General features: G+C 42.3%; 4 protein-coding genes and 1 long non-coding RNA gene across 15 annotated transcripts; 4 read left to right on the plus strand and 1 right to left on the minus strand.

Moving 5' to 3' along the window:
- Positions 1-4,646: 4,646 nt before the first annotated feature.
- Positions 4,647-99,899, plus strand: LOC107373927 (zinc finger protein 585A). Of its 4 annotated transcripts, XR_011519164.1 has the most exons (10): positions 4,647-5,043; positions 5,757-5,866; positions 5,955-11,891; positions 12,425-12,517; positions 12,650-12,815; positions 12,888-12,945; positions 13,020-13,090; positions 13,208-16,208; positions 16,304-16,378; positions 17,379-20,842. XR_011519164.1 is itself a non-coding variant. In XM_070548427.1 (7 exons), exon 7 carries the CDS (start codon positions 96,388-96,390, stop codon positions 98,932-98,934), a length of 2,547 nt encoding a protein of 848 aa, XP_070404528.1. In that variant the 5' UTR covers positions 4,650-5,043; positions 5,757-5,866; positions 5,955-8,843; positions 16,113-16,208; positions 16,296-16,378; positions 96,167-96,251; positions 96,331-96,387; the 3' UTR covers positions 98,935-99,899. The 4 variants fall into 4 exon arrangements, 3 of the variants coding, with proteins under 3 accessions (XP_070404528.1, XP_070404530.1, XP_070404529.1); XM_070548427.1 differs by lacking the exons at positions 12,425-12,517; positions 12,650-12,815; positions 12,888-12,945; positions 13,020-13,090; positions 17,379-20,842 and adding exons at positions 96,167-96,251; positions 96,331-99,899 and having other exon boundaries at positions 4,650-5,043; positions 5,955-8,843; positions 16,113-16,208; positions 16,296-16,378; XM_070548429.1 differs by lacking the exons at positions 4,647-5,043; positions 5,757-5,866; positions 5,955-11,891; ... (5 more) ...; positions 16,304-16,378; positions 17,379-20,842 and adding exons at positions 51,751-58,304; positions 96,167-96,251; positions 96,320-99,899.
- LOC139066227 (oocyte zinc finger protein XlCOF6-like) lies at positions 42,617-51,489 on the plus strand. 2 transcript variants are annotated; one of them, XM_070548554.1, is made up of 3 exons: positions 42,617-42,706; positions 48,338-48,422; positions 48,491-51,489. In XM_070548554.1, exon 3 carries the CDS (start codon positions 48,559-48,561, stop codon positions 50,296-50,298), a length of 1,740 nt encoding a protein of 579 aa, XP_070404655.1. In that variant the 5' UTR covers positions 42,617-42,706; positions 48,338-48,422; positions 48,491-48,558; the 3' UTR covers positions 50,299-51,489. The 2 variants fall into 2 exon arrangements, with proteins under 2 accessions (XP_070404655.1, XP_070404654.1); XM_070548553.1 differs by having other exon boundaries at positions 48,502-51,489.
- A 12,700-nt stretch (positions 99,900-112,599) lies between the features above and the next one.
- On the plus strand, positions 112,600-114,307 carry LOC139066259 (uncharacterized). Its single transcript, XR_011519189.1, has 3 exons — positions 112,600-112,968; positions 113,092-113,267; positions 113,713-114,307. It is a non-coding gene; the product is annotated as an uncharacterized lncRNA (long non-coding RNA).
- Positions 114,308-114,920: 613 nt separating this feature from the next.
- LOC139061502 (zinc finger protein 665-like) lies at positions 114,921-136,439 on the plus strand. 7 transcript variants are annotated; one of them, XM_070548450.1, is made up of 5 exons: positions 114,921-115,225; positions 129,576-129,671; positions 129,759-129,841; positions 131,255-131,355; positions 133,056-136,439. In XM_070548450.1, exon 5 carries the CDS (start codon positions 133,277-133,279, stop codon positions 135,404-135,406), a length of 2,130 nt encoding a protein of 709 aa, XP_070404551.1. In that variant the 5' UTR covers positions 114,921-115,225; positions 129,576-129,671; positions 129,759-129,841; positions 131,255-131,355; positions 133,056-133,276; the 3' UTR covers positions 135,407-136,439. The 7 variants fall into 7 exon arrangements, with proteins under 7 accessions (XP_070404551.1, XP_070404553.1, XP_070404550.1 ...); XM_070548452.1 differs by lacking the exon at positions 131,255-131,355; XM_070548449.1 differs by lacking the exon at positions 131,255-131,355 and having other exon boundaries at positions 129,767-129,841.
- On the minus strand, positions 124,309-127,290 carry LOC129163942 (E3 SUMO-protein ligase ZBED1-like). The gene is made up of 2 exons (XM_070542472.1): positions 127,051-127,290; positions 124,309-125,991 (listed from the first exon to the last, which is right to left on the minus strand). Exons 1-2 carry the CDS (start codon positions 127,288-127,290, stop codon positions 124,309-124,311), a joined length of 1,923 nt encoding a protein of 640 aa, XP_070398573.1.
- Positions 136,440-144,179: the final 7,740 nt, after the last annotated feature.

Here is a 144,179-nt window from a genome sequence, read left to right on the forward strand (position 1 = left end):
TGCAGCTCTTCTTTCTAGAAACATGGCCAGTTTTATTAGTCCTCCATGACAACCCAGGGTCCAGACCAGGAAGCAGAGTCGTAGTTTAACCCACCCCTCTGCAGCTTCTGTACTGTTACCCACCCACTACCCCATAGAGACAGTGTCCTGCCCACGGCCAAAACCACACAGATTAAATATCAGGCTTAATAAAGCAAATCATGGAAATCTCATAAAAATTAGAACAAATTCAACTGAGCAGAAAACTAGAAAAATTAAGTGTGGGTTGTTGAACATTAGATCCATTTTTTCTAAGACTTTGTTAGTTAATGACTTAATTTGTGATAATCAGATTTCTTTGCTCTCTCTCACAGAATCCTGGCTGCAGCAAGAGGACTATGTTAGCTTAAACGAGTCGACTCCTTCAAATTATTTAAATCATCATATTGCTCGAAGTACAGGGCGAGGAGGAGGAGTAGCAACTATTTTTCATTCGGACTTATTAATCAGTCCCTTACAGATTAATAGTTACAGTTCATTCGAACATCTTATTCTTAGTTTTCCTAATCCAGATTGCAAAACTGTAAAACCACTCTTGTTTGTAGTTTTATATCGTCCACCAGGCCCTTACTCTGAGTTTTTGGATCAGATCTCTGACTTTTTTATCTGATTTGGTGCTTAATACTGATAAGGTCATTATAGTGGGGGATTTCAACATTCATGTGGACATTAAAAATGATAGCCTCAATGTAGCCTTTAGTAATATCTTAGACTCAATTGGTTTTACTCAAAGAAAACATAGCTCCACCCACTCTTGCCATCATACATTAGACCTTGTGCTGACTTATGGCATAGAATGTGAGGAAATAATATTTCCACCTAATCCAGTCCTCTCGGACCACTTTCTGATAACCTTTGAGTTTTTTATAACTGAGTTTTCGAGACATGAAAGTAAATTTCACTATAGTCGGTCGGTCTCTATCTGACAACGCAGTTGCATCTTTTAAATCAACTGTTCCATCTTTACTGTTCTCTGTGTCATGGTCTGCGTCTTCCCTCATGTGTCTCCTTGTGTTCTCCACCCCTCTCTAAGTTCTCCTTTTGTGTCTCATAGCACCCTCATGTGTCCTTTGTCTGCGTCTCATTTATGTGTCTCTTAGTGTTCTTCATGTGTCTCCTGTTTGCAGCCCTTCAGATCACTCCTTCCAGGTTCTGTGTCTTTGAGGCTTCAGTCCTTTCTGTCCCCCAGCTCGGTGTGTGTGTGTGTGTGTGTGTGTGTGTGTGTGTCTGACTAATGGAACTTGTATATGAATTGATTATTTCTTCTGGAAAAGGGGCAGAAAGATGTTTTTCTTCATTCTGCTCCTTTTCGTTCAAATTTGATTTTTTGTTATGTATTTCTTATTGTTTATACGTTTTATTTGTTTTTATTTTTAATGAAATAAACGAAGAAAAAATATATTTATAAAAATATATTTATAAAGTGGTAAAAAAACATGTAGAAAATGAGAAGAAAATAGTAAATTGTGAGTAAAACATGTAAAGAAAGTGAGAGAGAGAGAGAGAGAGAGAGAGAGAGAGAGAGAGAGAGAGAGAGAGAGAGAGAGAGAGAGAGAGAGAGAGAGAGAGAGAGAGAGTAAATAGGAAAGAGTAAAACCCCAAAATAAATACTTGAGTGTGAAGCAGCGAAAACACTTTAATAAAATAAAGCCACTGAAATACAGGCACACTGCAATTAACAACATATTTCAATATCTGACAAGAACAAGAAGAGATGCTAAATACGTGTAAAAGCAGAACAAGCGTCTTGCAACTTGGACAGCACTACTAGTTGTCATCATCCTCTCTTGGGCAGCCCTGGGGGTGCAGCTGGCACAAGTCAGCAATAGTCATGTTGTGCAACAAACAGGCTGCCATTATTATCATCACCACAGTTTTGATGTTGGTGTTCTGAAGATCACGGAGACGCCTCCACATGCACTTTATTCGTCCAAAAGCTTGTTCAACAACCACCCTACCACGACTGATCTTGTTGTTCTGAAGTTGTTCCTCACAAGTCAGGGTTCCGTTGTCGCGTCGAGGGGTTACAACAAATGGAAAATCTCGCCCGATGTATGCACTGTCTCCAAGTACGCTGTAAGCAGCCATTTTCTCCTGCCATGGTTCAAAGAAGGGAGAAGCCCTCAACATCCTTGCATCATGCTCCCTTCCAGGTGGTCCAGCACAAATGTCCAAGAATCGTCCTCTGTCATCTACAATCCCCTGGAGAAGGACAGAGAAGAAAGACTTTCTGTTCATGTAGTCTACACCTCGCACCGGTAGCTTCTGCACCCTTATACGACACCCATCGATGGCACCAATGACACCAAGGATGCCACAGAGTCGCTGAAGAGCAAGAGCAGATGTTGCTTTCTCACAGGCATTTGGCCAGGAGACAAAGTTTGAGCCAAGTGTGCAAAGTATTTGAAGCACATCCACAATGATTTGGTGTGCCGCAGACCGGGACACATCCAATTTGTCAGACATCTCTCTAAAGCTGTTTTGGTTCGCCATGCACCACAGAAGCATAAGCACCTTCTTTGTCACAGGAACTGGTGGCAGGCCTTGATGGTGTTCCCTGCCTACTCCATTCTCCTGCAGCTTCATTGTCCAACTTTCTGTCGGTTTTGGACACGGATGCCCTCGCTCCGCCCTTGTCAGTTTCCTGCATGGATGTAGATGGCCTTCTGCATCGGTTCAGTGTGACCTGCTCTGCTGCTCTGGACGCTGTTGCCCCTCTGAGACCGAGGCAGAAACAGACAACATCTGACCCTTGGCTAAATGATTGCACCCGTAGCCTCAGGCGACCGTGTAGGGTACTGGAACGGAGGTGGAAGAGAGACAGACTATCATGCTCCCGGCTGCTCCTGGTTGATGCACTTTCTGAAATCAGCTTTAGTCTTCAGTTTGTTCTCAATGTGCATGGCATAACGGATGGTGGCTCTCGGTAGTTTAGAAACTCTGGATACAGCCTTGCTACTGTCTCTCATCAGAAGCGCAAGCGAAGCACCGCAGCTAGAGAGGAAGAATTCTGTGGCTTTTCAAAATAAGGTAAAAATTTGAATCTTTCATGATATTTAAATTAGGGCCGGGACTTTAACGCGTTAATTACAATTAATTAATTAGAAAAAAATAAGGCGTTAAAAAAATTAACACATTTAATCACAGCTTGCATTTCGAGCACGGCGGAACCTTTGTCATTGCACGACTTCCTCGTAGACTGAATATCACTGACGCACACAACAATGCACAGTGCTAATGGCTACTAAACGTAATAAAAACAGAAAGAAGTTGCCTTGCTTGGACTGATGCAGGATTTAGGAAACACGTCCGCCTCTTTTCTTAACTTGGGGGAAAAAAAACTTCCAGACAACAACGGAGTCCGTGTCGCAGACATTTTTCAGAGATCGTCTCTGCTGCGGCTGCCCGGTGGCAACGGAAACTTTACAAAAGTTGCGGTAAGCTATATTTTTAACATTTACGTAACATCTGTGCAGCGCTGAAAGCACCAGACAGAATAATTCTGTGCCCTAACAGTAGTTTATGAAAGTAGTCAGACAAACGAGAGGCACCTGGCTGCCGCTGGGACAACGCTCCGTGTTCTCACTACTCTGTAAACAATCACAAACAATGTGTCTTAAAGTTGAAAACAGAAGTTTACGTTAAAACAGAAACACTCTGAAACTTTTCTGATGATTTTCTAAACAATTCTGTCGGGGAGTTATACGTTTCTGAGACGAGTCACTGTCTAACATCATCGCATGCATTACTATCATTAAGCAGCAGGTGTGTTGAAGCTGTCATCAGCTAAGGGGCGGATGCTTAAGTGCATCAGGGGCAGCGAGGAACGAGGAAGTTGTGATCAGGCTGGAGATCACACCAGATTCGCTGCTGCAGGCGTGAATCTGCGGGTCTGCAGCACCCCCTTCTTAACGTGACATCAGGACTTCCCATGTAAGGAAGGTCCGCTCACCTGTTCGTTAGATCATTATTTCCTCGCCATGATCTTTTATCTTCCCATCATCCTCCAGTCATCCAACTGGAACCAGTTAGTGTTCCTGATCATTCTCAGAATATGCCATGCCTGCTCTGGTGTTAAAAGTTAGTACATTTAAGTTCTAGATCATATTTGTGCCTGTTCTACTGTCATTTTGAAGGATTATTATTTATATATGTGTTTTTACTACATTATGAGTAGAAATGCTAATAAAAATTCCCAATTATACAAACAAGTGAAACTGGAAAAATTAGAATCTGGTGCAAAGTCAAATTTATTTCAGTCATTCAACTAGACAGAGAGACTATTTAAAGGCTCAGGAACCCTTTGCAGGTGTTTTCTATTTGTAATTATAAATTTTAGTTGATTTGGGTTTTTCTTTCATATCACACAGTGACATTTAAATAATTAAAATGCATTTTTTTATTAAAAGCTTTAGTTTACAGTAATAACCATGTCTAATGTTTGATTCTCTGTCTCATAATTTTAATTAAAAGTTTTACTTTGAGAGCACATTTTCCTGAACGATTAAAATGCGATTAATTGAGATTAATTAATTACAAAGTCTGTAATTAATTAGATTAAAATTTTTAATCAAGTCCCAGCCCTAATTTAAATTATTTCAAACTACTATTATGGTTAGCATAAGTGCGCAAATATAGGCTTTATGTGTCACTTCTTACGTTGTTGTACAGTAGTGTAATGGGTTACGATTTGTTGTGGTTGGAATTTTATGTTGAAGGGATGTTCTTGGCCGGCAGAGTTCCGGTTCGGTTGTTTAGAAGAAAACGAGCTAGTGTGATCGGAGATCGTTAACGGTGTTTCTGCTGGAGTTAAGACGTGGGCTGCGGCCAACAGTAACCCGGAATAAAGATCCGAAACGGAAACAACAAGTTGGAGTCATTAGCATCTCTTAGAAAAGGCAACAAAAGTGTGTTTTATAGGTGTGGCGGTGCGACACGAACTAGTTTAGCCCAGCAGAAAGGCCCCGCGGCTGGCTGGACCCAGCTCGACACAGCAGCAGAGCGGTAAGCTTCATATCACTCTAAAATGTCGGCTAACTTTACTGTACACGTTCATTTACGGGCATTAGCAGCGTGCTAGCATTAGCATCCCACCTGCTAACGCTAGCACAACATGCTAGTAAAGCTAGCACCCAGATTAATGTGGATTCGGACGATTTTCGTGGAATAAAACGTGATCTGGGAATTGTGATGAACGCCTTTTTACACCAGATGATAACCTTCCACTGACTGTAGCAGCAGAGCGCCTGTGTGTGTTACTCCGTGAGTGTGATGTGATGTTAGCATCCAGTAAATAAATCCCAGATCAGCTAAAGAGCAGCGCGACTAAAGGTTAAAGTGCGTCAGCACAGCGGATTTAATACGAGTTTTAAAGAACAATCTCTGAGTGAAGTGAGGCTAGTTTTTGTCTCTCTGCAGATATAAAAACCAACTCTGCATCAGTCACACGCAGCTAAGCTCACTGTTGGGCAGGGCCGGATTATCATTGCAGGGGCCCCTGGGCACAATGTGCTTAGCTTAGACATTTCATAACACAGTCAATATTAAAAATCGCTTACTTATGTTTATACAAAAGCATTTACCTCCAGGACAAAATAGTTTTATAACCTAATCACAAACACTCATACCTGATGATTTTCCTATTGTGCCTCACTCATATGTCATTCTTCCTCTGTTCTCTCTTTTCTCCTCTTTTTCTCTCTCTCTCTTCCTCACAGCGCACCTGTCTTCTCTTCTGTCTGTAATAACAAAAATGTTGTCAGTCTGTGGGACAGTGGGGGCAAGAGTCTGCTGTAAAAGAGATCCCACTGTCACACTACAACAGCAAGTAATGCAGAATTATTTAAAAGATTATACAGTTATTGAAAAGTTTGCAAAGATGAAATATCTGCATGTTTTTTGTTTGTCTCTTGTAGGGGTTGTATGAACTAGTCGACTAGTCAACTTCACGGCTCTGTAGTGACTTTTTATGCCTGTCATCAACTAGTCGCTGTCACGTGATAATGACTGACAAGATGCAGTCCTCGGAAGACAGCGGGTGATGAGCCCCTGCACGTCTGGATCGAGGCGGAGGCAACGCGCTGTGCGCTACTGACACCGGCGGTAAAACGGACATTTAACCAAACTGTGACCTTTTCCCTCTTGCAATTTAACCTTCCCCTCACCCCCATCCTAATCTTAACCAGTGTGTGCATGCAAAGCTCTGATCATTGACGTGCACTCCAGACATTGCGTCCTGAGCACCGCCAAATCAGGTGTTGCCACTTCAAAAACAAATTAAACACGCGATCGTTCATGTCGGCTCATTTCTTTTCATGTTTTCTGTCTGTTATTTGTGCCTGATGCATTTCGCTGCTGCGGAGCGAGGCACATCACCTGTTGTCCTCCGGTGACACACCCCCAAGATTCCACTATCTCCACTCCGCTCCGCTCCGGCATGAACTCCGCAGCAAAAACGGTCCCGTTGTAGTCGGCCGGCGAGCAGCGGCACTCCGCTGTTTTTGCGGTCGGTAGATCTTTTAGAACTGCAGTTCAAACGTAACTCATAAGGTGAATACATATGAACCCAGGTACCAGGTAGCAGTTTCTCTTTAGGATTGAGAGGAGATGCAGGAAGATAATAAAAAGGCAGGACAGAAAAATAGTCAAATAAAAACAAGTTAGTTTTTGTACCTGGTGGTTGCAACAAACAGACACCACTGAAGGTCATCAGAAGTGAGGAACAGAAAATCATTATTTTAATGTTTAGAGCAGCAGGAACTCCGAGAGGCTGCAGGCGCATCAGTGAGTTTGCGGCTGCTGCGCAGGGGGAGGGGGGAGAGGACTGAAGTAGGATGCAGAAACTACCGTTGTTAAAAGAGATGTGTTAACTTAGAAAATTTAATTGTCAAAAACTCCAGCGAACCTACCGACCCCCCCCCCCCGGCTTCCGGCGTATGACGTCATCAACGACTAGTCGAAGTCGACTCGACTTTCATTACTTGACTGTCGACTTTAGAAAAAATAAAGTCGTGCAGGCCCTAGTCTCCTGTCTCCTTACTCCTCTTGACTCCTGTCTCCTTCCTCCTCTTGACTCCTGTCTCCTTTCTCCTCTTTTTGTCTCCTCTTGTTGGTCTCCTCTTGCCTTCAGTAAAACTGCTTTCTGGCCTTTCTGTTAGTAAATTCATTTACAATGTCATCAAAGTCCAGACTCCTGACAAGCTGAGATTCAATAGCCATCAGTGACAGTGAGGCACTATTGAGTTTGTGTTGCTCTCAGATCATTTTTTATTCTTGCCATTTGTGAAAATGACCGTTCCCCTTCACAATTTGTAACCAGTAGAGTTAGAAAAATCCACAGGGCCACAAACACATTAGGGAAGATGGACTGTAGACTATTTTTTAGCCCGAAAACGATCCTGGTACTGCTTATATTAAATTATCTATGCGGACTCTGGCGATTATTTAGAGCTCTGATTGTTGACACGCTCCAGACAGATGCGTCCTGAGCACGGCCGCAGTAACATTATCAAAGTCTCGCCACCTCAAAAACAAATTTAACACTATTGTTCATGTCGGCTCATATCCTTCATGCTTTCTGTCTTTTATTTGTGTCTGATGCGTTTCGCTGCTGCTGCGGAGCGAGTGCTCATCACCTGTTTCATCCTCCGGAGACTTCTCTGCACCGGTTGGCCGGCGTGCACCCTGCTATATTAGCAGTTGGTAGATCTTTTAGAACTGCAGTTCAAAGGTAACTCATAAGGTGAATATATATGAACCCAGGTAGCAGTTTTTCTTCAGGACTGAGAGGAGATGCAGGAAGATAATAAACAGGCAGGACAGAAAAATAGTCAAATAAAAACAAGTTAGTTTTTGTACCTGGTAGCAACTAGGGTTGTTACGGTAACCGGTGTAGCGGTAAACCTCGGTAAAAAAAAGTGGACAATAATAATAACCGTCTTGTTTTTAAAAAAATACATTATCTCGGTGGATTACCGTGGCTGCAGTGTAGACGCGGTGACCCTTACCAGCCGCCGTATCATCTGCTGAAGTTGCCGGCAGCACATGCGCACTTTGTTTTTTACAACCAAAACTTTCTTGAAGCTAAAGCTGAAATAATGGCCAAAGGAGGAGACGGCAGCGCTCAGGACATTTATCATCCCTCAAAGAAGACAAAGTGGGAAGTACGGGCATCTTTTGGATATTTGAAGAATGCCGAGGGATAGGGCTGTAGGTAAACGATTATTTTCAAAACGATTATTCTGGCGATTAGTTTATCGAATAGTCGACTATTCTAATGACTAAATGATTAATCTTTTGATTTTATTTATTTTATTTTTTGCTGTACAATTGATTAAAACCAACATATTTGAAAGAATTACCCCCAAAATTGTATAATTGACTTTATTACACAATGATTTTCCAAAGTCAAACATCTTCTGCTTAAAACAAAATAAAAGCAGTATTATTACTGGAACACAGTTCCAATAACTCTAGTTTAACTCTAGTTTTAGTGCAAAACAGAACACTGTGCAGGTCACAGCATGAACATCCGAGTGTTTAACACAAAATAAAACTGTTTAACAGTCTCTAAGGAAGAGCACCCAGTTGTACAGCCTGAACAGAAGTGGTGAGTGTGATTTTTGAGGACCTCTTCTTTATGTTCTTCTTTAAATTCTCCAGAGTATCTTCATATGTTTTTTCCATCTGGTTTGTGAACCACCACCTGGATGGACATTTGAAGCCGGGACAGGCGTATTCGACCATATCGATGAAGGAGTCACCCTCAACAAGAGACAAAGGCCTCATGTCTTTAACAATCAACTGTAAGATAAAAATATAAATATAGAAACAACATAGCATTCAACATTTAATTACTAGACAAATCACACAAGGACATGAAGAAAAAAAGAAGCCAACAAAAGCAAACGTTGGACATTAAAGAAACTGGACTCTATTGTCATATTTGTCATCTGTTTTTATCTAAGTGAGGGTGAATTTTATTTTTTACATAGTTACCAGTTTCCTCCTAAAAGATGCTGAAAGCAAGCAACAGTTAGCTAATATTTATTACTTACTTTCAAGATCCTTTTATTCAGCTCGGCTGAGGTGCGCATTGCATCTCTTGCCCAAGATAAGAAGACAAGGTGCTTTGCTTTGCTCTGGAAAACACAATCAATTCAAAGATTAAAAGTGTTTATTGTCAAAATGCACAGTTAGAAACATGTTTCCCTGTTGCAATGAAGCCAACAATATAAGATACACAGAAGTATAGGCTTTGCAGAATTCAAATTAGAACATATTTGGAGCATATCAGAACAACAGCTATGAAAGTAAGGCATCTTAAATCTGCTCTTAGCCTGATTGCAGTGCTATGCCATGATTAAGTCATTTGAGAATGCTGGTGTGGCTAATTTTGTAATGTTAAGTCATGTTTTGTACAACAATAGATTTTGTCATTGCCTAGCAGCAATTACCTAGTTAGCCATTTAGGCCAGCATTATATGCTATCGCTAATTAACGTTAGCTAAATAAAGCTGTGTTTAGCCAAACCAAAAACGCCCTACCGAAGTGCGCAGAGCTCACGCACATGTTACACAAACATGCAATCAATTTAGCAAACACTGACAATGTGATATGTTACTTACTTCTGTTCGTGGGAGTCACGGGTAACAGTGGGATGCCTCCGCTTCAGATGCTCCCACACGGACGTTGTGCTGGTGTGATAAGCTAATTCCATGGTGCAAAGACTGCACATAACGGCACTTTCACGTTTTGTGCTCCGTTTAAAACATTCCCACACCTTTGAGGTAGGGCGCCGGGGTCCCTGAGGCATTGCTGCTGAGTCTATCAGATGAACGGCATTTTGTTCTCCGCGCTGCTCTGTTTATGTCACGTGGTGCGTCGACTTCCGGATTTGACGTCGACGTTTTTTTAGAATCGAATCCTCGACGTCATCGAGGCGTCGCTACAGGCCTACCGAGGGACAGCTGATAGAAGACGGCTTTCCTGTTTGCAGCACGTGCAGAAAAAGTGTCTGTGAAAGGCAGCAACGCTTCAAATCTCATGACACATCTGCGTGACCATCACCCACAACTCTACAGTCAACGCAAGACAAGCTAACGTTAGCGTTTTAGCTAAAATGCGTGATCCGAGGATTTGGGTGGAGGGAGAATGCAACGAGTCGCTATATAAAGCAGCCGCAGCGCCGCTACCTGCATATACACCGTGTCGCGGACACCGCCATGTTGAAATGACGCTATGCATTACGGGGCTCCCAGGGGCAGATAAGAGTTGGTCTCTCTCCGAGAATAATTATGAATTTAACTGTAGCTGCCCCTGGCACCATGAAGAAAATTAACGGAGAGCCTCGACTGGTGCATAAACTTTTATTTGTTTCTCTGGTCCAAATGTCTTGGACTTCACTCCGAGTTGCACCGTGAAAACTGTTTGGAGATGTACAAAGCATAAATAAAAGGTGAACACAACTTCAATGTCATAACAGAAATTGGATTATATTCACATTTACCTTGCTCCGCTGGCCAAGGGTGCTAAACAAAACAATAATTCCTCAAAGCTGCTTTATCTGTAGATTTGACTAGGTGATGGACAGGAAAAACCAACAATGACTATAGTGTCAAACTAATAACCCAAACAAGTGTCGATACAGCAAAACTTACGTGGGGATGCAGTCGGCAATGTGCAGCTGAGGTGACTTTAGGCTTAAGACCTAATTTCAATACTTCAAACAGTGTTAACTTCTCCACAAACAGATTAACCCAAACAATTTCCTCTGGAAGGGTGTGGCTTATATACATTCTGTGAGCCAATTAAGGGTCATTGCCATCAGCTGCTCAGCTGGCAGCTACACTGCCTGATGACATTTTCCCACATCTGCAAAGCTCACTGGAAGGACACAAACCGAGGACAATATTTTCCTGACATAGGGTTTGTTACTCAAGTAAGGGTAAAAAAGTATCTGATTAGAAGGCTACTTGAGTACTGAGTATCATCTGATCTAATATTTTTAAAATGATGACATCAAACAGACAAAAAATAAGAAGTTGTGGGCAAATATTGGTATTTTAAAGAGCAAGTAACGTCTAAATTAACTTTTTTTTGCTGATGAACTGTATAAATGAGTGTCTAATAGTGTTTTAAATGTGTGTATTCATTATTTTAGCATTTTGGTGCATTTTCTTAAAAAATTAAAAATTCTGCCTAAATACCACAGTATAGCTCCACCTTCAGCTTAAAACACAGAATTTGACACATTTTGAATAAATTTTAGCCAATGGCTAAAGAGTAAGATACTACGTAATCCAGTAGAGTACTACGTAGCAGCTCTGTGTCAACGTTATAAAAGCATCAGGAGTCTCGGCCACGCCTTGTGGCGAGTTGGGAGTTGGATTTGCATGAGAGTGTAGGAGGCTAGCCGTAGTTCAGCATTAGCATATAGCATTAGCATATCCTAGTCTTTAGCATAGCTTTTAGTGTTATACATACTTATTTAGTGTTAGCTTGGCTGTTGGATATTGTAGTTTAGTTACTGTTTGGCTGTTAGTGTAATTAGGAAAGTAGTTCGGGTTTAGTGCTCCATATCGTGTTAGCATGGTGAGATGGTGTAGTGTAGTATGGTTGCGGAGCTCTGTCGGGTTGCACTCCTTTCCGCTGGACTTAGAAATTAGGCGCCAGTGGTTGCTTGTCTGGAAAAGATTCAGCTCCCGCCTGGTGCTGTAGTTTGCAACCAGCATTTTACCCGCGATTCTGCACGTCTCCGTTCCAAGAGGGAGGCTGTGCCCACCGTGGCTCTTCCGCGATTTAGATACAGCCCACCGACTCTGCTCCCCCACCATGACGGGCTACAGTCTGAGGTGAGTAAGCTAAATAAAAGTTTTAACATCTTCTAAAGACAATTCCCTTCCTAAATGCAAAGTTTGAGAGACGTGGTTCACTCCATTTAGCTAATATCAGCCTGCACTGCCTTCGGGCTAATTTGTCAAGTTCACAAAATGTGGAACGGGATGTAAGGTTAGAATCAGCGGCGAATCAGAACATATCTCGAAGCCCTGGCCGACGAAACGGTCCACATGACTGTCAGGCTCAGAGAAAATTCGGGTTGTTTTTGTGTCAGTCGGTAATTCTGCAACAGTGACTCTAAACTGACGCAGCACTAGTTGACAGACAGCATTACAGCGTGAAATCCAGCACAGTGTGACCCGGTTCCGTGAGGAATTCTGTTCAGGAGGTCGCATTTCAGGGTCTCCACATCATATGTGACTGACTTTTACTTTATAACAACGATCACACACTAGGAATGTTATAAAGCACCTATATGGGACAGTTTCTTTTGTACCGTATATTATCTGACTTTATAAACATCACTGTGCTTCTATTTTTTTTTCAGGCTAAATCTACCCAAGACACTGGCTGTCAGACTGATTTAGTAATCTGCAAGAATGCACTTGTCCAGGCTGACGTGGTGTTACCCGTAGCAAAGGTGAATTATTTTTAATAATCTTCTATGTAAACATTTTATTACCTTCTAGTTTTAATTTGTTTTACAGATTGTTACAAGTGATTTTATGCTCTTTTAAACGTTTATAAATGTGCTGCTTCTTTGTTTTTATAGAGTTCACAGCCGCAGTGTGTCTTGTGACACAGGGACCATGACAGAAATTCATCTTCCAGAAGGTCCCAGAGCATCCACACCTCCTAAAAAGACCAAAGTGTGAGGTGTCTGCTGTTGATTCCAGCTTCCACCTCAGTGACAGTGCAAGCTCAGTGAACTGTTCAAGGTAAAAAAATTAAAACATTTCTGAATTTTTAAGATATTAACAATTAAATAAGTATATGATTACATCATGAAGGAGGCTACTGATTCTGGCCCTGTGACACTTGGTGGTGACGTGTGAGCTGATTCACCTGGTAAATAACTTTTAAATTAAATATTTTGTTTTTGCTATCAAAAGTAAATTAACTAATAACCTGCATTACTGCAGGACACTCAGCAAAATATGGACTCTACACCATGAGGCAGGCACACGTTAATAACTCTATAAGAGCACATAAGGTGAGCAACACCACAAGTATTTTTATTACTGTACACTGTCCTGGATTTGTTTTCTTTCTGCATCTCATCATTAGCCTGGCTGATCACCTGATAACTCCTGTCATCTGGTTATGACAGCATGAGGATGTCCTCACACACCTGTCATCTGGTTATGAGAGCATGAGGATGTCCTCACACACCTGTAACCTACCAGCTCATCTGGCAGAATAGAGAGAGAAGAGACAACACCACATCTCCTGTTCCTGGAAAGCCTTCAGCCATCCTTTGATGACTGAGAACCTCCATCAGCTCTGTCTCCTGTCTGCCTACAATTATTATAATAAATATTGTGTTTGACAAGTTTTTTGTGCTGCCAAATATCTCATTTTGATTCCAGTTTTGATATTTTAATGGATATTTATAAATTACATTAATTGAATTATCACATTGTCGCATGTTTATCTAGCTCTGTTGTGATGAACTAAACTAGCACCTCACTGTTAAAAGCTCGTTTTAATTTCAAGCATGTTTAAGTATTTATGGACATGAACAAAAACAGGAAATATATAAATTGAGATTTATTTAATTAATATAACAAATAAGGGGGAAAGAGTCATTGAAAGGCACATTCTTCTGGAAGCTCCTGATCCCGACGACATCAGCAGGAGACCAGCTGCAGACACCAGAGGATCACCTGCAACCAAGAGCAGCTAGTATCAGTAAATAAATAATGAAATCAGGACAGTTTTAGTGGGCTGAACACATTACAGAATAATTTTCTCATGGGGTATTTTCATAACTTTATGCAGCACACTGTAGCTTGAGCCCAGAGCTGCTATCCAGCACGTTTCAGTGGATTTTCCTGCTTTAACAGGTTAGATAAGCTGTTAAGCAGCTCAGCTGTTTGTTGCTGATTAAAACCAGGTGTGTTGATGCAGATAAATCTCTAAAACATGCTGAATACTAGCTCTCGGGCCGTGGAGACAAACCCTGCAGCTAACCCAATGCTATGGCTAACGGCTACTTACATTCAGAGCTGGTTTTGTTGGGTCGGTTCCGCTAGTTTCAGGCAACTCACAAGCTCAAAACAATAAGGCTCAGGTCCGCTTGTCTCCTCCAAATAGACTTGGTCCCTTTCTTCTCGAGTGTCTGGGTAAGGAGGGGGAGAAACGTCCTCCACTTCTAATGACTGCTCAGAGTGAAGGGAGCTAGCTTCGTCTAGTTAGCCGTCTCTTCGTCACTGCCGCGGCTCCGCCCTCTCGGTCCTCCAGGCAACGCCTACCAATGTTGCATTTTTTAAAATTGATACATGGGTGGGGTAAGACTCTGAGGCACACTTGACATGCACTTTAAAGACTAAAGGGAAAAAAATGTAAACAAATAAACAACATAATTACAAAATAACACATTTTAGGCAAAATTTAGACACAAACTGAGGACAATATTTCCTGACATACAGGGTTTATTTAATTGTGTGAAAATGTAGCACGTTTAAAAAAAATACCGCGATAATACCGGAAACCGTGATAATTTTGGTCACAGTAAACGTGAGGTTAAATTTTCACACCGTGACAACTCTAGTAGCAACAAACAGACACAATTGAAGGTAATCAGAAGTGAGGAACAGAAAATGAAATGATTCTTTCAATGTGTAGATCAGCAGGAACTCTGAGAGGCTGCAGGCGCATCCATGAGTTTGCGGCCGCTGCGCAGGGGGAGGGGGGAGAGGGCTGAAGCAGGCAGTAACGATGCAAAAACTACTGTTGTTAAAAAAAAATGTGTGTTAACTTAGAAAATATGGGCGCAAATTTAATTGTCAACATTTTTCTCCAACGTTAGGACTGCTGCACTAAAAAAAAAAGACTGCTGCTCGCGTGGGCCCCCTTGTGGCTGTGGGTCCCTGGGCCTGTGCCCAGTTTGCCTGTATTATAATCTGGCCATGCTGTTGGGTATTTTTATATCCTTAAAATAAACCACACAAGGGAACGGATCAGTAAGGTTATGCGCTGCAATGGAGAGAGAGGATATGTCTCTCTGCGTTCTCTCTTTCCACCACAGACTTTCTATTAAACACAGGAGAAATGAAACAAAGAGCAGTTAATCATTAGACACCACACCTTCTACTCTAGCCAATAACAGAGCTGTTCTCAGGCTGGGTCTTCCCTAACGGTTGGTTTATGCTTGACACGTCTGCGAAGTTCGCACGGCTCTGCGCGCCAAAATTGCGTCGTTTTAACAACCACGCCCCTCCACCGCGCCTCCGCACGGCCCAAAATTTCCGCACCGCGCACCTAGGAAATTTTTAAACCACGCGGACGATCGGACGTGGAAAAACATGGCGGACTGGCAAGAAGTAGTATGGCAGAGGTTCGTAAATACAGACATTTGTATGATTCAGCTCTCAGAGATCACCGTGATCAACACGTTGTTAATAATTCTTGGAGAGAAATAGCTCGCACTGTCGGAAAAGACGAGGACGCTGTTAAAAATGCTGGAATGCCATGTTGTAAACAGTAATTTTTACTTCTACTATGGTGTAGTGTTGGATGCATGCTGTAGAGCTCCATGCTGCCCCCTACAGTTTGGGAGAATATTGGCTCACCGCAGAGACGAGCCTCACGAACCATAAACGCTGCGAGTTGTGAAGCGCGTTCCATCCGCGAGCCGCATCACCAAGCGGAAAGTGAATGCGTCAAGCATAAACCAAGCTTTAGGGGAAGGATCCATTTTATGGAGTTGTTTGCTGGTCAGCCAAAAACTGCTGAGTCACTCAGAAACTATGGATTCCTGTTGCCGGGCAGATTATTCCACCAACCCCCACAGAGACAAATTACATGTCTTATCAGCATACCAGAGCTGGGCTGAAAGGACAACGCCCTGAGACTTAGTTTAACACATGATTACTTAAAAAGAACATTTAAGACAGGAAAATACATTAAAGCTTTAACTCTCACCGACACTCGTCTGCATGAGCGTCAGAAATCTGATCAAATCAGCTGTAAAATAATGAAAACAACAGTAAAAATGCTCCTTTGCTTTTTAGAGTCCACATCCAGAAGGCTGGAGCCGTGTTTCACTGACAGGCTGTCAGACTAACGCCCTGATGAGCTCAGCTGGGACAAACTGGTCTGATGTTCAGGTAAGTGAAGATCTGCTTCTCCAAGGCCTTGAGATGCTAGTAAAAATAATGTAGCTAGTGCTAATGTTACTTTTCTTCTCCTCTGAGGAACACAGAACGCTCAGATGTTGGAGCTTCACGTCACCTACTGAGGAGCACCAGTAAAGAGACGGCGTCTGGACCAGACCAAAGTGAGTGATGACACTTTAGCCCTACACCTCAGCATCTAGGAGCCACCCTCATCATCATTAACTCATTCACTGCCATTGGCGACAAAAGTTGTCATTTTAAAAGGAACCCAGGTTACAAAACTCTGTGCTTCTTAAAAGATAAATGTTAGTATCAGTTATATTAAAATGGTGTAAAAACCTTCTTGATGTCTTAATCTTTATAAAATTAGTAAAAATGGTTTAACTCGTAGGTCGCCATTGTTGTTAGCATCGCACTGCACTCTGGGTAGTGACGTCATATGGTTGTACCTCGGTTGCACCGGCGGCTTTGGGACCCTGTAGGGACTGTTGAGCGACATCAACACGTCATCTGTTCAGCCTTTTCACTTTGAACCAGAGCGAAACATTAATGATGACATCACTGACCATGTGTCACAACACGAGCATCAACATGAAGAGCAAGAAGGGCGGGATGAAGCGAGAGCAGGACAGAACCGGTGGTGTGCAGGGGCGCTGTAAGGCGGTGAAAGATTAGGAAGATTCTAAGGGCCCACAGCTGTCCGGGGCCCAAAAAAGTTTCAAAGTTGAATAAAAAAATTAAGTTTAAAAATCACAAGTACTTTACTTTGCAGTATTTTTTCTCATTTAAGACACTAAACAAACAATCTTTTAGTATTTATGAAATGTATATTTATTCAGAGGTCCCTACTTTATTTTGACTAATTAATTGGTACAGTCCACCTGGCCGAGGGTTGCGTAGCGGCCAAGTAAGAGGCTGCAGTAAAACTATGTCTTCAAGTTCAAAAACAAAGTCTGGGTCACAGAAAAGGAAAGAAAGAAAGGAGAAAGAGGACAGGCTGAAGAGAGGGCGTCAGTATGTCACACAGTTTTTCTCAAAGAAAGGTGGGTTTAGTTAGTGAGTGGTTAAATTCAGCCTGTTAGCTAGCTCTGATATCCACAGTGAGAGGAACTATGTTTCCTCTAATTATGGTAAATGGGTTGTCGTCCTTGTCCCTACCAGAATCAGCAGCTGATATGTCAGCAGGTGTCCCCTCACAACCCAATGAACCTCAAGAAGGTGAGCAATGTAGCATGTAAACTAGCAGCCTCATTTAAGGGGCTCTGTGGGAATCACTTAAGGCTCTCTTCTCTATTAGTACTATTACAACGGAATATAGAAAGGCTATTTTTGGTGATGAACACATTGTTTTCCACATAATGATAATGTCAATCAGTAAAAATGAATAGATTGTTTTGGATGCTGGGCAGGTTGAAGCATTGTTATTTAGTCTGTTAATGTAACATAAATTACTGTGAGATCATTACTGTGAAGCACCTTTTTGAAGGCACCATACAAGAAAAATAAACCCTCTTCATCTACTAAACACCTTGAAATGAAATGTTTCAAGTCTGACTGAATTATGGGAGGTTTTACAAGATGTAATTTGTTTATGTAGCTTTTAGAACACAAACCAAAAATCAGTCATTTCCAAATAATTCATCAGAGAGCAAAAATGAAACAAAAGCTGTTAGTAGTTGTAATAAATAAACTTAATATAACACTGAACACAATAAAATATGAAATCTAGTATTGATGATGGAGAACTACAGCTAATATCCTGCAGGAGTCCGTGCTGCATTTTCCCTGTTGTGCATCAATTTTAAAGACTGGTGTAACTTGGATAAAGATGATAGCCTGTATTGTAACACATCTATCAGTGTCATTATGTACAGAGCCTGGACCGTCCCAATGTCAGGTTTGGTCAGGACAAAGAGTGGAAGTGAAGGAAGAAGGGAGAGAGTGTGACAGCTCAGAAGACGGAGAGACCCAAAGTCAGCTGAATAAATGTGATAGGGGTTCCACCAAAGCAGAGTTAGAGTCCAGCGACCCAGATTTGTGGCCACTGAATTTTAAGGACAATGAAATAGAGTATTGTAAGAAATTTAGCCAAGAGAGATGAAGATCAGGACATGCCAAACGATTCAGAGGCAAAGCCGTTTCCTGAGTACTTCAAGTATATAAAGGCAGCCAATGGGAGAGAAAAAGTGAAGCGAGACTGGGTTACATACACAGGGTACCCGCGGAGTCTTGAAAAGTATTAAAAGGTGATAAATCAATTTTGGAAAAATTAAGACCCTTAACAAGTATTAAAAAGTCTTATCACGGCTTCATAAAGTCTTACATTTAGAGATTTTTTTCTGAATTAGATAGCCAACAGTTTGTTTTAGTTTTATTTTTTAACGAACCGAGGGAGGGAGCATAAAAAGATAAAAAAATACTACGCTGTTGTGGGTGCGTTAGTAATTTATCTCTCAGAGCACCAGGGCGGACGGGGTGGAAGCTCAAAAGTGCAAAGAGCGCTCTGGTGTTCCCGGTGCATATTACGAACGCACCTACATGCTAAGACGGAAGAGAATGGTGGAGAACGTGAACGCACAACGAGAATGGGAAAGTGCAAGTTTGCAGCGTCCTGGCTGGATATCCCGGATTTCAAAGAACGGCTGCAGCCAGTCGAGGGGAGCGTGAGGGAGGCGTACTGTACGATATGCAAGAAGAAAATAGGTATCGTGTCAATGGCCATAAACTCCTTAAGGTCGCACATGTGTTGTGCTAGCCACAAGGCTGCTGCTAGCCGCCGAGAGCGGCAGCTATCCATCGCTAGCTTCTGTGGAAATCGGGTTGAACCACCACAACACAGTCCCAACGTGTTCAAGCTGGTTTTTGTATGACCTTCTTCACCTCTCTCTCTTTATTCTGCTCTCCCCACCTATTCCACCTTCCTCAGGATCCACTGGTTTCCCTCTTTCCTGTTCACTCTCTCTCTTTCTTAACATTTTTAATCACAATTGTCTTTTTTTTGCTCATTTTAAATATATTTTAACCATTTTCTAAATTCTTTTTTATATTTTAACATTTTTTGTTTTTCTGAAGCGCCTCGTGATTTTTATCTTGAGAGGCGCTATAGAAATGATATTTTCTTCTTCTAGAGTTACTCAGAGCCACAGGAGAAGGTCCAGCCTGAGTGAAGCTGTGGTAACTGGAGAGGAACAGAGAAACAGCTGTTCAAGTTTAATTCAAATAGAATATATAAGACATCAATCATATAATACTTTTATTTATATTTAACAGTCATGTCAGAGATAAAATGCAGAATAGTTTATTTGAAAACCATTTTTACATGTTCTGGTTGCATTGAAGCATCCCGTCCCACCGTGAGTAGCCTCTGTCCCACTTTAGGTGAGTTGGGATCTGGTCGTCCTGCTGAAAAACCATTACAGTCATTAGGAATACTTTCAGATGTTTATACGTTTGGTGTTCTGTGAATTAGTTTCATAATAATTGTTATTTATTATTAGATGATCTCTAATCATTATCTGATCAGTTCTGTCAGTTTATTATATTTAGCTCTCTTCAACAGTACGACTGGTAGGGATGAGTACCTTTGACATTTGAATCGATACCGGTACTTAACGGTACCAATTTTAGATACTTTTGAGTGTTTATTATTTTAATTCTCTTTTATAATTAAATATATATTTTTCTCAATATATAACCATATTTGATAAATATCACGATAAATAACATACAACTGTTTGTATTTTAACATCGTCCTTGTAGTTTTATAAGCTGATAATTAAACTGAAGCAAACATCTTTACTGTGAACTAAATTTACTGTGTATCTTCATTCCTTTTGCCTCCTTTTTCATTTGATTTTTACTACTGGGAAGTTAGAATTTCCGAGCAGAAAGCGAACGCACCATTAGATGATAACAACGGTGGCATAGGAAGCTAACATACCAAGCTAACGTTATCTTAAACAGTTTATTTAGCTGCTGGAGCAGATTAAAACGATGATGCCTCACACTTAGATCGTTGTCGCTGGTTTCATCATCACCCAATCACCCGTCGTATTTAGTAAAGTGAAGCCAAACTTTAGAGCGCGTTCATGTTCTAGTCGGAAATTTGGGGTTCCGAGGAGAAAACAAACACACCATTAGCGAAACGGAAGCTAACATATCAAGCTAACGTTATCTTAAACATTTTATTTACCTACCGGAGCAGATTAAGATGAGGATGTCTCACTTAGATCGTTGTCGCTGGTTTCATCATCACCCAGTTACCCATCACATTTAGTGAAGTGGACCCAAGCTTTAGCGTGCGTTCTTTCTACCATGCTGCTCTGTTTACAACTGGCTCGCAGCGACCAACGACATAACGCTCTTGCACATGCGCAGCTGTCTTGGCAAGTTCTCGTTATGAAGGACGGGTACCGAAACGAGGCACCGTTTGAAACGACGTGAATCGGTGCTCAGTCAGTACTATGGAATTCGGTTGGCACCTTAAAAAGTACCGAATTCGATACCCATCGCTAATGACTGGTAGAAAATAAATCACATAACATGTTTTTTATTATTATTCTCAATAAAATAAATGTATGTAAATGTAAAGAATAGAGTCTGCAGCACACAGGGACCTTGTTTGGGGTGGGGGGGTGGGGGGGGGGGGTAAATTTACTTTTTTCACAGCCTCTGAGTCTGCAGGTATGAAAAATAGATGCATGCAAACTAGTAAAATAAGTATTTGTTCTTCTATGCGCACGGCTTGCATTTTTGTACCACGTGGCTTTACGTATGACTGCTACAGCCTCGCTGTCCCGGATGAACGTAACCCGTTATGAAGTAGAAAACGAAGCAATGCAGTATGTAAAAACAGTATATGAGTGTTTAGCCGCTGATTAGTTCATTGTGATAGTCTTCATTTTATTTTTAGAAGGTCTTAAAAAGTCTTAAATTTAATTTTGAGATCTCTGCATATACCCTGCTACAGCCAAAGCAAAGATGCACTGTATTGCATCCCATGTGTCCTTTTCTCCAGTTTGCAGAATAGACCGTCCCTTAGTGCACTGACTAGCTTAGATGGATATAAAATGTCTGATGTGAAGTGGCGTCGAGTGTATGATGAATTCCCAGACCATGAAAAGAGTAAAGCACACAGAGACTGCTACTTTAAATGAAAACCTTAAAACAGTCAGTGATGGCAGCTAGTGGCACTGACTGCCATCTGCAAAATCAGATGCAAACAGAAATGGAAGGAAATAGAGCGCTGTTGCAGAGAATTCTGGATGTAACGCTGCACTTGGCATCCAGAGATTGACCTTTCAGGGGTCAAACCAACACCTTAGATGACATCCACAATATGGTCATTTTCTGGGCACATTGTCACATTATGACCCACTGCTTAATGAGCACTTGCAAAAAGCCAGGGACGAGAAAGAAGGAACCAGGCTGACCCACTACCTGAGCTCTGACAGTCAGAATGAGTTCAATGATTTGTGTGGCAGAAGAGTTTTGAAAACAGTTCTGAAGGAAAGACAGGATGCTATTTATTTTTCAGTCCTCTGTGATGCCACATCAGACATTTCCCATACTGAGCAAAATGTTGTACTCCTAAGATATGTGAATTACAACTAAGGAGCACATGAGTGGGAGATTAATGAGCGGTTCCTTGAATTCAAGGACTTTAACAAACAGACAGGAGAGGAGATTGCAGAAATGATTGAAAATGTGCTTCATGACAAAGGGATAGACATCGAGGCCTGCAGAGGTCAGGGAAAGTTAAGGGAGTCCAAGCCAAAATACCAAAGAAAAGTAGTCTGGCTACATCTTCACCTTGTGCCACCCACACACTAAACCGTGTAGGTGTGCATGCTGCAGAGTCGAGCCTAGAAGTTGCCACATTTTTCGGCTACATCAACTGCCTTTACACATTTGTTAGTGCCAGCCCAGAGCGATGGGCCGTTTACAAAGAGAACAGGGGTAGCTTTCTGATACCCGCTGGAGTGCAAGGATAGATGCTGTTAAACCTGTAGCACAACAGCTACCCTCGGTCACTGAGGCCCTTGATAATGTACTCATGACATGCAGTCTTACCAGTGAAGCCAAATCAGAAGCCATTGGGCTAAAAAACTACTTTATGTCATTCAATGCTATTGTTCTCCTCGCTGTCTGGCGTAAAGTTCTTCAGTGCATTGATGACAGAAATGTGATTCTCCAGTCAGGAAAAATATCACGAAGCAGAGGTAGCCAATATCTCAGCCTTAAAACAAGAGAGGCAGGCTCTTAGAGTGCGATGGGAGTCCCTCCTGTCTGAGGCAACAATGGTTGCTACACAAATGGATGTCCCACTTCAGTTCAACAGCGAGCACAGCCGCCATGATGAGACGGCTCAGGACAGCGCAGCAACAGTGTTTCGGAGCAGGGTGTTTGTCACAGCTGTGGACAATATCATACGTGATCTGGACACCAGGTTCCACACCACAGCAGAAATAGCTGAAGATGGCTATGCTGTTCTGAAAGTTGGGCAGATAAGTAAAGATAAAGTTTCTGCTGTGTGTCAACCACTTACCAAGAAGTATTCCAGGGATCTCACATCTGAGTTTGAAAAGCAAGTTAGACACCAGACCTCGGTGTATGCTGCCCCCCTAACATGTCCCCTCTTGGTCTCCTGAATGCAGTTGATGGGATGCAACTGCAGCTCATATTTGGAGAGGTGTGCATTGCTTTGCGAATATTTAGCACATTGCCTGCGACCGTTTCTGGAGGTGAGACAGCTTTCAGTGAGCTAAAACTGGTAAAAAACTATTTGAGGTCCACTATGTCCCAGAACAGACTTTGCAGTCTTGCCATGTAATCCATTGAAAGTCAGTTGGCTAGAAAGATGGATTTCAAAGACTTGAAAGATGACTTTGCTCAGAAGAAGGCTCGCCGCTGACGCTTAAGAAGCCGGCAGCTGTCGGCGAAACGTAGCGTCAACAGGTAACAAAACCGTTTCTGTGTTTTAAAAAAAGAACACAATATGGAATTAGAACGACACAGCAAGAACACACCTAAGAGTCTTCAGCTGCTTTTTGAAGGAGACCACTGAGTCCACTGATCTCAGGCTCAGGGGGAGAGAGGTCCAGAGTCTGGGGGCCACAGCAGCAGATGATCTGTCACCTTTGACCTTTAGCCTGGTGCTGCACAACCAGTAGGCTTTGATCACTGGACCTCAGGGACCTGCTGGGGGTGTAGGGACTAAGAAGATCACCAATGTAAGATGGTGCTTGTCCATGTAAGGCCCTATAGACCAGAACCAGGATCTTGAAATGAACCCTGAAGTTGACTGGCAGCCAGTGAAGCTGGAGGAGAAGCGGGGTGATGTGGGTGTGTTTGGAGGACTTGGTCAGAAGCCGAGCACAGGCGTTCTGAACCACCTGTAGACGGTTCAGGGAGGTTCTGCTCAGACACGTGAAAAGAGAGTTACAGTAGTCTAAGCGTGAGGAGATGAAGGTGTGGAGAACTGTGTTGAGGGTCTGCCCTCATGAGGAAATTACTATGCAGTAATTTCTCCAAAATACTGTGTCATCTGTGCTCTGAAAAAGCAGGCACCGTTTCAAATGACGTGAATCGGTGCTCAGTCAGTACTGTGGAATTCGGTCGGTACCTTAAAAAGTACCGAATTCGGTACTCATCGCTACCCAGGTTGCCTCTCATGGCCGGGGAAACTGAACTCAGAGGAAGCTACCAATCTCTGAGTATCGTGGTTTTGACATCCGGTGACCTCAGCACTCTGACTGCAACCCTCCGGACCGCCGGGAGCAACCCATACAAGGGTATCGTAAGCATACTGTGTCTGATGAAGTTTATATCAATAACTAACTCTCTTGTTTATAACAAACAACAAATTATTTTACACCCAGCTTTAACAATTGTAGTACATGATGGGATGGACATGGTCAGAAACAATGCTCAGGTAGCCCGTGGCATTTAAACCATTCCAGTTGGCACTAAGGGGCCTAAAATGTGCCAAGAAAACATCCTCCACACCATTACACCTCCACCACCAGCCTGCACAGTGGTAACAAGGCATGATGGATCCATGTTCTCATTCTGTTTACACCAAATTCCGACTCTACCATCTGAATCTCTCAGCAGAAATGGAGACTCATCAGACCAGGAAACATTTTTCCAGTCTTCAACTGTCCAGTTTTGGTGATCCGGTGCAAATTGTAGCCTCTTTTTCCTATTTGTAGTTAGGGGTGGGTGCAAATAATCGATATGGCGATGCATCTAAAAGCTTAACATGTTGTTTCGGCATCGATTAATGAACGTTGATGCTTAAAAAAACATAACATCAAAGTTTTGTTGCGAAGCTGATACTAAAAAATAAAAACACGTATGCGGAGTCTTAACGCGCGCGCCGCCCGAACTGTTTAGTGAGAGGCACTACCTCTTTGACCTCTTTCTCCATCCTGGAGACTGCCTCCAAACTACCGAAGAACTCAGAGAAGGCGAGCAGCATTACAAAAGCAATAGCTACTTTTATCGTGACGGATCTACGCCCGTATTCAGTAGTGAACAACAGGGGGTTTCGGTTGCTCACCATGGAGCCGTGCTATAAACTTCCTCACCGAAAACACTTAGCAGAAAAAGAAGTCCCCCACCTCTACGAGGAAACCAAAGCAAGCGTTCTGGAGTTCATGAAGAAGGCAAACGGGATAGTGCTCACATGCGATGCATGGACATCGGTTGCCACCAAATCCTTTGTTACTGTAACGGCGCACTTTGTTCTCGCATCGGACTAGAACGGGTGGAAGTCGGTGAGTCACGTTCTTCAAACTCGAGAGATGAGTGAGTGTCAAAGTAGCACAATGTTGACATTTGCCCACCTCACACAACAGGAGGATGTAGGGGGAAAAGAGGCAGGGGAGGGAGTATGGGAGGACAGCTAAGTTTAAGATGAGTATATGTGTCACTCTGCTCTATTTCGTTGTATTCGCCTCACTGTACTGAAGCTCCAGGCTGAATATATGTTCAGTAGATTTATGCACTTTTGTTCTGAAAAAATGCAACATATTACCTTCAAATATGTCAGTTTTTTCTGTTACCTATATTCCAGACTGAATAAGCTGAATTTATTTATTTGATCTGTATGGCAGCTTTTTTGTAATGTTATCATATGCCAGACTCATTAAGTTTCCATTAAATAAATTTGATGGAAGTAAAAATCTTGTTTACTTCCCTCATTAAATCCAGGGCTTGCCTGTTTTCAGTGTTTCCCAACAATGGAGAGGACACTAATGTAAGTAAAGCTTTCCCTGATCGAAGTTAAGTTGGTCAAAGTGCAAATATTTACACATCATACAGTCATAAAATAAGAATTTGTCTTTGAAAAATAGTTCAGTGTTAAAAAAATGTATTTGCTTACTGTTACGGCTCAAGTTTAGGATCCGGGCACAGGTAATCAGATGAAGGTACAAGGATGACTAGAGGGAAAGGAGTGGGAGGAGTCGTCGGGTTGTTAAATAACAATCTTTTAATATCTTTTAATAAAATAAAAGGAGGGGATATAACCGCCTCACAGGATACCAGTTACACAAACGAAAAGGGGCTGGGGAACAAGCCCCAGGAATAAAATACAACAAAATATACCAAGCTTTCTGGTTAAACTGGAACCTCTAAAACTTTACAAATTAAAGGCTGGTGTTCTACACGTATGGATTAAGATAAACAAAACTAACAAACGAAACTATAACCACCGTCTGTCTAGCGTAGGACATCTAAAACACGCACACTCTATTTGATTACAATCGGACACGGAACTCAACGGGAGTGAGGAGCAGGGAGACAACCCATGGGTAAGAGTTGCTCCCCGAACTGCTGATCCCACGTCGTCTTTATCCTCTCCGGCACAGCTGAAAAAAATCTGTCCTGATCTCATGCAGCTGTGCTCTCAGCGCTTCGACCAGGGGTTCCTGGATGACATCACTGCAACAAGTTCATTTTGAGGGAATCCCCAACGTCGCCGTGGAGATGAGACGCTCTTCCTGGTTCTCACTCTCTGACAGTTTCCTTCCGCTCCACAATGAGTATGCCATATAAAAAAAATAAAATACAACTAAAGCTGCAAGCAGCGTCGTTCGGCCCTCGCAGCGAAGCTGCTCGCCCTCCGTCCGCACCCCCTCCGCTCCATCCCTGACACTCTCCAAACCCAGCTCCCCGCCGCTCCTTCCTGGCCGGCAGCCCGGGACACCAGGGCACATCCGCGGAACAGAAACGTCCACCAGAACAGAATTCGCCATGGCATCAAAGCCCCTCCCTTTCTGAAAAGCTATCAGATCTGAATGGTCATTACAGCATCATGAAGACGGTGCATGACCTTTGTGTGGTGTTGACTAAATTAGAGGGGGCAAATATGGGCAGTTAACCATAAAACAATAGGCTTCCTGTAGTCAGGGGGCGGGGCTTAGGTGATGTCATCTGTCCACATTGTCATTGTCTTGAGATGTGGTCAATGATCACACAGACACAGTTTGATATAGATCTGATCATGCACATGGGAGTTGTTAAGTGAAGTAATGTAATGGCGAAAGGTCAAAGTTTGAGGCTTAGCCACGCCCACACCTTTATACTTATTTAAAATCAGACGGTTGATTTTTCTCCCCTTTGTCTTAAGCGTATATAGCAGAAGTTTGAAGGCGATTGGTAAAAAGGGCGATGGTGCAACACTCTCCAAACAACGTGTGCGAAAACCACTAAATCGAGTACTTGGACCAAAATGGCCGACTTCCTGTGCGACTTTGCACTTGGCTCCAAGAGACGTTTTTGTAGGTCCTGAGACACTTCATTAGTGTACCAGATTTCGTACTCCTCATTCAAAACATGGCTAGGGGCTGACAGGTTTAATGGTCCTAGGGGGCGCCATTTCAGAAAATAGGCCACGCCCACAAACTTCAGCTGTCCAATTCTATTGGGGGTCGGACTAGGATCACTCATCAGAAATTTTGTGGCGATGTCACAATGATTGAAGAAGTGAGAGAAAAACGTATTTCCATGGCGTGATGGCGAATTTCGCCATGCTCCCAAAGCCCCGCCTTTATTCGAAACCTGCCAGTACTATAGACCAAGTGACCTCAACTTGTCTGCTGCTATTTGCCAGTGATTGCTGGTGATTGGGTAAAATGAGTCCAATAGGGAGCTGTGAAAAAAAGAGTGGTGTGGCGACAGGTCAAAGTTTGAGGCTTAGCCACGCCCACACCTTTATACTTATTTAAAATCCGACGGTTGATTTTTCTCCCCTTTGTCTTAAGAGTCTATAGCAGAAGTTTGAAGGCGATTGGTGAAAAGGGAGATGGTGCAACACTCTCCAAACAACGTGTGCGAAAACCACTAAATCGAGTACTTGGACCAAAATGGCCGACTTCCTGTGCGACTTTGCACTTGGCTCCAAGAGACTTTTTTGTAGGTCCTGAGACACCACATTAGTGTACCAGATTTCGTACTCCTCATTCAAAGCATGGCTAGGGGCTGACAGGTTTAATGGTCCTAGGGGGCGCCATTTCAGAATATAGGCCACGCCCACAAACTTCAGCTGTCCAATTCTATTGGGGGTCGGACTAGGATCACTCATCAGAAATTTTGTGGCGATGTCACAATAGAGAGAATTATAAGATACCTTTCGTCAAACTTTTTGACAGGTCTATTGTTCTTTGACCTTTCAGTCCTATTGTCCATTTGACCCTTGACCTTGCCCCCCCTTCCTATCATTAATCAAATGGACAGGTGTATTGTTCAATCTTTGCCCCCCCTTCCGTATCATTAATCAAATGGACATGTGTATTGTTGATCGTCCAGATGGGCTAGACCCCCCCACGCCGCATCATCAATGGCGTATTGTTGAACGTGTCCAGATGTCGATGATTCCCCACGTCATAGGCTAATGTGTGTAATGGCGCGTGAAGTTTCTTATTGTGTTACCCAGCGGTTCCCACAGCCCCCTCCCTTCTGAGTGTAATCCTATTGTGTATAACGCTTTAAAAGCTCAGATCTGTCCGAATGGTGAAAAGCCGAGCTCTAAGAAAAAATGATGAACCACGAGGAGATGCATGAAGCACCAAGCCACGAGGAAGAGGTGCCTACTACATCCGACGCTTCAACTTCAACTCAAAAAGTGAAAGAAGAGAGCGTGGATACGCCGCTGTCAAAAACCATGCTTTGTGAAAAATCCATCGCTATACATCAGATGCCGGCTGGAATTGGTGCCCCCCGCAAATCTACATTTTACATCTGCAGAGTGCAGGTTCCTCCTTTCGGCGGTAAAGAGATCTTGGAGCAAATATGGCAGTTGGAACCTTACGGCTATTCCGGTAGTTTTGGGTACCGGTTCAGCTACGACACTAAGGAACTGTGTTTAATCCAAGATGTGGTTGAGGGCGAACCTCTTAAATCCTATTTATCAAACTCACCAGCGGTTCTCTCCTACAACGATTGGGCTGTGCTCAGGCTGGCTGTTCCACGCAAGGTGCACAGAGATGATGAAGAGAGACCTCGTCCGCCTGTCAATCGCAGCGGGCCGCAAGCTCTTCCAACGTTGGATGAAATCCAGAACGCTGTGACAGCATTCAGCGCTTCATGGGAGGGGGAAGAGGATGCTGATGGAGAGTGGATGTTCAAGGCCTCGGTCCGTGTGAGAGGATTTGAGCTCTTTTTTGTGCTGGAGAATGTGCATTCTGTATGCGGAATTTACCGCCTTCTACAGGTTGTACCTTTCGAAGCCTGGTGTGAAAAAATAAATGAAGTGGAGGATCGTATTACTTCACTTTTTCGTACCAGCCGCTGTTGGAACGACATTCTGACAGTGCGAAAAAAGCTGGAGTTCTAAGACCTGCCTTAGGAGGAGGAGGAGGAGGAGGAGGTTGCATCATCATACCACGCCCCCCCACCCAGCACTAGTTATAAAGAGCTTACAGTTAGAAACCATTTCATCCAGACGATCTAGGCATCAGCATGACGGGGTTCTACAATCAGACGACCCTTAAAGACCTTTGGAGCCCACCACCGAGCTGGGTACTAACGGATTCATCACCACCGAGATACAACACCAGTCCGAGGTCCAGATCGCTACCATCACCACCACCGCCGAGATACAACGGCAGTCCGAGGCCCGCATCGGCACCATCGTGTTTTCCAGAGGATAACCTACCACGACTCCCCACCATCATGGAGGTTCCAGAGAACGTATCATTCAGGCCCTGGGTCGATGGGGCTGATCCACCTTTGGTGACATCAAACCCTGAGTCGCCGCCAGGTCATGAGGAGGAGGAGGAGGATGTGCAACCCCTCGACATCCAGAGCACCGATGAGGAGCCTCACCGTCTGCCTGACTGGGTGTTTTCAGAAGACAAAGTAGACCGTGTGAAAATGGGTCTTCTTCACTTGGTCAACATGGCGATCAAAGCTCACTTACCAACCATCTGCCACGGATGCAAGATCGATCACCCCAGTCAACGGCAACACGAATGTCTTTACGTAGCTGAAAATGAATTATTTTACGATTTTCACTTTACGGACATTATTCGCAGGGTTTTAACACCTAAACTGATTCCGGCTCTTCAAAGTTTTCTCAGTCTGCACGGCTTCCAGCCTCTGGACACTGAGATTCTGTTCACCATGGCTGTGACGCAGCTGCACGGATTCAGGGCTGTGATGCCCATTCACAAAGACATTTTTCCGGTGTACGATCGCCTGTCCAAAGCTGACCTGGATGCGCTGTCCGGGGTGGTGATGGAGTGAGCGAGCTGCGGAGGGTCTCTTCTACAACTTTATTATTATATTTGACGACAGTATGATTAGTTTTTAGTTCTGACTAGTGTTTAGATTAGACTGTGTGATTTTATTCATTATATTTGACGACTGTTTTTAGTTCTGACTAGTGTTTAGATTATATTTGACGGCTGTTTTTTACAGTATGATTAGACTGTGTGATTTTATTCATTATATTTGACGACTGTTTTTAGTTCTGACTAGTGTTTAGATTATATTTGACGGCTGTTTTTTACAGTATGATTAGACTGTGTGATTTTATTCATTATATTTGACGACTGCTGTTTTTACAGTATGATTAGATTTTAGTTCTGACTAGTGTTTAGATTAGACTGTGTGATTTTATTCATTATATTTGACGACTGTTTTTAGTTCTGATTAGATTGTGTGTACAATTTATGAAATAAAAAGAACTAATGAAAACACTTATGCATCATTTTTGCCAACCATTCATCAGAGATGGAGGAGGTAATGAAAAAGGTTTATTTTACACCAGAACATCAGGGTAGTTACGGTGGTGTGGAAAGGTTTAGAACCGGTTTACAACAAGATATTGGGGAGAAAGTTTCATCGGATAAGGCTCGCGATTTTCTCTCAGAACAAGACGCCTATACACTTCACAAACCTGCAAGAGTTCATTTTCCGAGAAATAAGGTTTTTGTCTCAGGGCCGCTAAAACAGTTTCAAGCTGACTTATGCGACATGCAGGCCTTGTCAAAATCAAACGACGGCTTTAATTACCTATTAACCGTCATAGATGTATTTTCAAAGAAAGCCTATGTACGAGCCCTGAAAAACAAATCGGGGAAAGATGTTACAGAAGCTTTTGCTTCAGTTTTGAAAGACAGCGGTGTCCCTAAAAAATTGCAAACGGATTCCGGTAAAGAATTTTTTAATAAGAAATTTGAAGCCCTCATGAAGAAACACGAAATTGTGCATTTTGCCACAGCCAGCAGCGTAAAGGCCAGCGTTGTGGAGAGATTTAACAGGACTCTAAAAGGTAGAATGTGGAGATATTTCACAGCCAAAAACACCCATCGCTACATAGATGTGATTCAAGATTTGGTGAAAGGTTATAATCATAGCTACCACACTTCTATCAAAATGGCCCCCTTTGAAGTTAACACGGAAAATCAATGGCAAGTGTTTCGCAACCTTTACGGGACCACCGCACCGAAGCCTGCAAAGAAAATGAAGTTTAACAGGGGTGACGTTGTGAGAATTTCCAAACTCAGAGGTGTTTTTGATAAAAAATATGAGCAGAGTTTCACGCACGAGCTGTTCACAGTGGACCAGTGTCTTCATCGAGCACCGCCGGTTTATAAACTCAAAGATTTTGATGGGGAAAAAATTGAAGGGTCATTTTATGAACCCGAATTGCAGAAAGTAAACTTATCGACCGAACGATCCTTCCACGTTGAAAAAATTTTAAAGCGCAGAACTTACAGAGGCCAGAAGCAAGTTTTTGTTAAATGGCTTGGCTGGCCTCAAAAATTTTCCAGTTGGATTAAAGCCTCAGACCTGCACGACGTTTAAAAAACAGATACAATAAAAAAATGGATCTGAGACAAGAGGAGGGTTTTTATATAACATTGCCCTCTAACGCCAGTAACGAAGTGTTTAAAAATAACACGATTGCCAGTTACAGAACCGATCTAGCCCGTCACATCAATCTCAATGGCAGGTGGCAAGTGGGACTGTCTGAAATCACTTACGTGCACTCGTGGTTTAATTTACCGAACGATCGTGCGTTTGTTGAATGGCGACGAGTGAAAGAACCTAAGAAAATCAACAGAGCTCCGATTACTCCCGGATATTATAAAGCTATCCAAACACTTAGAATGGAATGTGAGACTGCTATGAGAAAGATTGATCCTGATTTCTATCTCATTCACAGATTCCCCGACCCCATTCTCAAATATCAGATCGGTGATGAAATAGAATTTAGATTTTTAGCGCCTCTGGCCTATCTGTTAGGTTTCAACGCGGGTGAGTGGTTGACGCCTGAAGGTACTTCAGGCCTCGATGAACCGATCAAATCGGCGCCTCACCCACCCGATTTAACAGGCGGTCTACAGGTGCTGGCCAGTAAATTAGAATATCATCAAAAGGTTGAAAATATTTCATTAATTCCATTCAAAACGTGAAACTTGTACATTATATTCATGCAATGCACACAGACCAATGTATTTCCGATGTTTATTACGTTTAATTTTGATATTTATAGGTGACAACCAATGAAAACATCAAATCTGGTATCTCAGAAAATTAGAATATTCTAAAGGCCAATGAAAAAATGTTTGTTTCTCTAATGTTGGCCAACTGAAAAGAATGAACATGAAAAGAATGTGCATGTATAGCACTCAATACTTAGTCGGGGCTCCTTTTGCCTCAATAACTGCAGTAATGCGGCGTGGCATGGACTCGATCAGTCTGTGGCACTGCTCAGGTGTTATGAGAGCCCAGGTTGCTCTGATAGTCGTCTTCAGCTCCTCTGCATTGTTGGGTCTAGCGTATTGCATCCTCCGCTTCACAATACCCCATAGATTTTCTATGGGGTTAAGGTCAGGCGAGTTTGCTGGCCAATCAAGGACAGGGATACCATGGTCCTTGAACCAGGTGCTGGTGGTTTTGGCACTGTGTGCAGGTGCCAAGTCCTGTTGAAAGGTGAAGTCTGCATTCCCATAAAGTTGGTCAGCAGCAGGAAGCATGAAGTGCTCTAAAACTTCCTGGTAGACGGCTGCATTGACCCTGGACCTCAGGAAACAGAGTGGGCCAACACCGGCAGATGACATGGCACCCCACACCATCACTGACGGTGGAAACTTTACACTGGACCTCATGCAACGTGGATTCTGTGCTTCTCCGCTCTTCCTCCAGACTCTGGGTCCTTGATTTCCAAAGGAAATGCAGAACTTGCTTTCATCAGTAAACATAACTTTGGACCACTCAGCATCAGTCCAGTCCTTTTTGTCCTTGGCCCAGGCGAGACGCTTCTTGCGCTGTTTCTTGTTCAAGAGTGGCTTGACACACGGAATGCGACACCTGAATCCCATGTCTTTCATGAGTCTCCTCGTGGTGGTTCTTGAAGCGCTGACTCCAGCTGCAGTCCACTCTTTGTGGATCTCCCCCACATTTTTGAATGGGTTTGTCGTCACAATTCTCTGCAGGGTGCGGTTATCCCTAGAGCTTGTACACTTTTTTCTACCACATTTTTTCCGTCCCTTCGCCTGTCTGTTAATGTGCTTGGAAACAGAGCTCTGCGAACAGCCAGCTTCTTTAGCAATCACCTTTTGTGTCTTGCCCTCCTTGTGCAAGGTGTCAATGATTGTCTTTTGGACAGCTGTTAAGTCAGAAGTCTTCCCCATGATTGTGGTGCCTTCAAAACAAGACTGAGGGACCTTTTAAAGGCCTTTGCAGGTGTTTTGAGTAAATCAGCTGATTAGAGTGGCAGCAGGTGTCTTCTATATTCAGCCTTTTCAGAATATTCTAATTTTTTGAGATACCAAATTTGGAGTTTTCATTAGTTGTCACTTATGAATATCAAATTTAAATGTAATGAACATTGGAAATACATTGGTCTGTGTGCATTGCATGAATATAATGTACAAGTTTCACGTTTTGAATGGAATTACTGAAATATTTTCAACCTTTTGATGATATTCTAATTTACTGGCCAGCACCTGTATATCAGTTTTACTGCTACACGGATGTCGTGACCGAGCAGTTGGTCGGGGACGTCTTTGCGCCTTTATTACGTACGGTGAAAGTTGAAGGGGCCTTCGGTCACACGGTCACTCATGTGTTTAATCCTGTGGATTACATCAGCGTTTCTACGAATCATATAGAAAGCATTCATATCGAAATAAAATCTGATCAGAATGAGCCGATTCACTTCTTATACGGAAAAACAACGGTGAGGCTTCATTTCAGGCCCGCACATCAGAGAAATACAATAATATAACGCTCGTGAAACAGGGTGAGAGAGTCAGTTACGCTCGTACGTCTTGCAGACATGATTTATCACCTGCAGAGAAACGATCCCAACCGTTTTATCAATTATTACGTCACTCAGGCCGGTCATGGTTTACCAGGTTTTAGCGGTGTTCCTTATATGTACGGACGTGGCTTTGGATCGATATTTTCAAGACTGTTTCGATTCATATCACCTTTTGTTAAAAAAGGATTTGCTCTGGCTAAACCGCATCTCAAAAAGGCCGCTACAGGAATCGTGTCAGATGTGTTGACGAGAGCCGTCGGTAAAATCAATGACCCTAATGCCCAAGAGGGGTCAGGCCTCATGGTTCTGTCAAGGCGTGTTCGCAAAAGACCCCCCGGCAGGCGTTTAAAGACATCTACATCACGAAGCGACCGGCGCATCAAAGCTCCAGTTACAAAACGCAAGCAAAAGAGGAGGAAGTCTCGCCAGACGGGCTCTGATATTTTTTAATCATGTCACTGCTCCACAGCAAATCGTCAGAATGTACGCTGAGTGAACTGGATCTCTTCACCGTACCCATGACTCAGTTGTCTATCGAAGATAAGATCTACAGCGAAATTTTACCCATAGCGGCCCTGACGGACGGCGGGCCTGTAGAATTTTTTGTCCCCGGAGATGGAGAAAAATATTTGGATTTAAACGACACTCTTCTATTTTTGCGGGTGAAAATTACAAACGATGACGGCAGCCCGCTAGATGATGGTGCTGCCACCGGTCTGATTAATTACCCGTTAAACACGATTTTCTCACAATGTGACGTGGTTCTCGGCGATCGTCTGATTTCACAGTCCAGCGCCACGCACCCCTACAGAGCGATCATTGAAACCCTGCTGAACTTTTCTGAAGCGAGTTTGAATTCCCAATTCAGGGCGGGATTGTTCTTCAAAGACACCGCAGGCGCACACGATTCCGCCGTTGTAATTAACGGACGCAATTTAGGCCTTAATCAACGAGCGACTTTTACAGAAAACTCCAGAGAAGTGGATCTGATAGGACCCCTGCATTCTGATATATTTTTCTGTGAAAGACTTCTTTTAAATTCCGTCGATCTCAGAATTAAACTGACACGCGAGTGTGATGCTTTTTGCCTGATGGGGGCGCGTGATTCCACCTACAAGCTGAAACTGCTGGGTGCATCGCTTTTTGTGAAGAAAGTTAATATTTCACCCGCCGTACGTTTGGGTCACGAGTCTGCTTTACTAAAAGCAAACGCCATGTACCCGCTCTCACGCGTGACCGTCAAAACTTATTCCATTCCACAAAATTCGAGGATATGTAATCTGGAGAACCTCTTTCTCGGCGCCATTCCTAAATATATCGTCTTAGGATTAGTGGATCACGAAGCTTACACAGGACGTCGAGATCTTTCGCCTTTTAATTTTCGCCACATGAATGTGGAATATCTGGCGTTGTCCAGAGACGGAAAACAGATTCCATCGAAAGCCTTCCAACCTACTTTTTACCAGGGAACATCGGTCAGAGAATTTTATAATCTGTTTACAGCCACTTCAAGACAATTGAAAGATTTGCCTCTATCGATTAATAGGTTGGAATATCAACAGGGGTATACACTCTTTGCCTTTAATCTGAACACAGCGGATGACTCGGAGGCGCTTTCAACCGTTTCCACCGGCAACCTGAGGATGGAGATGCGCTTTGGAGAACCTCTGAGAGCCACGGCTACACTCATTGTGTATGCGTGTTACGACTCCATTCTGGAGATAAACTCAAAGAGAGAGGTATTGGTGGATTATTATTAATGGATAATCACGAATTGGATGGCATATTATCGAGCCTGCTGGGAGATTATTTTGGTGGCGTGTACGCGTCTGATCAGCTGTCTACCGTCCCAAAAAACATTCGACTACCGGCCTACTTTGTGGTAAACACTCATCCTGTCCATTTACCCGGTGAACACTGGTTGGCGCTAGCTGTGGAACAAAATGGCCTCGGGACATTTTTTGACTCTTACGGTCTATCGCCTGAATTTAAATATTACCCTGAAAACATCCTGAATTTTCTAACAGAACGTTGTTCACGAATACAATATCAGGATCGTCAGCTACAGAGTTTTGCATCCGACCGTTGTGGCCAGCATTGTGTTTTTTTCCTGTGTCATAAGGCTTGTGGACTTTCTCTGAAACAAATTCTGTCTAAATATCATAAAAATGTAGATAAAAATGATGCTATGGTTTATCATTTTGTTAAAAAATTTTCAAATTGCATCAAACGTCATGATGTATACTTCACACAGGTGAATTGTACTCTTGAAATGTTTAAAGAATGTCACGGACTGTGAAATTTGTTTTGAATAAAGTTTTATTGAACAAACAAGAGAGTTAAGGTGTAAAGCTGATCCATTTCTTCAAAGTGGGGACATCGCTCCAGCTTGGTGATAAAATGATATTTCTCCTCGGTTTTTTCTTTTTTTTCTTCAAAACACCGTCTTCAGAATCCGGAAGCACAATCCCTCCGTTCCTGAGTTGCGTAATCTGACGTTTCGCTAGCGGATTGGACACGATAGATAAGGGCACATTTTTTTCTACTAGAGTTTTTAGGAAAGGAGTCCAACCCGTCGGTTCTGATTGTGGATGTTTTTTTAACGGGTTGCTGATGCTTTTAATCAAGTCAAGGATGTGCGATCCTTTCTGCACATCGCCTTTATATTTAAACTCCCCCGTCGGAGTCCAGTTTAATCGTGTCATTTTCAGCAGGTACTCGGCGTTTTTTCTTCCGCGCACAGGAAGATTCTGTAGCGTTTCATTAATGAGTGTGTCAGCTGCTGTTTCTACAGCTGACGTAGGCTCAGCCGTCACAGTGGGCGGTTCAGTGGGAGGTGCGCTTTCGTGTAATCCGCTTCTCATCAACTTTAAATAACGCTGAAGCAGCGCATTGTATTTTTTAATTTTCTCATACGGCGTTAATCCCGTCTCCTGCATAATTAATTTCATTTCAGAGTCAAGATTCTCTTCAGCCACGTCCCGTATCGTAGGTTTAACAAGCTGATGTAATTGTTGGGGGGTCACCATAAACATTTTTTGAGAAGCCATCGTTTATTTCCTTATTAAGCCACCTATCAGTTCGCCGATCAGAGGCGCAGCGGCTGCTAAGAGTATGGGTAGAAATCCGCCTTTCTGGCCGACTAAAAGCTTCTTTTTTTTAAAAGGCTAGTTTTGTTATGAGTCAACTGTCTGAGCAATTCTTTGCTTTTAGACAACTTTTGAAATTGACGCGGCGACAGACGTATATTTCCTTTGATCACGTTTAAAGCTATCTCGCACAAAGCCTTCAGAACGTCCTCGGAGCACCCTTTTAAAAACTCCCGACGTTGGCGAGGCTTCATACGTGACAAAGCACGTAGAATCTTGGCGTTGCGTTTTATCCGGGCTGACATGGCTCTGTTTTAGACAAATACACCGCAGTGAGCTGATCCGGAAGTAAACCCGTACGGAGACGGAAAGATTCTGGCGTTTCCGCTTTTAAATCCACAATTAAATAACCGTACGGTTCTGACGTAGGGTCTTGAAAACTCTCCATGAAATATCTTTTTTGGGTAGGATATATTTGATTTGCTAAAACATTGATTTGCAATTTGTCTCGAGGGTTTTTAAACAAAATCAAATAATTGGTGTTTAAGCTGATGGAACGACTATGTTTTCCTTGATGAAAAACATTTTGAGTGATTAAAATGACGCTCATATTTCTGTGATGTCTCAGCTGCGTAAATAATTTTAACACTCCAGGATGGCTGGATGTTTGAGACATCATGTCATCCAAGATCACCAAGTGGTTTTGACCCGATGGAAATAAATCATCATCCTCGAATGAAAGCGGGAGACCTTGAACGAATCGAATACTTTTATTACAAAGATCATCATACATAGGTTGATAAGATGTAAAAAACCACACGATGTTTTCTGGCATTTCAGTTAAACATTGCATACAATTTTCCAAAATACTTTTTACAAAAAAGGTTTTTCCACAGCCTGACGGACCAGCAATTTGTACACTGAATGGAAATTTTAGTCTAGCGTCAAAATCAGTTTCCATTTTTAATACCCAAATGGTTCTGTACTGCCGTCAGCAAATAACCTCCGCTTATCAAAAATCACACAAAACCTTTTCACAAATGAAACATTCGAGAGAGTGAGACCTTTTTTATCTCTCTTGACGATCTCCTGCCGAGTTTGCAAAAATCTTCCCCTTTCTCCAGACACGTACCCCTCAACCAGCAGCGCTAAGCTGTCAAAATTGATGTGATCAGATGAAATGAATGACTGTGTGATACCCTTAGCCTTTAGCACCACCTGCTGGCGGTCCCGGGTTTTGTAAGCATACGTTTTTGGACCGGATGAAGCAAATTCTGTGATGGAATCGCCGTGCAGTTCATCGGTTAAATCCCCCAGCAGCGGTCCTGTTGGTAAAACACACTCATTCTCTTTGACAGAATAAATTATAGAATCTGTATCGTAATAAATGACGCGATTTCCCAGTTTGTTCAACGCATTTAATAATTTCAATCTGGCATAAGTTGTGGTGAAAGCGGCTATAAATATGTTGTTGCTTCTGCCAGGAGTCGTTAGGCATTTTTCTGTCAAACTGTGCTGCACCAGAACGGCTCCTGAAGTGATAAAGCTGAAGAATTTAACTTTGTATCTACCTGAAAACAGAATGTCAAAAAATTCATCAGGTTTTTGAACAAATGTGGTTTGTACAAGATCATCTCTTTGGCCAAACTTTCCCCAGAGTGAATTGAGACATAATTTTGAAATGGCACGCTTAGCAGGATTGTGCTGAATCTTAGACGCATCTAATTGTATTCCCTGATGAAGTTTGTAGTCCTGAATGTATTTTCTTTTCGACTCATCGTCAATCAATCCTTCAGGAAAACCAGACGCTTGTTGTTTCTGCTTCAAAAACGTGTTAATGTAACCTGCGAACACATCTTTACTGCTTTTCTCAAAATCCCAGACTTCAATCATTTTCACCAGACGGTAACCTGACTCCAAAGCGTAATTGAACTCTACACTCACCCAAACGCCCGTCAAAGCACGTTGAGACGCGCTGTGTGAACAAGAATCAGATTGATTATTCATTTCAGCGCATGTGCGACATAGTGTAAAAACAAGTTTACCTTTGGATGTTTTAAAAGGCAGAACAGGGAAAAACTGTTTTCTGGGTGGCAAAACGACAGCTTTAATCAAGCCAAAATAGTGACTTGGATCTCTGAAATTTTTAACATGAATTTTGGGATGGCCTATGGGGTAAGCCTGTGTGGCATTTACATAAGGGTACAGGCTCGTAAAATCCACATAGTGGATTTTTTCACCGCTCTGAGCCGAATGCCTCAGCCGAACCGGACAAGTTCTGCCTCCATACAGGGCTTCACGAGGTGAGAGAGGAGCTGGCGGGGGGTCAAATCTTGAGACAAACTGTTTCACGTCCGGATCAGTTTTTACCATCTCCAGCCAATCATGTTCCCAAATGACATTCATTTTTAATCGATGCACAGTTTCCAACGACTGAAGCTTTTCGACGGTTTTGTCATAAATTTCACCAAAAGTGATTTTTCTCAGAGGACATATGGATGACTGTAAGAAACATTTTGGACAGCCGTGGAAAAAACAACCCATATACTCAAACCCTTGCTCGACGCCTGAAATCACAGCATATCCGTCGAGATAAAAATCTCCCACTTTATACTCCCCCAAAGGCGTTAAAGCGTGTTGAATGTCTACATTTTGACTGCGTGAAACCCATTCCAGCCACACGATGCTTGAACTTGAAAATGGTTTTTGTTGCGGTCGATAGCCGAGCGGACAAGGAATGGCTAATGTGTCTGGTTTTAGGAATTTTGATCTAAACACGCGCATGCAAGCTGAAGCGATCGTGACAGATTTCAGCGGGTCGATACCTGTTTCATTAAAAAACTCCTCTCTGAAAATACCGCATGCTTTACGCAGAATTTCTACATCGTTTCTACAATAAAACACGGCCTCCTTTCTGAAATCAAACAGCTGCTGTTTAGACACATCGGTGTACCATTCTAAAAATATTTTTTTATGCTCCGGAGACATTTGTTCAAACCCATAATGGCTGACATCTGGATAAGGCCCTTTATAATTCAGATGTTCAAGCGATGAAAATCTGTGAGGAAAATAACCTTTAGTTTTATCTGTAAAGCCCAAAGCAGCTGGAAGGTTAGCTAATTTCATCATGAGAAAACTTAAGGAATCAATGAATCTAAACCCGAAATCTGGATCGTGAAAACTCAGGATTTTACAGCCTTGCATGAGTATATTTTTGGGAACAATTTTTAATTGACACATAGCTCTCAAAATTATATAAGCATCAAATCCGCGCGCATTATGTGCAACAAATGTATAATTGCTGAATTTAGGACGACGCATCTGCATAATAAAATCTTTAATGCAATCTAAACCAAATTTCTCCCAAACGTCGCCTGAATCGGATTTTGCACAGATTAAAAAAGGTGTATGCACACCGTTCTGATCCGTAAACGTTTCAGTGTCGTAATAAATAACCTTTTCCGTTAAACCGTCATCTTTTTTTTCAAGCTGAATAAAACAGCGATGATCATCCGTGACCACCGACTGTTTGCAATCGATGCATTTGGTCGCTGAGCAAACGTGCTGTGAACCATTTCCACCCATGGCGATGTAATAAGTTTGTTTACAAATGGTGCATTTTTTAAACATTTCGCAAGGAGAAACTAACCTGTTTGCTTGAGGCCTTAAAACAGGTGTTTTGTGAGTTTGAAAACATATTACATTTTGGCATATTCGATTACAATCAGAACATGTGATGAGAGACGTTTCTGTCCGTTTGCATAAATCGGTATTACACACGCGACAGAACCATTTACAATGATGCCCGTTCATGTTATTATAAGCGGAAAAGCACCATGAACAAAAATATTTGGCTCCTAAGAAACCTTTAATATTTTTTATGCCGTAATAATGTTGATTCAGTAGCAAAATGAACAACGGATTTGATCGATCGTTAAAATCTGTTTCAAATTTAGAAATGATTCTGTCGGATCTGTAAAAAATGATTATTTTTCTTTGAACAATATTTTCAAATCGAATCACGTCGCTAAATGAAACGGTTGATTGCTCCTGAAGCCCTGCCTGTTGATGAATATTTTTAGCCACATTCAATAATTCTGTATCTCTCGCTGAGGGATTTAACAGTCCGGCTATGCTTAGCGCAAAACACAACGGCTGATTGGCCTCTGGAGGGCAAATGAGATGGTTTCGTTTTTTATTGACTAATTCGTGATCCAGAATGGTTTCGATTTTTCGTTTTCCGCCGCCGGAAGGATTATTTATCACTTGCAGTCTGAAATTAAATTCGTTGTCGGCCTTTAATGCTTCATTTGATTGGACTAACAGATCCAGTAAATACTGAAGCTGATTTAACATATTTGATCCGTCATAATTAAAATTAACGTGGTGCGTCGTGTGCAAAGTATTAATTTCAAACTGGACTCTATCGTTGGGACGCGCGATCTGGCTTCCTCTTTCAGCAAACCTGTTTAATATTTCCATCAGATTAATATAAAACTCGGCTGGGTCGTTGATTGCTTGAAAAGACACTCTCTCTCTAATTTCACGCTGGTTAAAAGCTGCGTTTACGCTCCCTCCGATCTGCCGGTGTTCTATTTGTCTCAAAATTTCATCTACAGCTTCTGATGAAGGCTCATCTGAATTTGCTAGTATTTGATTGATCTCGTTTACGCGCTGCCGGTGTTCTATTTGTCTCAAAATTTCGTTTATTGCTTCTGATGAAGGCGGATCTGAATTTGCTAGTATTTGATCGACCTCGTTTGAAACGGCTTGGGATGCTAAAATATCGTCTTAAGATCTCACTATCTGAAGCTAATTCATCTACTTCACTCAGTCCGCTTACATCAAACCAGTCAGTTAACAGATTTTCGCAGGATGGATGAAGAGGGGGGGTTTCATTATCTAAAATTCGATCTAACAATTCATCATCTACGTTTAATTCACCATCTACTTCAAACAAATCTGAAAGGTCATCAAACCAATTTTCACTTATGATACAAAAGACATTAAAAACCTACTAAAAATGAAGAAAAAAAATCTGCGTCGTCCTTTTACAGAGCCAGAACTTGTTGCATCACATCCACCAGGCCGGAATTGACTTGCAGGAGCAAGTACCCAAGCTTCATCCTGTTTAATCTCTGAAGTGGCGTAAATCTGCCCCGCTTCTTCTTCTTTAACCGTTTTTCTGATGAAAAAATAAATAAAAATAAATAAAATGAACGAGCTTTTAATAAATTATATATATATAACTTTAACTTACTCTGTACAGGTGCTGGAGGTGGTGCGTTCTCTTCATCGGTCGTGGGTTGTTCTGAAAGGATAAAAAACATCATCTTTTTTACTTCAAAATTTAATATACTCTGCGGAGCTTTTTGTGAAACAGCTTACCGGCTGGCTGCTCAGGACCACGTTCAGCGGTTTCAGAGTCGTTGTCGGATTGTTCTGAAAGAATAAAAATAATGAAAAATATGAACGAATCATCTTTGAAGTAAATAACCACCTTTTTATATATCTCTTACCCTGTGCAGGAGAAGGGGGAGGAGGAGGAGGAGGAGGAGGTGTGGGCGGAGATATTGAAGCGGCTGTCTGATGTTGTTCTGAAAGGATAAAAAACAACGGTAAATGTGAACGAGACATCTTTGACTTATTAATCAGTTGTTTTTTTTATCGTTACCATCCGTCTGCGCATGAGAAGGGGTTGGAGGTGGTGGGGGCTGAGATATTGGGGGTGCGTAGGCCGTCGGCCGTTGCTCTGGAGAATAAAAACGATAAATATGAACGACACATCTCTGACTTATTAATCGCTATTTTGTAATCACTTACCAGCTTCGAGGATCGTCTGTGGCGTGATGGTCCTGTAACGAACAGCTTTCACGTTCGCATTCGCATGTGATCTGACGGTATGGCTGGGCGGATACGAATGTAAGACGGTTCGGCTGGTGGATGGAGGCGTGGTTGGGTAAAAGTTATCACTTCCGGGGTAAGGTTGAACCCCCTCCTTTTCTGTAAAATGAGATATTTCTCAGCTGAAGAAAAGAACGTTACGTATATATTTATAAAATCCACTCACTCAGATTCTCGACCGCGCGGTTAATTTTAGACAAATCATCCAGGTGAAAAGGTACCGGAGTTTTACAAGTTAATTCCTCAATAGGAATTTCTTCCCACTCACCGTCCGATATGACAATAGCGTCTGAAAATAAAGATGTTAAACCAGAAAGAGAAAAAAAGATTTGCGTCTCAAGTTAAAAACTTACCCGTCATCTTAGCTTGTTACACCTCAAATCACGACTCCGAAAATGCGGTTTTACATTTTATACAGCTGTTTAAAAAAATCTTGAATAGAAAACGGTTGCGATTGGTCGAAAAAAAATGTTTATAAACAATACAGAGTAATTTGCTTTGTTGTATAGGTAGACAAATGTCTGAATGGGTGTTTAGAGTTTTGTGTGTGTGTGTGTGTGTGTGTGTGTGTGTGTGTGTGTGTGTGTGTGTGTGTGTGTGTGTGTGTGCGTGCGTGCAGATCCAAAAAAATAATACCGGACCGGTTTTGTACCGGACATTTCTTCCTGAAATCGCTTATGAAAAATCTGTTGCGTTGTCAAGCCAATCTCATCATGTCTCAATTCGAACGTTGTTTTTAGCAGAGGAAGGCTATATTCAAAACACGTATCCATCGGTTCTTCTTCTTCGCTCGTGTGTAAATCCGTTTACGACATGCATGTGCCTTAGTTTAACTATTCTGAGAGGTATGACATTAAAGGTTTGACCAGAGGTACGTCTGCTCTGAGACTTTACTAATCCACCCCTCCCAAAAAACAAACCTCATAAACAGCTTTTTATTTATTTCAGCTGTTATAGGTCCTACAAAAAGGATCAAATCTTTTCTTTGAGGCAGGAAGCAATGTGTGTGTGTGTGTGTGTGTGTGTGTGTGTGTGTGTGTGTGTCTGTGTGTGTGTGTGTGTGTGTGTGTGTGTGTGTGTGTGTGTGTGTGTGTGTGTGACAGTGAAAACAAAATGTGACACTAAAGGCAGGAGGCGATGGTTAAGCTTTCACTGCTGATGATGATGACGAACCAAAGATGCTGTTCACCTAAATAGCTCTTTGAAACAATAGCAAGTCATTTGCTTTTGTGAATTGTTTCCGTGACGACTAGGTTCAGCCAGTTTTTTGTTTTAAAACTTACCCGCCACCTGCAAGAAAAAAAGGAAGTCATTTGCTTTGTCAGAAGTCGCTGGCCGTGTAAAATTGTTTAGAATGAGCTTTAAGAAAGCTCAACAGATCTTTGTTGAACCAACTTCCCGCCACTCTTTCAATTCAGCCCACCTGCAAAACAAAGGCTTGAGTATGCTGGGTGGTTTACAACAGAACCATAAATGGTTTAGGATGGCAAACCATTGCTTTTCTGAAGTGAGAGAAATGTATGAATGGTGTTTAGAGTTGGTAACAGAGAGAGTCAGACATTTTCTGAAAGGGGAAAGTGCTTTAAATGTGTGTGTAAGTGTGTGTGTGTGTGTGTGTGTGTGTGTGTGTGTGTGTGTGTGTGTGTGTGTGTGTGTGTGTGTGTGGGCTTACAGCCATTAATTTGATGTGCTGCTGGACAGAGAGTTTTACACAATAGTTTTAGTTCTGGTCAAAAAGTGTCAGTGAGCTGCATGTAAATATTTACACATTTAAACACAAAGTTTAAGACTGAACATACGAAATCCAACGTGAACATCTGCCAGATGGCTGAGTAAATCAAAGAGAGTATTAATGACATAGACAATGTGTCACTCTGAAGAGTTTGTGTGTGTTCAGCAAAAGGCTGCAAAAGCTCTTGCATTGACTTCAGCTTCTGCCACTCACTTGAGAGCAAGCAGACCATCCCATCTTGTTTGCTACTTCACAAACAGATTCTTTAACTTTGAGGAGACGTACAACCATTTCATAAGTACTTGACCAGCGTGTGGGGCTGTCATTCACAGCAGTTAGGCCGCACTCATCCACTGTCAGTGAGCCATGTCTGTAGGCACCTCTTCCTCGTGGCTTGGTGCTTCATGCATCTCCTCGTGGTTCATCATTTTTTCTTAGAGCTCGGCTTTTCACCATTCGGACAGATCTGAGCTTTTAAAGCGTTATACACAATAGGATTACACTCAGAAGGGAGGGGGCTGTGGGAACCGCTGGGTAACACAATAAGAAACTTCACGCGCCATTACACACATTAGCCTATGACGTGGGGAATCATCGACATCTGGACACGTTCAACAATACGCCATTGATGATGCGGCGTGGGGGGGTCTAGCCCATCTGGACGATCAACAATACACATGTCCATTTGATTAATGATACGGAAGGGGGGGCAAAGATTGAACAATACACCTGTCCATTTGATTAATGATAGGAAGGGGGGCAAGGTCAAGGGTCAAATGGACAATAGGACTGAAAGGTCAAAGAACAATAGACCTGTCAAAAAGTTTGACGAAAGGTATCTTATAATTCTCTCTAACAATGATTGAAGAAGTGAGAGAAAAACGTATTTCCATGGCGTGATGGCGAATTTCGCCATGCTCTCAAAGCCCCGCCTTTATTCGAAACCTGCCAGTACTATAGACCAAGTGACCTCAACTTGTCTTGAGGCTTAGCCACGCCCACACCTTTATACTTATTTAAAATCCAATGGTTGAATTTTTTCATCTGTGTCTTAAGAGTGTATAGCAGATGTTTGAAGGCGATTGGTGAAAAGGGTGATGGAGCATCCTTCTCCAAACAACGTGTGCGAAAACCACTAAATCGAGTACTTGGACCAAAATGGCCGACTTCCTTTGCGACTTTGCACTTGGTTCCAAGAGACTTTTTTGTAGGTCCTGAGACACCACATTAGTGTACCAAATTTCGTAATCCTCAGTCAAAGCATGGCTTGGGGCTGACAGTTTTAATGGTCCTAGGGGGCGCTATTTCAGAAAATAGGCCACACCCACCAGATTTTCACATCAGATTATTTTGGGGGCAGGACTAGGATCACTCCCAAGAAGTTTTGTGGCGATATCTCTAGAAATGACGAAATGGGAGGCAAACGTAAGGCCACGTCGGTACACCTGACTTCGCTGCGCCGCCACAGCCCCGCCTTCTGCAGAAAACTCCCATAAAGTGACACCAAGCAACCCCAACTTGTCTTCAGTTACCTGCTACAAATTTGGGTTGATTATTTGAAAGGGGCGAATTTTGGAAAATTTCCCAGTAAAACTTGACCTTTTAAGTCCTGAGGGGCGGGGCTTACGTGACATCATCACTCAACCATTCATTTGTCTTCGGAGGCGATGGCGATTGTCCATAGAACATTTCTTTAACTGTAATTCTTTCATTTATGACATTATAGCAATTTTAATTTTTTTGGCGAGTGCTCAAACTTTGAGGCCTGGCCCCGCCCCTTCAGTTTTTACGAAAAGTCGATTTTTTTTTCTCACTTGAATCGTCCATCGCTTCTGTTCGATGGCACACTGTTTTTGAGACGATCGTGCGAAAAATGACCAAACTGTTCAACCAAATATAGACCCTAGAAATGGCCAAAACGGGGTCAAAATGGCCACTTTAGTCCAAAATGGCCGACTTCCTGTTTGATATTGACCATGGGTGCAAGAGGCTTTTCTGTGCGTATTGAGTTCTACAAGTGTACCAAATTTCATCACTCTACTATGAAAAAAGGTCAAAACGGAGGGGTATTTTTAATTTTCCAGGGGGCGCTGTCGAAACATTTTTTTTTACCAACTTCCACGTTGCCAGTGAAATATGTAAGTTTCACGCACTTTCTACATTGGGCCAGAATTTGGTGAGTTTTTGGATATGCTAAGACCCCCTAAAGGCCACCAATAAAATAACCACAAGCACTTACAGGCCCCACTAAAGGGGACGTAACACAGAGAGTAGTTTTAGAGGAACTGAATTAATTGATAGGTTATTTATTTACAAACGTAGATAAAGAAGACAATCTTGTATGAAAAAAGCATTAAAAATGTCAATAATCGAAGAATCGTGGCATCAGTAATCGAATTGAACCAAAAATCATTATAATCGAACAATCGAATCTCCCATATTCGAAATCGAATCGAACCGTGAAGTACCCTTTTTGGAACACCCCTATTTGTAGTGGAGATGAGTGGTACCCGGTGGGGTCTTCAGCTGTTGTAGTCCATCCGCCTCAAGGTTGTGCGTGTTGTGGCTTCACAAATGCTTTGCTGCGTTCCTCGGTTGTAACGAGGGTTAGGTTTAGGGTCTTCTATCAGCTTGAATTAGTCGGCCCATTCTGCTCTGACCGCTAGCATCAACAAGACATTTGGCCCACAGGACTGCCACATACTGGATGTTTTTCCCTTTTCACACCATTCTTTGTAAACCCTAGAAGTGGTTGTGGGTGAAAATCCCAGTAACTGAGCAGATTGTGAATTACTCGGACCGGCCCGTCTGGCACCAACAACCATGCCACGCTCAGATTAGCTTAAATCACCTTTCTTTCCCATTCTGACCTTCAATTTGGAGTTCAGGAGATGGTGTTGACCAGGACCACACCCCTAAATGCAGGGTGGTAGAGACGTATGGAGACGGTCGTTCTGAGACATGAGACTGTGTGTTTTTGGTGAACATTAATGCAGGAGTGTGTAAAACAGCTCATGTTTAATTAAAATTAAATAAAATATTTATTTAACTTGACATAAATTGTAATGCTTGACTGTTGTGCTACAGCCATGGGAGGAACATTTTGGGTCCCAGCCAGATTCTCTGCTTCCCTGCTGCTCTCTCCATCATCATGCTGCTCCTTGCTCTGCCTCTCCACTTGTCTCTCCTTCACACACCTCCTCCACTTCAGCCTACTTGTCTAATATATTAGCCACATGTTAGATTCCCTTCAATCACCAATAGGAACGTTGGGAATATCACACGTATCACGGTACAGATCACTCAGAGGGAACTGGGTCACGATAAAGAACAATGAGCATCTTCATCTAACGTTACCTCAACATCTTCCTCGGCTTCCTTCCTCTTCTTCTGAAAATGCGAGCAGAAATGAGTCTCGGTGGGAACATGACCCGACATGAAGCTGTACGCTGTTACCGATCTGGAATTACGCATTAACGACAGACCACATTGACTATGTTACTGTTCACGTGTAGCAGCGTGTGTTAGCATGAAGCTGGTTTTCACAGGTCTGAACTAAAAATGCCTTCTTCTAACGTAAGGTTCCTTTCTTCCACCTTTTCTCTCCCTGTAGTTTTCTTTAACTCGTGAGAGCAGCGCACCGCACAGAAGCCGGCTCCTTCGCACACGGGGAAAAACGGCAGTACTGGTTTTTCAAAGTAAAATACATTTTAAAGTTTTGTTATATTTAAATTCATTTTAAACTGTGATAATTCATTCTCTGCAGTTTTGTGTCAGTTTAAGGAATAAGGAAGAGCTCCTGAAGAACTGAGGCCTCCTTTGAAGCAGAAGGACATGGAGCCCCTCAACATGAAGCAGGAAGAGGAGGAGCAGCTTGATGAGATTAAAACTGATGCCACCAACATTTCATTCTCTGCAGTTTCTCATCAGGTTAAGGAAGAAGAAAGAGAAGTTCTGTTGTCACAGTTTGATCAGAACCAACCTAAAGACAGAGATCTTCCAACCAGCAGCACCACTGACCAGATGAAAGCAGAAAGTGGTAGAGAGGATTATGGAGGACCAGAAACTACCAGGAATCCAGATCTAAATCTTTATGAATATGATTCTAACTCTTCAGAGACTGAAGTCAGCAATGATGAAGATGATGACCAGGATGGCAACGATTCTGACTGTCAACTGAAACTCTTGTCAGATTCTGAGCCAAACACCAAAGATGATAACAAAGACTGGAAGGAGAGCAGGTCTTCTAAATCACATGTTAAGGCTGTCAAATCTTTCAGCTGCCCAGAGTGTGGTGAACAGTTTCTCCATGAGCGGTCTCTCCAGAAACACATGAGAGTGACAAGTCATTCAGGACTGAAGTCTTCAAGCTGTTGTGTTGATAAGAAACGTGTTAGAGTGAAGCAAAATGTAGACTCTAGCAGGAAAGTTCAGACAAAACTAAAATCATTTAGTTGTGACGACTGTGGAAAAAGTTTCAGCTTCATATCATATTTAGACATTCACATGAGAATTCACACAGGACAGAAGCCTTTTGCTTGTGAGCTCTGTGGACAAAGATTTAGTGTAAAGTCAAAATTAAACAGACACATGAGTGTCCATACAGGACAGAAGCCTTTTGCTTGTGAGCTCTGTGGACAAAGATTTATCCGAAAGGACCATTTAGGCACCCACATGAGAGTCCACACAGGAGAGAAGCCTTTTACTTGTGAGCTCTGTGGACAAAGATTTAGTCGAAAGGACATGTTAGGCATTCACATGAGAGTCCATACAGGTCAGAAGCCTTGTGCTTGTGAGCTCTGTGGACAAAGGTTTAGCCAAAAAATTTCTTTAAACAGACACATGAGAGTCCACACAGGACAGAAGCCTTTTGTTTGTGAGCTATGTGAAAAAAGATTTAGACTAAAGTCAAATTTAAACAGTCACATGAGAGTCCATACAGGACAGAAGCCTTTTGCTTGTGAGCTCTGTGAAAAAAGATTTAGTTTAAAGTCCAGTTTAAACAGTCACATGAGAGTTCACACAGGACAGAAGCCTTGTGCTTGTGAGCTCTGTGGACAAAGATATAGTGATAAGTCAAGGTTAAACCGTCACATGAGAGTCCACACAGGACAGAAGCCTTTTGCTTGTGAGCTATGTGAAAAAAGATTTAGTGTAAAGTCAAGTTTAAACAGTCACATGATAGTTCACACAGGACAGAAGCCTTGTGCTTGTGAGCTCTGTGGACAAAGATATAGTGATAAGTCAAGGTTAAACAGTCACATGAGAGTTCATACAGGTCAGAAGCCTTTTGCCTGTGAGCTATGTGAAAAAAGATTCAGTTTTAAGTCAAGATTGAACAGTCACATGAGAGTTCATACAGGACAGAAGCCTTTTGCTTGTGAGCTCTGTGGACAAAGATTCACACACAAGGGAAATTTAGGCAGACACATGAGAGTTCACACAGGGCAGAAGCCTTTTGCTTGTGAGCTCTGCGAACAAAGATTTAGTGATAAGTCAAAATTAAACAGACACATGATTGTCCATACAGGACAGAAGCCTTTTGCTTGTGAGCTGTGTGAAAAAAACATTTAGTGATAAGACAAGTTTAAACAGTCACATGAGATTTCACACAGGACATAAGCCATTGGCTTGTGAGCTCTGTGGACAAAGATTTATCCGAAAGGACTATTTAGGCACTCACATGAGAGTCCACACAGGACAGAAGCCTTTTGCTCGTGAACTCTGCGCACAAAGATTTGCTCAAAAGAGAAGTTTAAACTTTCACACGAGAGTTCACACAGGACAGAATTAATTTTTTTTTACTATCTCCCCCCCCCCCCCCCCCAAACATATAGGACATTTTGTAATGTACTGATGGAGTTGGGAAGAGGCAAGGTCAAGCACCTGTCTGTTGCCAGGGAAGAATAAGCTGGATGAGTTTCGTTTAAAATAATGTATCCATAATTTATCTAACAGGGGCGACCTCTGCTGGATCCATTCTATGGCCATCTTTTGACACCACTCTACCCAAGAACCTGTCCATAGAGCTCCGGACCCCACGTGACTCTCAGTAGACGCCATATTGGCAATCAAAAAAGGTAAACCAACACGGATCGTAAACATGAACGTGAACGGGATCGGCTTGGATTTTACTTTGTCGGAGTTTACTTCACACTTTAAAACCGAAGAAATCGTTTTATATAGTTAGAAATTAAATAGACTAAACATCTCCGACCCTTACCGTGCCCCTGGGATACTTTTTAAAAACGCCAGAAGCTGTCGGAGCGGACTTCTTACCGGACCTGGCCGGGGAACCCCTTGGGATTTCCCCGGAGCTACTGCCCCCGTAACCCGACTCTGGATAAGTGGATGAAAATTGATGGACAAATAACAGATTTACATGTAAGTAGTTTAAATCGAGTGCTGTGCTGTTTGAATGTATAAACTGAACGCCAAGAGAAATCACTAGTTTGATTTTTTTTTTTCTGTGAATAAAATAAATATGTCAGGCAGGAGCGTCTCAGGATCTGTCTGAGATCTGTCTCGGTGAGACGGATAATAGCAATCCAAAGTGCTATTAAGAAATAATTTAGCTTAACTGCAAACCAAACTCTTTCACCCAGAACGTGTTTTTCTCTCTCTAAGATAAAAACCTTCTGAGACCTACATTCACACATCCAAATACCAAGTTTTAATACCAACGCTTTTATAAATTGTCATTTATGAATCGTCCTTTAAATTGTCATCTTTAAATTGTTGGTAATAAATTCTTAACTTTTTAAACCTGACTCTTCTTTGAAATAAAACACAGAGTGGTGCATTTGGTCACTGAATGAGCAAAGATCTCTTTAGATCTTCTGAATTAATAAATAAACCTTTGCTGTTAATTTAAATCTCTTAAGTTAAATATTTATCTTTTGATTAAATATAGACCAAGCCAGTTGGTGTATGAACTTCCATCAATTATATAAATATTCGTGGATATATATATATATATATATATATATATATATATATATATATATATATATATAGTTTCATTGCTAATTCGTTTGATCTTTCTCAGAAATTAACAAAGCTGAAATAGCAACAGCGTTAAATTCTAGTTATGTAGATTAACAACGCTACAACCATTTTCATCTTTTGCAAAAGCTTTACATTCCTCCCTAAGCATCATCCTCACTCCCGACAGTTGCGCACTTGTTAGGTGGTCTAAAACTACCGGAGCAAGTACCGCTTTTGTCACTGGTGGAGACTAATGGGACTTCAACTGTGGCTGTTTTGTTTTTTTGTTGGGTTTCTACAGGTTGTAGGGCAGCTGTGTAAATTGCTTTGACACCTCCAATGTGCCCCAGGATAACACGCGGACCTACAGTAATGCTATGGCATGTGGTGTTAGTGACAGACACCGGGACCGTGGCTAATTTGCTTTTTTTTTGCCTTAAACATTACTTCCTGCAAATGAAGCCCCTCAGGACGGCTGGGGTTCAGGACGGGACAAAACAACATAACGGTGTCCTCGTCAGCCTGTATGCGTGTGCGACAGTGAATGGTAGTAGCTTCACTAGGACCCAATACAACTTTACCCTGCCCGCTTTTAACTTGAATCTTCTCAGCCTCTGTTTGATGTGTCTGTACCAACTAGATTAAAGTCGTAGCAGACCCAAAGTCAATGTCAAAAGCACTACTTACAACCTGTGCAGTACAGTCACTGTTTTTGTCACCCTGTACTTTAAGTTGCTCGTTGATGACTTCTTCTATCACATTGTATCCAATAATAGGATCCTGCACTACATTTGGGTCACTAGAGACCAATACAGGCACTAGGAGGCTCAAGCCGTTCTCCACCCCTGTCAGCCTAAACTCTACCGGGCCCACCCCATAAATGGTGTCTGTCTACACATTGGATCGTGCATGGGACTGTGTCATCAGTGAGGGGAGAGCGGGCAGCAGAGGGCGACAACGTCCTCTGCTGCCCGTGGATAAATGGAGTAGGAAGTGACGCCACCATCAGAGTCAGCTCTGAGGAAGTTTACAGCCACGAATGAAACTGTCAGCAAGGTTAAACAAAAACTTTTCTGTGTTTTAAAAAGAACCCAAAATACAACGTCATACTAAAACAAATCACTTTAGTGTTAACCCTCTCATGCTCAAAATAAGTTTTGATAAAAGGACAAACAACTAAGTCCTTCAGGGGAACTTCTGAGGTAAAAATGCTCATGAAGTACGTATGTGGAGTAACCAGGTAGGTAGGTTTTTACGTTGCTAATCTGCAACGCCTGCCTCCAGAGGGTTAAACAAATTATTAAATCTGAAATCAGCTTTAGTCTTCAGTTTGTTCTCAATGTGCATGGCATAACGGATGGTGGCCCTCGGTAGTTTAGAAACTCTGGATACGGCCCTGCTACGGGCCGTGTTCGAGTTGAGCTGCGCCTCGCCTGGAAAACAAACGAGAGCAGACGGAAGCAGCAGGGGGTGTGGCTGAAAGCCGGCGTTTAAATCGGACAGATTTCCCTACAAGTGTAGCTCGGGGGTGACGATGGCTGAAGATATCCCGTTAGAGTTCATACTTGTTTAATGTTTTATTTTAATTCTGGTGCCTGTTAGCAGCTGAAACACATCCTCACGTGCTTGTGGATATCATATATTGTATATGGAGACATGACTGTAATAATAAGTAAAGGTTATCAGCTGTAGCTTCAGTGTGCTCATAGGAAACGTGACAAAAGAACACAAAACACATTTCTCTTTATGGCCTATATAGTTGTCATCATCAACATAACATGATTTACAGAATACATGTGACCTACTATCACTGTTTTTCTCCTTGAATACGCTTTACTGAAAAAGCACATAATACAACTGCAAAGAAATAGCAAGCACAATGTCAGGAGGTTTCTATGGGGAAACAGAACAAACAATCTAACAAAGAATCACATGATATTGAACATGGAACATAAGTTTATGGTTTTGACAGCTTTCAAATTTTGAGAATGTTGTATGGTTTGAATTTTATTTGATTAATTTATTGATATTATTAGCTAAATTTCATATACATAAGTCGAAATTTTCTAATGCAAAAGCTTCCTTTCAGCGCTTTTTAAATGAAACCAGACAATATATAAAAACCATGTGACCAACTAATATTTCATGTTCTACCACCGGATGTTTGGATCAAAATATGAACCAATCAGATCTTAGATCAGGTGAGAGCCAGGCGTTTCCCGTCATCATCTTTTACAGAACTCGCTCCGTCTTAAAATTCCTTTATAAGCAGCAAAACGAGCCCGAAGGTGCAAACTTCTAGCTGTATGTGATGGAAAAAAACCTGAGCTCAAATAAGAGAACTCTTATTACTCCTACTTCCTCCCCGTCGAAACCTTCTGGTAAGAAAAGAGTGATGGAAACTGACATGGCGGAAAGCATTATTAAGACGCTCAAGATGGCTATCGAAGAGCAAGGAGCTAACATCAAGAAGAGTGTTAGCGACCTGAAGGTTACTATTAACTTTATCTCAGAAGATCTCAGAGAGCTAAAAGGAAAAGTGTCTCGTACTGAAGTAAAAGTGGATAAAGCAGAAGAGAAAATTCAAACGCGGGAAAACAAAGTGCTGGAGTTAACTCGGTATAAACGAAGATGGAACCTGCGACTTCACGGTCTACCTGAAAAAGAAGGAGAAGAATACGCAGTAAGGTTATTGAAATCTGCCAAAACATGGATCCTGGCCACCGAGATAAGTTCCCGGAGGTACTCGATTCAGTCCACAGAATCGGCCGACGACGCGAGTCCTCCTCTGCACCACTGCATCGCGCCATAATCCTGCAATTTACTATGAGACACTTTCGAGAATCCATCTGGAAGGCAGCGAAGCGATCTGATTACCTGAAGACAAGGAAGCTCCATTTCAAAGAAGATCTCTCTCCCGAGGACCGAGAGAGGCGCAACCAACTATGGCCACAGGTGGAGAAAGCACGTAAGGAAGGGAAAATTGCCTACTTCGTGGGAGCCCGTGCTTTCGTGAACAGAAAAGAAATTCACTGAAATCTCTTCCAGCCCAGTCGTGGATATACCTCAAGGTCTCGTTCCCCTATTGTTCTGAAGACTTATAGTATGCTGTTGCTGCAAAACTGTTTTGTGAAGCACTTTTTTAGACAAGAGTAGTTCTGCTCTCTCTGAAGCTTACACACTCTTCTCAGGGTAAAAACTTAATTTACTTTTCAAAATTTCATCTTTATCCTTTATTTCTTTTAATGCTCGAGGACTAAGAGACTATACCAAAAGGAAAGCTCTGTTTTTATATGCTAAAAGTTTGAATACTGACTATTGTTTCTTACAAGAATCTCATTCTGAACCTAAGGACGCTAACTTCTGGAAATCTCAATGGGGTGAAGATTTCTGGATGTCTCATGGCACAAACCATTCAGCGGGAACTCTGATCTTAAAACATAAATTTAATGGAAAAATTATATCGTCAGAAACTGATCCAAACGAACATTTTATTTTGCTGGTTGTTTTTTTTAATGATCAGACCCTCTTATTGGGTAACATTTACGGCTATAATAACAAACAGGAGAATATTGACCTAATACTTGTTATAAATGAAAAAATTGAGTCTTTAATAAGTAAATTTGCTAATCTAAAGATTATATTAGGAGGAGACTGGAATCATTGACTCAATGACATGATAGATAGATGGCCAAGTAAAAGTCAGGAAAGTAGTAATTACATGTTGGATTTTATAAATGAAAGAGACCTAATTGATATCTGGAGAATCAAAAATCCAACAATTAAGGAATTTTCGTGGAAAAATAGATCTGGCTCCTTACAGTCTCGTATTGATTATTGGCTAATTTCTGATCCTTTATCCGAATATGTTTCTACATCAAAAATGTTGCCAACACCCTTGACAGGTCATAAAACAATTTTTCTGGAGATGTTTGTGTGCTAGAAAATCATCTAAAAGAGTGAATTCATATTGGAAATTAAATAATTATCTCCTACTGAATGATTCTTTGGTAAAGGAAATTAAAACAAAAATAGATGAGTTTTGGAACAAGGCATGTGTTGAAAATACTTTTTGTAAAAATTGGGAGCTTATGAAATTTGAATTGAGGTCCCTTTTAATGAAAAGGGGAGCTGAAACAGTTAGAAATAAAAAAAAGAAGAGTCAGAAATAATTTCTGAAATTATTACCTTGTCTAGATCACCTGATAATTTATCGGAAGATAACCGGAACAGACTTCAAATTCTACAATTAAAATGAGGTAATATATATATTTACAAGGCAAAAGGTGCCTTTGTGCGGTCAAGAAGGAAATGGCTTGAAGAGGGAGAACAAAACTCTAGCTATTTTTTCAAATTAGAAAAACGCCATAATGCTCTTGCCAGCATGACTAAATTTCGTACAGACGGGATCATCACACAAGACCCTCAAGTGATTTCCAAGACTTGTGAACTTTTCTATAAAAATTTATATAAATCTAATCTTTCTACAGAAGCCATGGACATTTTTTTAACTCCTTAAGTAATATTAAGACAATTAGTGACAATAATAAAACCATGTGTGATTCCCCCATCACAATACTAGACATTGAAGAGGCTATTAATAAAACGAAGCTTAATTAGAGTCCAGGGAATGACGCTTTGACTTCAGAATTTTACAAATTATTTTCAAAGGATCTGTCATGCTTTTTACATAAAGTATATGTTGAAAGCATTGATAATAACAAGCTGCCTCCTTCTTTGACTCAGGGGCTAATTACTTTGATTCCAAAACCTCAAAAGGACACCCTTTTGATAGAAAATTGGAGTCCTATTTCACTGCTGAATAACGATTATAAAATAATTGCTATGTGTTTGGCTAAAAAGTTAAAATGTGCACTTAATGATATCATTGATGAAACACAGTCTGGTTTCATGACTGGCAAACACATAACTAACAATATAAGACTGGTATATGATATTTTGGATTATTCAGATTTAATCACGGATAATAGTTTCATTCTTTTTTTGTTTGATTTCTATAAAGCTTTCGACTCCATTGAACATGAATTCATGTTCAGAGCACTTGACTTTTTCGGTTTTGGAAATATCTTTAAGGAATCAATTCAAACTCTATATGCAGATGCAAATAGCTCAATCAAACTCCCATTTGGTACAACGAAAAGATTTGATATCAACCGTGGGATCCGGCAAGGCTGTCCACTTTCCGCATTTCTCTTCCTTCTTCCTATGCTGTTACTCTCTATTCACTTTGAAAATAGCAGAGTGGTGGGTCTCTCTATCGCTGGCAGAGTACTATCTATTACTCAACTAGCGGATGACACAACACTTTTTTTAAAGATAAATATCAAGTTGATGATGCTCTCAAAGTTGTCAATAATTTCTCAATAGCCTCTGGTCTTCAACTCAATATTCCAAAATGTGAACTTCTCCCTGTTAAATTCTGCACGGATACTATTATATCAGGTGTCCCTGTTAAAAATAAGGTTAAATTTCTTGGTATTATCATTCAAAAAGACCAAGATGCCAGATTATCTGAAAATTTTGACCCTCTTATAACTGCAATACAACATAAATTTAGTCGTTGGCTTCAAAGAGATTTATCCATTACCGGAAGATCCTTGGTAGCCAAAGTTGAAGGCCTCTCCCGAATTATTTATGCAGCTATGGCACTTGATGTTTCGAAAGAACTATGCACAACAATTGATAAAATATTATTTAACTTGATTTGGAAAAAGAGAATACATTATATTAAAAAAAATGTAATGATAAACAAATTGTGTTCTGGCGGTCTAAACTCTTTAGATTTCACCTCCTTAAACGCGTCTTTTAAAGTCAAATTAAGTATACTTGTAATTGTATACCTAACTTGTTCAACTTGTTATTACAAGATGTGGATTTTTTATACCCTTTCTATATTCTACAATACCATGTATGTTTGTTATTCAAATGTATAAATTTAAAAAAATAAAACACACAAATCTAACCGGCATGCACTGCGCGCCGATCACCGGCGATCCAATCTGCGCAGAACTGTCTCATCTCGAACACGGCTACTGTCTCTCATCAGAAGCGCACTCGAAGCACCGCAGCTAGAGAGGAAGAAGGCAGTGGCTTTTCAAAATAAGGTAAAAATGTAACGTTTCATGATATTTAAATTATTTCAAACTACGATTATGGTTAGCATAAGTGCGCAAATACAGGCTATATGTTTCACTTCTTACGTTGTTGTACAGTAGTGTAACGGGTTGCGATTTGTTGTGGTTGGACTTTTATGTTGAAGGGATGTTCTTGGCCGGCTGTGTGCAGAGTTCCGGTTCGGTTGTTTAGAAGAAAACGAGCTAGTGTGATCGGAGATCGTTAACGGTGTTTCTGCTGGAGTTAAGACGTGGGCTGCGGCCAACAGTAACCCGGAATAAAGATCCGAAACGGAAACAACAAGTTGGAGTCATTAGCATCTCTTAGAAAAGGCAACAAAAGTGTGTTTTATAGGTGTGGTGGCTTTTGTTGAGCCGTGGCGGTGCGACACGAACTAGTTTAGCCCAGCAGAAAGGCCCCGCGGCTGGCTGGACCCAGCTCGACACAGCAGCAGAGCGGTAAGCTTCATATCACTCTAAAATGTCGGCTAACTTTACTGTACACGTTCATTTACTGCGGTCAAGTGAGCCGCACCTACAATAGAAGTGCGCGTTTATACGGTAGTTTATGGTAACACAGTCTCGCTGCTGGAAGGAGCGACAGAATGGGCTGACGTCAGGATGACGCAGAGCTGCTAAATGTGCCTTTTTGATAAAGGATAGAATTGTGTTTTTAAAACGGACACTAAGCATCCTATACATACATACTAAGTACCACGAGTACTACCTGGTACCAAAGTATGAACTACTCTTACTGTGTACTTAAAAGTACGTACAAAAAGCTCAACGTGCCGTGTTTGAGTTAGGATAAAACAGTATTTGGGGAAAAAGGACACTAGGCCACCTATACTTACATACTAAGTACCTCGAGTACTACCTGGTACCAAAGTATGAACTACTTTTACTGTGTACTTTTTCAGTAATTTTCCTTCAAATTAAATGGAAAAATCCCAAAGCTTTTTCAAAAGTTAAGAAAAATGTAATTTCCAAAAATAGTTTATGCTAATTATTATAAAAACTCCGAAACTTTTCCAGTTTCCAATACTTCTGCAGTTTTAAACACCTTTGGCCACGACTGTATTATTTGTTCTTCTACACTGCAATGTATCAACCAAATCATAGCATATCACAGAGTAACAGTTACAGCAACGGAGAACCAATTACCTCACTATCTACAAACACACACCCAACAGGATAAAAGTCATGCACAATATACATTCCTACTTGCGGCGTTGGAGACACGCACCATCAACTCCATCTCCCATATTCGTCTATATTCTTATTTTCTTAAACATAAACCCATGATATTGCTTCAGGTCTTGACTGAGGTTACTCCACACCTGCACACCACAGAGTGGGCTGCACGTTCTCTACATGGTTTTTCAAACAGTCCTGGTTGAGAGTTTGATGCTTCCCTTGGAGTTATAATCCCCCTCTCAATTAATTCAATTCAAAAAAACTTTATTAATCCCAGAGGGAATTTGATCCCAAAAGTAAAAAGTAAGTAAGATAGAATTTTTATACGAATGACTTGGTAATTGTTTGTTTCTTTCTTTGTACAAGCTGGTCTGTTTGAAGTTCAACCAGATGTGGGAGTTTTAGCAGGCGTTTATAAATAACTCTTTAATGTGATTCTGGTAACCTGCCGTATTCTGATGGCTCTTTTCTGAAGTGAAGAGTTGTGTTTTCCCAAACTTCAACGCAAAAGTTGGAATGTGGCCAAAAAGTGACCAATATACAAAATGTAATGCTTGATTATTCAGTACAGATTTTGCTTAACTAAGGATTGAAATACTCCAAAATACTTTAGGTTGAGTACAGTATGTTGAAAGCGAGGTTTCCGGCAGATCTTGTGGTCTATCACCCATCAACTAGATTTCATTAAATCTTAAAGTACTTAAACCATCTATTAGGGCTGTCATGGTAACCGCAAAAATGAAATATCGCAATATGAAGAAGCCCACCGCGCTGCATCATGGGCCACCGCGATTACTGAACTTGGTTCAACTCAATGATGCATGTTGAGAAGGATGGCTGCACTGGTATCAAAACGAAACGTTACTTCGCTCCTTTGGGAGCACTTTGGTTTTCCGTACGTCAGCTGCTGCGCAGCCAGAGTCCTTGGCCGAGACAGAGCTGCCACCAGCGGCAAAAAATAAATAAATAAATCAACGCTCGGGGACCTGCTGAAGTCCCAGACAAGCACTGCTTCTGCAACCGTCCCGAAGAGAGTTTGAGCCGAGCTGGAGCTCACTCGCTACCTGCAGGAGGAATGCATCCACCCTAAAGAACCCCCCTGACATGGTGGAGCAACAACCGGGAGAGATTCCCTTTGCTCGCCAGAGTCGCACGCAAGTACGTGTGCGTGCAACGAGCGCACCATCCGAGAGGGTTTTCAGTGTTGCTGGAAATGTTGCCACCCCTCTCAGATCCTCTCTCAAACCGTATATGGTTAACATGCTGGTTTTCCTTGTGGGTAACAAGGACGTGACCGAGCTATAAATCACCGTCATTCGTGTGTGTGAAACCGTATATCAGGGGTGGACATTAACTTCAAAACCAACCGGCCAGCCGGGCCGGTAACTCTGAATATTTACCGGCCCCGCCAAGAATCTACCGGCCCGCTGGTCAGCTGCCAAAACGAGTCAAAATAACAACTGAACCGTTTTAAATGTAATAAACCTTTATTTTGTACACATTCACAAACATAATAACGTATTCAAGTTTGAATTTGTTTGTTCCCTCAACAAAACACGATTTTATCGTTGCATACTTCCGGCATACAACGCAGTACATCACCAACGCCGCTTTGCTGTACTCGAGCCATTGACTGTGTTCGAGATGAGCCAGTTCTGCGCAGATTAGACCACCGGTGATCGGCGAGCAGTGCATGCCGGTTAGATTTGTGTCCGACTTGACGCCGACTTGCTCTGACGTCATGCATACGTAGGCAACGATAACCTCGTGAGATCAAGGCGGCCGCAGATTTTGGAGCAAGGTGCTGCAGTTGCTCTCCCTCGGCTGTAAAACCTAGAGGATGACGGGAAACGCCTGGCTCTCACCTGATCTAAGATCTGATTGGTTCATATTCTGATCCAAACATCCGGTGGTAGAACATGAAATGTTAGTAGGTCACATGTATTCTGTAAATCATGTTACGTTGATGATAACAACTATATAGGCCATAAGGAGAAATGTGTTTTGTGTTCTTTTGTCACGTTTCCTATGAGCACACTGAAGCTACAGCTGATAACCTTTACTTATTATTACAGTCATGTTTTCATATACAATATATGATATCCACAAGCACGTGAGGATGTGTTTCAGCTGCTAACAGGCACCAGAATTAAAATTTAAAATTGAACAAGTGTGAACGCTAACGCGATATCTTCAGCCACCGTCACCCCCGAGCTACACTTGTAGGGAAATCCAAGAGATTCAACTGGCAGAAACAACTCGCTCTCTCTCTCTCACTCTCTCACTCTCTCTCTCTCTCTCTCTCTCACTCACTCACTCACTCACTCACTCACACACACACATAGAGGAAAAGAGCTGAGAAAGATAGAGAGGAAATGGCGGACAGGTAGTTAAAAGAAAAACTACAGCTGAGCCGAGGCGCGCCTCGAATGGGGCGCGTCTGATCTGAACTGAGGAGCGGCGAGCAGCGGCCGAATTTCGTGAGCCATTCGCTTCTCGGCGCTTCGGGCGCTTCCGCGGCTCGTGTGTCCCCGGCGAAATGCCGGCGTTCAGCCCCTCCCACTGCTGCTTCCGTCTGCTCTCGTCTGTTTTCCAGGCGATGCGCTGCTCAACTCGAACACGGCCATTCTCTGCGCCTCCCGTCTTCTTTAAACCGCCAAGAATCGTTCCACCTACGCACACGCTTCTCTGCTTCATACCGTTTCGAACTGTCTCGCTTCTCCTCACCAGTTTTAAAGCGTTTTGCCAGAGATTTCATCAAGAAATCCCATCCCTGTGGTGGCGCCATCTCCCTGTGTGCTTGTGTGTTTCTAGCGTGGTTCCACTTCGTCTTTAATACTGAACTTATAGTTCACGTGACTATAACTAGAATCGTGCACGTAGTGCACGAATCGTACAAGTGCAGTAGGTGGCTAGAGGCACTAGGGATGAGTACCGAATTCGGTACTTTTTAAGGTACCGACCGAATTCCATAGTACCGACCGAACACCGATTCACGTCATTTCAAACGGTGCCTCGTTTCGGTACTGCCAAGACAGTTGCGCATGCGCAAGAGCGTTATGTCGCCGGTCCCTGCGAGCGAGTTGTAAACAGAGCAGCATGGTAGAAAGAACGCACGCTAAAGCTTGGGTCCACTTCACTAAATGTGATGGGTAACTGGGTGATGAAACTAGCGACAGACAACGATCTAAGTGAGACATCCTCATCTTAATCTGCTCCAGTAGGTAAATAAAATGTTTAAGATAACGTTACCTTGATTTGTTAGCTTCCGTTTCGCTAATGGTGCGTTCGCTTTCTCCTCGGAACTCCGAATTTCCGACTAGAAGAACATGAACGCGCTCTAAAGTTTGGCTTTACTTTACTAAATGCGACGGGTGATTGGGTGAAGGTAAAACCAGTGACAACGATCTAAGTTTGAGGCATCATCGTTTTAATCTGCTCCAGCAGCTAAATAAACTGTTAAAGATAACGTTAGCTTGATATGTTAGCTTCCATTGCCACCGTTGTTATCAGCTAATGGTGCGTTCGCTTTCTCCTCGGAAATTCTAACTTCCCAGTAGGAAAAATCAAATGAAAAGTGACGGTAAAAGGAATGAAGATACACAGTAAATTTAGTTCACAGTAAAGATGTTTGCTTCAGTTTAATTATCAGCTTATAAAACTACAAGGACGATGTTAAAATACAAACTTGTATGTTATTTATCGTGATATTTATCAAATATGGTTACCGGTATATATTGAGAAAAATATATATTTAATTATAAAAGAGAATTAAAATAATAAACACTCAAAAGTATCGAAAATTGGTACCGTTAAGTACCGGTATCGACTCGTAGGTACCGGGAATTAGTACCGGATCGATTCAAATGTCAAAGGTACCCATCCCTAAGAGGCACGCAGGTTCACGCGCGCGAAACGAAAACGGCAGCTTCCTACAGGGCGGGGCTATGATGTAGGTGAAAGCCGGTGTGTAAATGACAAATAAAGCTTGGGCGCCACCCGGGCGGTAAGTCGTCAAGTATTTACCGCCCGACGAGAAAATTTAGCGCCATTGGCGCTCGGGCGCTTTAAAGGTCCACCCCTGGTATATGGTTAACATGCTGGTTTTCCTTGTGGGTAACAAGGACGTGACCGAGCTATAAAGCACCGTCATTCGTGTGTGTGAAAGTGAAAGTGAAATGATAGTGCCCCGCACCCGGTACATGTAATTTTTTATGCTTGATTTTAAACAACTAAACAAAATGGGGACTTGTTTCTTATTTGTTAGATGCTGCAGCCAAATTTGCATTTAAAAGTTTAACCTTCTCCTGAATTTTGTTGTTTTTAAGTTCAGTCGGTCTCCGACTGTCGGAGAAACAAACGTTACTGCGATCTGTGTTGTTACTGCCCTTTGATCTGCATTCAGTAAAGTGTTATAAAAGAAGGCACGACAATTTTTAACCTTTTTTAAATGTGTAAACATTATGTTTAGATAGTACTGCAATAAAAAAAAAGGACTGCAATAATATCGCACACCGCAATATTAAGCCACCCTGAATCACCGCAGGGGGAATTCCTCAACCGCGACAGCCCTACTAGATTGTTTAGGATGCTGGGCAGGTTGAAGCATTGCTAGTTTGCTTAGTTAATGTTAGTCTGTTAACATAAATTACTGTGAGATTATTACTGTGAAGCACCTTTTTTAAGGCACCATACAAGAAAAAACCCTCTTCATCTACTAAACACCTTGAAATGAAATGTTTCAAGTCTGACTGAATTATGGGAGGTTTTACAAGATGTAATTTGTTTATGTAGCTTTTAGAACACAACCCAAAAATCAGTCATTTCCAAATAATTCATCAGAGAGCAAAAATGAAACAAAAGCTGTTAGTAGTTGTAATAAATAAACTTAATATAACACTGAACACAATAAAATATGAAATCTAGTACTGATGATGGAGAACTACAGCTAATATCCTGCAGGAGTCCGTGCTGCATTTTCCCTGTTGTGCATCAATTTTAAAGACTGGTGTAACTTGGATAAAGATGATAGCCTGTATTGTAACACATCTATCAGTGTCATTATGTACAGAGCCTGGACCGTCCCAATGTCAGGTTTGGTCAGGACAAAGAGTGGAAGTGAAGGAAGAAGGGAGAGAGTGTGACAGCTCAGAAGACGGAGAGACCCAAAGTCAGCTGAATAAATGTGATAGGGGTTCCACCAAAGCAGAGTTAGAGTCCAGCGACCCAGGTTTGTGGCCACTGAATTTTAAGGACAATGAAATAGAGTATTGTAAGAAATTTAGCCAAGAGAGATGAAGATCAGGACATGCCAAACGATTCAGACGCAAAGCCGTTTCCTGAGTACTTCAAGTATATAAAGGCAGCCAATGGGAGAGAAAAAGTGAAGCGAGACTGGGTTACATACACAGGGTACCCGCGGAGTCTTGAAAAGTATTAAAAGGTGATAAATCAATTTAGGAAAAATTAAGACCCTTAACAAGTATTAAAAAGTCTTATCACGGCTTCATAAAGTCTTACATTTAGAGATTTTTTTCTGAATTAGATAGCCAACAGTTTGTTTTAGTTTTATTTTTTAACGAACCGAGGGAGGGAGCATAAAAAGATAAAAAAAATACTACGCCGTTGTGGGTGCGTTAGTAATTTATCTCTCAGAGCACCAGGGCGGACGGGGTGGAAGCTCAAAAGTGCAAAGAACGCTCTGGTGTTCCCGGTGCGTATTACGAACGCACCTACATGCTAAGACGGAAGAGAATGGTGGAGAACGTGAACGCACAACGAGAATGGGAAAGTGCAAGTTTGCAGCGTCCTGGCTGGATATCCCGGATTTCAAAGAACGGCTGCAGCCAGTCGAGGGGAGCGTGAGGGAGGCGTGCTGTACGATATGCAAGAAGAAAATAGGTATCGTGTCAATGGCCATAAACTCCTTAAGGTCGCACATGTGTTGTGCTAGCCACAAGGCTGCTGCTAGCCGCCGAGAGCGGCAGCTATCCATCGCTAGCTTCTGTGGAAATCGGGTTGAACCACCACAACACAGTCCCAACGTGTTCAAGCTGGTTTTTGTATGACCTTCTTCACCTCTCTCTCTTTATTCTGCTCTCCCCACCTATTCCACCTTCCTCAGGATCCACTGATTTCCCTCTTTCCTGTTCACTCTCTCTCTTTCTTAACATTTTTAATCACAATTGTCTTTTTTTTGCTCATTTTAAATATATTTTAACCATTTTCTAAATGCTTTTTTATATTTTTACATTTTTTGTTTTTCTGAAGCGCCTCGTGATTTTTATCTTGAGAGGCGCTATAGAAATGATATTTTCTTCTTCTAGAGTTACTCAGAGCCACAGGAGAAGGTCCAGCCTGAGTGAAGCTGTGGTAACTGGAGAGGAACAGAGAAACAGCTGTTCAAGTTTAATTCAAATAGAATATATAAGACATCAATCATATAATACTTTTATTTATATTTAACAGTCATGTTAGAGATAAAAAGCAGAATAGTTTATTTGAAAACCATTTTTACATGTTCTGGTTGCATTGAAGCATCCCGTCCCACCGTGAGTAGCCTCTGTCCCACTTTAGGTGAGTTGGGATCTGGTCATCCTGCTGAAAAACCATCACAGTCATTAGGAATACTTTCAGATGTTTATACGTTTGGTGTTCTGTGAATTAGTTTCATAATAATTGTTATTTATTATTAGATGATCTCTAATCATTATCTGATCAGTTCTGTCAGTTTATTATATTTAGCTCTCTTCAACAGTACGACTGGTAGAAAATAAATCACATAACATGTTTTTTATTATTATTCTCAATAAAATAAATGCATGTAAATGTAAAGAATAGAGTCTGCAGCACACGGGGACCTTGTTTGGGGGGGGGGGGTAAATTTACTTTTTTCACAGCCTCTGAGTCTGCAGGTATGAAAAATAGATGCATGCAAACTAGTAAAATAAGTATTTGTTCTTCTATGCGCACGGCTTGCATTTTTGTACCACGTGGCTTTACGTATGACTGCTACAGCCTCGCTGTCCCGGATGAACGTAACCCGTTATGAAGTAGAAAACGAAGCAATGCAGTATGTAAAAACAATACATGAGTGTTTAACCGCTGATTAGTTTTTTGTGATAGTCTTCATTTTATTTTTAGAAGGTCTTAAAAAGTCAGCCAATATCTCAGCCTTAAAACAAGAGAGGCAGGCTCTTAGAGTGCGATGGGAGTCCCTCCTGTCTGAGGCAACAATGGTTGCTACACAAATGGATGTCACACTTCAGTTCAACAGCGAGCACAGCCGCCATGATGAGACGGCTCAGGACAGCGCAGCAACAGTGTTTCGGAGCAGGGTGTTTGTCACAGCTGTGGACAATATCATACGTGATCTGGACACCAGGTTCCACACCACAGCAGAAATAGCTGAAGATGGCTATGCTGTTCTGAAAGTTGGGCAGATAAGTGAAGATAAAGTTTCTGCTGTGTGTCAACCACTTACCAAGAAGTATTCCAGGGATCTCACATCTGAGTTTGAAAAGCAAGTTAGACACCTGACCTCGGTGTATGCTGCCCCCCTAACATGTCCCCTCTTGGTCTCCTGAATGCAGTTGATGGGATGCAACTGCAGCTCATATTTGGAGAGGTGTGCATTGCTTTGCGAATATTTAGCACATTGCCTGCGACCGTTTCTGGAGGTGAGAGAGCTTTCAGTAAGCTAAAACTGGTAAAAAAAACTATTTGAGGTCCACTATGTCTAGGGATGAGTACCGAATTCGGTACTTTTTAAGGTACCGACCGAATTCCATAGTACCGACTGAACACCGATTCACGTCATTTCAAACGGTGCCTCGTTTCGGTACTGCCAAGACAGCTGCGCATGCGCAAGAGCGTTATGTCGCCGGTCCCTGCGAGCCCGTTGTAAACAGAGCAAGCATGGTAGAAAGAACGCACGCTAAAGCTTGGGTCCACTTCACTAAATGTGATGGGTAACTGGGTGATGAAACTAGCGACAGACAACGATCTAAGTGAGACATCCTCATCTTAATCTGCTCCAGTAGGTAAATAAAATGTTTAAGATAACGTTACCTTGATTTGTTAGCTTCCGTTTCGCTAATGGTGCGTTCGCTTTCTCCTCGGAACTCCGAATTTCCGACTAGAAGAACATGAACGCGCTCTAAAGTTTGGCTTTACTTTACTAAATGCGACGGGTGATTGGGTGAAGGTAAAACCAGTGACAACGATCTAAGTTTGAGGCATCATCGTTTTAATCTGCTCCAGCAGCTAAATAAACTGTTAAAGATAACGTTAGCTTGATATGTTAGCTTCCATTGCCACCGTTGTTATCAGCTAATGGTGCGTTCGCTTTCTCCTCGGAAATTCTAACTTCTCAGTAGGAAAAATCAAATGAAAAAGGACGGTAAAAGGAATGAAGATACACAGTAAATTTAGTTCACAGTAAAGATGTTTGCTTCAGTTTAATTATCAGCTTATAAAACTACAAGGACGATGTTAAAATACAAACTTGTATGTTATTTATCGTGATATTTATCAAATATGGTTATATATTGAGAAAAATATATATTTAATTATAAAAGAGAATTAAAATAATAAACACTCAAAAAATCGAAAATTGGTACCGTTAAGTACCGGTATCGACTCGTAGGTACCGGGAATTAGTACCGGATCGATTCAAATGTCAAAGGTACCCATCCCTAACTATGTCCCAGAACAGACTTTGCAGTCTTGCCATGTAATCCATTGAAAGTCAGTTGGCTAGAAAGATGGATTTCAAAGACTTGAAAGATGACTTTGCTCAGAAGAAGGCTCGACGCTGAAGCTGAAGAAGCCGGCAGCTGTCGGCGAAACGTAGCGTCAACAGGTAACAAAACCGTTTCTGTGTTTTAAAAAAAGAACACAATATGGAATTAAAGCTGCAAGCAGCGTCGTTCGGCCCTCGCAGTGAAGCAGCTCGTCCAACTTCCGCACCCCCTCCGCTCCATCCCCGACGCTCTCCAAACCCAGCTCTGCGCTTCTCCATCCTGGCCGGCAGCCGGGAGCACCAGGGCACGTCTGGCAGAACAGACAGTCAACCACCCCGACACCAGAAACCGTGAATGGCCTCCTCGTCCACACCTCACCCTGACTCAGCATCCCCTCTGAGCCCACCATTACACGTCTCACCACTAGGAGATACTCTATCTTTACCACACTGGTGATGTGATGTTCAGTCTCGGGCAAATCGGAGGCTGTTTGTGGAAGTTACAGTCAAACGTAAGGTCACAGCTTCACGCCAGAAATCGCCATGGCATCAAAGCCCCTCCCTTTCTGAAAAGCTATCAGATCTGAATGGTCATTACAACATCATGAAGACAGTGCATGACCTTAGTGTCATGTTGACTAAATTAGAGGGGACAAATATGGGCATTTCACCATAAAACAGTAGACTTCCTGTAGTCAGGGGGCGGGGCTTAGGTGATGTCAGCTGTCCACATTGTCACTGTCTTCAGATGTGGTCAGTGATCACACAGACAAAGTTTGAAATTGATCTGATCATGCACATGGGAGTTATTAAGTCAAGTAACGTAATAGCGACTGGTCAAAGTGTGAGGCTTAGCCACGCCCACACCTTTATACTTATTTAAAATCCGACGGTTGAATTTTTTCCTCTATGTCTTAAGAGTATATAGCAGGAGTTTGAAGGTGATCGGTGGAAAGGACGACGAGACATCATTCTCCTAATAACGTGTGGGAAAACCACTAAATCGAGTACTTGGACCAAAATGGCCGACCTCCTGTGCGACATTGGACTTGGCTCCAAGAGACTTTTTTGTAGGTCCTGAGACACTACATTAGTGTGCCAAATTTCGTGATCCTCAGTCAAAGCATGGCTTGGGGCTGATAGTTTTAATGGTCCTAGGGGGCGCTATTTCAGAAAATAGGCCACGCCCACAAACTTCAGCTGTCCAATTCTATTAGGGGTCAGAGTAAGATCACTCATCAGAAATTGTGTGGTGATGTAACAATGATTGAAGAAATGAGAGACAAACGTATTTCCATGGCGTGATGGTGAATTTCGCCATGCTCCCAAAGCCCCGCCTTTATTCGAAACCTGCCAGTACTATAAACCAAGTGACCTCAACTTGTCTGCTGCTATTTGCCAGTGATTGCTGGTGATTGGTTAAAAGGAGTCCAATAGGGAGCTGTGAAAAAAAGAGTGGCGTGGCGACAGGTCAAAGTTTGAGGCTTAGCCACGCCCACACCTTTATACTTATTTAAAATCCGACGGTTGAATTTTTTCATCTATGTCTTAAGAGTGTATAGCAGATGTTTGAAGGTGATTGGTGAAAAGGGCGATGGTGCAACACTCTCCAAACAACGTGTGCGAAAACCACTAAATCGAGTACTTGGACCAAAATGGCCGACTTCCTGTGCGACTTGGTGCTTGGCTCCAAGAGACTTTTTTGTAGGTCCTGAGACACCACATTAGTGTACCAAATTTCGTAATCCTCAGTCAAAGCCTGGCTTGGGGCTGACAGTTTTAATGGTCCTAGAGGGCGCTATTTCAGAAAATAGGCCACGCCCACAGGATTTTCACATCACATTTTTTGGGGGGCAGGACTAGGATCACTCCCAAGAAGTTTTGTGGCGATATCTTTAGAAATGACGAAATGGGAGGCAAACGTAAGGCCTAAGCGGTACGCCTGACTTCGCCGCGCCGCCACAGCCCCGCCTTCTGCAGAAAACTCCCATAAAGTGACGCCAAGCAACCCCAACTTGTCTTCAGTTACCTGCTACAAATTTGGGGTGATTATTTGAAAGGGCGAATTTTGGAAAATTTCCCAGTAAAACTTGACCTTTTAAGTCCTGAGGGGGCGGGGCTTGTGTGACATCATCTATCGACCATTCATTTGTCTTCGGGGGGCGATGGCAATTGTCCTTAGAAATTGTTTTAACTGTAATTCTTTCATTTGTGAAATTATAGCAATTTGAATTTTTTTGGCGAGTGCTCGAACTTTGAGGCCTGGCCCCGCCCCTTCAGTATTTACGAAAAGTCAATTTTATTGTCTCATTTGAATCGTCCATCGCTTCTGTTCGATTTCGCACTATTTTTGAGACGATGGTGCGAAAAATGACCAAACTGTTCAACCAAATATAGACCCTAGAATTGGCCAAAACGGCTAAAAATCCTCATTTCAACCCAAAATGGCCGACTTCCTGTTTTATATTGACCATGGTTGCAAGAGGCTTTTCTGTGCGGACTGTTGAGTATTATCAGTATACCAAATTTCATAACTGTACGATAAACTAAGCTTTATGGAGAGGGGTATTTTTCACTTTCTAGGGGGCACTGTCGAGCCACTTTTTTATGAACTTTCACATCGCCAGTGAAATACGTAAATTTCACGCACTTTCTATATTGAGCCAGAATTTGGTGACTTTTTGGATATGCTAAGACCCCCTAAAGGCCACCCAAAGACGCGGAAGAAAAAAGAATAATAATTAAAGCTGCAAGCAGCGTCGTTCGGCCCTCGCAGCTCCGCGCCGCTCCGGCCTGGCCGGCAGCCAGGGGCACCAGGGCACGTCCCCGGAACAGAAACGTCGACCACCCCGACACATGAAACCGCTAACGGTCACCTCGTCTGCACCTCACCCTGACTCAGCATCCTCTCTGAGCCCACCATTATATTACACGTCTCACCACTAGGGCATACCCCATCTTTGCCACACTGGTGGTGTGATGACAGTGACCAACTTTAATGCTATTTTGACCATGTTTTTTAAAGTTCCCGAAGGTTAAAGTTAACTAGGCGGCGCTGTGACCAACTACAGAAAAGTCCCATTGAGGTCAGCTTTGGTGACATTATATAACATTCACCAACCGTTTGTGCCTCACTGGCTAAAGGGCATGATTGTTCATTGCCATGTTCAGTCTCGGGCAAATTGGAGGCTGTTTGTGGAAGTTACAGTCAAACGTAAGGTCATGGCGTCATGGCAGCATTCGCCATTGCATCAAAGCCCCTCCCTTTCTGGAAATCTTTCAAGTCTGAATGGTAATTACAACATTATGAAGACAGTGTATGACCTTAGTGTCATGTTCACTAAGTTACAGGTGACAAATATGGGCATTTCACCATAAAACAATAGACTTCCTGTTGTCAGGGGGCGGGGCTTAGGTGATGTCAGCTGTCCACAATAATGTTGCCTTGAGATGTGGTCAGTGATCACACAGACAAAGTTTGAAATAGATCTGATTGTGCACATGGGAGTTATTAAGTCAAGTAATGTAATGGCGAAAGGTCAAACTTTGAGGCTTAGCCACGCCCACATCTTTATACTTATTTAAAATCCGACGGTTGAATTTTTTCCTCTATGTCTTAAGAGTATATAGCAGAAATTTGAAGGTGATTGGTGAAAAGGGCGATGGAGCATCACTCTCCAAACAACGTGTGCAAAAACCACTAAATCGAGTACTTGGACCAAAATGGCCGACTTCCTGTGCGACTTTGCACTTGGCTCCAAGAGACTTTTTTGTAGGTCCTGAGACACCACATTAGTGTACCAAATTTCGTAATCCTCAGTCAAAGCATGGCTTGGGGCTGACAGTTTCAATGGTCCTAGGGGGCGCTAATTCAAAAAATAGGCCACGCCCACAAACTTAAGCTGACCATTTCTATTGGGGGTCAGACTAGGATCACTCACAACAAATTTCGAGGTGATATCACGATAAATGAAGAAATGAGAGGCAAACGTATTTCCATGGCGTGATGGCGAATTTCACCATGCTCCCAAAGCCCCGCCTTTTTTCAAAACCTTCCAGTACTGAAGACCAAGTGACCTCAACTTGTCTGCTGCCTTTTACCAGAGATTCCTGGTGATTGGGTAAAAGGAGTCCAATAGGGAGCTGTGAAAAAAAGAGTGGCGTGGCAAAAGGTCAAAGTTTGAGGCTTAGCCACGCCCACACCTTTAAACTTATTTAAAATCCGACGGTTGAATTTTTTCCTCTATGTCTTAAGAGTATATAGCAGAAGTTTGAAAGCGATTGGTGAAAAGGGCGACGGAGCATCACTCTCCAAACAACGTGTGTGAAAACCACTAAATCGCGCACTTGGACCAAAATGGCCGACTTCCTGTGCGACTTTGCACTTGGCTCCAAGAGACTTTTTTGTAGGTCCTGAGACACCACATTAGTGTACCAAATTTCGTAATCCTCAGTCAAAGCATGGCTTGGGGCTGACAGTTTTAATGGTCCTAGGGGGCGCTATTTCAGAAAATAGGCCACGCCCACCGGATCTTCCAATCAGATCTTTTGGGGGGCCGGACTAGGATCACTCACAAGAAGCTTCGTGACGATATCTTTAGAAATGACGAAATGGGAGGCAAACGTAAGGCCACGGCGGTACGCCTGAATTCGTTGCGCCGCCACAGCCCCGCCCTCTGCCGAAAACTCCCATAAAGTGACGCAAAGCAACCCCCACTTGTCTTGAGTTACCAGCTACAAATTTGTGGTGATTGAGTGAAATGGGGCCATTTGGGACCTTTCACAGTAAAACTTGACCTTTTTGGTCCTGAGGGGGCGGGGCTTGTGTGACGTCATCATCCGACCATTCAATTTACTTTGTGGGTGGATGACAAATGACCACAGAAAGTTTGGTAACTCTATTCCATACAGATATGAAGATATAGCAATTTAAATTTTTTTGGCGAGCAGTCAAACTTCGAGGCCTGGCCCCGCCCCTTCAACATATACGAAAAGTCAGAATCCTTGTCTCATTTTTTTCACCCATCCCTTCTGAGCAATTTTACACAATTTTTGAGACGATCGTGCGAAAAATGATCGAGCAATCCAATCAGAAACGGACCCTGAAAACGGCAAAAACGGCAAAAAATCGCCATTTCAACCCAAAATGGCCGACTTCCTGTTTGATATTGACCATGCTTGCAAGAGACTTTTCTGTGCGGACTGTTGAGTACTACAAGTGTACCAAATTTCATAACTGTACGATAAACTAAGCTTTATGGAGAGGTTTTTTTTTCACTTTCTAGGGGGCGCTGTTCAGCCATTTTCTTTGCGATTTTTTTGGGACCTTTAAAATATCAAATTTTTCACCAGGCCTGACAAGTGTGCAAAATATTGTGAGTTTTGGGGTATGTTAAGGTCCCCAAAAAGCCGTTCAAAGCGGACACGGAATAATAAAAAATAATAAACAGAGCAAAAACAAGAGGCCTTCGCAGCGCTTTCGCTGCTCGGGCCTAATTAAAGCTGCAAGCAGCGTCGTTCGGCCCTCGCAGCTCCACGCCGCTCCGGCCTAGCCGGCAGCCCGGGGCACCAGGGCACATCTGCGGAACAGAAACGTCAGCCACCCCGACACAAGAAACCGCAAACGATCACCTCATCCGCACCTCACCCTGACTCAGCATCCCCTCTTATCCCGCCATTATATTACACGTCCCACAACTAGGGCATACTCTACCTTTACGACTCTGGTGGTGTGATGACACAGACCAACTGTAATGCTTTTCTGACCACGTTTTTTGAAGTTATTGTAGGTTAAACTTATCTAGGGGCTCTGGAAAGCTTTCAGATCATGACAAACATGGGCATTTCACCATAAAACAATAGACTTCCTGTAGTAGGGGGCGGGACTTAGGGGATGTCAGCTGTCCACATTGTCATTGTCTTCAGATGTGGTCAGTGATCACACAGACAAAGTTTGATATAGATCTGATCGTGTACATGGGAGTTATCAGGTCAAGTAATGTTATGGCGACAGGTTAAAGTTTGAGGCTTAGCCACGCCCACACCTTTCTACTTATTTAAAATCTGACGGTTGAATTTTTCCTCTATGTCTTAAGAGTGTATAGCAGAAGCTTGAAGGTGACTGGTGAAAAGGGAGATGGAGCATCACTCTCCAAACAACGTGTGCGAAAACCACTAAATCGAGTACTTGGACCAAAATGGCCGACTTCCTGTGCGACTTTGCACGTGGCTCCAAGAGACTTTTTTGTAGGTCCTGAGACCCCACATTAGTGTACCAAATTTCGTAATCCTCAGTAAAAGCATGGCTTGGGGTTGACAGTTTTAATGGTCCTAGGGGGCGCTATTTCAGAAAGTAGGCCACGCCCACAAACTTAAGCTGACCATTTCTATTGGGGTTGAGACTAGGATCACTCACAACAAATTTCGAGGTGATATCACGATAAATGAATAAATGAGAGGCAAACGTATTTCCATGGCGTGATGGCGAATTTCGCCATGCTCCCAAAGCCCCGCCTTTTTTCAAAACCTTACAGTACTGGAGACCAAGTGACCTCAACTTGTCTGCTGCTATTTACCAGAGATTCCTGGTGATTGGGTAAAAGGAGTCCAATAGGGAGCTGTGAAAAAAAGAGTGGCGTGGCGAAAGGTCAAAGTTTGAGGCTTAGCCACGCCCACACCTTTATACTTATTTAAAATCCGACGGTTGAATTTTTTACCCTATGTCTTAAGAGTATATAGCACAAGTTTGAAGGAGATTGGTGAAAAGGGCGACGGAGCATCACTCTCCAAACAACGTGTGCGAAAACCACTAAATCGCGTACTTGGACCAAAATGGCTGACTTCCTGTGCAACTTTGCACGTGGTTCCAAGAGACTTTTTTGTAGGGCTTGAGACACCACATTAGTGTACCAAATTTCGTAATCCTCAGTAAAAGCATGGCTTGGGGCTGACAGTTTTAATGGTCCTAGGGGGCGCTATTTCAGAAAGTAGGCCACGCCCACAAACTTAAGCTGACCATTCCTATTGGGGGTGAGACTAGGATCACTCACAACAAATTTCGAGGTGATATCATGATAAATGAAGAAATGAGAGGCAAACGTATTTCCATGGCGTGATGGCGAATTTCGCCATGCTCCCAAAGCCCCGCCTTTTTTCAAAACCTTACAGTACTGGAGACCAAGTGACCTCAACTTGTCTGCTGCTATTTTCCAGAGATTCCTGGTGATTGGGTAAAACGAGTCCAATAGGGAGCTGTGAAAAAAAGAGTGGCGTGGCGAAAGGTCAAAGTTTGAGGCTTAGCCACGCCCACACCTTTATACTTATTTAAAATCCGACGGTTGAATTTTTTCCCCTATGTCTTAAGAGTATATAGCACAAGTTTGAAGGAGATTGGTGAAACGGGCGACGGAGCATCACTCTCTAAACAACGTGTGCGAAAACCACTAAATCACGTACTTGGACCAAAATGGCCGACTTCCTGTGCGACTTTGCACTTGGCTCCAAGAGACTTTTTTGTAGGTCCTGAGACACCACATTAGTGTACCAAATTTCGTAATCCTCAGTCAAAGCATGGCTTGGGGCTGACAGTTTTAATGGTCCTAGGTGGCGCTATTTCAGAAAATAGGCCACGCCCACCGGATGTTCACATCAGATCTTTTGGGGGGGCGGACTAGGATCACTCACAAGAAGTTTCGTGGCGATATCTTTAGAAAGGACGAAATGGGAGGCAAACGTAAGGCCACGGCGGTACGCCTGACTTCGCCGCGCCGCCACAGCCCCGCCCTCTGCCGAAAACTCCCATAAAGTGACGCAAACCAACCCCCACTTGTCTTGAGTTACCAGCTACAAATTTGTGGTGATTGAGTGAAATGGGGCCATTTGGGACCTTTCACAGTAAAACTTGTCCTTTTTGGTCCTGAGGGGGCGGGGCTTGTGTGATGTCATCATCCGACCATTTAATTTACTTTGTGGGTCGATGACGAATCACCACAGAAAGTTTGGCAACTCTATTCCATTCAGTTATGAAGTTAAAGCAGTTTAAATTTTTTTGGCGAGTAGTCAAACTTCGAGGCCTGGCCCCACCCCTTCAACATATACGAAAACTCAGAATTTTTGTCTCATTTTGTTCGCCCATCCCTTCTGAGCAATTTTACACCATTTTTGAGACGATCGTGCAAAAAATGATCGAGCAATCCAATCAGAAACGGACCCTAAAAACGGCAAAAACGGCTAAAAATCGTCATTTCAACCCAAAATGGCCGACTTCCTGTTTGATATTGACCATGCTTGCAAGAGACTTTTCTGTGCGGACTGTTGAGTACTACAAGTGTACCAAATTTCATAACTGTACGATAAACTAAGCTTTATGGAGAGGGTTTTTTTTCACTTTCTAGGGGGCGCTGTTCAGCCATTTTCTTTGCGATTTTTTTGGGACCTTTAAAATATCAAATTTTTCACCAGGCCTGAGAAGTGTGCAAAATATTGTGAGTTTTGGGGTATGTTAAGGTCTCCAAAAAGCCGTTCAAAGCGGACACGGAATAATAAAAAATAATTAAAGCTGCAAGCAGCGTCGTTCGGCCCTCGCAGCTCTGCGCCGCTCCGGCCTGGCCGGCAGCCCGGGGCACCAGGGCATGTCTGGCAGAACAGAAACGTCAATCATCCCGTCACCGGAAACAGCAAATGGCCTCCTAGTCCGCACCTCACCCTGACTAAGCATCCCCTCTGAGCTCACCATTAAATTGAATTGTAAGGTTACGGCATACGCAAGAATTCGCCATGGCATCAAAGCCCCTCCCTTTCTGGAAAGCTATCAGATTTGAATGGCCATTACAGCATCATGAAGACAGTGCATGACCTAGGTGTCATGTTGACTAAATTAGAGGGGACAAATATGGGCATTTCAGCATAAAATAATAACTTCCTTTAGTCAGGGGGCGGGGCTTAGATGATGTCAGCTGTCCACATTGTCATTGTTTACAGATATGGTCAATGATCACACAGACAAAGTTCGAAAAAGATCTGATCATGCACATGGGAGTTATTAAGTCAAGTAATGGCGAAAGGTCAAAGTTTGAGGCTTAGCCACGCCCACACCTTTCAACTTTTGAAAAATCCGACGGTTGAATTTTTTCCCCTATGCCTTAAGAGTATATAGCAGAAGTTTGAAGGCGATTGGTGAAAAGGGCGACGGAGCATCACTCTCCAAACAACGTGTGCGAAAACCACTAAATCGCGTACTTGGACCAAAATGGCCGACTTCCTGTGCAATTTTGTGCTTGGCTCCAAGAGACTTTTTTGTAGGTCCAGGGACACCACATTAGTGTACCAAATTTCGTAATCCTCAGTGAAAGCATGGCTTGGGGCTATTAGTTTAAATGGTCCTAGGGGGCGCTATTTCAGAAATTAGGCCACGCCCACATATTTCAGCTGTCTATGTCTCTTTGGGGTCAGACTAGGATCACTCACCAGAAGTTTCGTAACGATATCACGATAAATGAAGAAATGAGAGGCAAACGTATTTCCATGGCGTGATGGCGATTTTCGCCATGCTCCCAAAGCCCCGCCTTTTTTTGAAACCTTCCAGTACTGAATACCAAGTGACCTCAAGTTGTCTACTGCTATTTGCCAGAGACTCCTGCTGATTGGGTAAAAGGAGTCCAGTAGGGAGCTGTGAAAAAAAGAGTGGCGCGGCGACAGGTCAAAGTTTGAGGCTTAGCCACGCCCACACCTTTCAACTTTTGAAAAATCCGACGGTTGAATTTTTTCCCCTATGCCTTAAGAGTATATAGCAGAAGTTTGAAGGCGATTGGTGAAAAGGGCGACGGAGCATCACTCTCCAAACAACGTGTGCGAAAACCACTAAATCGCGTACTTGGACCAAAATGGCTGACTTCCTGTGCAATTTTGTGCTTGGCTCCAAGAGACTTTTTTGTAGGCCCTGGGACACCACATTAGTGTACCAAATTTCGTAATCCTCAGTCAAAGCATGGCTTGGGGCTATTAGTTTAAATGGTCCTAGGGGGCGCTATTTCAGAAATTAGGCCACGCCCACATACTTCAGCTGTCTATGTCTCTTTGGGGTCAGACTAGGATCACTCACCAGAAGTTTCGTAATGATATCACGATAAATGAAGAAATGAGAGGAAAACGTATTTCCATGGCGTGATGGCGATTTTCGCCATGCTCCCAAAGCCCTGCCTTTTTTTGAAACCTTCCAGTACTGGAGACCAAGTGACCTCAAGTTGTCTACTGCTATTTGCCAGAGACTCCTGCTGATTGGGTAAAAGGAGTCCAGTAGGGAGCTGTGAAAAAAAGAGTGGCGCGGCGACAGGTCAAAGTTTGAGGCTTAGCCACGCCCACACCTTTCAACTTTTGAAAAATCCGACGGTTGAATTTTTTCCTCTATGTCTTAAGAGCAGATGGCAGAAGTTTGAAGGAGATTGGTGAAAATGGCGACGGAGCATCACTCTCCAAACAACGTGTGCGAAAACCACTAAATTGCGTACTTGGACCAAAATGGCCGACTTCCTGTGCAACTTTGCACTTGGCTCCAAGAGACTTTTTTGTAGGTCCTGAGACACCACATTAGTGTACCAAATTTCGTACTCCTCAGTCAAAGCATGGCTTGGGGCTGACAGTTTTAATGGTCCTAGGGGGCGCTATTTCAGAAAATAGGCCACGCCCACCGGATGTTCACATCAGATCTTTTGAGGGGCCGGACTAGGATCACTCACAACAAGTTTCGTGACGATATCTTTAGAAATGACGAAATGGAAGGCAAACGTAAGGCCATGGCGGTACGCCTGACTTCGCCGCGCCGCCACAGCCCCACCTTCTGCCGAAAACTCCCATAAAGTGACGCCAAGCAACCTCCACTTGTCTTGAGTTAACAGCTACAAGTTTGTGGTGATTAAGTGAAATGGGGCAATTTGGGACCTTTCACAGTAAAACTTGACCTTTTTGGTCCTGAGGGGGCGGGGCTTGTGTGATGTCATCATCCGACCATTCAATTTACTTTGTGGCTGGATGACGAATGACCACAGAAAGTTTGGTAATTCTATTCCTTTCAGTTATGAAGTTATAGCAATTTAAAATTTTTTGGCGAGTAGTCAAACTTCGAGGCCTGGCCCCGCCCCTTCAACATGTACGAAAAGTCAGAATCTTTGTCTCATTTTGTTCGCCCATCCCTTCTGAGCAATTTTACACAATTTTTGAGATGATCGTGCGAAAAATGATCGAGCAATCCAATCAGAAACGGACCCTAAAAACGGCAAAAACGGCTAAAAATCGCCATTTCAACCCAAAATGGCCGACTTCCTGTTTGATATTGACCATGCTTGCAAGAGACTTTTCTGTGCGGACTGTTGAGTACTACAAGTGTACCAAATTTCATAACTGTATGATAAACTAAGCTTTATGGAGAGGGTTTTTTTCACTTTCTAGGGGGCGCTGTTCAGCCATTTTCTTTGCGATTTTTTTGGAACCTTTAAAATATCAAATTTTTCACCAGGCCTGACAAGTTTGCAAAATATTGTGAGTTTTGGGGTATGTTAAGGTCCCCAAAAAGCCGTTCAAAGGGGGCACGGAATAACAAAAAAAGAATAATCAGAGCAAAAACAAGAGGCCTTCGCAGCGCTTTCGCTGCTCGGGCCTAATAAACAGAGCAAAAACAAGAGGCCTTCGCAGCGCTTTCGCTGCTCGGGCCTAATTAAAGCTGCAAGCAGCGTCGTTCGGCCCTCGCAGCGAAGCTGCTCGCCCTCCTTCCGCACCCCCTCCGCTCCATCCCCGACGCTCTCCAAACCCAGCTCCGCGCTTGTCCATCCTGGCTGGCAGCCGGGGGCACCAGGGCACGTCTGGCAGAACAGAAAGTCAACCACCCCGACACCAGAAACCGTGAACGGCCTCCTCGTACACACCTCACCCTGATTCAGCATCCCCTCTGAGCCCAGCATTACACGTCTCACCACTAGGAGATACTCTATCTTTACCACACTGGTGATGTGATGTTCAGTCCCTGGCAAATCGGAGGCTGTTTGTGGAAGTTACAGTCAAACGTAAGGTCACAGCGTCACGCCATAAATCGCCATGGCATCAAAGCTCCTCCCTTTCTGAAAAGCTATCAGATCTGAATAGTCATTACAACATCATGAAGACAGTGCATGACCTTAGTGTCATGTTGACTAAATTAGAGGGGACAAATATGGGCATTTCACCATAAAACAGAAGACTTCCTGTAGTCAGGGGGCGGGGCTTAGGTGATGTCAGCTGTCCACATTGTCACTGTCTTCAGATGTGGTCAGTGATCACACGGACAAAGTTTGAAATTGATCTGATCATGCACAAGGGAGTTATTGAGTCAAGTAACGTAATGGCGACTGGTCAAAGTTTGAGGCTTAGCCACGCCCACACCTTTATACTTATTTAAAATCCGATGGTTGAATCTTTTCCTCTATGTCTTAAGGTCTTAAGAGTATATAGCAAGAGTTTGAAGGTGGTCGGTGGAAAGGGCGACGAGACATCATTCTCCTAATAACGTGTGCGAAAACCACTAAATCGAGTACTTGGACCAAAATGGCCGACCTCCTGTGCGACATTGCGCTTGGCTCCAAGAGAATTTTTTGTAGGTCCTGAGACACTACATTAGTGTGCCAAATTTCGTGATCCTCAGTCAAAGCACGGCTTGGGGCTGACAGTTTTAATGGTCCTAGGGGGCGCTATTTCAGAAAATAGGCCACGCCCACAAACTTCAGCTGTCCAATTCTATTAGGGGTCAGAGTAGGATCACTCATCAGAAATTGTGTGGCGATGTCACAATGATTGAAGAAATGAGAGACAAACGTATTTCCATGGCGTGATGGCGAATTTCGCCATGCTCCCAAAGCCCCGCCTTTATTCGAAACCTGCCAGTACTATAGACCAAGTGACCTCAACTTGTCTGCTGCTATTTGCCAGTGATTGCTGGTGATTGGTTAAAAGGAGTCCAATAGGGAGCTGTGAAAAAAAGAGTGGCGTGGCGACAGGTCAAAGTTTGAGGCTTAGCCACGCCCACACCTTTATACTTATTTAAAATCCGTAGGTTGAATTTTTTCCCCTTTGTCTTAAGAGTCTATAGCAGAAGTTTGAAGGTGATTGGTGAAAAGGGCAATGGTGTAACACTCTCCAAACAACGTGTGCGAAAACCACTAAATCGACTACTTGGACCAAAATGGCCGACTTCCTGTGCGACTTTGCACTTGGCTCCAAGAGACTTTTTTGTAGGACCGGAGACACCACATTAGTGTACCAGATTTCGTACTCCTCAGTCAAAGCATGGCTAGGGGCTGACAGTTTTAATGGTCCTAGAGGGCGCCATTTCAGAAAATAGGCCACGCCCACAAACTACAGCTGTCCAAATCTATTGGGGGTCAGACTAGGATCACTCACCAGACATTTTGTGGTGATGGCACGATAATTGAAGAAATGAGAGGCAAACGTATTGCCATGGCGTGATGGTGAATTTTGCCATGCTCCCAAAGCCCTGCCTTTTTTCAAAACCTGCCAGTACTGGAGACTAAGTGACCTCAACTTGTCAGCTGCTATTCGCCAGAGATTGCTGGCGATTGGGTAAAAGGAGTCCAATAGGTAGCTGTGAAAAAAAGAGTGGCGTGGTGACAGGTCAAAGTTTGAGGCTTAGCCACGCCCACACCTTTATACTTATTTAAAATCCGACGGTTGAATTTTTTCCTTTATGTCTTAAGAGTCTATAGCAGAAGTTTGAAGGCGATTGGTGAAAAGGGCGATGGAGCATCACTCTCCAAACAACGTGTGCGAAAACCACTAAATCGAGTACTTGGACCAAAATGGCCGACTTCCTGTGCAACTTTGCACTTGGCTCCAAGAGACTTTTTTGTAGGTCCTGAGACACCACATTAGTGTGCCAAATTTCATAATCCTCAGTCAAAGCATGACTTGGGGCTGACAGTTTTAATGGTCCTAGGGGGCGCTATTTCAGAAAATAGGCCACGCCCACCGGATGTTCACATCACATTTTGTGGGGGGCTGAACTAGGATCACTCCCAAAAGGTTTTGTGGCGATATCTCTAGAAATGACGAAATGGGAGGCAAACGTAAGGCCTAAGCGGTACGCCTGACTTCGCCGCACCGCCACAGCCCCGCCTTCTGCAGAAAACTCTCATAAAGTGACGCCAAGCAACCCCAACTTGTCTTCAGTTACCTGCTACAAATCTGAGATGATTATTTGAAAGGGCGAATTTTGGAAAATTTCCCAGTAAATCTTGACCTTTTAAGTCCTGAGGGGGCGGGGCTTATGTGACATCATCAATCGACCATTCATTTGTCTTCGGAGGACGACGACGATTGTCCTTAGAGCATTTCTTTAACTGTAATTCTTTCATTTATGAATCTATAGCAATTTGAATTTTTTTGGCGAGTGCTCGAACTTTGAGGCCTGGTCCCGCCCCTTCAGTATTTACGAAAAGTCAATTTTATTGTCTCATTTTAATCGTCCATCGCTTCTGTTCGATCGCACACTATTTTTGAGACGATCGTGCGAAAAATGACCAAACTGTTAAACCAAATATAGACCCTAGAAATGGCCAAAACGGGGTCAAAATGGCCACTTTAGTCCAAAATGGCCGACTTCCTGTTTGATATTGACCATGGGTGCAAGAGGCTTTTCTGTGCGTATTGTTGAGTTCTACAAGTGTACCAAATTTCATCACTCTACTATGAAAAAAGGTCAAAGCGGAGGGGTATTTTTAATTTTCCAGGGGGCGCTGTTGAAACATTTTTTTACCAACTTTCACGTTGCCAGTGAAATACGTAAATTTCACGCACTTTCTATATTGGGCCAGAATTTGGTGACTTTTTGGATATGCTAAGACCCCCTAAAGGCCATCCAAAGACGCGGAAGAAAAAAAAAGAAAGAAAGAAAGAAAAAAAATTAAAGCTGCAAGCAGCGTCGTTCGGCCCTCGCAGCTCCGCGCCACTTCGGCCTGGCCGGCAGCCCGGGGCACCAGGCTATGTCTGCAAAACAGAAACGTCAACCACCCCGACACCAGAAACTGCTAACGGTCACCTCATCCGCACCTCACCCTGACTCAGCATCCCCTTTGAGCCCACCATTATATTACACGTCTCACCACTAGGGCATACTCTATCTTTACCACACTGGTGGTGTGATGACAGAGACAAACTTTAATGCTTTTCTGACCAGGTTTTTTAAGTTATTGTAGGTTAAATTTATCTAGAGGGCGTTGTGACCAACCACAGAAAAATCCCGTTGAGGTCAGCTTTGGTTGACAAAGATGGTTTTCTGTTATTTTGACATCAATCAGACACTGTGTGTTCTTTCTAGAACCAGTGAGCTGAAAGGGGCAGAGCTACAGGGATTAAAACCAACAACCACATCAATGTGTTTGGTGCAGTCACGTGATGTCACAAGCCAAGTATATTGCCATTCTGACTTTGTCTTTAGAAGTTAATAAAGTTTGAACCTATCTAGGGGTGCTGTGACCATTTACAAGTAAATCCCATAGAGGTATCTTTGGTCATCAAAGATGGTTTCCTGTTAATTTGGCATCAATCAATTGTTGCATGTGTCATCTAGAGACAAAAGGCTGTAAGTGGGCAGAGTTAAAGTGATTTGAACAAGTGAGCACATACATGTGTTGATTGCAGTTGTGTGATGACTCCCATCAAGTTTAATATAGTTTGGAGCTTTTTTACAGAAGTAACAAAGGTTTTATCGTATCTAGGGGGTGCTGTTCCAAATTTAGGAAATATTCCATGAAGAAGTTTGTAGGTTGATAACGGTCATTTGTGTGCAGTTTGGTGTGAATTGCATCATGCATGTGTTATTCAGGGCCTAACATCTGTCAAGGGGCGGAGCTAAAGCTATATCTACCAATTACCACATGATTGTGTTGGGTTCCTTTGTGTGATGACATATGGCAAGTTTGATGCAATTACGACCTCTTCTGTAGGAGTTGTTACAGTTTTAAAGGTATGTAGGGGGCGCTGTGGTGATATTACACAACGTTCTCCAACCGTTTGTGCCTCGTTGGCTAAAGGGCATGATTGTTCATTGCCATGTTCAGTCTCGGGCAGATCGGAGGCTGTTTGTGGAAGTTACAGTCAAACGTAAGGTCATGGCTTCACGCCAGAATTCGCCATGGCATAAAAGTCCCTCCCTATCTGGAAAGCTATCAGATCTGAATGGTCATTACAACATCATGAAGACAGTGCATGACCTTAGTGTCATGTTGACTAAATTAAAGGGGACAAATATGGGCATTTCACCATAAAACAATAGACTTCCAATAGTCAGGGGGCGGGGCTTAGGTGATGTCAGCTGTCCACATTATCATTGTCTTCAGATGTGGTCAGTGATCACACAGACAACGTTTGTTATACGATCTGATCATGCACATGGGAGTTAAGTCAGGTAATGTAGTGGTGAAAGGTCAAAGTTTGAGGCTTAGCCACGCCCACACCTTGATACTTATTTAAAATCCGACGGTTGAATTTTTTCCCCTTTGTCTTAAGAGTACATAGCAGATGTTTGAAGGTGATCGGTGAAAAGGGCGACGGGGCATCAAGGTCCAAACAACATGTGCGAAAACCACTAAATCAAGTACTTGGACCAAAATGGCCGACCTCCTGTGCGACTTTGCGCTTGGCTCCAAGAGACTTTTTTGTAGGTCCTGAGACACTACATTAGTGTACCAAATTTCGTGATCCTCAGTCAAAGCTTGGCTTGGGGCTGACAGTTTTAATGGTCCTAGGGGGCGCTATTTCAGAAAATAGGCCACGCCCACAAACTTCACCTGTCCAGTTCTATTGGAGGTCAGACTCGGATCACTAACCAGACATTTTGTGGCGATGTCACGATAATTGAAGAAATGAGAGGCAAACGTATAGCCATGGCGTGATGGCGAATTTCGCCATGCTCCCAAAGCCCTGCCTTTTTTCGAAACCTGCTAGTACTGGAGACCAAGTGACCTCAACTTGTGTGCTGCTATTTGACAGAGATTGCTGGTGATTGGGTAAAAGGAGTCCAATAGGGAGCTGTGAAAAAAAGAGTGGTGTGGTGACAGGTCAAAGTTTGAGGCTTAGCCACGCCCAATCCTTTAAACTTATTTAAAATCCGACGGTTGAATTTTTTCCTCTATGTCTTAAGAGTATATTGCAGAAGTTTGAAGGCAATTGGTGAAAAGGGCGACGGAGCATCACTCTCCAAACAACGTGTGCGAAAACCACTAAATCGAGTACTTGGACCAAAATGGCCGACTTCCTGTGCGACTTTGCACTTGGCTCCAAGAGACTTTTTTGTAGGGCCGGAGACACCACATTAGTGTACCAAATTTCGTACTCCTCAGTCAAAGCATGGCTTGGGGCTGGCAGTTTTAATGGTCCTAGGGGGCGCTATTTCAGAAAATAGGCCACGCCCACCGGATGTTCACATCAAATTTTTTAGGGGGCCGGACTAGGATCACTCACAAGAGGTTTTGTGGCAATATCTCTAGAAATGACGAAATGGGAGGCAAACGTAAGGCCACGTCGGTACGCCTGACTTCGCCGCGCCGCCACAGCCCCGCCTTCTGGAGAAAACTCCCATAAAGTGACGCCAAGCAACCCCAACTTGTCTTCAGTTACCTGCTACAAATATGGGGTGATTAGTTGAAAGGGCGAATTTTGGACAATTTCCCAGTAAAACTTGACCTTTTAAGGCCTGAGGGGGCGGGGCTTACGTGACATCATCAATCAACCATTCATTTGTCTTCGGGGGCGGATGACGATTGTCCATAGAAAATTATTTTAACTGTAATTCTTTCATTTATGAAATTATAGCAATTTGAATTTTTTTGGCGAGTGCTCGAACTTTGAGGCCTGGCCCCGCCCCTTCAGTATTTACGAAAAGTCAATTTTATTTGCTCATTTGATTCGTCCATCGCTTCTGTTCGATCGCACACTATTTTTGAGACGATCGTGCGAAAAATTATCAAATTGTTCAACCAAATGTAGACCCTAGAAATGGCCAAAACGGGGTCAAAATGGCCACTTTAGTCCACAATGGCCGCCTTCCTGTTTGATATTGACCATGGCTGCAAGAGGCTTTTCTGTGCGTATTGTTGAGTTCTACAGGTGTACCAAATTTCATCACTCTACTATGAAAAAAGGTCAATGCGGAGGGGTATTTTTAATTTTCCAGGGGGCGCTGTCGAAACATTTTTTTTACCAACTTTCCCGTTGCCAGTGAAATACGTAAATTTCACGCACTTTCTATATTGGGCCAGAATTTGGTGAGTTTTTGGATATGCTAAGACCCCCTAAAGGCCATCCAAAGACGCGGAAGAAAAAAAAAGAAAAAAAAAGAAAAAGAAACGGAGCAGATACAATAGGCCTTCGCAGCGCTTCGCTGCTCGGGCCTAAATTAAAGCTGCAAGCAGCGTCGTTCGGCCCTCGCAGCGAAGATGCTCACCCTCCTTCCGCACCCCCTCCGCTCCATCCCCGATGCTCTCCAAACCCAACTCCCCGCCGCTCCGTCCTGGCCGGCAGCACGGGGCACCAGGGCACGTCCACGGACTGAAACGTCCACCACCCTGACACCAAGAAAAGCTAACAGTCACCTCATCCACACCTCACCCTGAATCAGCATCCCCTCCGAGCCTACCATTATATTACATGTCTCACCACTAGGGCATACTTTATCTTTAGCACACTGTTGGTGTGATGACACAGACCAACTTTAGTGCTTTTTTGCCCATATTTATTAAAGTTTTCGAAAGTTAAAGTTATCTAGGGGGCGCTGTGATCAATTACAGAAAAATCCCATTGAGGTCAGCTTTGGTTGACAAGGACAGTTTTCTGTTATTTTGGCATCAAACGGACGTTGTGTGTGTTATCTAAAGCCAGTGAGCTGAAAGGGGCGGAGCTACAGGGATTTGAATCAACAACCACATCAAAGTGTTTGGTGCAGTCACGTGATGTCACAAGCCAAGTATAATGCCATTCTGACTTTGACTTTAGAAGTTAATAAAGTTTGAACCCATCTAGGGGGCGTTGTGACCATTTACAAGTAAATGCCATAGAGGTCATCTTTGGTCATCAAAGATGGTTTTCTGTTAATTTGGAATCAATCAAACGTTGCATGGGTCATCTAGAGACAAAAAGCTGTAAGTGGGTGGAGTTAAAGTGAATTGAACAAGTGATCACATACATGTGTTGATTGCAGATGTGTGATGACTCCCACAATGTTTGATGTAGTTTGGAACTTTTTTGCAGAAGTTACAAAGGTTTTTTGTATCTAGGGGGCGCTGTCCCAAATTTAAGAATTATTCCATGAAGAAGTTTGTAGGTTGATGACAGTCATTTGTGTGCAGTTTGGTGTGAATTGCATCATGCATGTGTTATTAAGGGCCTAATATCTGTCAGGGGGCGGAGCTAAAGCAATATCAACAACTTACCACAGGACTGTGGTGGGTGCCATTGTGTGAGTACACATAGCAAGTTTGGTGCAGTTACGACCTCGTCTGTAGGAGTTATTACAGTTTTAATGGTGTGTAGGGGGCGCTGTGGTGACATTACACAACTTTCACCAACGGTGTGTGCCTCGTTGAATAAAGGGCATGATTGTTGATTGCCATGTTCAGTCTCGGGCAGATCGGAGGTTGTTAGTGGAAGTTACAGTCAAACGTAAGGTCACGGCGTCACGCCAGAATTCGCCGTGGCATCAAAGCCCTTCCCTTTCTGAAAAGCTATCAGATCTGAATGGTCATTACAACATCATGAAGACAGTGCATGACCTTAGTGTCATGTTGACTAAAGTAGAGGGGACAAATATGGGCATTTCACCATTAAAAAATAGACTTCCTGTAGTCAGGGGGCGGGGCATAGGTGATGTCAGCTGTCCACATTGTCATTGTCTTGAGATGTGGTCAATGATCACACAGACGGAGTTTGATATAGATCTGATCATGCACATGGGAGTTGTTAAGTCAAGTAATGTAATGGCGAAAGGTCAAAGTTTGAGGCTTAGCCACGCCCACACCTTTATACTTGTATAAAATCCGACGGTTGAATTTTTTCCTCTATGTCTTAAGATTATACAGCAGGAGTTTGAAGGTGATAGGTGGAAAGGACGACGAGACATCATTCTCCTAATAACGTGTGTGAAAACCACTAAATCGAGTAATTGGACCAAAATGGCCGACTTCCTGTGCGACTTTGCACTTGGCTCAAAGAGACTTTTTTGTAGGTCCTGAGACCCCACATTAGTGTACCAAATTTCGTACTCCTCAGTCAAAGCATGGCTTGGGGCTGACAGTTTTAATGGACCTAGGGGGCGCTATTTCAGAAAATAGGCCACGCCCATTTGATGTTCACATGAGATCTTTTGGGGGGCCGGACTAGGATCACTCACAAGACGTTTCGTGACTGTATCTATAGAAATGACGACATGGGAGGCACATGTATGGTCACGGCGGTACGCCTGACTTCGCCGCGTCGCCACAGCCCCGCCTTCTGCAGAAAACACCCATAAAGTGACGTCAAGCAACGCCAACTTCTCTTCAGTTACCTGCTACAAATTCGGGCTGATTATTCGACAGGGCGAATTTTGGAAAATTTCCCAGTAAAACTTGACGTTTTAAGTCCTGAGGGGGCGGGGCTTGTGTGACATCATCCAGCGACCATTCATTTGTCTTCGGGGGGCGATGACGATTATCCATAGAAAGTTACTTTAACTGTAATTCTTTCATTTGTGAAATTATAGCAATTTGAATTTTTTTGGCGAGTGCTCGAACTTTGAGGCCTGGCCCCGCCCCTTCAGTATTTACGAAAAGTCAATTTTATTTTCTCATTTGAAGCGTCCATCGCTTCTGTTCGATGGCACACTATTTTTGAGACTATGGTACGAAAAATGACGAAACTGTTCAACCAAATATAGACCCTAGAAATGGCCAAAACGGCTAAAAATCGCCATTTCAACCCAAAATGGCCGACTTCCTGTTTTATATTGACCATGGTTGCAAGAGGCTTTTTTGTGCGGACTGTTGAGTAGTACCAGTATACCAAATTTCATAACTGTACGATAAACTAAGCTTTATGGAGAGGGGTATTTTTCACTCTTTAGGGGGCGCTGTCGAGCCACTTTTTTATCAACTTTCACATCGCCAGTGAAATACGTAAATTTCACGCACTTTCTATATTGGGCCAGAATTTGGTGACTTTTTGGATATGCTAAGACCCCCTAAAGGCCACCCAAAGACGCGGAAGAAAAAAGAAAGCGTAATAATAATAAACGGAGCAGATACAATAGGCCTTCGCAGCGCTTCGCTGCTCGGGCCTAAAAATAATAAACGGAGCAGATAGTCGTTCGGCCCTCGCAGCGAAGCTGCTCGCCCTCCTTCCGCACCCCCTCCGCTCCATCCCCGACGCTCTCCAAACCCAGCTCCGCGCTTGTCCATCCTGGCCGGCAGCCGGGGGCACCAGGGCACGTCTGGCAGAACAGAAAGTCAACCACCCCAACACCAGAAACCGTGAACGGCCTCCTCGTCCACACCTCACCCTGATTCAGCATCCCCTCTGAGCCCAGCATTACACGTCTCACCACTAGGAGATACTCTATCTTTACCACACTGGTGATGTGATGTTCAGTCTCTGGCAAATCGGAGGCTGTTTGTGGAAGTTACAGTCAAACGTAAGGTCACAGCGTCACGCCAGAAATCGCCATGGCATCAAAGCTCCTCCCTTTCTGAAAAGCTATCAGATCTGAATAGTCATTACAACATCATGAAGACAGTGCATGACCTTAGTGTCATGTTGACTAAATTAGAGGGGACAAATATGGGCATTTCACCATAAAACAGAAGACTTCCTGTAGTCAGGGGGCGGGGCTTAGGTGATGCCAGCTGTCCACATTGTCACTGTCTTCAGATGTGGTCAGTGATCACACGGACAAAGTTTGAAATTGATCTGATCATGCACAAGGGAGTTATTGAGTCAAGTAACGTAATGGCGACTGGTCAAAGTTTGAGGCTTAGCCACGCCCACACCTTTATACTTATTTAAAATCCGACGGTTGAATCTTTTCCTCTATGTCTTAAGAGTATATAGCAAGAGTTTGAAGGTGATCGGTGGAAAGGGCGACGAGACATCATTCTCCTAATAACGTGTGCGAAAACCACTAAATCGAGTACTTGGACCAAAATGGCCGACCTCCTGTGCGACATTGCGCTTGGCTCCAAGAGACTTTTTTGTAGGTCCTGAGACACTACATTAGTGTGCCAAAGTTCGTGATCCTCAGTCAAAGCACGGCTTGGGGCTGACAGTTTTAATGGTCCTAGGGGGCGCTATTTCAGAAAATAGGCCACGCCCACAAACTTCAGCTGTCCAATTCTATTAGGGGTCAGAGTAGGATCACTCATCAGAAATTGTGTGGCGATGTCACAATGATTGAAGAAATGAGAGACAAACGTATTTCCATGGCGTGATGGCGAATTTCGCCATGCTCCCAAAGCCCCGCCTTTATTCGAAACCTGCCAGTACTATAGACCAAGTGACCTCAACTTGTCTGCTGCTATTTGCCAGTGATTGCTGGTGATTGGTTAAAAGGTGTCCAATAGGGAGCTGTGAAAAAAAGAGTGGAGTTGCGACAGGTCAAAGTTTGAGGCTTAGCCACGCCCACACCTTTATACTTATTTAAAATCCGTAGGTTGAATTTTTTCCCCTTTGTCTTAAGAGTCTATAGCAGAAGTTTGAAGGTGATTGGTGAAAAGGGCAATGGTGTAACACTCTCCAAACAACGTGTGCGAAAACCACTAAATCGACTACTTGGACCAAAATGGCCGACTTCCTGTGCGACTTTGCACTTGGCTCCAAGAGACTTTTTTGTAGGACCGGAGACACCACATTAGTGTACCAGATTTCGTACTCCTCAGTCAAAGCATGGCTAGGGGCTGACAGTTTTAATGGTCCTAGAGGGCGCCATTTCAGAAAATAGGCCACGCCCACAAACTACAGCTGTCCAAATCTATTGGGGGTCAGACTAGGATCACTCACCAGACATTTTGTGGTGATGGCACGATAATTGAAGAAATGAGAGGCAAACGTATTGCCATGGCGTGATGGTGAATTTTGCCATGCTCCCAAAGCCCCGCCTTTTTTCAAAACCTGCCAGTACTGGAGACTAAGTGACCTCAACTTGTCAGCTGCTATTCGCCAGAGATTGCTGGCGATTGGGTAAAAGGAGTCCAATAGGTAGCTGTGAAAAAAAGAGTGGCGTGGTGACAGGTCAAAGTTTGAGGCTTAGCCACGCCCACACCTTTATACTTATTTAAAATCTGACGGTTGAATTTTTTCCTTTATGTCTTAAGAGTCTATAGCAGAAGTTTGAAGGCGATTGGTGAAAAGGGCGATGGAGCATCACTCTCCAAACAACGTGTGCGAAAACCACTAAATCGAGTACTTGGACCAAAATGGCCGACTTCCTGTGCGACTTTGCACTTGGCTCCAAGAGACTTTTTTGTAGGTCCTGAGACACCACATTAGTGTGCCAAATTTCATAATCCTCAGTCAAAGCATGACTTGGGGCTGACAGTTTTAATGGTCCTAGGGGGCGCTATTTCAGAAAATAGGCCACGCCCACCGGATGTTCACATCACATTTTGTGGGGGGCTGAACTAGGATCAGTCCCAAGAGGTTTTGTGGTGATATCTCTAGAAATGACGAAATGGGAGGCAAACGTAAGGCCTAAGCGGTACGCCTGACTTCGCCGCGCCGCCACAGCCCCGCCTTCTGGAGAAAACTCCCATAAAGTGACGCCAAGCAACCCCAACTTGTCTTCAGTTACCCGCTACAAATTTGGGGTGATTATTGGAAAGGGCGAATTTTGGAAAATTTCCCAGTAAATCTTGACCTTTTAAGTCCTGAGGGGGCGGGGCTTATGTGACATCATCAATCGACCATTCATTTGTCTTCGGAGGGCGACGACGATTGTCCTTAGAACATTTCTTTAACTGTAATTCTTTCATTTATGAATCTATAGCAATTTGAATTTTTTTGGCGAGTGCTCTAACTTTGAGGCCTGGTCCCGCCCCTTCAGTATTTACGAAAAGTCAATTTTATTGTCTCATTTTAATCGTCCATCGCTTCTGTTCGATCGCACACTATTTTTGAGACGATCGTGCGAAAAATGACCAAACTGTTAAACCAAATATAGACCCTAGAAATGGCCAAAACGGGGTCAAAATGGCCACTTTAGTCCAAAATGGCCGACTTCCTGTTTGATATTGACCATGGGTGCAAGAGGCTTTTCTGTGCGTATTGTTGAGTTCTACAAGTGTACCAAATTTCATCACTCTACTATGAAAAAAGGTCAAAGCGGAGGGGTATTTTTAATTTTCCAGGGGGCGCTGTTGAAACATTTTTTTACCAACTTTCACGTTGCCAGTGAAATACGTAAATTTCACGCACTTTCTATATTGGGCCAGAATTTGGTGACTTTTTGGATATGCTAAGACCCCCTAAAGGCCATCCAAAGACGCGGAAGAAAAAAAAAGAAAGAAAGAAAGAAAAAAAAAATAATAAACGGAGCAGATACAATAGGCCTTCGCAGCTTCACTGCTCGGGCCTAATTAGAACGACACAGCAAGAACACACCTAAGAGTCTTCAGCTGCTTTTTGAAGGAGACCACTGAGTCCACTGATCTCAGGCTCAGGGGGAGAGAGGTCCAGAGTCTGGGGGCCACAGCAGCAGATGATCTGTCACCTTTGACCTTTAGCCTGGTGCTGCACAACCAGTAGGCTTTGATCACTGGACCTCAGGGACCTGCTGGGGGTGTAGGGACTAAGAAGATCACCAATGTAAGATGGTGCTTGTCCATGTAAGGCCCTATAGACCAGAACCAGGATCTTGAAATGAACCCTGAAGTTGACTGGCAGCCAGTGAAGCTGGAGGAGAAGCGGGGTGATGTGGGTGTGTTTGGAGGACTTGGTCAGTTTCAAATGACGTGAATCGGTGCTCAGTCAGTACTGTGGAATTCGGTCGGTACCTTAAAAAGTACCGAATTCTGTACTCATCGCTACCCAGGTTGCCTCTCATGGCCTGGGAAGCTGAACTCAGAGAAAGCTACTAATCTCTGAGTATCGTGGTTTTGACATCCGGTGACCTCACCACTCTGACCGCAACCCGCATGGTGGCGCAGTGGTTAGCACTGTTGCCTCGCAACACGAAGGTCGCAGGTTCGAAACTCGGCTGCGGCCTTTCTGCGTGGAGTTGCGTGTTCTCCCCATGCATGTGTGGGTTTCCTCCGGGTACTCCGGTTTCTCCCACAGATCACAACATGCCCTATAGGTTAAAAAAAAATTGTAAGTCGCTTAGGGTAAAAGCGTCTGCTAAGCACATAAACATAAACCCTCCGGACCGCCGGGAGCAACCCATACAAGGGTATCGTAAGCATACTGTGTCTGATGAAGTTTATATCAATAACTAACTCTCTTGTTTATAACAAACAACAAATTATTTTACACCCAGCTTTCACAATTGTAGTACATGAAGGGATGGACATGGTCAGAAACAATGCTCAGGTAGCCCGTGGCATTTAAACCATTCCAGTTGGCACTAAGGGGCCAAAAATGTGCCAAGAAAACATCCTCCACACCATTACACCTCCACCACCAGCCTGCACAGTGGTAACAAGGCATGATGGATCGATGTTCTCATTCTGTTTACGCCAAATTCTGACTCTACCATCTGAATCTCTCAGCAGAAATGGAGACTCATCAGACCAGGAAACATTTTTCCAGTCTTCAACTGTCCAGTTTTGGTGATCCGGTGCAAATTGTAGCCTCTTTTTCCTATTTGTAGTTAGGGGTGGGTGCAAATAATCGATATGGCGATGCATCTAAAAACTTAACATGTTGTTTCGGCATCGATTAATGAACGTTGATGCTTTAAAAAACATAACATCAAAGTTTTGTTGCGAAGCTGATACTAAAAAATAAAAACACGTATGCGGAGTCTTAACGCGCGCGCCGCCCGAACTGTTTAGTGAGAGGCACTACCTCTTTGACCTCTTTCTCCATCCTGGAGACTGCCTCCAAACTACCGAAGAACTCAGAGAAGGCGAGCAGCATTACAAAAGCAATAGCTACTTTTATCGTGACGGATCTACGCCCGTATTCAGTAGTGAACAACAGGGGGTTTCAGTTGCTCACCATGGAGCCGTGCTATAAACTTCCTCACCGAAAACACTTAGCAGAAAAAGAAGTCCCCCACCTCTACGAGGAAACCAAAGCAAGCGTTCTGGAGTTCATGAAGAAGGCAAACGGGATAGTGCTTACATGCGATGCATGGACATCGGTTGCCACCAAATCCTTTGTTACTGTAACGGCGCACTTTGTTCTCGCATCGGACTAGAACGGGTGGAAGTCGGTGAGTCACGTTCTTCAAACTCGAGAGATGAGTGAGAGTCAAAGTAGCACAATGTTGACATTTGCCCACCTCACACAACAGGAGGATGTAGGGGGAAAAGAGGCAGGGGAGGGAGTATGGGAGGACAGCTAAGTTTAAGATGAGTATATGTGTCACTCTGCTCCATTTTGTTGTGTTCACCTCACTGTACTGAAGCTCCAGGCTGAATATTTGTTCAGTAGAGTTATGCACTTTTGTTCTGAAAAAATGCAACATATTACCTTCAGATATAGCAGGTTTTTTCTGTTACCTATATTCCAGACTGAATAAGCTGAATTATTTTATTTGATCTGTATGGCAGCTTTTTTGTAATGTTATCATATGCCAGACACATTAAGTTTCCATTAAATAAATTTGATGGAAGTAAAAATCTTGTTAACTTACCTCATTAAATCCAGGGCTTGCCTGTTTTCAGTGTTTCCCAACAATGGAGGGGACACTAATGTAAGTAAAGCTTTCCCTGATCGAAGTTAAGTTGGTCAAAGTGCACATATTTACACATCATACAGTCATAAAATAAGAATTTGTCTTTGAAAAATAGTTCAATGTTAAAAAAATGTATTTACTTACAGAGAGTAGTTTTAGAGGAACTGAATTAATTGATAGGCTATGTATTTACAAACGTAGATAAAGAAGACAATCTTGTATGAAAAAAGCATTAAAAATGTCAATAATCGAAGAATCGTGGCACCAGTAATCAAATCAAAAATCATTATAATCAAAGAATCGAATCTCCCATATTCGAAATCGAACCGTGAAGTACCCTTTTTGGAACACCCCTATTTGTAGTGGAGATGAGTGGTACCCGGTGGGGTCTTCAGCTGTTGTAGTCCATCCGCCTCAAGGTTGTGCGTGTTGTGGCTTCACAAATGCTTTGCTGCGTTCCTCGGTTGTAACGAGGGTTAGGTTTAGGGTCTTCTATCAGCTTGAATCAGTCGGCCCGTTCTCCTCTGACCGCTAGCATCAACAAGACATTTGGCCCACAGGACTGCCGCATACTGGATGTTTTTCCCTTTTCACACCATTCTTTGTAAACCCTAGAAATGGTTGTGGGTGAAAATCCCAGTAACTGAGCAGATTGTGAAACACTCAGACCGACCCGTCTGGCACCAACAACCATGCCACGCTCAGATTAGCTTAAATCACCTTTCTTTCCCATTCTGACCTTCAGTTTGGAGTTCAGGAGATGGTGTTGACCAGGACCACACCCCTAAATGCAGGGTGGTAGAGACGTATGGAGACGGTCGTTCTGAGACATGAGACTGTGTGTTTTTGGTGAACATTAATGCAGGAGTGTGTAAAACAGCTCATGTTTAATTAAAATTAAATAAAATATTTATTTAACTTGACATAAATTGTAATGCTTGACTGTTGTGGTACAGCCATGGGAGGAACATTTTGGGTCCCAGCCAGATTCTCTGCTTCCCTGCTGCTCTCTCCATCATCATGCTGCTCCTTGCTCTGCCTCTCCACTTGTCTCTCCTTCACTCACCTCCTCCACTTCAGCCTACTTGTCTAATATATTAGCCACATGTTAGATTCCCTTCAGTCACCAATAGGAACGTTGGGAATATCACACGTATCACGGTACAGATCACTCAGAGGGAACTGGGTCACGATAAAGAACAATGAGCATCTTCATCTAACGTTACCTCAACATCTTCCTCGGCTTCCTTCCTCTTCTTCTGAAAATGCGAGCAGAAATGAGTCTCGGTGGGAACATGACCCGACATGAAGCTGTACGCTGTTACCGATCTGGAATTACGCATTAACGACAGACCACATTGACTACGTTACTGTTCACATGTAGCAGCGTGCGTTAGCATGAAGCTGGTTTTCACAGGTCTGAACTAAAAATGCCTTCTTCTAACGTAAGGTTCCTTTCTTCCACCTTTTCTCTCCCTGTAGTTTTCTTTAACTCGTGAGAGCAGCGCACCGCACAGAAGCCGGCTCCTTCGCACACGGGGAAAAACGGCAGTACTGGTTTTTCAAAGTAAAATACATTTTAAAGTTTTGTTATATTCAAATTCATTTTAAACTGTGATAATTCATTCTCTTTAGTTTTGTGTCAGTTTAAGGAAGAAGGAAGAGCTCCTGAAGAACTGAGGCCTCCTTTGAACCAGAAGGACATGGAGCCCCTCAACATGAAGCAGGAAGAGGAGGAGCAGCTTGATGAGATTAAAACTGATGCCACCAACATTTCATTCTCTGCAGTTTCTCATCAGGTTAAGGAAGAAGGAAGAGAAGTTCTGTTGTCACAGTTTGATCAGAACCAACCTAAAGACAGAGATCTTCCAACCAGCAGCACCACTGACCAGATGAAAGCAGAAAGTGGTAGAGAGGACTGTGGAGGAGCAGAAACTACCAGGAATCCAGATCTAAATCTTTATGAATATGATTCTAACTCTTCAGAGACTGAAGTCAGCAATGATGAAGATGATGACCAGGATGGCAACGATTCTGACTGTCAACTGAAACTCTTGTCAGATTCTGAGCCAAACACCAAAGATGATAACAAAGACTGGAAGGAGAGCAGGTCCTCTAAATCACATGTTAAGGCTGTCAAATCTTTCAGCTGCCCAGAGTGTGGTGAACAGTTTCTCCATGAGCGGTCTCTCCAGAAACACATGAGAGTGACAAGTCATTCAGGACTGAAGTCTTCAAGCTGTTGTGTTGATAAGAAACGTGTTAGAGTGAAGCAAAATGTAGACTCTAGCAGGAAAGTTCAGACAAAACTAAAATCATTTAGTTGTGATGACTGTGGAAAAAGTTTCAGCTTCATATCAAATTTAAACATTCACATGAGAATTCACACAGGACAGAAGCCTTTTGCTTGTGAGCTCTGTGGACAAAGATTTAGTGTAAAGTCAAAATTAAACAGACACATGAGTGTCCATACAGGACAGAAGCCTTTTGCTTGTGAGCTCTGTGGACAAAGATTTAGTCGAAAGGACATTTTAGGCATTCACATGAGAATCCATACAGGTCAGAAGCCTTGTGCTTGTGAGCTCTGTGGACAAAGGTTTAGCCAAAAAATTACTTTAAACAGACACATGAGAGTCCACACAGGACAGAAGCCTTTTGTTTGTGAGCTATGTGAAAAAAGATTTAGACAAAAGTCAAGTTTAAACACTCACATGAGAGTTCACACAGGACAGAAGCCTTGTGCTTGTGAGCTCTGTGGACAAAGATATAGTGATAAGTCAAGGTTAAACCGTCACATGAGAGTCCACACAGGACAGAAGCCTTTTGCTTGTGAGCTATGTGAAAAAAGATTTAGTGTAAAGTCAAGTTTAAACAGTCACATGAGAGTTCACACAGGACAGAAGCCTTGTGCTTGTGAGCTCTGTGGACAAAGATATAGTGATAAGTCAAGGTTAAACCGTCACATGAGAGTCCACACAGGACAGAAGCCTTTTGCTTGTGAGCTATGTGAAAAAAGATTTAGTGTAAAGTCAAGTTTAAACAGTCACATGAGAATTCACACAGGACAGAAGCCTTTTGCTTGTGAGCTCTGTAGACAAAGATTTAGTGTAAAGTCAAAATTAAACAGACACATGAGTGTCCATACAGGACAGAAGCCTTTTGCTTGTGAGCTCTGTGGACAAAGATTTATCCGAAAGTACCATTTAGGCACTCACATGAGAGTCCACACAGGAGAGAAGCCTTTTACTTGTGAGCTCTGTGGACAAAGATTTAGTCGAAAGGACATTTTAGGCATTCACATGAGAGTCCATACAGGTCAGAAGCCTTGTGCTTGTGAGCTCTGTGGAAAAAGGTTTAGCCAAAAAATTACTTTAAACAGACACATGAGAGTTCACACAGGACAGAAGCCTTTTGTTTGTGAGCTATGTGAAAAAAGATTTAGACAAAAGTCAAGTTTAAACACTCACATGAGAGTTCACACAGGACAGAAGCCTTTTGCTTGTGAGCTCTGTGGACAAAGATATAGTGATAAGTCAAGGTTAAACCGTCACATGAGAGTCCACACAGGACAGAAGCCCTTTGCTTGTGAGCTATGTGAAAAAAGATTTAGTGTAAAGTCAAGTTTAAACAGTCACATGAGAGTTCATACAGGTCAGAAGCCTTTTGCCTGTGAGCTATGTGAAAAAAGATTTAGTTTAAAGTCAAGTTTGAACAGTCACCTGAGATTTCATACAGGACAGAAGCCTTTTGCTTGTGAGCTCTGTGGACAAAGATTCACACACAAGGGAAATTTAGACAGACACATGAGAGTTCACAGAGGACAGAAGCCTTTTGCTTGTGAGCTCTGCGTACAAAGATTTAGTGATAAGTCAAAATTAAACAGACACATGATTGTCCATACAGGACAGAAGCCTTTTGCTTGTGAGCTGTGTGAAAAAACATTTAGTGATAAGACAAGTTTAAACAGTCACATGAGATTTCACACAGGACAGAAGCCTTTTGTTTGTGAGCTCTGTGGACAAAGATTTATCCGAAAGGACTATTCAGGCACTCACATGAGAGTACACACAGGACAGAAGCCTTTTGCTCGTGAGCTCTGTGGACAAAGATTTATCCGAAAGGACCATTTAGACACACACATGAGAGTCCACACAGGACAGAAGCCTTTTGCTTGTGAACTCTGCGCACAAAGATTTGCTCAAAAGAGAAGTTTAAACTTTCACACGAGAGTTCACACAGGACAGAATTAATTTTTTTTATTATCCCCCCCCCCCCCCCCCCCCCCAACATATAGGACATTTTGTAATGTACTGATGGAGTTGGGAAGAGGCAAGGTCAAGCACCTGTCTGTTGCCAGGGAAGAATAAGCTGGATGAGTTTCGTTTAAAATAATGTATCCATAATTTATCTAACAGGGGCGACCTCTGCTGCATCCATACTATGGCCATCTTTTGACACCACTCTAACCAAGAACCTGTCCATAGAGCTCCGGACCCCACGTGACTCTCAGTAGACGCCATATTGCAATCAAAAAAAGGTAAACAAACACGGATCGTAAACATGAACGGGATCGGCTTGGATTTTACTTTGTCGGAGTTTACTTCACACTTTAAAACCGAAGAAATCATTTTATATAGTCAGAAATTAAATAGATTAAACATCTCCGACCCTTACCGTGCCCCTGGGATACTTTTTAAAAACGCCAGAAGCTGTCGGAGCGGACTTCTTACCGGACCTGGCCGGGGAACCCCTTGGGATTTCCCCGGAGCTACTGCCCCCGTAACCCGACTCTGGATAAGCGGATGAAAATTGATGGACAAATAACAGATTTACATGTAAGTAGTTTAAATCGAGTGCTGTGCTGTTTGAATGTATAAACTGAACGCCAAGAGAAATCACTAGTTTGATTTTTTTTTTCTGTGAATAAAATAAATATGTCAGGCAGGAGCGTCTCAGGATCTGTCTGAGATCTGTCTCGGTGAGACGGATAATAGCAATCCAAAGTGCTATTAAGAAATAATTTAGCTTATCTGCAAACCAAACTCTTTCACCCAGAACGTGTTTTTCTCTCTCTAAGATAAAAACCTTCTGAGACCTACATTCACACATCCAAATACCAAGTTTTAATACCAACGCTTTTATAAATTGTCATTTATGAATTGTCCTTTAAATTGTCATCTTTAAATTGTTGGTAATAAATTCTTAACTTTTTAAACCTGACTCTTCTTTGAAATAAAACACAGAGTGGTGCATTTGGTCACTGAATGAGCAAAGATCTCTTTAGATCTTCTGAATTAATAAATAAACCTTTGCTGTTAATTTAAATCTCTTAAGTTAAATATTTATCTTTTGATTAAATATAGACCAAGCCAGTTGGTGTATGAACTTCAATCAATTATATAAATATTCGTGGATATATATATATATATATATATATATATATATATATATATAAGTTTCATTGCTAATTCGTTTGATCTTTCTCAGAAATTAACAAAGCTGAAATAGCAACAGCGTTAAATTTTGGTTATGTAGATTAACAACGCTACAACCATTTTCATCTTTTGCAAAAGCTTTACATTCCTCCCTAAGCATCATCCTCACTCCCGACTGTTGCGCACTTGTTAGGTGGTCTAAAACTACCGGAGCAAGTACCGCTTGTGTCACTGGTGGAGACTAATGGGACTTCAACTGTGGCTGTTTTGTTTTTTTGTTGGGTTTCTACAGGTTGTAGGGCAGCTGTGTATATTGCTTTGACACCTCCAATGTGCCCCAGGATAACACGCGGACCTACAGTAATGCTATGATATGTGGTGTTAGTGACAGACACCGGGACCGTGGCTAATTTGCTTTTTTTTTTGCCTTAAACATTACTTCCTGCAAATGAAGCCCCTCAGGACGGCTGGGGTTCAGGACGGGACAAAACAACACAACAGTGTCCTCGTCAGCCTGTATGCGTGTGCGACAGTGAATGGTAGTAGCTTCACTAGGACCCAATACAACTTTACCCTGCCCGCTTTTAACTTGAATCTTCTCAGCCTTTGTTTGGTGTGTCTGTACCAACTAGATTAAAGTCGTAGCAGACCCAAAGTCAATGTCAAAAGCACTACTTACAACCTGTGCAGTACAGTCACTGTTTTTGTCACCCTGTACTTTAAGTTGCTCGTTGATGACTTCTTCTATCACATTGTATCCAATAATAGGATCCTGCACTACATTTGGGTCACTAGAGACCAATACAGGCACTAGGAGGCTCAAGCTGTTCTCCACCCCTGTCAGCCTAAACTCTACCGGGACCCACCCCATAAATGGTGTCTGTCTACACATTGGATCGTGCATGGGACTGTGTCATCAGTGAGGGGAGAGCGGGCAGCAGAGGGCGTCTTAAAATTCCTTTATAAGCAGCAAAACGAGCCCGAAGGTGCAAACTTCTAGCTGTATGTGATGGAAAAAAACCTGAGCTCAAATAAGAGAACTCTTATTACTCCTACTTCCTCCCCGTCGAAACCTTCTGGTAAGAAAAGAGTGATGGAAACTGACACGGCGGAAAGCATTACTAAGACGCTCAAGATGGCTATCGAAGAGCAAGGAGCTAACATCAAGAAGAGTATTAGCGACCTGAAGGTTACTATTAACTTTATCTCAGAAGATCTCAGAGAGCTAAAAGGAAAAGTGTCTCGTACTGAAGTAAAAGTGGATAAAGCAGAAGAGCAAATTCAAACACGGGAAAACAAAGTGCTGGAGTTAACTCGGTATAAACGAAGACTTCACGGTCTACCTGAAGGAGAAAATGTACGCAGTAAGGTTATTGAAATCTGCCAAAACATGGATCCTGGCCACCGAGATAAGTTCCCGGAGGTACTCGATTCAGTCCACAGAATCGGCCGACGACGTGAGTCCTCTTCTGCACCACTGCATCGCGCCATAATCCTGCAGTTTACTATGAGACACTTTCGAGACATCATCTGGAAGGCAACGAAGCGATCTGATTACCTGAAGACAAGGAAGCTCCATTTCAAAGAAGATCTCTCTCCCGAGGACCGAGAGAGGCGCAACCAACTATGGCCACAGGTGGAGAAAGCACGTAAGGAAGGGAAAATTGCCTACTTTGTGGGAGCCCGTGCTTTCGTGAACAGAAAAGAAATTCACTGAAATCTCTTCCAGCCCAGTCGTGGATATACCTCAAGGTCTCGTTCCCCTATTGTTCTGAAGACTTATAGTATGCTGTTGCTGCTAAACTGTTTTGTGAAGCACTTTTTTAGACAAGAGTAGTTCTGCTCTCTCTGAAGCTTACACACTCTTCTCAGGGTAAAAACCTAATTTACTTTTCAAAATTTCATCTTTATCCTTTATTTCTTTTAATGCTCGAGGACTAAGAGACTATACCAAAAGGAAAGCTGTGTTTTTATATGCTAAAAGTTTGAATACTGACTTTTGTTTCTTACAAGAATCTCATTCTGAACCTAAGGACGCTAACTTCTGGAAATCTCAATGGGGTGAAGATTTCTGGATGTCTCATGGCACAAACCATTCAGCGGGAACTCTGATCTTAAAACATAAATTTAATGGAAAAATTATATCGTCAGAAACTGATCCAACGGACATTTTATTTTGCTGGTTGTTTTTTTAATGATCAGACCCTCTTATTGGGTAACATTTACGGTTATAATAACAAACAGGAGAATATTGACCTAATACTTGTTATAAATGAAAAAATTGAGTCTAATAAGTAAATTTGCTAATCTAAAGATTATATTAGGAGGAGACTGGAATCATTGACTCAATGACATGATAGATAGATGGCCAAGTAAAAGTCAGGAAAGTAGTAATTACATGTTGGATTTTATAAATGAAAGAGACCTAATTGATATCTGGAGAATCAAAAATCCAACAATTAAGGAATTTTTGCGGAAAAATAGATCTGGCTCCTTACAGTCTCGTATTGATTATTGGCTAATTTCTGATCCTTTATCCGAATATGTTTCTACATCAAAAATGTTGCCAACACCCTTGACAGATCATAAAACAATTTTTCTGGAGATGTTTGTGTGCTAGAAAATCATCTAAAAGAGTGAATTCATATTGGAAATTAAATAATTATCTCCTACTGAATGATTCTTTGGTAAAGGAAATTAAAACAAAAATAGATGAGTTTTGGAACAAGGCATGTGTTGAAAATACTTTTTGTAAAAATTGGGAGCTTATGAAATTTGAATTGAGGTCCCTTTTAATGAAAAGGGGAGCTGAAACAGTTAGAAATAAAAAAAAGAAGAGTCAGAAATAATTTCTGAAATTATTACCTTGTCTAGATCACCTGATAATTTATCAGAAGATAACCGGAACAGACTTCAAATTCTACAGTTAAAATTAGATAATATATATATTTACAAGGCAAAAGGTGCCTTTGTGCGGTCAAGAAGGAAATGGCTTGAAGAGGGAGAACAAAACTCTAGCTATTTTTTCAAATTAGAAAAACGCCATAATGCTCTTGCCAGCATGACTAAACTTCGTACAGACGGGATCATCACACAAGACCCTCAAGTGATTTCCAAGACTTGTGAACTTTTCTATAAGAATTTATATAAATCTAATCTTTCTACAGAAGCCATGGACATTTTTTTAACTCCTTAAGTAATATTAAGACAATTAGTGACAACAATAAAACTATGTGTGATTCCCCCATCACAATACTAGACATTGAAGAGGCTATTAATAAAACGAAGCTTAATTAGAGTCCAGGGAATGACGCTTTGACTTCAGAATTTTACAAATTATTTTCAAAGGATTTGTCATGCTTTTTACATAAAGTATATGTTGAAAGCATTGATAATAACAAGCTGCCTCCTTCTTTGACTCAGGGGCTAATTACTTTGATTCCAAAACCTCAAAAAGACACCCTTTCGATAGAAAATTGGAGACCTATTTCACTGCTGAAGAACGATTCTAAAATAATTGCTATGTGTTTGGCTAAGAAGTTAAAATGTGCACTTAATGATATCATTGATGAAACACAGTCTGGTTTCATGACTGGCAAACACATAACTAACAATATAAGACTGGTAATTGATATTTTGGATTATTCAGATTTAATCACAGATAATAGTTTCATTCTTTTTTTGTTTGATTTCTATAAAGCTTTCGACTCCATTGAACATGAATTCATGTTCAGAGCACTTGACATTTTCGGTTTTGGAAATATCTTTAAGGAATCAATTCAAACTCTATATGCAGATGCAAATAGCTCAATCAAACTCCCATTTGGTACAACGAAAAGATTTGATATCAACCGTGGGATCCGGCAAGGCTGTCCACTTTCCGCATATCTCTTCCTTCTTCCTATGCTGTTACTCTCTATTCACTTTGAAAATAGCAGAGTGGTGGGTCTCTCTATTGCTGGCAGAGTACTATCTATTACTCAACTAGCGGATGACACAACACTTTTTTTAAAGATAAATATCAAGTTGATGAAGCCCTCAAAGTTGTCAATAATTTCTCAATAGCCTCTGGTGTTAAACTCAATATTCCAAAATGTGAACTTCTCCCTGTTAAATTCTGCACGGATACCATTATATCAGGTGTCCCTGTTAAAAATAAGGTTAATGTTGGTCTCTCTTCCGTTAGACCAAGCACGGGTACGGAGTAGATGGAGTTAAACACCTTTTAAGTTGACAGAACGAGGAGACAAATGATCAGAAGTCCATTCACTGTTTCACCGCTCATGAGGGGGAGAGTCTCTGCAGCAAGTCCCGCGACCTGCTCTTGCCAGATGCTTCGGACAGACTCTCGCCGTTCTGCTGAAAACGGCTGATTTTTATTGAAGATTACAGGAATGTTACATACGTAGTTTGCCATACACACACGTAATTCTGCCATCATCTGCACCTGCAGACGCACGTCAGCTAATAGCCTTGTTAATGAAAGACCAATTCATCCCAAGGACATGCAACCTTGAGATGATCAGGACACATCCTGCAACATCCTTTGCTAACAAAGACAGTTGTTCTTGTATTGAGGAACTGAAGGAAGGAACGCTTTCACTCCCTTATGCAGCTGTTCAGCTTGAGCAGAAAAGGCACAGAGAGGTCTTTGATATTATAACAAGATTCCATGAAAAGGCATATAATAATGTATTTATGATAATATATAAGGGGCAAAAGTGAGAGATACATATTTAATCATATAAAAGAGCTTATAATAATATATGAAAGAGCTTATATGAGAGATATATATTTTCAATCCCCCTTTTGAACTCTTTTAAGAGTTCAATAAAGATATAAGAAATCAAAACAATAACACCAAATTCCATCAAAAAGAATCCAATAAGCAAAGTTTTTTTTTTTTAAATACCAATACAAACAACCAATCAGATTACATTTACTCATCTTTCTAGCAGTAAACTAATACAAAAAACATGATCATACTTTCAACTGAACATGTTACAACATGTATGGATCGCATGCAACTCCATATGAGGGCGAAAAACCCTAATTATCATATGTTTATAGGGAAAATTCCCCCATGTCCCCCCATTTGTCATATCTCAATTTTGGGGCGAACACCTGTTGGCATAGAGTGTGCATGCCTAGGACATCAATGATCAACAAAAAATAAAACAAAACAAACAAAAAAAATCATAAAAATGAACTAGTGAAAGGGTCGTTACATTAATCACTGAACATTCTCACACTCTAACAACATCTTCTTCATCATGAGAGTCATCACTATCATCAGAGGGTTCCCCTCCCAAATAGATGTTAGGATTGGCTAGTAACAAGGGCATCTGGATAATTGGGTCAGCAGGTGGAGGGTGTAAAATATTACCCTTGTAAAATAAATGAGGGTGTTAAATAGAACCCTTGTAGAATGTTCATAGGGTGGCTACTTCTTCCCCCTGTTGAGGACCCTTCACTGGCTCCAGGCAGCTGCAGGGGGTGATGATGTCATGATTCTCGTCCTGCAGGATGTGGTGGCAGCTTGGCATGCTACCTCGTCCCGCAGAATTGGTAGCTTGGCACGCTACTGCAGTCAGCTACTTCTCTTCCTGGTTTTTGGATCCTTTTTCTGGTTAGGCAGATGTCAGCTGCTTCTCGTCCTGGTCCTTGGGTACTTTTTCTGGTCAGGCAGATGTCGGCTGCTTCTCTTCCAGGTTAGGATCCTCCCGTCCAGCCGGACAGCGTGTGATGTCCTCTCCGTGATCCTGTATGGCCCGGTCCACCTTGGTTCCGTCCACTTCCTTTTGGTGACTTTTAGCAGGACCCAGACGCCTGGCACCGAAGGCGAAGCCTCTTCGTGTGTGTAGTTTTGGTCCAATGAAGGCTTTCTCGACTTGTGCAGTCCAATTGAGCTTTGGCAGATAGTTGGTAGGAAGATTCACACTCCGGCCGGACCAGAAGTTCCCCGGACCGATCGCCTAGGGATTAAAGGTTATGCACAAAAATGTCCTAGCTCTTACTGACCCTAGCCTCTGATACCTTCAACATCAGACACATACAGTTACGAACAGCAAGCGCAATTAAAGGTACAGTGACATCACGACATGGACACACAGACACACAAACACATACACATGCACATACACAGAGAGAGAGGGAGAGAGTAAGAATGTGTGTGGGAGAAAGAAATGTGTGGGATCCATTTTGCCACCAGCATCTCCACCTGTGTCACAGAGAAAAAATTACAAAGAAATTAAAACCTAAAGCAAACAACAATAATTCAATGAGTATAAATGATCAAACTAAAATATACAACCATGCATGGGTTTTATAACAGTTCCAGCAACACTGGAGATGATGCCTTGTACAATGAATTCTTAAGATGTCCTTCATCAATTAGAGGTTATAGCCAAATTGTTTCAGGATCCTGAATTTGAATTTGAATTGGTTAATTTACTCAGAATAGTCCAATGTCTTTGTTGATGTTTCTCAAGGCTCAGCCACGCCCATATAGATAAATAAGCAAACAAACAAGACAAACACAGTCAAACACACGGTCCATACACGTCTCTGTGCCCTCTCACACCAAGCAAATGTCAGACTGAAGCGAAAGTGTGAAAACACTTAACCTAACGCTAAATCAGTGGAAAGAAAAAAATAAGACCTAAAGCGTGTAATCAAATTAATCCAACAAAACTTCCCATAACTGCCGTTCTAAACTCATGTTGCGGTGTGATCTCTCCAATTAAAAATTAGGACAACCACTTTTACTATCAATTCAACCAAATAGTTTCAGGTTGTCCCTTACCTAAACTACCTGTCTTTCTTACCTTCTTTCTTTCTTTCTTTCTTTCTTTTTTAGGAACACTACTCGCACAAGAAATCCTAAGAATTAATTCACTACTTAAGGTTAATTCATAAATAACGAAACTGCAGTTACAGGTTTGTTTGTGCATAGTATTGGTAATCAGCAGTTTTTTTTTTTCCTTATCTCCTCATCTAGAAGTGTTTCTGTGCTACTCCTCCATCTATAACACAAGTTAATATCATCCTTAAAGCATCTGAAATTAAGCTGCATTGCTAAATCAATAACGCGATTTGTGCTAAGAAATACTCCCCTATCCTCTTCCTTTTTCCAGTGGCGCTGAATGACAGATTTTAGATCAATTTAACGTTTTATCACTATTACGTTTCATTTAATTAATTTTGCTTTTTCTCTCTTATTTTTGTCTATTTATTTATTTATGTTATTTACTTATTTATCATGCCATCCTGTGATGATAATCTTAAAGACTTTTTAGCCAATTGTCGTCAAAAAGGCCATTTAAAAATATTATGTTAAAGATTTCACAAGATAAAAATGTGAACATAATTTTTATCGAATGAGGGGTACAATTATTCAATATTTTTGTGACATTATTTTCTACGTTAGAACTTACAGCTGATAGAAAAATATAGGATCAGCTAGGTTTGGCTAGATCTGTTGGGAAACTCAACGGAGCTGAAACAACACTGTTGTCTCGGATGAGATGTTCCATGAATCATTTAGTCAGCTGGATGCCAAATTATTCATTTAATGTTTATTTTTATGCAATGAATGGAATGGGATGGAACGTTACTATAAACTATCCGGAAATTTGCGCATGTTTGCTCGAAGGAGAGAACTGTTGAAGCCTAAAGCGTTCTCCTAGACTTATAAATAGACACCGTTTCCTTAACTAATGAAGATAAGTGATGACGCCGATGAATGACTTTTTGAAAAGAAAATAAGGCTTTACTGCATGTCCGCTGCAGCTGAGAATCCTAAGACAATAAAGATTATATTGACGTCCAATGATGAGTTGGGCTGAAATCCAGGTTACTAATCCTATTATTTATTCATTTATTGATATTATTATTATCTTTTTTTAGGCTAACTTTCTCAGTTAACTATGTTCTACAGTAGTTTAGTAAATTTTCCACAGTTCTGACATTTCATCAATTCAACTGGTTGTTGCCAAAAAGCCTTGTTCATTACCTGACTGCAGCAAGCACTCTTTTACTGGGTGTAACCATAGGAAACAGTCTCTTTTGAGCCTCTCTTTGTAAGTCCAGGATGACCACCGTCATTGATTAAAGTTCACATGTTAGCACACATGCTCCCCCTTTTGTACTTTGTTTCATCAGCAGCAGGGCAAATAAGTTTCTGCCTCTTTGTCCATCTTGTAGTGCTCCCCGTCTTTATGTTATGAGTCACAGCTTTTGGTGAGGGCTTCCAGGTTCTCTTTGGTGAGGGCTTCCAGGTTCTCTTTGTATAGAAGTCAGAGCCAAACATTCTTTGCAGCTGGTTGTGACAGGCCCACCCAGTAAAGTTCATGCCTGCCACAATGCACAGCAAACGTTTTCCTTAAATATGTTGATTGAGTTAAAATGACAGAACTTTCTCTTTTACAAATCAAAATCAACGATGGTTTCTAATATTTAGTCGACTTTATTGACTCAAAGGTAAATCTAGACTACTTCCTATGCACAATTTTTCTGAATCGTCAAGTCGGTTCTACACAGGTTTTAAACTTTAGGCACAATCTATCCCAAATGCAAGATCCCTCCTTTCATTTTTTGTTTATCTATTTTATTTTGGGAAAATAACTACCAGTTTTTAACTCAAAACAGCCTAGTACAGTTTCTAGCCAGGTTACAGGAAATAATACTTAGTTTATCTGTTTTTTCATTATTCAGCATCTCAAAATCCAGCCATTAACGTTAATGGTTCTTAAAGTTGAGGCAAGACAATTATTGGATTTTGTTTTATAGCAAGATTTAACAAATATTTTATTTCCTTACTGATTATTTGTTAATTTTATGGTTTTCATAAAGATGATCCTGAGAGGTTCAGAGCTGCTTTTCGCAGTACCCTGTGCTATTTTTAGACTGCGGGACTCCTGTGTGTAAAAGTGGGTGGAGTCAGGTCCCCAGGCTGAAACTCCAGTCATTCTCACTAGATCTGTCCGAGAGGAAGGATCTCCTGAATACCCTAACCAGAAGCCTTAAGGTACGTCCAAAACACCGAAAAATATCCTTTCTAAAGTCACAAATTGCTTAAAACTGCATGTTACACAGGAAAACTGTGAGAGCGAGGGAGTCCAGCTGACTCCACGGCCCATAATCAGACAAAATACTTCCTTTATAACCACAACCATACAACTTTTGGATTTTAAAGGATTTTCTTGTCCTCACACTAACGATAAATTCTTTTTCTATTGTTTCCACAGTCTCTCGAACTAAATAACCGTCTAGTAAAAACATGGACCGCACCCTGTTTCTCAAGCAGCTGCTCCCTCTATTAAAAACTGAGTCATTCAGAAGATCCAGCGAAAGCAGCTCATGCAAGAAGACACACATTCACTCATTCACAAGGCACAGAGACATTCTTTGTTTGTCACAGTCTCTTTTTATTATTATTATTATTTTTTTAAGGTAAGTCAGTTCGTCACTTATTTATTCTCTCTCTCTATATATATAATATTTTAAGCACAGAATTTATTTAACACTGCACTGGTTATTTTCAGAATTTAATGCTTACTATGCTTTTAAGCAGGCCTTATGTAACATTAGAGCAAATCCAATTGCAATTTTTTTTGAGAGCGCTCTGAGGAATAGTTTATATATTTATTTTCTGCAGATCTGTTTTGATTTTACTGTTTAGCAGCTATATGACTATATTTCTAAAATAAAGCTGTCATTTACATCCTTACTTGCGTTTCTTGGTGGTTTTTTCCCTTTTTTCATCTCCAGGTCACTTAACCCCCAGATCGGGGTCACTCACATGCTGCCCCACACACAAATGATTATCACGCTTCTACACTACATATGTATATATATATATACACATATACATACATACACACATACATATGCATATGTTACTTTAAAAACCTTTTATTTATTAACTTATGGTGTTCTGTTCAAAGACTGATCAGAACAGGGTTGCAGAATTTGAATTTTGCGTAGCTCCAAACATTAATTTTAGCACTGCAGTGTAATTTACATATACGAGTTGCAACTTTTTAAAGCTCTTATTTATCTTATTTATTTATTTTCTGGTACCGCATCAGGCCTTCACACACACACACACACGGAGCTCCCAAAACTCTGCTCTGCATTCTGCACTCTCCTAGTGCTGCACTTTCAATCCAGAGCCGTAAGCAGCCTCTTGCTGCGCCTCACACACACAGGCTGAACTCAGCTTACACACACAGTGAAGCTTGTCTACAGCTGTGCCTTTTTTCTCTCGATTCTGCAGCCTTCACTTCCCAAATCTTTCTCCAGTTACCTCTACTGTTAACATCTACCCCTTTTTTCTTCATCGCCTCTTCCGCTGACTTTCTCAATAAAACCTTATTTCTCGTGGCTTCAACTGGGCTGCTTGTCATATTTAAACATTGCTCATTTTATGCAAAAACAGCCAAAAGCACGCAGAAATAGCCAAAAGCACTGCTCTCTTCACACAGAAGCAGTCAAAACATTTATCATCTTATGCAAAAACAGTTACCTCAGAACATTTTTCTCATCTCATGCAAAAGGTCCTTGACCTTAAAAATCCAGGGAGCTCTCTTTTAGCCTCCCCTTCCCTTAACACAAAAAACCAGGTCCTTGACCTTAAAATCCAGGGAGCTCTCTTTTAGCCTCCCCTTCCCTTAACACAAAAAAAACCAGGTCCTTGACCTTAAAATCCAGGGAGCTCTCTTTTAGCCTCCCCTTCCCTTAACACAAAAAACCAGGTCCTTGACCTGTGGACTTTTAGGGTTCCCACACCTATGGATCCAGCCAAGCATTATATAACCTCGTTATATATTCTATCCGCTCGTCAGCAAATAGTGTGGTCAGCCACGACCTGGAAATGGAACTTTAGGGCTACTCTATTAGCCCTGGGTCACCATCCCTTCATCTGTACTATTTCCTTTTCTCATTTACTCATTAAACCATTAGAAAAATCCTCATTTCATTTCACCATTAAACCATTACAAAAAATCTCTTATTCTTTCTGCACTTGTCTCCACTTTCTTCTCCAACTATTATTTTAGGACCTCAGCTACTATGATTCTGGACACAAAGGCTTTGGATAAATCCAATGAGCAGATTTTAGATAATAGGCTCTGCTCACCTTGTTTTCCACCGCGGTGTTCTGTGCCAAGATCGTTCACTGGGTCGGTTGGTCAAATTGTCCTCCAAAAACTCCTTTTTCTTCAAAAAGAAAAAATCCTGTTCGTGACGCCAAATTTGTTGGTCTCTCTTCCGTTAGACCAAGCACGGGTACGGAGTAGATGGAGTTAAACACCTTTTAAGTTGACAGAACGAGGAGACAAATGATCAGAAGTCCATTCACTGTTTCACCGCTCATGAGGGGGAGAGTCTCTGCAGCAAGTCCCGCGACCTGCTCTTGCCAGATGCTTCGGACAGACTCTCGCCGTTCTGCTGAAAACGGCTGATTTTTATTGAAGATTACAGGAATGTTACATACGTAGTTTGCCATACACACACGTAATTCTGCCATCATCTGCACCTGCAGACGCACGTCAGCTAATAGCCTTGTTAATGAAAGACCAATTCATCCCAAGGACATGCAACCTTGAGATGATCAGGACACATCCTGCAACATCCTTTGCTAACAAAGACAGTTGTTCTTGTATTGAGGAACTGAAGGAAGGAACGCTTTCACTCCCTTATGCAGCTGTTCAGCTTGAGCAGAAAAGGCACAGAGAGGTCTTTGATATTATAACAAGATTCCATGAAAAGGCATATAATAATGTATTTATGATAATATATAAGGGGCAAAAGTGAGAGATACATATTTAATCATATAAAAGAGCTTATAATAATATATGAAAGAGCTTATATGAGAGATATATATTTTCATTAAATATCTTGGTATTATCATTCAAAAAGACCAAGATGCCAGATTATCTGAAAGTTTTGACCCTCTTATAACTGCAATACAACATAAATTTAGTCGTTGGCTTCAAAGAGATTTATCCATTACCGGAAGATCCTTGGTAGCCAAAGTTGAAGGCCTCTCCCGACTTATTTATGCAGCTATGGCACTTGATGTTTCGAAAGAACTATGCACAACAATTGATAAAATATTATTTAACTTCATTTGGAAAAAGAGAATACATTATGTTATAAAAATGTAATGATAAACAAATTGTGTTCTGGCGGTCTAAACTCTTTAGATTTCACCTCCTTAAACGCGTCTTTTAAAATCAAATTAAGCAGTGGCGGCTGGCCAGTAGAGGGTGATAGGGCGCCGCCCTCCCAGTTTTTACGTGTTTTTAATTTTTATTTTAAAAAATAAATAAATAAAATTAACAATAATCACACATTCTAAGTTAATTGTGTGTTTTGTAACAAAAATTAATCATATATATATATATATAGATCTCTATATCGGTCTCTGCCGGTCTCTGCCGAGCGGTGGAGGCTGTGTGCTGTTTTTCAATCGCCCAAACAAGACGAGACCAGCCGTCCAGTTGCTGACAAGAATATCAAAGGGTAGGAATGGGAATGTATCCAATCAGCGTCGACGTTTCAGAACGTTTCAGAAGCATGATGGGCGATGGAGCTACCGCCAAAGGATTCGTTGGTGTTCGGTAGAACTCGGCAGAGTCGTTTTTGGTCGTGACACAGATGTAACATGGACGCCGCCGGTGACTACAACCAGCATGGATACCGGATCTCAGCAGCCACTGAATTCAGTTCGGTCTCTTCTCCAGTATCCGTTCGAGAGGAGAACTATGGTGGAAAAACTTAATGTCAAAGAGCTTGGACCAGATCAGCCCGACGTAAAGATAAGCCAGCAGGAGAAGGAGAGAGGTAAACTGTACACACTAGGCTTCTCCCGAAATTGGTACACCAGGAAGGCTTGGCTAGCTGGATGCAATCACGCTAATGCGTTATTTTGCTTTCTGTGTTTGTTATTCAAAATGGCTGGGACAGATAAGGCATGGATGAGTCAGGAGTTACAGACATGAAACATTTTTCTGAGAAGGTGAAGAAACACGAGTCATCCCGGGCACACATGGACAACAACACGGTGAAGCTAGCCATGCTAGGCAGCAGAGCTAACGTTGCCATGCAGCTCGACAAGGGAACAACAGCAGCTGGGTGCAGAGGTAAGCTGTACATTACATTTCTGTGAACAAGACAATCAGAATCAGAAATCCTTGGTTGTCCCACAAACCGGGACATTTGTTTAATAACATGTTTAATGTGCAATAACTGTAAAAACTAATTTCAACACACATACTTATTATACATATTTAATCATGTAAATGTGTATTTCATGTAAATTTGTACATACATATATCTGATTCCATTTTACTTGTTACACTTCTGCTGCAGCAAACAAATTTCCCAGCTTTTGGGGCAATAAAACATTTCTGATTCTCAATTAGATGTTTTTACCTCAAATGTAAAAACATCTGATTGAGAATCAGAAATGTTTTATTGTCCCAAAAACTGGGAAATATGACATTTGTAAGAGGATACTGATGACATTATTTCCTATAAAAGTGTTTCCTATGTACTTATCTGTTGTTTTTATTTATCATATGACAGGTTTTTCACACCATCCTGAGCCATGCAAAAGAAGATTCTTGTCACCACACCCATGACCACAGCCGAATCAGAAAGGTGCTTTTCTACTTTAAAGAGGATTAAGACTTTCCTTGAGGAACACCATGACACAGGATGGGCTGAATGCTCTTGCCATGCTCTCCATGGAAAAAAAGCTTGTCACAAACATTCCTGACTTCAATAAAAAGCTAATCGAGAGCTTTGCCACTCAGAAGGACAGAAGGGCAAAATTTCTGTACAAATGAGGTATCACACACACACACACACACACACACACACACACACACAAATGCATCCACTCGATCTTTGTATAAAGTTGACCTTGGCACAACACTCCAGAAATATTTTACAGTGTAAATTTCTGGCATTTTGTCTAAGTAGTGTTTACTACCATTACTGTAACAGTGACCTGCTCATAATTTTTGGTGTTCACTCAAATGTTGAAATTAAACAAAATGTTTTTGTTACTTGCCTCTTGCATTGCCTATTTACCATTTATGGTCATGTTATTTTATGTGCTATTTAATGCAGTATTTTTCAACCTTGGTCCGCAAGGCAGCGTGCCAATAGTCAGACACACCTGGATTAATCAGTTTGTCCAATGATGTAAGACAGGAAATAAAAGAGCTGTGCTTAATTCAGGAAATAGTGAAGTTGTGCACAAAGCTCAGAAAGCACAAGTTTGTTTAAAAATTAAAAAATAGCACAGCCCCACCAAAAATATTTTTCACCAGCCGCCACTGAAATTAAGTATACTTGTAGTTGTATACATAACTTGTTCAACTTGTTATTACAAGATGTGGATTTTTTATACCCTTTCTATATTCTACACTACCATGTATGTTTGTTATTCAAATGTCTAAATTTAAAAAAATAAAACACACAAATCTAACCGGCATGCACTGCGCGCCGATCACCGGTGATCCAATCTGCGCAGAACTGGCTCATCTCGAACACGGCTACTGTCTCTCATCAGAAGCGCACTCGAAGCACTGCAGCTAGAGAGGAAGAAGGCAGTGGCTTTTCAAAATAAGGTAAAAATGTAACGTTTCATGATATTTAAATTATTTCAAACTACTATTATGGTTAGCATAAGAGCGCAAATACAGGCTATATGTGTCACTTCTTACGTTGTTGTACAGTAGTGTAACGGGTTGCGATTTGTTGTGGTTGGACTTTTATGTTGAAGGGATGTTCTTGGCCGGCAGAGTTCCGGTTCGGTAGTTTAGAAGAAAACGAGCTAGTGTGATCGGAGATCGTTAACGGTGTTTCTGCTGGAGTTAAGACGTGGGCTGCGGCCAACAGTAACCCGGAATAAAGATCCGAAACGGAAACAACAAGTTGGAGTCATTAGCATCTCTTAGAAAAGGCAACAAAAGTGTGTTTTATAGGTGTGGTGGCTTTTGTTGAGCCGTGGCGGTGCGACACGAACTAGTTTAGCCCAGCAGAAAGGCCCCGCGGCTGGCTGGACCCAGCTCGACACAGCAGCAGAGCGGTAAGCTTCATATCACTCTAAAATGTCGGCTAACTTTACTGTACACGTTCTTTTACTGTGGTCAAGTGAGCCGCACCTACAATTGAAGTGCGCGTTTATACGGTAGTTTATGGTAACACCGTCTCGCTGCTGGAGAGCAGCGACAGAATGGGCTGACGTCAGGATGACGCAGAGCTGCTAAATGTGCCTTTTTGATAAAGGATAGAATTGTGTTTTTAAAACGGACACTAAGCATCCTATACATACATACTAAGTACCACGAGTACTACCTGGTACCAAAGTATGAACTACTTTTACTGTGTACTTTTTCAGTAATTCTACTTATAAGTACGTACAAAAAGCCAAAAGTGGCGAGTTTGAGATAGGATAAAACAGTATTTGGGAAAAAGGACACTAGGCCACCTATACTTACATACTAAGTACCTCGAGTACTACCTGGTACCAAAGTATGAACTACTTTTACTGTGTACTTTTTCAGTAATTTTCCTTCAAATTAAATGGAAAAATCCCAAAGCTTTTTCAAAAGTTAAGAAAAATGTAATTTCCAAAAATAGTTTATGCTAATTATTATAAAAACTCCGAAACTTTTCCAGTTTCCAATACTTCTGCAGTTTTAAACACCTTTGGCCACGACTGTATTATTTGTTCTTCTACACTGCAATGTATCAACCAAATCATAGCATATCACAGAGTAACAGTTACAGCAACGGAGAACCAATAACCTCACTATCTACAAACACACACCCAACAGGATAAAAGTCCTGCACAATATACATTCCTACTTGCGGCGTTGGAGCCACGCACCATCAACTCCATCTCCCATATTCGTCTATATTCTTATTGTTTTAAACATAAACCCATGATATTGCTTCAGGTCTTGACTGAGGTTACTCCACACCTGCACACCACAGAGTGGGCTGCACGTTCTCTACATGGTTTTTCAAACAGTCCTGGTTGAGAGTTTGATGCTTCCCTTGGAGTTATAATCCCCCTCTCAATTAATTCAATTCAAAAAAACTTTCTTAATCCCAGAGGGAATTTGATCCCAAAAGTAAAAAGTAAGTAAGATAAAATTTTTATACAAATGACTTGGTAATTGTTTGTTTCTTTCTTTGTACAAGCTGGTCTGTTTGAAGTTCAACCAGGTGTGGGAGTTTTAGCAGGCGTTTATAAATAACTCTTTAATGTGATTCTGGTAACCTGCCGTATTCTGATGGCTCTTTTCTGAAGTGAAGAGTTGTGTTTTCCCAAACTTCAACGCAAAAGTTGGAATGTGGCCAAAAAGTGACCAATATACAAAATGTAATGCTTGATTATTCAGTACAGATTTTGCTTAACTAAGGATTGAAATACTCCAAAATACTTTAGGTTGAGTACAGTATGTTGAAAGCGAGGTTTCCGGCAGATCTTGTGGTCTATCACCCATCAACTAGATTTCATTAAATCTTAAAGTACTTAAACCATCTATCATGACTTTACAATTGTATTTTCCAAATATGATTCCCACACAGTATACCAATTTTTTTTAATTAAACCAGGTTATTAGTTTGTTAAATTGAGTTGACATCGCTCACAAGGTCCTGTAAAGTCTCCCCGTCAAACATTATGTTACTGTCACCTTTGAACCCGTACTGGCTGTTAGATAGAAGTTTGCATTTATGAATAAATGGTCCAGAATTTAGTCAAATAGCATTTATCGTTTTTGAAAAGCTTTTTCTTTGTATCTGAAAGAAATGACTGTTTTAACTTAGTTTGAATTACAATAACAGGTAAAAGGAACAATAAAAGTAAAAATAGTACCACCTGGTACAATTGGTACAGTTGGAATGAGTCTCCAGATGTCGTAGTGTCCTTTTTTCTAAATCTCATTTTATCCTATCTCAAACACGGCACGTTAGCTTTTTGGACGTATTTTGTAGTACAATTACTGAAAAAGTACACAGTAAAAGTAGTTCATACTTTGGTACCAGGTAGTACTCGACGTAGTTAGTAGGGCCCGACCAAGCCCCCACAATGTGGCTCTAAAATTGAGCCCAGCCCGGACGTACCAAAAATTGCAGTTCCACCCTCATCCACTAGGGTCTGGTGTCAGAAGCGAGCAAATCCTCATTGACTCCCATGTTAAAAATACCAATTTCACAGCAGAAATAAACATGTTTACAGCCTGGTACCAAAACATGTTTTAGGTTTAAATGATCTAGTTTACACTCATGACAACTCTGAGGGGGTGAATTTTTTCTCACTCTTCTGTTTAAGTGTATTAAAAGCCTAAAATTCTGTATAATTAATGAGCATCAGACCCACGTGACCACAGAGCTAGCTCCGTGGAAAGGCCTCAGTAGAGCCTCGGTCTGGCTTAGATTTTAACATGTACTGTTTAACCATGACATTTAAATGTAATAGGGTAAAACCCAGTGCATTTAACATAATGCTGCACTTTAGAAAATGGGATGAAATATAACATGTTGGTGGAGCTGGGTTCCCACTATCGGCTTGTGGAGCTCTCGGGAGACCGATGTTTTCCACCCGGAATGCCGGCTGTTTCTCCTAGCAGCTCGGCGCATCGCTGTCTGATCGCGGCTTCTGTGTGCTGCGGCGGGTTGACAGCTTGTAGAGCTCTGGGATGGAAACCTTTCCATCCCGTTCTTCCCAGCGGCAGCTCTGCGCAGCGGTGCTTGTCTGCTGTGCGGCTGCCGGCTTGTGGAGGTCTCCGAGACCTCTGTGTTCCACCCGGTTTTACCCACCGGTGAGCCCGGCGTATCTCTGACTCAGAAGCTCTGGTGTTGAGCACAGTTAACTCCGGTTGTAGCTAGGTTGCTACCTCCGTTAGCTTAGCTCCCACCTCCGCGTTAGCTTTGGGTTAGCTTCAGGTTAGCTTGTAGCTAGTTCGACCGGGTGTCGTCAGTTGATCCCAGCCTTACAGCCCCACCCTCAGCTCCACCTCTCTTCCCTTTTATGGAATTGTCTGGGCTTGACGGAACCTGTGACACGGTCAAAATGGCGGTGGTGGCCGCCTCCCATTTTAGCACAAAAACTTATTATTGGAGCCTTTGGAAACCCATTGTCCAAATATTAATGTCGATGGGCCCGACCGATATGCTTTTTTTGGGACAGATACAGATATAAAACTTTTAACAAAGGCCGATAGCCGATATAATGGCTGATAAATCTCCCTCACAAAAAATAAAAATGTTCTTAAGATTAAACCCTTCATTCTCTGCCTTTCTGATGCTAACTTATTTCTCTATTACACACCAAAGAACTGTCTCAATAACTCACTAGGGTTTCCAAGTAATGCAAATAAGATTTATTTAGCAGATCTCAAACAACAGAACACACAAACTCTGTCACATCTAACATTCAAGTTTTTGTTTTCTGAGTCTGTGGACGTTAACTTGGTGAACTTATTCACTCTGGACAGGAAATAATAGCACAAACATAAATCACCGGATGGATCTGTAGTGAAGTAGGCCCACACCCTACTACGACCCTCTTTTTCCATCTGTAACAAAATAATCAGCATAAAAGTACAGTTATATATCTGTTTATACCAAGACAAAGTAAAATACATTAAATGTGGCATTTTTATACTTAAAGTTTAAAAATTATCATGTAAATAAATGATATCAGGCATTGTGGCTCAAAACCAATGGCTCTGTTGTTGTTTGGTTCCCCAGCTGTTCAGGGTTTCTCATTTAGTATTCAAGTCTTTTTTTTTTCCTTCCACTGAATTTTCTACTCCGTTTGTTGTCAGCTTTTTATTTCTAGTTATTCTTCTTTCCCTTTTAGGATTCTTTCTTGTTCTTTTGAATTATTTTCATTTAGACTTCCTCCTATGTTCCCCTGCTGTCCTCTGCTCCCACTCACAGCTCCTCCTCATAACTAGTCCTCTGTCATCTCTCACTCCTCAGTGCATACGGTTCAGTTTCAGTCATACTCTGCTGGTTTCAGCGTCCTAGCTACCTGATTTTATTTCTGTCACCTGATTTTTGGCATTAAAATACTTTTGAGTTTTACACTTTTGTGTTTAGATCCTTTCCAAAGCCGACAGTATTAGGAAAATAAAAATAAGATACGTTAAATGACTAGTATGTGGAATATATAAGCCTTATGTAAAATATAAGGCTGAAAAAATACAATAGACTTATTCTATTGTAGAGAGGAATGTGTATTTTCTTGTTGTATTACAGCCCTGCTCCCTGCTATCACAGCGCTTCATTGCTGAAAATCACCGGGAGCGTTTCTCCCTTCATAAAGGAGCTTCTTTCAGACATGAGGAGAGCTGGTTTGGTGGTAGCAGTCTCTCCTCCGTGCTGGTCTGTTTGCTGCTGGGTGTTTTTGGTTTATCTAAACTTGGTAACTTGAACTTAACGTTGGTAAAGCTACTGTTAGCATCTTTGCTAACAGCTTCTTGCGTTGGGATAAGCTGTTACGTTTTGGTTTAGAGTTCATCTTTTTTGTGGTGCAGATCTCCCTTTTATTACATTTAGAGTGTTGTGGGTTTTCGGTTTAGTGTAAAATATCACCTTGAGTTTGGTTTAACCACCCAGTTTAGAGTTTGGACCTTTGGAGATCCTTATTTTGGTCCAGAACCCAGTAATCTGTGCCCAGTGGGACATCCCTACTTATTTGTACTTTTGTTTTAATTCCCCACGGCAGAATTAGTTTATTATTCCCAACCTGTGGATGGAAAGATTTATGATTTTTGTGTAGTTGTAAATAAACCTGATCATCATTTTAACTTTAAATCCCGTTATTGTCCCTTCCTTTTTGCACACGAGCCAAACTCCCCAGGAAGGGTCGTAACTGTTAGCAGATATCGTGCGCAGCAGCACTGGCTTTCTCTCAAAAACACCGAGATGAATTATCGTTTTGAGCTTGGCGTCTACGGCAGCAGCAGCAGCTGATTCATATTTACCAAAACTCTGCTTTTTATTGGTGGATGGGGGAGTTCAAAGTTCATTTTAAACAATTCTTATTGGAACATAACATACCACATGACAGCATACGTCATTTCCTCTAACAGTGTTTCCAAAATAAGAGTCTCATGTACAACATTTAACACATCAGAGCACATATCTCAACACCCCCACTTGCTCTGACCGTAGTCCTTTATATAAAACAAAAGTCTTTAACCTTTACCTCCGAACAAAAACTTACTAAACCTTGTTAACTTGCACAGGGTGGTGGGCTTTGTCAAAATGTCAGCGACCATTTCATTAGTCGGGCAATAGTTTAAGTTAACCTTTCCTTGTTTCAACGTAGATCTGAGAAAATGATATTTCACATCCATATGTTTACACCGCTGTCTTTTCACGGGGTTCTTAGCTAGAGCAATAGTTCCCTGGTTGTCTTCAAATATCTCAGGTAGCTTATACTCATAATTATCCTTATCCATATGCTCTAGGAGTTGCATTAAATACAAACATTCCTGGATTGGAACAGCCAGTGACACATATTCAGCTTCACAAGTAGATAAAGCAACTGTAGGTTGTTTTCTGGTTCTCCATGAGATAGGAGGTCCGCCCTCTGAAAGACTAATACAGAAACCTGTCACACTCCGACGATCTGTCTCATCTGCGGCCCAATCTGCGTCGCTGTACGCATGCAGGCCGAGCTTGTGGTCTACACACTTTTTAAAACACAGTTCTTTATCAGAAGTACCTCTGAGATACCTTAAGACATGTTTGACAGTAGTCCATTGTTGTTCGGTTGGTTCAGAGAAGTACTGAGACAGTTTACTGGTAACATAACTCAGATCCGGTCTAGTACATGTGGACAAATAGATAAGACTACCCACTGCCTCTCTATACTTTCTAACATCCATCATCTTTGTTTGTTCATTATTGTAGTCTAGTCTCTGTTCACATGGGGTGGTTCTTACTTTACAATCTTGCATGTCAAATCGTTGTAAAATCTTTTCAACATATTTAGTCTGAGACATTTTTACACAATCAGTACTTTGATTAAAATCAATTCCAAGAAAATGTTTTAGCTGTCCTAGGTCTTTCATTTTAAATCTGGTAGACAAGACTGTCTTGATAGCCTTCAGTACTTTTAGATCTGACGCTGCTACCAATCGCCTCACGCTCATAAGTGACCAAAACAAGCAGCATGGAGACACTCCGTCTCCAACCACCTCTCAGGCAGCAGCCTGCTCTCCCAAGTTCTACACGTCACCAGAACACAACCAACCAACACAATAAAAGCAGTGTTATACAAAATGGAAGGCCTGTAGTGTTTATTCTCTTACAGTAACAATTTATCCATTTTTTTGAGGAATTTATTAGAGATTTTCTGGTTTTTATTAATTGTGCAATAGAAAAATAATCACTAGATTAATTGTCTAAATAGTCATTAGAATAGTCGACAATTCGATAAAATAATTGTCAGAATAATCGTTTTTAAAATAATCGTTTACCCCCTGCCTTAGGTGCGGCTCACTTGACCGCAGTGTTCATTTACAGGCATTAGCAGCGTTGTAGCTAGGGTTGTCACGGTAACCGGTGTAGCGGTAAACCCCGGTAAAAGAGTTGACAAAAATAATAACCGTCTTGTTTTTAAAAAATATATTATCTCGGTGGATTACCGTGGCTGTGGTGTAGGCGCGGTGACCCTTACCAGCCACCGTATCATCTGCTGAAGTTGCCGGCAGCACATGCGCACTTTGTTGTTTACAACCAAAACTTTCTTGAAGCTAAAGCTGAAATAATGGCCAAAGGAGGAGACGGCAGCGCCCAGGACATTTTTTATCCCTCAAAGAAGACAAAGTGGGAAGTACGGGCATCTTTTGGATATTTGAAGAATGCCGAGGGACAGTTGATAGAAGACGGCTATCCTGTTTGCAGCACGTGCAGAAAAAGTGTCTGTGAAACTAGGGCTGGGCGATATGGCAAAAATAGAATATCACGATTTTTCCAATATTTTATCACGATTTCGATTTTATCACGATTTTTATCCATGAATAGCATAACTTCAATTGCGTATTAAAGAAGAGAAACATTGAATAAATAAACATTTATTCATATTAGGGATAATCAGCACAGTGCTAACACACTTATATTTTAAACTCACACCAGAGATGATAAAAGCCCTGAGAGAAACAATTACAAAAATCAGTTTTTCTCGTTTTTCAAGTAACTTAACATAAATTAAAATCGTAAACATATTTAAAGTGCAAACATGTCAATTGCAAACGTATTGTGCAAACATGAACTAGTTCAAAATACTATGTAGCTCCCAGTTGCTCATGTAGTGGATAGTTAAGCTCAAATACGGCTCTGACGTGCGGCTGGACCAGAGATCGCTTGTGGTAGCAAAAAACTGCAACGCTCACTTTGCATTCAGCGTACATGCGTGGAATGGCGGTGTTCGAAAAATACTTGCGGCTGGAAAACTCTTAGCGCAGATCCAATGTTTTTATCATGTTCTTAAATCCCACTCCTACTGTTCGCACGGGACACAAATCTTTAACCAAGTGGTACGCCACTGCATCTGTCACGCTGTTCCATCGTCTGCTGTCTCTGTCGTAGGGAGTGAGTTTTGTGTGTTTCTGTTAGCGTTTGCTGCCTGGAAGAAGCGCTAGCTGCCGCAGCCGCAGGCTTTTTAGCTTTAGCTGCCAGCTGGCTCTCGTTGTATTGTTTGGGATGCCTTCTTTTCAAGTGATTAAACAAGTTTGTGGTGTTGCCATCACTTGCCTTGACACTCTCCTTGTAAATGACGTTTCGCTGCTCTTTGTTATCTGGTGAAAAACCAAACCAGTTCCATATAACGGACGAGGCGTTCCTCTTCGGAACGAAAACCTCGTTGTCGCTCTCAGCCGCGGCCGAAGCCATGTTTGTTCAGACACAGGTGAAAACAAGCGGGGCACTAATATATTACCGTGACTCACTCTGATTGGTTAAGGGCCAAACAAAGGCGTGTCATTCGCCTGAGGTAAGTTCCCTTTTCATTCAGAGGCAGAATTTCAACAGCAGAGCTGTGAATCGTGATAAAAAGGTCTCTCAAAAATGACAGACCGTCAGATGTGTAGATCGTAAAACGGTCTAAAATCGTCATATCGCCCAGCCCTATGTGAAAGGCAGCAACGCTTCAAATCTCATGACACATCTGTGTGACCATCACCCACAACTCTACAGTCAACGCAAGGCAAGCTAACGTTAGCGTTTTAGCTAAAATGCGTGATCCGAGGATTTGGGTTGAGGGAGAATGCAACGAGTGGCTATATAAAGCAGCCGCAGCGCCGCTACCTGCATATAAACCGTGTCGCGGACACCGCCATGTTGAAATGACGCTATGCATTACGGGGCTCCCAGGGGCAGATAAGAGTTGGTCTCTCTCCGAGAATAATTATGAATTTAACAACGATTACTGCCTGATGACATTTTCCCACATCTGCAAAGCTCACTGGAAGGTCACAAACCGAGGACGATATTTTCCTGATATAGGGTTTATTACTCAAGTAAGGGTATAAAAGTATCTGATTAGAAGGCTACTTGAGTACTGAGTAGGGTTGTCACGATACTAAAATTTCAAACTCGATTCGATACTGGAAAAAATACTCGATACTCGATTTCGATACTATTTAAAAACACCAATTTATTGAACAAGTTTATTCAAAAAATAACATTCTTCAATTTATATTGCAAAAATTAAATATAAGAATTAAGTGTATAAACTAAAGTGCTTAAAACTTTCAAGTAACAGCATTTTTTAAAAGTGCATACAAAAACTGACGAAAGTTAACATGAATTGTCTCAAATTAAATGTCTCATAAAATCTGTTTTCAATATGAAAATAAATCAACTAAAAATGGAAAAAAAAGCATATTTAAACAACACTGTCTGTCAAACTTGTGCATTTAGAAAACATAAAATACTTAAAGTATAACCAATGAGGTCTTGAACACTCGATATGAATACCTTAACATAAAATGGTAACAATAACATATGACTGTCAGTCATCAAATGTGCATTCAGAAAGCACATACATAAAACAGTTGAACAGGTAAAACTTTATTAACTCTAGACTATAGTTAAGTTTAAATCAGGATTGAGGTAAAGAGCAAAACCTCTACTCTTTGTCTAATGTGTCACTTTTTCCTGGATTTGCTTTGCCATATGGATATTTTTTGCAGTAAACACCAACATATCAATGTGCTCCTCTGTCAGTCTTGCCCTTCTTGGGGAGCAAATGAGCCCTGATGTACTGAAGATGCGCTCTGAGGCACAGCTTGAGGCAGCTATACAAAGATATTTTTTGGCCAACAAGGCCAGGTGAGGAAAGGTAGTGTGATTGGCTTTCCACCATGTTAGTGGATCATGCTCTGCCTGTACTTCTGGCATGGTTTGGTACAAAGTCAGCTCATTTTTCAGCTTGTACTCTGGCCTGTCACGATCTGCAGAAGTGATTTCATCTTCATGAGGTGCATCAGGGTGTTTCTTTTTCTCCCCTTGAATGTCAGACAACAATCCCTTCAAGTCAGTTTTTGATTTTTTTGCTGGCCGAGTCTCACTTGGAGAAGCTACATTTTGAATATTTGAAATGCTTCTTAAGCTATCACAGAGGTGCTCCTTTACCTCATCTTTCAGTGTTGTGAAATTTAGCTTAAAACGTGGGTCAAGAAAGGTCGCAATGTTTAATAGCAACTGTAAGCGCCCATCCTGGTATCGAGTTTTTAGATCTTTGGCTATCAGTTCCTTCATTTGCCTTTTCAGGTGAGAGTCATCATCTTCTACAGTTAAAACTGAGAAAATCTTCCAGGTGAGAGGGAGCACAGAGGAAAGAGTGGTATGCTTTTCTCCACTGAGAGCATCAGTGAATGAGCTTAATGGGCCCAGCACTTCCTGTACAGTCTCTAAAGTTGTAATGTCTGTATCTTTAGGCATGAGGTGCCACTTTTTTCTGTTCTCTGCTAGAACTGCACACACAGCTTGTTGCTGCTCCAAAAATCGGTCCACCATTTCAAAGGATGAGCCCCAGCGTGTTGGCTCATCATGAATGAGACTGTGTTCAACTAACTGCAGCTCTTTTTGTTTGTTCTTAAGTAGTCTAACCATCTTTGGTGACCTGCTGAAGGCTGACACTGTTTTTCTAAGTCTGGATAATGTCGATGAGACCTTGTCTACCTCTAGACTTTTGCTGACTGCCAAATCCAGGTTGTGGCCAAAGCAAGGGATCCATAAAAAGTCCTGCTCAAAAGCCTTTTTATTATTGGAGGCATTGTCAGCTGTAAGGCCTGCCATTAGGTTAAGGTCCAGCTTCCAGGTATCCTGGATGACCTCCTCAAATGCCTCCCTGATGTTTTCGCCTGTGTGGTCAGAGTGAATTCCAACACAACCCAAACACCAGCTCGTCATCTCCCAAGAATCAGTAATGGATTGAATAGTCACAGCCATAAACGACTCTGATGCCCTACTGGTCCAGAGGTCGGTGGTGCATGAGTAAAATGGTTTACCCTCAAACTGATTCAGTAGAACATCTTTGATACTCTTGTACAGAGCAGGGATTTCACTGTACATGAAAAAATTGCGGGATGGAATGCTATACCTGGGATTAAGGTGCGTAACAAGCTGTTGGAAGCCAGGCTTCTCAACTGAATAAATGGGCACTTGATCCATACAAATATATTCAGCAACAAGTCTGTTCAGTTTTAGAGTCTCTGGGGACTTAGGTCCATATTTTCGTTGCTGATCAAATAGTGCAGGCAATGTCGGCTGGAATGGCTTGGTTGTGGATGTCAACTGTTTCTCTGCATCAGCCTGAGCCTGGTTGTAGAAATGAAACAAAAACAATTTGAATGCATATCGAGTCAAATGTCAATTTAAAAAAAAAGTTCTTTCTGCAGTCTGTACCAACAAAGTTGAGCTCAGCTGTAGTTTAACTTAAAAAAGAAGCAGCAATTTTCACGCTTTCTGGTCTACAACAGCAGCCACTTAGACATGCTACTGCAAATATCAACATGGAACACATTTGTGAGTTTCCAATTTTAACATTTTCCATCATTAAGCACCAAGTGGGGATTGTGCTCAGATTAAAACTAAAATGGCACGAGAACCCAAATTTTTCATTCAGTCTGTAAATCCCTTCAAAAATTAAAATTAAATGCCATGAAATTCCTCATATCAGTGTTTTTGAATTAATTGTTATTTTCCATCTATTTTAATTTTATGAATTATGTTGTGTTCTTTGTTTATATTTGCAGAGTGATGTTTTGCTGCTTAAACTCTGTTTAAGTTGCATTTTTGTCATAAGCTGTAATGCCGTATGTTTTGTTCTGTACTTTTGAACAACTCTGTTGGTCAATAAAGGGAGAAAACGAATTTCGCCACGGTAGGTACATCTAATCTTAATGAAAACAGAAGGGCGCACGGCAGTGACGTCATTAAAAGCGCCGGCTAGATTAGCCGCGGCTAGTCTGTTTACGCCTAGAAATCCCAGACCCGCTCCAAACGAACGTTAATGATTCCTAACAAAACCTTTCGACATGAAGATGTTTTGGTGCAGATAATGTCTTATTTCGAGGCTGCACCATGGGTGCCCGTCCGCACCCGTTATATGGATATACACTGACGGCGATTCGCCGATGGATCTAAATACCCCGGGGAATCCAAGTAGCACCAAAGTTGTCAGCGTGAGTAAACAAACGTACTGCATGCTAGAAATGAAGTCCGGGTTGCAATAAACGGGAGTTTCCTTTAAGCACATAAGCGTGAATATACAACTACGTGTCGGACTTGGTATGCTAGCTTAGCTAATACTACGTGAGCTCAAATTTGTTGGTGCAATTAGACACATTCTTACTAGATTTAATAAATTTTAGACACCTGTTTCATTTCGTCATGCAGTTTGGGGTGTCGGTCTCTCAGATGCTTGGCCAAATTTGTTGTGCTGCTGGACTTCGTAGCGATCTCTTTGTAGCACTCCTTGCAAACGGGCCTGTCATGGTCTGTTGCTTTCCCCGACTCATCAGCCTTGTATCCAAAGTGTTTCCACACTGCACTTTTGCTCTTTGTGTTGTTGACTAAGTTGGGCTGTGAAGCGCCTCCCGAATTCGCTGTTGCCATTGTTCACAAAACAAAACGGAGACAACTCGCGCGGGAAATAGCAGTGTCGGCGTCTTCTTCTTCTGTTTGTCTGGGAGGCGGAGGCTGCTTTACGGCATCTGGCTGTCGTGCGTGTCGGTGTACTTGAAGAAGGCTGTGTATAATAGTCCATAATATCGATACCACAGGGATGGAATATCTAATTTGGATACCACTTTTAATATCGATTTATATCTAGGTATCAATTTTTTTGACAACACTAGTACTGAGTATCATTTGATGTAATATTTTTAAAATAATGACATCACACAGACAAAAATTAAGAAGTTATGGGCATTATTGGTATTTTAAAGACTAAAGAGGAAAAATGTAAACAAATAAACAACATCATTACAAAATAACACATTTTAGGCAAAATTTAGACACAAACCGAGGACAATATTTTCCTGATATACAGGGTTTATTTAGTTGTGTGAAAATGTAGCACGTTTAAAAAAATACTGCGATAATACCGGAAACCGTGATAATTTTGGTAACAATAATCGTGAGGTTAAATTTTCACACCGTGACAACCCTAGTAGCAACAAACAGACACCATTGAAGGTAATCAGAAGTGAGGAACAGAAAATGAAATGATTCTTTCAATGTTTAGATCAGCAGGAACTCTGAGAGGCTGCAGGCGCATCAGTGAGTTTGCGGCCGCTGCGCAGGGGGAGGGGGGACACTAGTCAGTGACTTGATGCAAGTTGCTGGGTTCCTTATATAGGAAACATTATTTCTGATTGGCTTAATGAACTGACCTGAATTGGAATGTTTATTATGTGAAGTGCCTTGAGATGACTCTTGTCATGATTTGGCGCTTTATAAATAAAATCGAATTGAATTGAGAGAGCTGAAGCAGGCAGTAAAGATGCAAAAACTACCGTTGTTAAAAAAAATGTGTGTTAACTTAGAAAATGTGGGCGCAAGTTTAATTGTCAACATTTTTCTCCAACGTTAGACTGCTGCACAAAAAAAAAAGACTGCTGCTCGCGTGGGCCCCCTTGTGGCTGTGGGCCCCTGTGCCCAGTTTGCCCGTATTATAATCCGGCCATGCTGTTGGGTATTTTTATATCCTTAAAATAAACCACACAAGGGAACGGATCAAGCAGAGGATATGTCTCTCTGAGTTCTCTCTCTCCACCACAGACTTTTTATTAAACACAGGAGAAATGAAACAAAGAGCAGTTAATCACTAGACACCACACCTTCTACTCTAGCCAATAACAGAGCTGTTCTCAGCCTGGGTCTTCCCTAAGGGGAAGGATCCATTTTATGGAGTTGCTTGCTGGTCAGCCAAAAACTGCTGAGTCACTCAGAAACTATGGATTCCTGTTGCCGGGCAGATTCTTCCACCAACCCCCACAGAGACAAATTACATGTCTTATCAGCATACCAGAGCTGGGCTGAAAGGACAACGCCCTGAGACTTACCCCCAAATTCCACTACCTCCGCTCCGCTCCGACACGAACGACGGAGCAAAATCGGTCCCGTTCTAGTCAATCAGAGCAATTCCACTACTGCGGCCGTGCTCCGGCAGTGCGGCGCAGTGCGCCGCCCTCTGTTCCGGCGTCCGGCAAAAATAGAATCGATCCTATTTTTGCCGGACGCCGGAGCACCTCCGCAGTAAATGGACAGAAATCACAACGGCCCAACAGGAAAAGGAGCAAGCACAATTTCCGTTTTTCACAATAAATCGATAAACAAAAGGCGTTTTTTGTTTCATATGCACAGGTTTAACAACTTTTAACAACTATCAATGGCGGCTGAAGTTTAAATGCACAAAAGTAAGCCATAAATACAGTTTCCACTATCAAAGTAGTCACACTTTGTTGATCCAAACACTGCTGATCTCTCAACACAAATGATGGGCAGATTAAACAGTTCATGCCGATGCTTCTCCCACACAACGAGTGTTTGGATCTAACTTCCGCGTTTATTGCTCGGACTGTATCGCAAGATCTCGAAAATCCCGCGCATGCCTGTTTGCCCCCCTCAGGTCTCCGCACCGGAGCGGAGCCGTTGTAGAGCGGGTACCAGTAAAAATTGAGTTTGGAAGCGAGCGGCTGCGGAAGGCGGACCGGAGCGGAGGTAGTGGAATTTGGGGGTTACTTTAAAACATGATTACTTAAAAAGAACATTTAAGACAGGAAAATACATTAAAGCTTTAACTCTCACCAACACTCGTCTGCATGAGCGTCAGAAATCTGATCAAATCAGCTGTAAAATAATGAAAACAACAGTAAAAATGCTCCTTTGCTTTTTAGAGTCCACATCCAGAAGGCTGGAGCCGTGTTTCACTGACAGGCTGTCAGGCTAACGCCCTGATGAGCTCAGCTGGGACAAACTGGTCTGATGTTTAGGTAAGTGAAGATCTGCTTCTCCAAGGCCTTGAGATGCTAGTAAAAATAATGTAGCCAGTGCTAATGTTACTTTTCTTCTCCTCTGAGGAACACAGAACGCTCAGATGTTGGAGCTTCACGTCACCTACTGAGGAGCACCAGTAAAGAGACGGCGTCTGGACCAGACCAAAGTGAGTGATGACACTTTAGCCCTACACCTCAGCCTCTAGGAGCCACCCTCATCATCATTAACTCATTCACTGCCATTGGCGACAAAAGTTGTCATTTTAAAAGGAACCCAGGTTACAAAACTCTGTGCTTCTTAAAAGATAAATGTTAGTATCAGTTATATTAAAGTGGTGTAAAAACCTTCTTGATGTCTTAATCTTTATAAAATTAGTAAAAATGGTTTAACTCGTAGGTCGCCATTGTTGTTAGCGTCGCACTGCACTCTGGGTAGTGACGTCATATGGTTGTACCTCGGTTGCACCGGCGGCTTTGGGACCCTGTAGGGACTGTTGAGCAACATCAACACGTCATCTGTTCAGCCTTTTCACTTTGAACCAGAGCGAAACATTAATGATGACATCACTGACCATGTGTCACAACACGAGCATCAACATGAAGAGCAAGAAGGGCGGGATGAAGCGAGAGCAGGACAGAACCGGTGGCGCGTGTGCGGCAAATGCGTCTCCGTGGTAACCGAGAGGGAGAGAGCTCACATTTGTGTCAGCAGTGCTAGCATCCAGAGCTGTCGTGTGCTTCATAGATGATTAGCATATTCAGTGAAACCTCTTTAATCATTGTTGCAGATATTATATATGTGGACAACACTGAGTTGCTACACTTACTGCTTGTTTTACTGACGGGAGAGCTGAATGTTCAGCTTCATCCGTGACGAGTGGCGTGTCCGATGGTTGGCTGAACGTGAACAAAGCAGCCGGAGTGGGTTATGGGCTCAGGACAGCGTCTCTCGTCCCTCCGAGGGTGTTTAGGCTCCTTGTGTGGGAAATTGGTCGCTAAAGCATTTAGTTTCCGCCTTCTCTTATACCCAGCCGCTCTGGTGAGCTCTTTAAGTAGTCGTGGTCGACTATAAACCTCAAACGCATCAGGAGAAGAATGTTGGGAACACAGCCGTGGATCTTTGGGAAGTTGTGTCCGTCCACAGGCATCTTCCCTCTGCTGTCTCCTCTTGTTGCCAGTGGGAAGAAGAGGAGACAGCAGTGTTATTTTAGTAATTAAACGCTTTAGTTTAGAATTTGATTTTCTTCATTTGAGCCAAATACAGCGATCGTATTTTACTTTAGTACCTCCTCAGCACCTTAAACATATTTAATAATCAAAAGCAACAGTGTGATTTCTGTATTATGCCAACACACGGCTGCCAGCCGGCCTTGCGCCTATATAGTGGCCGCTTTAAAGCGGCGCTTTTTATTTAGTGCCCACGTTAGTGTGGCTTTTCCCTTTGATCTGCTATTCTGTATTATTACCGCCACACCTGTGACCGCTGGGGGTTGGACTGAATGCGTCCATTCAGCTCTGTTTACAACCTTTTCCGGTAGCGTCCGGTGACTGTTTTTTTCTTTCATGTTTGTTTCACACAGTTTTTAACCGGACAGCCGGACCTAGGGCAATACCCGACTCCCGTCGGGGCTCAAAGCGTCCTTTGACGTACTCACACTGGCAAACAGCTGTTTATGAAAAGGTGCGTATCAAAAAGGTACTTACTCCCCCCTGTGCGTTCGATTCGCCCCGAATCCGAACGTACGAGAGCCGTATGCGGGAGACGTTCTGCGGAGCTAGAACAGCCGGCCAGCGGAGCAAGTCAGCCCCCTGGGCTTTGATGAAAGCGGCGCCTCGTCGGCTCCCCGGAGAAAGCCTCCCACGGCTGGGTCTGAGCGCACGGTCACGGTACCAAAAATGCTGGGTTATTATTTAATAAACCAGGTCACCTTGAGAGAAGTCAAACGCACAGAGGCTTAGAGCAATATTACTGTTCCATTTTACTTTGTAAAGTGGAGAGACGAAATGAATACACACCCAAGCATCGTTCACAGGATCTCTCGGGGAACATCCGTTCTCTGAGGGTTTTTATTAGCAAGCACACACAACACATCACATCACACTCCTAAACTGCTCCGTAGAGATTCAGGTGGAAAGCTGTTTAACGTAGGGAGTAAAAACAATACCACAACTCCCTCAAACAAAACCAGGTGCATTCAGTCAACATGCTGTTTCCCATGGGAGTATAACTGATAACGCAGACCAGCGTGGTCTGAGGAAGGTCGTTGTCCTCCCTGTTGGACGGGGAGGCTGTCACAGGATAACACTTGTATTTTAATGAAGCAACAGATGTTTTACTTATAAGGCAGTTATGATTTTAAGCAATAATGTCAGCGATCAGTAATTTTTCTGATGCTCTTCTATCAGCTTGAGTCAGTCGGCCCATTCTGCTCTGACCTCTAGCATCAACAAGGCATTTGGCCCACAGGACTGCCGCATACTGGATGTTTTTCCCTTTTCACACCATTCTTTGTAAACCCTAGAAATGGTTGTGGGTGAAAATCCCAGTAACTGAGCAGGTTGTGAATTACTCAGACCTTGCACCAACAACCATGCCACGCTCAGATTAGCTTAAATCACCTTTCTTTCCCATTCTGACCTTCAGTTTGGAGTTCAGGAGATGGTGTTGACCAGGACCACGCCCCTAAATGCAGGGTGGTAGAGACGTATGGAGACGGTCGTTCTGAGACATGAGACTGTGTGTTTTTGGTGAACATTAATGCAGGAGTGTGTAAAACAGCTCATGTTTAATTAAAATTAAATAAAATATTTATTTAACTTGACATAAATTGTAATGCTTGACTGTTGTGCTACAGCCATGGGAGGAACATTTTGGGTCCCAGCCAGATTCTCTGCTTCCCTGCTGCTCTCTCCATCATCATGCTGCTCCTTGCTCTGCCTCTCCACTTGTCTCTCCTTCACTCACCTCCTCCACTTCAGCCTACTTGTCTAATATATTAGCCACATGTTAGATTCCCTTCAGTCACCAATAGGAACGTTGGGAATATCACACGTATCACGGTACAGATCACTCAGAGGGAACTGGGTCACGATAAAGAACAATGAGCATCTTCATCTAACGTTACCTCAACATCTTCCTCGGCTTCCTTCCTCTTCTTCTGAAAATGCGAGCAGAAATGAGTCTCGGTGGGAACATGACCCGACATGAAGCTGTACGCTGTTACCGATCTGGAATTACGCATTAACGACAGACCACATTGACTACGTTACTGTTCACATGTAGCAGCGTGCGTTAGCATGAAGCTGGTTTTCACAGGTCTGAACTAAAAATGCCTTCTTCTAACGTAAGGTTCCTTTCTTCCACCTTTTCTCTCCCTGTAGTTTTCTTTAACTCGTGAGAGCAGCGCACCGCACAGAAGCCGGCTCCTTCGCACACGGGGAAAAACGGCAGTACTGGTTTTTCAAAGTAAAATACATTTTAAAGTTTTGTTATATTTAAATTCATTTTAAACTGTGATAATTCATTCTCTGTAGTTTTGTGTCAGTTTAAGGAAGAAGGAAGAGCTCCTGAAGAACTGAGGCCTCCTTTGAACCAGAAGGACATGGAGCCCCTCAACATGAAGCAGGAAGAGGAGGAGCAGCTTGATGAGATTAAAACTGATGCCACCAACATTTCATTCTCTGCAGTTTCTCATCAGGTTAAGGAAGAAGGAAGAGAAGTTCTGTTGTCACAGTTTGATCAGAACCAACCTAAAGACAGAGATCTTCCAACCAGCAGCACCACTGACCAGATGAAAGCAGAAAGTGGTAGAGAGGACTGTGGAGGAGCAGAAACTACCAGGAATCCAGATCTAAATCTTTATGAATATGATTCTAACTCTTCAGAGACTGAAGTCAGCAATGATGAAGATGATGACCAGGATGGCAACAATTCTGACTGTCAACTGAAACTCTTGTCAGATTCTGAGCCAAACACCAAAGATGATAACAAAGACTGGAAGGAGAGCAGGTCTTCTAAATCACATGTTAAGGCTGTCAAATCTTTCAGCTGCCCAGAGTGTGGTGAACAGTTTCTCCATGAGCGGTCTCTCCAGAAACACATGAGAGTGACAAGTCATTCAGGACTGAAGTCTTCAAGCTGTTGTGTTGATAAGAAACGTGTTAGAGTGAAGCAAAATGTAGACTCTAGCAGGAAAGTTCAGACAAAACTAAAATCATTTAGTTGTGACGACTGTGGAAAAAGTTTCAGCTGCATATCATCTTTAAACAGACACATGAGTGTCCATACAGGACAGAAGCCTTTTGCTTGTGAGCTCTGTGGACAAAGATTTATCCGAAAGTACCATTTAGGCACTCACATGAGAGTCCACACAGGAGAGAAGCCTTTTACTTGTGAGCTCTGTGGACAAAGATTTATCCGAAAGGACATTTTAGGCATTCACATGAGAGTCCATACAGGTCAGAAGCCTTGTGCTTGTGAGCTCTGTGGACAAAGGTTTAGCCAAAAAATAACTTTAAACAGACACATGAGAGTCCACACAGGACAGAAGCCTTTTGTTTGTGAGCTATGTGAAAAAAGATTTAGAGTAAAGTCAAGTTTAAACATTCACATGAGAGTCCATACAGGACAGAAGCCTTTTGCTTGTGAGCTCTGTGAAAAAAGATTTAGTTTAAAGTCAAGTTTAAACTGTCACATGAGAGTTCACACAGGACAGAAGCCTTGTGCTTGTGAGCTCTGTGGACAAAGATATAGTGATAAGTCAAGTTTAAACTGTCACATGAGAGTCCACACAGGACAGAAGCCTTTTGCTTGTGAGCTCTGTGGACAAAGATTTAGTCGAAAGACACATTTAACCACTCACATGAAACTCCACACAGGAGAGAAGCCTTTTGCTTGTGAGCTCTGTGGACAGAGATTTACCCAAAAGGGAAATTTAGACACTCACATGAGAGTCCACACAGGAGAAAGGCATTTTGCCTGTGAGCTCTGTGGACAAAGATTTAGTCGAAAGACACATTTAAACACACACATGACAGTCCATACAGGACAGAAGCTTTTTGTTTGTGAGCTCTGTGGAAAAAGATTTACCCGAAAGGGACATGTGGACACACACATGACAGTCCATACAGGACAGAAGCCTTTTGCTTGTAAGCTCTGCGGACAAAGATTTACCCGAAAGGGACATTTAGACAGACACATGAGAGTCCACACAGGACAGAAACCTTTTGCTTGTGAGCTCTGCGGACAACAATTTAGTCATAAGACAAGTTTAAACAGCCACGTGAGAGTCCACACTGGACAGAAGCCTTTTGTTTGTGAGCTCTGTGGAAAAAGATTCACACGCAAGGGACATTTAGACACACACATGAGAGTCCATACAGGACAAAAGTGTTTTGCCTGTGAGCTCTGCGGACAAAGATTTAGTCATAAGACAAGTTTAGACAGACACATGAGAGTCCATACAGGACAGAAGCCTTTTGCTTGTGAGCTCTGTGGACAAAGATTTACCCAAAAGGGAAATTTAGACACTCACGTTAGAGTCCACACAGGTCAGAAGTCTTTGGCCTGTGAGCTCTGCGGACAAAGATTTAGTCACAAGACAAGTTTAGACACTCACATTAGAGTCCACACAGGACAGAAGTCTTTTGCCTGTGGGCTCTGCGGACAAAGATTTAGCCATACGACAACTTTAAACAGACACATGAGAGTCCACACAGGACAGAATAAATGAACATAAATAAAATATATATTTTGGGACTTCTGAGGGTGTTGAATGAAATGTGCTACTGATCTGGAAGCTCTTTTAACTAAAATGAAAGGCAGCAGTTTTATTAAATGTTTTGTTTTTGGAGAAGAAAAGGTTGAAAATGAAATGTTTGTTTGCCTCTAAAGTGTTTTACTAAATCTCTTCACTATTCAGTTTGTTGTTCGCTGTTTCTGGAGTTTAAACGTAAATGCTGATGTTTTGCAAAGTGAGAAGGCTGGCCATCAAAGTCACCAGATTAATCCACTCGTGTAATTATCTCATGCAAATAAACCTAATCAAAAATTAATACCTATATTATCCATATTGTTTGGCATCCAAATATAATTGGAAACTGATTCACAGTTAGCAAAAGTATAAATCTGGTTTTCTCAAAAATCAGACTTTTGTGCAACAGTTATTAACCAGAATATGTACAATGAACTGTTTTTAACAGCATTCAAACAAATATTATCATAAACACTATTGAGACGTCATTTATGAAATACAAGTTATTTTTGTTCACCATTACTTCAACCAAATAATAAGATTCATGGATTTGAGGAACCACACTGTCTCATGCAGTCCTACATGTGTAACACACACACACACACACACACCACCTTTACCAAACCCTAACTTTTAAATGCCTTTTTAAAGTGTATTTGAAATATCTTCCAGTTCATTTTCTACCACAAGGTGTGCACCAGCACTGTTACGTCCCCGACATGTGTTGGTAAAATGTGAAGGATGGGGATGACATAATGTAACCGGGTCACCTTAGTTCCCGGAAGTAATTCTGGTTGACGTGTCATGCCGCTGACACAGGGGAGGCCAGGTGTGTAATCAGAGGGCTGCTATAATTAGGGCAGCTGGGGTCTAGCCGCAAAAGCCGAATGCCTTGCTTTGGGCGCGGACGTGCGTGCGGCTAAGTGGTGAGTGACCTGGCTTTGCTTCAGTTTAGTTAACGGTTATATTTTTAATCGGCTTCTCTTTACGAAGTGTGAGCAGGACTGAGGGGTGAACAGCCGGAATTTTCAGTGGCAAGCGGTCGGCCGATGAGGTACTGGTTTATAACATTCACAGCATTTTTATGTTCCGTTAGAATAGGACTAACAATGCGTGTTTTGTTCACAGACCTTAGCCTGCTACTGTTTTTTCCAGTTCTTTTTTAAATCTTTTCTAGTTCTTTTATTAAACCATTTGCTGGTTTTATCTTATTACTAATCGTTTTCTCCAGAGGGGGAAGGAAGCAAACTTATTTGAGTCGGGTGGTTAGTGTTAAGCACAGTGCTGTCTCTGGGAGGCTAGTTTCTTTTAGAGTATCCGCTGTAGGGGTTTGTCGGGGTTTTTACTCACTTCTGGGTGGCGTGTATGAGCTTTAGTCAAAGGGAGCACTGAGTGTTTTTCTTTATATTATTGTCTTTTGTGTCGGTTCCCTACAGCGGCTTTGTGCTTTTAAATAGTAGTTGGATGGCGTTGTGTGTAGTCCCAGGGCCAGCATTGTCGTCGCTCCTCCCTCTCGTGCTTTAGAGTTTTAGCCTATTTTTATCCCGACCTGGGTTGTCTTTAATAAATCTCCTGTGCTGTGTCTTCTAAATAAAATTGTTAAACTTGTGAATAAGCCTCTGCTGTTTTCATCAAGGGTTATTATTACCTACGGTTTTAGGATCCAAGCATCCAACCCTCTAGGTCACAATTGGCGTTGTTGGCAACTTTTTGAAAAAAGTAGATGTGCTGTGAAGATACTTTAAAACAGCTGGTTTACTGAATAGATCGGGTGTAGGAGTAGTTTTCTGGAGTTTTTATCTTTCTTTCCCCCCGTTTTTTTCTCTTTAACTGGAACAGTAGCAGGTTTAGGGTGGAGCCACAAGCCTGATGGAAAGTGGTGTAGCGCTGAGCGACAGGACCGTGGATCAAGGCACAATGGATGCTGAGCTACAGGAGCTACGGAGCAAGCTGCGGCGGCTGCAGGAGGAGAATCAACTTCTGCAAGAGACAAATGAGGATAAACAAGACTCACAACCCTCCACATCAGGTGGCACATGTCATGCAGAAAGGGAATCAGCCACAGAACGGATTCTCTACATTCCGAGGGAACGAAAGTGTCCCGTCTTTAGAGGTACTGTTGGGATTGGAGTGACTGATTGGATAGCGGAGGTCCGGGCAAGCCTGAGGGCAAGGTATTTATCTCCTTTGGATCAGGCTTACTTTGTGTATGATCACCTTGAAGGGAAAGGAAAGGAGGAGATTAGATATAGGCCCCGGGCTGAAAGAGAAGACCCTGAATGCATTTTGACTATTTTACAGGAACTGTATGGGTGCTCAAAATCTTACGTGACTCTGCAGGAAGATTTCTTTTCTAGAAAGCAAAAGGAGGGGGAATCATTACAGGAGTTTTCACATGCTCTTTTCTGTCTGATGGAGAAAATAACTGTAAATGCACCTGGTGTTGTGTCTGATGCTGCTGTGCTCTTACGAGATCAATTTACTGAACATGTGCTTGAGCCATCTTTACGTAGAGAGTTAAAAAAGCTCGTTCGGGGAAACCCTGCTCTTACATTGCTGGACGTAAGGAAAGAGGCTATACAGTGGGAACAAGAGGGTCAGCCAGCTGATGTAAGAAGTAGAAATAACCACCTGACATCTTTTTGTGCTGTGCAGAACTCCTGAAGTAATAGATCTGCCTCAGAGTCGGTCCCAAGGGCCTCAGACGGTCTGTCAGAAATCAAGGAAATGCTGGTAAAACAGCAGGAACAGATTAACCTGTTGTCTCAAAGTTTGTTGCAGCTACAAGGGCCTTCTGGGTCCCAACATCTAAACCGAGCAGCCCAGATTATCTGCCGACGTTGCCAGAAGCCTGGTCACATAGCCAGGAACTGTCGCCAAAAAAGGGCTACTGCATCACAGCCTGGTAGAGAGGAGATGGTGGTCTCCCACCAGCAGATGGGAAACTAGCCCCTTCTGCTTTGCAGGGCCTCAGGGCAGAAGGAGGGGGATTTGGTCCAAAGATTCCTAGTGTGACAAGTTCTGTGTCAAAACTGGTAGGAGATTGTCCCACGGTTCTGGTGCAAATGGGGGGTGTTCCACTTCAGTGTCTTCTAGATACTGGTTCTCTGGTGACCACTGTTACACAGAGTTTTTTTAACCAACATTGTCAAGGGGCCTTGCAGGCATGTTCCTGGTTGGAGCTTCATGCAGCCAATGGGCTGAGCATCCCTTATGTTGGTTATTTTGATACTGATCTGGAAGTTTTAGGTAAAGTGGTACCTAGGAGAGGGGTGCTGGTGGATGAGGATCCCCTGCCCCATTCTTCCCAATTGAAAGTGCCAGGGGTATTGGGCATGAATGTCATCAAGGAGTGTTATGATGAGCTTTTTAAGCAACATGGTGCTGCTCTGTTTGAGCTACCAGGACTCAGTCAGGCTGCTTCTGCGTGGCGTGTGGCTTTTCTAAAATGTCAGGAGGTTTCAGTACAACAAAGTGACTCCAAGATGGGTCTGGTCTGAGTAGGGGGTCGCAAACCAGTATGTGTGCCGGCTGGCACAGTAAAGCTGGTTCCAGCGACGTGCCCTCGAGCCAAGCTTGGCCCTCCATATGGCGTGTTAGTAGAGCCACTTGGAACAAAAGGGGGCATCCGGGTGGGGGGGGGGGGGGGGGGGGGGGGCAGTGGTGCCACAAAGTATTGTAACAGTGGCCAGAGGCAGCACATATATCCCAGTTATGAACGTGAGTGAAAGGGATGTGTGGTTGCGTCCTCGTACGCCAGTAGGGATGTCTGGTCCAGCCCACATTGTCAGTTTACCACAAGGGGTGAGGGAGGGGGTTGGATCAGTCCAGGCTACTCTCTCTTCCCAGGTCAGCTCAGTGTCCCAACAGTCAGACAAAATGGTAAATGTTGACTTATCATCTATAAGCAGTGGGGACCAGGAAAGGGTCCGGTCCCTCCTACGAAAGTATGACAGTGTGTTCTCCGCATATGAAGGGGACCTGGGTTGTACAGATCTGATGGAGCATGAGATCCCTCTGTCGGATGACGTGCCAGTGCGTCAAAGATTTAGGAGAATCCCACCTTCAGAGTATGAGGCAGTAAAAGCACACATCAGACAGCTGTTGGAGAGTCAGGTGATACGTGAGAGCAGTAGCCCCTATGCCTCCCCCATTGTTGTAGTGAAGAAAAAGGATGGGAGTATTCGTCTATGTGTGGACTATAGACAACTGAACAGCGCTGGGCAGCACAGCTAGCAGATTTTAACTTCACTATTCGTTACAGATCTGGCCGAACCAATGTGAATGCAGATGCCCTTTCAAGGAAACCTGGGGCCCCCACGGAGGCTGACATTCCCCTTCCAGGAACTCCAGTGACGGTGCTGAGATTGCCCAGAGGTATTGACCTGGCTCAACAAGCCATCCAGGCAGCCGTATCAGTTTTTCCGTCCTATTCCCATGATGACCTCAAGGCTCTCCAAGAAGCTGATCCCACCTTAAATACATTTATGGGGTTTTGGAAGACCCAGAAACTCCCAGACTGGGCAGGAAGAGCGAGTCTCTCGCCTCAGGTTTTGGAGCTGTGTCGGCAGTGGAGTAAAGTCGTTCAGCTAAATGGTTTGCTCTACCGACAAACGCAGCGGCCTGAAGGTGGGGAGGATATTAGTCAACTGCTACTTCCAGAGACATTGAAGGTGGAGGTCATGAAGCAGCTGCATGAGTACCATGGCCACCAGGGGGTGGAGAGGACTACAGAACTCATCAGAGAGCGATGTTACTGGCCGCTGATGCTGAGAGATATTAAGGAATGGTGCCACCAGTTTGAACGCTGCACCTTAGCAAAAGCCCCTCGTCCTCAGAGTCGGGCACCTATGGGACATGTACTGGCATCAAGACCAAACCAAGTATTGGCGATAGACTTTACACTGCTGGACCCATCTCAGGATGGTGTAGAAAGTGTGCTTGTGATGACTGATGTTTTTTCAAAGTTTACCCAGGCAGTGGCAACCAGGGACCAGCGAGCGGCGACGGTGGCTCAAATACTGGTGCATGAATGGTTCTACAAGTTTGGTGTCCCAGCAAGACTGCATTCGGACCAAGGCCGTAATTTTGAGAGTGCACTAATCCATCAGCTGTGTGAGCTGTATGGGGTTCAGAAGACATGCACTACACCATACCATCCAGAAGGAAATGGCCAATGTGAAAGGTTCAACAGAACGTTACATGATTTGCTACGCACTCTCCCTATTGAAAAGAAAAGCCGTTGGCCCCAGTATTTACCACAGGTATTGTGCTCTTATAATACCACTGTTCACCAGTCTACGGGTGAGTCCCCTCACTTTTTAATGTTTGGTCAGGAACCCTGCTTACCTATTGACTTTCTCCTTGGAAGGGTCCCAGAGGTTCAAACAGGCAGAGTGGAGGACTGGGTTCAAGAACACCGCCGTAGACTCCAGGTTGCCCTAAAAGGGGCACAGGATCGTATACAAAAGGCAGCGGATCGTTGTAAAGAGCACCATGATGGAGAGGGTCTGGCCAGCGAATATCTAACCTTCCATTTTTATCCAAAGTCCTGGAGAAAATAGCAGCCATCCAAGTATGTGAGCATTTAAATACTAATGCTCTGTTTGAGGCAGTGTTGCCAACTCAGCGACTTTGTCACTGTTCCTAACAACTTTTTGACCCCCCTCAATGACTTTTTTCCCAAAAAGCGCCTAGCGACAACCCTAGCGACATTTCTCAGGACCCGTTGCTACTTTCTGTAGAAATTTCTTGTAGATATTACAGATTAGCAACAAAGAAACCATTTGCACTCTGAACCGTTCTTCCGGTGTCGGTAAAAGATCTGCTCGGGTGCAAAATTGGCTCGGGGTCCGTCGACTGCCGATGACGTCTAAGTAGTTGATTGGCTGAACATGAACCTTACGGAATTACGCAGTCACGTTACGTTGGTCCAGGCAAATCTTTCTGTTGGAAAGATGGACAACTTTTACAAAGAAATCCATCATTACCTCTTTGAAAATACACTTTTAGCATAGAGCTGCATGTACATTAGGGCTGAACGATTAACTGCATGTGCAATTAAATTGCGATGTGACAAAAGGAGATTTTCTAATCGCAAAGGCTGCAATTTGGCAGCGAGTGGTTGGCGCAATGCTAATATACATGGAAAAACCCATAGGAATGCTAATGCTAATATCGCCGATTTTCTTATTACAAATTATGAATTAGAAACGTGCCAAATGATTACATTTGGAGTCTAATAGAGAGTAAAAATACCATCAATCAAATAAGTCCAGACAGGTATTTTAGTAAAGCCAGAAAACTTTTAACTCCAGAGTTTTGGCTAGCAGCTATGAGCGTAACTATACGCATGGACAAGACGTCAAAAACTCTAAACACAAAATACTTCAATAAACAGGACACACTTCTTTCCTGCAAATACAATTTCACAGGTGTTGCTAATACCTATGATCCTTCAAGGGATGTGCTCAAAGAGGAGTTCAACATTATGAATAAAATATAGTGTTTTATTTTACAAATACCATTATAAACACAAACTTACATCTTAAGAAACATTATTTTAATAACGAAACTGCTAAATTCTTTCCAACAGTATAGATGTGTAGTTTATTTTGTCCGAGTGGGTTTGCCGTACTTAGACGTCATCGGCAGTCGAAGGACCCCGAGCCGATCTTGCACCTGAGCAGCTCCTGTACCGACACCGGGAGTAAGGAAAGAGAATGATAATCTGCACATGTGCACGAGGACTTACCAGTCATAAACCGTTTTTGGCCGGGCTAATTCGCCGAAGACAAAGGTACAGTTGCAGAGCTAGAGACTGCCGATTTACTTCTGCTGCTGCTGCAGGCTACTGGAGATGGCGCAGGCATCAACCTGCGATCTCTGGTTCTGCGGCCGTCAGACACTTTGGTTTTTCCTGCGTTTGGCAAATAAAGTCAACGGGAGTTTCAACTACCGTCTCGTTTACACACGCAGCTCTGTGGCTCATCTGAATATCCTTCAGTGGCACAGGGATGGTTCTACCATGAGACACCCGCTCCCTTTTGCTAGGAGCGCTGTTATTATCACGATGGAGAGAATACACAACAGAGAAGTTGGGAAACTATGAGGTGTAAAAAAAAAAAAGCTTTTTAGGAAAATGTGAGAATGAGGAGAGCAGGAGGTCTGACTTATATCCTACAACAGAACTGTTTGGATCACCACACCATATCTGTCTTAATGTCACTTTATTGATACTTTTGGAATTTATTGTACATAGCAATGCAATTTGGGCCATTTTAATCATACTAATTAATAACTTTAACACATAACATAGTTTATATATATATATATATATATATATACTGTATATATATATATATACTGTATATATATATATATATATATACTGTATATATATACTGTATATATATATATATATATATATATATATTTATATATATATATACTGTATATATATACTGTATATATATATATACTGTATATATATACTGTGTATATATATATATATATATATTTATATATACTGTATATAGTATAACATCCTTTAGATGCTATGGGGAAAATGAACGCCAATGTGGCGTGATGACATCATCAATATGTAAAGTAGCACGTGACGACATCTAGCGACTTTTGGGGGTAACTTCAGCTACTTTCAGTCAAAAGCAGTTGGCAACACTGGTTTGAGGAATTTCAGTCTGGTTTTAGAGAGTATCACAGCACTGAAACTGCATTAGTGAGAGTTACAAATGATATTCTCATGGCCTCAGATAAGAATCTTGTGTCTGTTCTAGTCTTGTTAGATCTCAGTGCTGCCTTTGACACAGTTGATCACAATGTTCTTTTAGAAAGGCTTGAACATGTTGTAGGGATCAAAGGAGCAGCGCTAGGCTGGTTTAAATCCTACCTGTCTGACAGATTTCATTTTGTAAATGTACATGACAAATCTTCTTCATACTCCAGGGTTACTTGTGGAGTACCACAGGGTTCAGTGCTTGGACCAATTCTTTTTACTATATATATGCTCCCAATTGGTAAAATCATTAGACAGCATGGGATAAACTTCCACTGTTATGCTGACGATACTCAGTTATATTTATCCATTAACCCTGATGAACCTAATCGGTTGGGTAGATTACAGGCTTGTCTTGAGGACATAAAAAATTGGATGACTCTTAACTTTTTGCTTTTAAATCAAGACAAGACAGAAGTTCTCATCTTTGGACCAGAAATCCAGAAAAGGAAATTGCTTAGTCAATCACCTGACCTGAATGGCATTACATTAGTCTCCGAGAACAAAGTAAGGAACCTTGGTGTTATCTTTGACCAGGACATGTCATTCAAATCCCAGGTTAATCAGGTTTGTAGGATTTCCTTTTTCCACCTTCGGAATATTGCTAAGATTAGAAGCATCCTTTCCAGGAATGATGCTGAAAAACTAGTTCATGCATTTATTACATCAAGACTGGATTACTGTAATTCATTACTCTCAGGATGTCCACAAAATGTAGTTAAAATTCTTCAGCTTGTCCAAAATGCTGCAGCTAGAGTTCTGATGAGAATTAAAAAGAGCGATCATATCTCTCCTGTCTTAGCTTCCCTACATTGGCTACCTGTTAAATTCAGAATAGATTTTAAGATCCTTCTTCTCACATATAAAGCTCTTAATAATCAAGCTCCATCATACATCAGTGATCTGATTGTTCCATACGTTCCTAACCGAGCACTTCGCTCTCAGACTGCAGGTTTA

Source organism: Nothobranchius furzeri, chromosome 2, assembly GCF_043380555.1.
Source record: "Nothobranchius furzeri strain GRZ-AD chromosome 2, NfurGRZ-RIMD1, whole genome shotgun sequence".
NCBI classification, from domain to species: domain Eukaryota; kingdom Metazoa; phylum Chordata; class Actinopteri; order Cyprinodontiformes; family Nothobranchiidae; genus Nothobranchius; species Nothobranchius furzeri.

What these genes read in the sequence shown, in the direction of transcription:
- LOC107373927 (XM_070548427.1), top strand. Translation starts at nt 96,388, where the DNA reads ATGGAGCCCCTCAACATGAAGCAGGAAGAGGAGGAGCAGCTTGATGAG.
- LOC129163942 (XM_070542472.1), bottom strand. Translation starts at nt 127,290, where the DNA reads ATGGCAACAGCGAATTCGGGAGGCGCTTCACAGCCCAACTTAGTCAAC. An exon ending in TGCATGACGAAATGAAACAG is followed by an intron (nt 125,992 to 127,050) that starts GTGTCTAAAATT and finishes TTCTACAACCAG; the next exon opens with GCTCAGGCTGATGCAGAGAA.
- LOC139066227 (XM_070548554.1), top strand. Translation starts at nt 48,559, where the DNA reads ATGGAGCCCCTCAACATGAAGCAGGAAGAGGAGGAGCAGCTTGATGAG.
- LOC139061502 (XM_070548450.1), top strand. Translation starts at nt 133,277, where the DNA reads ATGGAGCCCCTCAACATGAAGCAGGAAGAGGAGGAGCAGCTTGATGAG.